The following is a 106,175-nucleotide window of genomic DNA, read 5'->3' on the forward strand; positions in this document are numbered from 1 at the left end:
GCACATATGGCCACCTAATTTACAACAAAGGAGGCAAGAACATACAATGGAGGAAAGACAGCCTCTTCAATAAGTGGTGCTGGGAAAACTGGACAGCTACATGTAAAAGAATGAAATTAGAACACTACCTAACACCATACACAAAAATAAACTCCAAATGGATTAAAGACTTAAATGTAAGTCCAGACACTATAAAACTTTTAGAGGAAAACATAGGAAAAACACTCTTTGACATAAACCACAGCAAGATCTTTTTTGACCCACCTCCTAGAGTAACAGAAATAAAAGCAAAAATAAACAAATGGGACTTAATTAAACTGAAAAGCTTTTGCACAGCAAAGAAAACCATAAACAAAACAAAAAGACAACGCTCAGAATGGGAGAAAATATTTGCCAATGAAACAACTGACAAAGGATTAATCTCCAAAATATACAAACAGCTCATGGAGCTCAATATCAAAAAAACAAACAATCCAGTTAAAAAATGGACGGAAGACCTAAATAGACATTTCACCAAGGAAGACAAACAAATAGTCAAGAGACACATGAAAAGATGCTCAACATCACTAATTATTAGAGAAATGCAAATCAAAACTACAATGAGGTATCACCTCACACTGGTCAGAATGGCCATTATCAAAAAAGCTAGAAACAATAAATGCTGGAAGGGGTGTGGAGAAAAGGGAACCCTCTTGCACCGTTGGTGGGAATGTAAATTGATACAACCACTATGGAAAACAGTATGGAGGTGCCTTAAAAAACTACAAATAGAACTACCACATGAGCCAGCAATCCCACTACTGGGCATATACCCTGAGAAAACCATAATTCAAAAAGAGACATGCACCACAATGTTCATTGCAGCACTATTTACAATAGCCAGGACATGGAACCAACGTAAATGTCCATCAACAGATGAATGGGTAAAGAAGATGTGGCACATATATACAATGGAATATTACTCAACCATAAAACGAAACAAAATTGAGTTATTTGTAGTGAGGTTGGTGGACCTAGAGTCTGTCATACAGAGTGAAGTAAGTCAGAAAGAGAAAAACAAATACCTATGCTAACGCATGTATAAGGAATCTAAAAAGAAATGGTACTGATGAACCTAGTTGCAGGGCAGGAATAAAGAGGTAGTCATAGAGAATGTACTTGATGACATGGGGTGGGAGGGCGAAGCTGGGGCAAAGTGAGAGTACCATTGACATATATCCACTACCGAATGTAAAATAGTTGGCTGGTAGGAAGTAACAGCATAGCACAGGGAGATCGGCTCGGTGCTTTCTGGTGACCTAGAGGGGTGGGATAGGGAGGGTGGGAGGGAGGCTCAAGAGGGAGGGGATATGGGGATATGTGTGTACATATAGCTGATTCACTTTGTTGTACAGCAGAAACTAACACGGTATTGTGAAGCAATTATACTCCAATAAAGATCTATTAAAAAAATAGAAATATATATATTATATGTGAAAATGTAAAGGAGCTAAATTAGCCAAAACAACTGTGAAAAAGAACAAAATTGAAGCACCCATACTACCCAACTTCAAGATTTACCCATAAAATTATAGTAATCAGGAGAATATGATTTTGACAAAATCACAGGCCAGAAATAAACCCACACAAACATAGTCAACTGATTTTTGACAAACGTGCAAAGGCAATTCCATGGAAACATAGTGTCCATTTGAAAAAACATGAAACTGTCACATACCTCACACCTTACACAGAAATTAACTCAAAATGCATTATAGACCCAAATGTAAACATAAAACTTCTATGAGAAAACGTCAGAGAAAATCTGCATGACCTTGGGTTTGTCAATGTGCTACACCAAAAACACAATCTATAAAAGAAAAAATTGATAAACTGGACTTTAGGAAAATTAAAAACTTTTGCTCTGAGAAACTGTTAAGAGAATAAAAAGACAACCTACAGACTGGAAGAAAAGATTTGCAAATCACGTATTCAATTAAGGACTTGTATCCAGTGCCTAAAGAACTTTAAAATTCAAAAACAAGAAAAAAAAACAACCTAGTTTTTAAAGAAGGGCACAAAAAATCTGAACAGATGCTGCACAAAAGATCTGAACAGGTGCTTCACAAAAGAAATATGGCAAATAAACATATAAAAAGATGTTCCACATTATTTGTCATCAGGTAAATGGAAATTAAAACCACAATGAGATATAACAATACTCAAATGGTTAAAATTTTTAAATTAAAAAAAAAATTTTGGGGTGTATAATTGGTTTACAATGTTGTGTTAGTTTCAGGTGTACAGCAAAGTGAATCTGTTATACATATACATATATCCACTGTCTTTTAGATTCTTTTCCCATATAGGCCATTACAGAGAATTGAGTAGAGTTCCCTGTGCTATACAGTAGGTCCTTATTAGTTATCTATTTTATATATAGTAGTGTGTATGTGTCAACCCCAATCTTCCAATTTATCCCTTCCCTCCCCCTTAACCCCAGGTAACCATAGTTTATTTTCTACATCTGTAACTCTATTTCTGTTTTGTAGATAGATTCATTTGTAGCCTGTTTTTAGATTTGGTTAAAATTTTTAAGTTGACAATACCAAATTCCAGTGAGGATGTGGACCAACAGGAATACTCATTTATTGCCCGTGGGATTACAAAAGCATACAGCTATTTTGGAAACCGGTGTGATTAAAAAGGGGCCAACCATATGACCCAGCAATCCCACTACTGGGCATATACCCTGAGAAAACCAAAATTCAAAAAGAGTCATGTACCAAAATGTTCATTGCAGCTCTATTTACAATAGCCCGGAGATGGAAACAACCTAAGTGCCCATCATCAGATGAATGGATAAAGAAGATGTGGCACATATATACAATGGAATATTACTCAGCCATAAAAAGAAACGAAATTGAGCTATTTGTAATGAGGTGGATAGACCTAGAGTCTGTCATACAGAGTGAAGTAAGTCAGAAAGAGAAAGACAAATACCGTATGCTAACACATATATATGGAATTTAAGGAAAAAAATGTCATGAAGAACCTAGGGGTAAGACAGGAATAAAGACACAGACCTACTGGAGAACGGACTTGAGGATGTGGGGAGGGGGAAGGGTGAGCTGCGACAAAGCGAGAGAGAGGCATGGACATATATACACTACTAAATGTAAGGTAGATAGCTAGTGGGAAGCAGCTGCATAGCACAGGGAGATCAGCTCGGTGCTTTGTGACCACTTGGAGGGGTGGGATAGGGAGGGTGGGAGGGAGGGAGACGCAAAAGGGAAGAGATATGGGAACATATGTATATGTATAACTGATTCACTTTGTTATAAAGCAGAAACTTACACACCATTGTAAAGCAATTATACCCCAATAAAGATGTTAAAAAAATAAGTAAATAAAATGAGGGGAAAAAAAGGGGGGGCCAAATAAAGGAATTTTTCAGGTAATGGAACTATTCCCTATAGTACTGGTGTGGTGGATACATAACTCTAAGTATTTGTCAAAACCCATAGAACTGTACATTACAAAGAGTGAACTCTATTGTATGCAAACTTGAAACAGCCAATCAGTGTGTCAGGGAGTCTCAGGATGGAATGCAGACTGTGATTGAAGGATCTAATTGTATCGCAAATATATGACAAAACCTCACTGATTGGGTGGGGGGAAAGGAGCTGACCAATTTAACCTTGGAAAACAGAGTTTAGACCGTAAAGCTAAAGACAAAAAGACTGCACATGAACCCTGTTCTCTGGTTGGTAACGATGTTTCTTACAGGGGTACAGATCTGCAGTTCTGAGACTACGTGCTTTGTAGGTATCCTAGGGTCAAACAAATACCTAAACTGATTGTAGATATGGGAGCCAGGCTTCTGATTGTCAAAGAAAAAAGTTACAAATGGGCAAGGCAGCAAGGCAGGAGTAAACTCTGCATTGTTGGTTTAGCGTCAGAGGGGAGGCTGTCAGTATGAACTAATGCTTATTTTAAAATAAATAGATGATAGGTGGATGGATGGACGGAAGGATACAGAGGCAGGGATAGATAAGTGTATGTATACATGGATTAGTATACTACAAATATTTCCTAGCTCTGGCCACTAAGAGGGTCTAGAAATAGTGAGAGTAGCAACCAGTCCATCTACAATCCAGATCTTAGTTTCTAAATAAAAGGAGCCAGAACTCTGGAGAAATGGCTGATCTAGCAATGGGGCGAGAGAAACACAAGGTGAGCCTGGAGCAGAAAGCAAGAAAGTGAAACGAACAAACAAAAAAATAGGAATATGTCCAAAGAACACAGGAGCCAATTCGAAAGGGCTCCCAAATGGACACAGTTAGAACAGTTTGACCGATGAAATAAATGATAGCATGAGATTCTAACCTAAAGAATACCCATGCTGCTGTAAATAAATAAATGACAGAGAAGGGACAAATCTCCCTTACAGAACAATTCCAAATAATAAATGTAGAAGGGAAAAAGAAATAGAAAATCATCATGAGAACACCACAGTAACCATTGATCCAGGCAAGATCCACGGATGGATGCTAAAATTAGTGGGCAAAACTTTAGGAGGCTTGCATAGCCTTGAAGTGTCTCCTCCAAATAGGTATTAATTAATGTGGTGATCTTATCATACGTCCACATTCTTTGATGCTTCATTCCCCTCTCCTGAGTGTGAGCTGGACTAGTGACTCATTTCTAACAAACTGGGTATGGAAAAGGAAAACTGGTATCTTTATAGTGGAGAGACCTCGCAGACATCCCGTAACCGTGCGATCAAGATTAACCACCACAGTGATAAGTCACGGTGGTCTCATGTTACCCCAGATATGATGCCTTGAGAAGGACACATCACCTCCGCACATAACCCCAGACAAATCATGAGAAATCATCAGACAAACCCAACTTGAGGGGCAGTCTACAAAATAGTATTCTTCAAAACTTTCAGGTCATGAAAATTGAGGAAAGGCGGGGAAAATATCGCCGACCACAGGGGGCTAAGCAAGCACGATGACTAAACGCAACATGGTCTCGTGGACGGGACGTTAATGAAAAAGATCCAGGGGCTTCCCTGGTGGCGCAGTGGTTAAGAATCCGCCTGCCAATGCAGGGGACACGGGTTCGAGCCCTGGTCCGGGAAGATCCCACATGCCGCGGAGCAACTAAGCCCGTGCACCACAGCTACTGAGCCTGTGCTCTAGAGCCCGCGAGCCACAACTACTGAGCCCACGTGTCACAACTACTGAAGCCCACGTGCCTAGAGCCCGTGCTCCGCAACAAGAGAAGCCACCGCAATGAGAAGCCCGCGCACGGCAATGAAGAGTAGCCCCCGCTCGCCGGAGCTAGAGAAAGCCCGCGCACAGCAACGAAGACCCAACACAACCAAATAAATAAATAAATATATTTTAAAAAGAATCCAAATGAAGATCTAATAGTCTTATATCACTGCTAATCTCTTAGTTTTGATAAATGTAACATAGGAATATAAGATGTTAACATTAGGGGAAACTGAGTGAAGGGTATGTGGGCACTCTCTGTACCATCTTTACAACTCTTTGTAAATCTAAAATTACTTCAAAATAAAAAGTTTTTTTTTAAAGAGGGAAATCATTTCCTGTTGTTCAGGGCCCAGCCAGGCTCCCTCTCAGGAGGTTTTCCCTGATCTCCCCTGCACACTGGATTTGATCTTCCCTGGGGTCCTCAAGCCTGACTGTGTCTGCCACTCACTGGACCCCAAGCATGTAACGGCTGAAGCGTTCAGCTTCTTTCCTGGGATCAGATGAGCCTTCCAAAGTACTCGTCGAGCTTCCAGACAGCAGGGCCTAATTCTCACATCTTGGAAGACTTCGCAGTCCATGCCTTCAAGGGGAGGGTGGGGCTGAGGGCCCCCTGGAGTGTCTAAGATCTTCCGTGACGAGACCCCCAGCTGGCCAGGCAGGTTTGGGCCCAGCTAGGAGCTGTGGGTGGCGTTAGGGGAGAGCACTGGATGAAGCCTGGGTCCACAGAGCTTGTCACCTCTCCTAGCTTATTCAGGAGGGTGGAGCAGGGGTCTCCTGGAAGAAAAAGGCCTGGCAACTTGGTCCCGGTGGAGGTTCAAGGCCCAGCTTCATGGAAGCTGAATTGCAAGAAAAAGCAGCTGGGGGCTGGGCTCCCTGAGAACGAGCTCCCCATAAGGATGGAGGCAGAGGGAGCAGAGGCAGCTCGCTGGATTTGCCCACCGGGCTCCCATCCTGTATCGTCCCATCGGGCCACGGGGGCACCTGGGGAAAGATGGCTGTAAAGCATGAGTGAGCCCAGAGTGCTGAACCACCTGCACCACTGTGTAAACCCCGGACACATCAGAGCCCGTCTACACAGAAGGCAGCAGGAGCACACGGCTCAGAGCTTAGCAGCTGCCGCCTGTCAGCAGAGCGGGTACCAGGCGCTTAAGCGGCGCTTGCAATGTGACAGCACTACCAGAGGCGGCAGCAGCCACGGTGCGCCCCTGCCCCTGCCCGGGACCCCTGCTCAGGTACACAATGGCCTAGAGTAGCAGAAGGGTGCCTCAAAGAGAGCAGCTCCTCTCCACCGGCTATGCACGGGGACCCAAGGCCCAGGACCGGTCGTTGTAGGCACCTGTGAGGCTCTGGTGGAGGGGAACTCTTTGGAAGGGCATATTACAGGCGGGCCAGTCTGAGGACAGGAGAGGGTCATTGAGGGCTGACGCCATCACAGGCTCCCTCAGCCTGCTCCCCCAGCCCCATGGCTCTGGTTATGACCCACAAACATAGGTCTCCAGAGAGGCTCCTCCCCTGCAGGCCCATTTATCACCCCCCGCCCCCATCCCCGGCCACTGGACACCTCCCCCTGCATATCCCAAGGGCACCTCCAGCTCATGAATCCCAAACAGAATTCAACACCCTTCCTCCAACCTGTTCTTCCTGCCCCATGTGCCTCCTCCATGACGGGCAGCCAACACCCATTACCATCCTTGTCTCCCCACGCCCCTACCTCCTAAATCTATCACTACCACCACTGCCACATCCCTGTTCCAAGCCAGGTCCAAGAGAGGTGCTCAGTGAATGTTTGTGGGCTGGCTGGATGGATGGGTGGGTGAGTGGATGGATGGATGGATGGTGGTTGGATGGATGGATGGATGAACGGATCGATCAATGGGTAAGTGAACAGTTGGGTAGATGGATGAGTGGATAGATCGATGGGTTGATGGATGGATGAAAATGGCAGAACTTCTACAGCACAGGGAGCTTTGGAACTGGAGTTGTTACACCTGCCAGTATTTTCAAACCATGGGTCCTACACCAGGACCCATGGTTTGACAAGGGCTGGATTAGAACTTGCTGCTTTGAGAAGAGGCCAGAGCTAAGGCCATTTTGAGATATCCTGTTTGGGGGGGACGAGATGCTCCGGCAATTTGAACACAAGGCACAGAACTGCACGTGCCAACCACCCCTGAGGGAAGCTGGAGCAAGCAGAAGGATGCCAGTTATTGGCACACGGAAGGTCTTTGGCCTCTGAACTCAGTCCGGGACTCAGGACTTGGCCGGGAGGACGTCACTCCTCCCCTACATGCCCCACACGACACCCGGAGACACAGAGGAAGAGGCACCCAGAGGACTTCTCTTTCTTTTTACAAAGACTTTATTGTCTGACATGCTTGACAAAAAAATTACAGCCACAATCAAGTTATGCCGAAATGATTGAGGAGCATGCCGTCATCTTCATACCGCAAGGACTTTTAATGAATTTTCTTTTAAAGTAACAGCTGCCTTCATAACTTTTATTTTCCACATAAAAATACACCATATTCTGAAGGTACCTTAGGAAAAAAAACATTTTTTTTTTAAGTTTATAGTTCTTGGTCCGCATAGAAATTCAGTAGAGGTTACTGAAAGGGCCTGGAGTCCTCTCCACCCCACGCATTCACACACATGCCGTGCGTCAGAGGTGTCCCCAGAGACCCTGTAAACATCCCCGGCTACCAGGAACCACTTGGGCCAAAAAGGATTCCTGAAACCCTGCGGAGCAAAGCTGGCCTCGGCCAACGTGGTGCTGCTACTGGGCTCCCCGGATGGTGCCCCTCGCCCCATGGGGAGCCCCAATTGAGTAGGGAAGGAATCATGGTCTCCTGGGATCCTGGGCACAGAGAACAGGGTCCTCCAAGACTCCAGGGGCTCTCCAGAGAAATGAACCAGACAGGTGCTGAATAGGAACCTTAATAAAAAAAAGAGCCTTGGACCGTGCATTGCCTTGTAGGGCAGGAGCTTTGAGTGGTGGGAGAGCAGGGGCTGTGAAGCCAGAGACCAAGGTTCAAATCCTGCCTCTGCCTCTTTTGAGCTGTGCACCCTCAGGCAGGTTACCTCACCTCTCTGATCTCAATCTCCTTGTCTCCAAAAGGGGGACAGCCGTACCCACCTTGCAAGACTGCTGGAAATGAGATCATATCTGCAAAGGGCCCATTAAATGCTGGTCCCAGGCCTGGGATTAAGGGGGGTGAGCAGGGCCCTCCTCTCAGGTGTACAACTTAAGGGGCGCCAAAAAACTCATAGATCGAGATAAATGATACTATTTTAATGCAATGTTTTTAAAAATCAAAATTAATGCAGGAAAAAAAATCTATGATGAACAAAATATCCAAATTTTAAATAAAGGCAGAATCTGACCCTGCACGTGCTAATCCTGCCTCACTGGCCTCACCCCAACGAGGCCCTGCTGGTTCTCTGTCCGTCAGAGACTCAGCCCAACCCCCCAGTCCTAATTTAAAGAAGAAAAAGAAGCCCGCCCTGGGTGGAGCTGCCAGAACCGAAGCCCATCTCTGTCTCTGTGCCATCTTCCCATGGGGGCCGCAGGCTGGCACCCAGGGACATGGCAGCACGACTGTGAACCATTCAGCCTCCCTCGGCTGTGGGCACGGCAGCCAAAATCCGAGGGGCAAGGGATATCCCACCGGGGTACAGGACCCAGTCAAGGGCGATGAGAACCACGGGGTCCACTTTATTAAATTAAGAGGGGGGTGTGAGCACACGTGTGTGTGCGTGTCCACACCCATATGGGCGTGTACAGGGGGCAGGGCAGCCTCGGCCCGCAGAGCCCTCAGCCTTCTGAGTTCTGCAGAGCCGCACAGCCCCCAGGGCACCAGGGGCATCCAGGACTTGGGAACCCTCCAGCTGGTGCTGGGCCCTCATCAGCCTCGTTCCGTAGAAACAACCCCCCAAGTCCAGGCTCCGAGCGGGTGCCCGGGATGCTCAGGCCACAGTTTACATCAGCAAAAATGCCCACAGGAAGAAAACGGGGGATCAGTGAAGCAAAGGGCTGGTCGGCCTGGCCAGGTGCGGCCCGATTCCTGAGACGTCCCTGATCGTTCCCTCGGATGCCTGGTAGGAGCGGAAGGGCTGCCTGCACTCAGGCTACGACACACCCTCCCACCCCCCAACCCTGAGGCTTGCAGCCACACAGACCCTCGGTGAGAAGGAGATTTTGTGCCAGAACTCCCAGGATCTGTCCAAGAGCAGCGGCTTCCCAAACCCACGAGGGTGTCCAACGGAGAAGGATAAAGATTCAGTCACTTCCCAAGCAGGACAGGGCCACGAGCATAGGAGGTCCTTTAATAAGGAACACACGGAAGGGACACGCAGAAATCAGTGATGAGCACAGAACCCCTGACGGACCTGCAGGGTCCTGACTCCAAGTGACAGAAGGCTGAAGAGTCAGGGGTGATTTTCTTCATTCCAAGGCCTCAGCCCGCCTGCTGGGCTGGTCCCCGCAGCCGGACGGGCTGTCTGCATGAAAGGAAGGGGGGTTGGAGGTCCGTGCTCTCAGCTAGGTGTACGTAGCTGATGCGGGTGGGAAGCGCTGGGGCCGTGGGGGCAGTCAGGAGTTCCGGGGTGTGGGGAGGTCGATGACTATGGGTGGGTTCACGGGCTGGTAGTTCACGGTGCACACAGATGCGTTCACATAGGTGGTTGTCCCATCCGCCATGACTCCATACCCTAGAAAGTAAGCACACGGCTGTCAGGGCTGAGAGGTGACACCAGGACCCAGGGCAGTGAGGGTGGTCTGGTTGAGTGTGGTAGTCACAGGGAACTCAGCCACAAGGGGCTGAAGATGTCTGGGGCGAGCTACTGAAACCATCAAGTACAGGCTCTTCATCTATAAATGGTGACGATGACAGATGCTCCTCCCAAGCCTGCTGTGAGCAGCAAATGAGATAATAATTCACATGCTCGGCCCAGTGCCTGGAAAGCACATGGTGAGACATCATCATTGACATCATCACCATCACCATCATCACCACCGTACACCATCATCACCATCACCATGATCATTACTATCATCGTCACTATCACCATCTCATCATCACCACCATTATCATCACCACCTCCAACATCACCATCACCATCATCACCGTCACCATCATCACCATCACCAACATCACCATCACCATCATCACCATCATCACCATCACCACCACCATCACCATCATCATCACCATCATCACCACCATCATCACCGTCACCACCATCACCATCACCATCATCACCGTCACCACCACCAACATCACCATCACCATCATCACCATCATCACCATCACCACCACCATCATCACCATCATCATCACCATCATCATCACCGTCACCACCACCATCATCACCATCACCATCACCATCACCATCATCACCGTCACCACCACCATCACCATCACCACCATCACCATCACCAACATCACCATCACCATCACCACCACCATCACCATCACCATCATCACCATCACCACCACCATCATCACTGTCACCATCATCACCATCACCATCATCACCATCACCATCATCACCATTATCATCACCAACATCACCATCACCACCATCATCACCATCACCACCATCATCATCACCATCATCACCGTCACCACCACCACCACCATCACCACCATCATCACCATCACCACCACCATCACCATCACCATCACCATCATCACCATCACCAACATCACCATCACCATCATCACCATCACCATCACCACCATCACCATCACCATCACCACCATCATCACCATCACCACCACCATCATTGTCATTATCACCACCGTCATCACCATCTCCATCATCACTACCATCATCGTAACCATCATTATCATCACCACCATCGTTGTCATGTACTTTCTTCTCCTCACCTCTGTCCCCAAACATACCCTCTTCCCACCATATCTACTGGTCAGAATCCTCCTCAACCTTGAGCTTAGCTCACCTCCAAACCAAAAGGGACACTTCCCCTCCTCTGCGCAGGCTACCCACCCTTTGGAGCCTGCATTTCTCTTGTACAATCATGCAGGGGTGCGGTTTGGATCACACACAACCTTGCATCTGAGGGCACTACACGCTCACAGTAGGTCTACAGAAAATGACAGCCGTTACTATTATCCCACAGCACAAGAGCTGTCCATCTCTCCCATGACCTTTCAGATCCTGCCTTTGATGGCTCATCTGTTGCCCAGGAGTCTGTGAGCTCCCTGGGGCTGGAGAGGTCCGATCACGCCTCTGCCCCTGACAGCACGATGCAGAGGAAAGTGGTCGGATGTGGGCCAAGCCATGTGAGTCCCAGGGGCCCTGGCCCAAAGCAGACAGAGGCTCAGGAGGCCAGGAGACAGCTTGGGGGAAAACCATGCGCTTCCTGGCAGGGGACAATGGGACCAGGAAGCCTTGGACAGGTGGGATAACGGTTCAAAAGGAGCAAACTGGTGAAATCAGACTCCAGTGAGGAAGCCTGAGGTCTCATGAGGTGAGCCCCGTGCAGTGACAGGCTGGGGCAGTCACGGCTGGAGCCGACATCACCAGTCACCTTCACGGCCACCCTGCCCACTCTCCCCAGGTGACGTGGACATAGCAAGGGGTCCTGCCCCCAGGACAGAAGGCAGAACCTCACGGCTGTCTGTGTGTGGGGGGCGGTGGCGGGGGGGAGATGCCAATAAAGCCCCTTGGGGAGGCAGGCAGCCCTCCCCATCCATTAAACACCTACTGCATGCCAGGCCGTAGGGATGTGAGCAACAAGACGGGCCACCTGCCCTGTAAGGAGCTCACAGTGCGCCCCCAACTCGAACACCTCCTCCGTGTCACATCCAAATGTCCCCTCCTCCAAAAAGGCCCCAGCCATCTCCGAAGACTTCCCAGGGCGGAGGAGGCACAGCAGAGCTGCAGGGCTCCAAGGAAGTAGAACTTATTTCTAAGTCTTGCTAGACTTTTCTTCCATCTTCCTATGATAAAACATTTCGGCAATAGCTAACTGATAGCCGACACGTGGATAGGCATTTACGAAGTGCATGTAGGAAAGGGTTATTTCCCTCTGGTCAGGGAGGAGGTGACTGGGTTCAAGGGAGATGAGACAGCCCCCCGGAAGGGCCAATGAGGCGCCCAGCCCCCCTGCAGGTAAGGCCCCCACCCCCGCTGACCTTCATGGATGTGGCCGAAGACATGCAGCCGCGGCTGGACGCGCCTTTGCACCGTGTTGAGTAGCTCCACGCAGCCCACCCGCTGCATCTTCTTGGGGACCCAGTCCAGGAAGCCTGGCAGGGGAGACGGCAGGAGGGCAATGACGGGGCCCAGGCCGCAGCGTGGCCCTGGACCCACCCTGCCCTGCTCTCCCCACCCTGCCCTGCCTCAGCCTCCAGGAGGGAAGCCTGGCTCCAGCTCGCACTGCCTGGGGCCTTGCGGCCTCATCCTCCCCTGCTTCCCCTTCTCCTCCCCTGCAGGGCGGCACGGAGAGCCCACTTATACAAGCCCGAGTAGGCCAGGCATGATGGGGAGGGAGCAGTCTCGACAGCTGTGAGCCCCCCAGACCATTCATGCTCAAAGTGGTCTCAAGACTGGCATCCACCCATTGCAGAGAGAAGCAAACTGAGGCCAGAGAGGGACAGCGGAGGCCCAAGGCCACCCCAGCAGGTGGCAGCAGAGCGGACCATGGGAGCAGGATTTCCATGTTGGAAACTTTCTAAACACACATCGCAAAATCATGAAAATGAACTTCTTCATCCACTGTAGCCTCAAGCACGGGGGCCATGTCTGGGTCTGCTCACACCGCCAGCTTCCCGGAGCCATCCCATATGGCGGCTTGTTATCCTCACATGGCTACACAAACCATAGGGGAATGACTGGTTACTCCAGGCAGACAACTAGGGTTCATCTCAGCCCCTCTCTGCTCAGGCGGGAGAAACAGGTTGCTACAACCGCTGGGAAAGGGAAGAGGAATCCTGCCACTCAAAGAATCTGACAGGCTGCAATGGACCTGACTTAGAGCTGAGACAGAGAGAGGAGGGAGAGAGAGAGAGAAACAAGAAGGAAGAGGAGGAAGAAGAGGGGAGAGGCGGGGAGTAGGCAGGGGACAGGCTTGGAGCAGACACTTGGGCTTAAGTCCCAGGCTCTGCTACCTACTGGCTGTGTGACCTTGGACAAGTCACTTAACCTCTCTGTGCCATATTCAACAATTCATCCAACAACGGGCTAGGCTGAGCACACAGGCGCCCCCAAAACAGGAGCTGTGTGTTGTGTGTGAAGCAGGCATGGTGAGGCATCCAGAGAGCAGGAACCCAGAAGATGCTGTTGGAGGAGTGGATGGAGGGGTAGAAAGGGGGGAAGGAGGAGAGGGAGAGAGGGAGGGAGGGAGGAAGGAAGCAAAAAAACCTGCCTCTGAGCCTCACTAGAAGCCACGTGTCACGCCTAAACCACGTCACGGCCCTGGGCCTTGGGCTCCCTCCGTTTGGAAATGGGGGTAAGAAAGCCTTCATTTCAGCACTTTGTGAGGGTGGAGGGAGGTGCCAAGGGCTCTGGCTGGGCGTCTGGCACACAGTAGGTGCTCAGGGCAGCTTCTCCCTGAACAGGTATCTGAGCGAATGACTCTGGAGCTACGCTGGGCCTCACCTGACAGCCCTTCCCACCTGGGACGCCCTGCCCGCACCCACCTCCCTCCCTGCCTCTCCCAGACCCGATGCTGAGACCACCCTTTCTGTCAGCCTCTGCAGGCCCCCTCTGACGATCTCTGTCGCAGGCTTCCCTCATCCTTGACCATGTCCCGCTGGGCTTGGCTGTTCGGTGTCCCTCTGCCTGGCATTTTGGAGCCTTCAAGGCAAGCACTGCATCGGGTTAGCTCCTGGTCCCGCATGGCCCGGCCCAGCCCAGCCCCAAACACCAAGGGAGTGATGACAGGTTTGGTGGAGGCACTGGTGGGGGGGAAGAGGCCGGTCTGGGCAGGACTGCTGGGAGTTTGGACTTCATTCTAAGGACTGAGGGAGCCACAGAGGGTTATAAAGGGATGGCATGGCATAACGGACCATTCAGAGAATTCCCTCCTAGTGACGTGAAGAGAGTGGACTGGGTGGGGCAAGACTCAGAGCTGGGGGACCAGTGAGGAGACCACGTTGGTCACCAAAGAGACACAAGACACTGGCATGGACGAGGTGGGGACAGCAGTGGTGGAGAGGAGAGAAAGGAGCTGGAATGCAGTTTGGGGGTAGAATCAAAGGGACAAGCTGAGGGACAGGAAGCAGGGTGTGAGGAAAGGGGGAGGGGGGGACTGAGAAAGGGGCCTGGGTGGCAGACGGCAGGCTAACGCCGAGACCAGGCGAGCAGTGACATCAGCTTGGCCAGAGGGGGGCCGAGGGGCCGGGGAGGAAAGCTGCTGGCGGTGGAACCACAGGCCCTGGGGACTGTGGGATGGGTGGTCTGATGGGGTGGGGGGGTGCACGGGATGGGGCCCGGTGAGAGTGACCTTGGTGGTATTCAGCCCCCAGGACTCAGGTCTGGAGCGTCAAGGGCCCAGCCTGCCTTTTGACCTCCCCGAGCTCCAAGGTACCACGTGTATAAAAGGGGCAGCTGATCTGACCTCACCACGCGGCTGTGAGTGACCCATCGAGCCCCCGGCACACAGTCGGTGCTCAGGAGATAAGAGCCACGACGGGGTGACCTGTCCCTGGTGCCCCAGCAAGCTGGACTCAGAACAGAGCCCATCCGCAGCTCCCCTCCACAGGCCCAGCTACGCCCAGACTGCCAGCACCCATACCCCCTGCGTCCTCCCCCAGCAGGAGCAGGTGTGCGCGGGGCTGGCTGAGTCTTACCCAGCGGCGGTCCGTGGGTTACCAGGACGTCTACGCCTTCGGGAATGAGGTTCCACTTCTCGAGCAGCGCTTGGCCTCGCGGGAGGTTAAAACCCCAGCCGTAAAACCAGGGCTGCCTGTGGGAGGAGAGCACGTGGGTCAGAGAGGGCCACCGAGAGTGGGGGCAATGACATAGCAGGAGAAGCAGGCCATAGTGCCAAACGGCCATCAGGGCCGGCCGGATGCCCAGAACCTCCCGTCCAGGGAAAGGTGTGGATTCACCTGGACTTGACCTGCCTTTTTCCTTTTTCTATGATGAACAAGTATTATCTATGTAGTTTTCTTTTTTTTTTTTTTTGTGGTACGCGGGCCTCTCCCGTTGTGGCCTCTCCCGTTGCGGAGCACAGGCTCCGGACGCGCAGGCTCAGCGGCCATGGCTCACGGGCCCAGCCGCTCCGCGGCATGTGGGATCTTCCCGGACCGGGGCACGAACCCGTGTCCCCTGCATCGGCAGGCGGACTCTCGACCACTGCGCCACCAGGGGAGCCCTATCTATGTAATTTTTGAAAATGAAAGTGAAAAAGAAAATCAACTTCTACCGAAGGGCTCTCTTGTTCCAAGCCCTTCTAGGGAAATTCAGAGAACATTCTCACCTGTCCCCATGGTGGGAGAATGCCCCTCCATCCATCCTCCTTCCTGCATCTGGGGCAAGTGGAGCCCCAGCCAGGAGAGAGTGGGTCCCAGGTGGAGGACGCTCCTTCCTGCCTCTACCCAAAGCTCCCAGCAGGGGTTCCACCGGGCTGAGTCCAACCCCAACATTAAGGTCAGGGCTGGGTGGACCGAGGCCATTTAACGGAATTCCTACCTGTCGCCCAACCCGGACCTAGACTGATCAGTGCAAGTCATTCCCCTCGATGGGTTCAACGGTGAGCATGTGACCTAGATCCTGCCAGTTGGAGGGAATTCCAGACGTTTCTTTCAGTGATGAGAGACAAGAACACTGTCATCCCCGCATACAAACCACTGAGCTTCTTGCCTTGGGAGCTGTCAGTACCTGTTAAACTGTCCCAAAGGGAGACGGCTGGTGCACATGACCCAGGGGAGCAGCTGGATCAAGTCGCACCTGACACCCACCATACCTCTGCACTTCTCAGTTACATGGGCCAACAGAAAGCCACTTGAGTTGGGTTTTCATTTACAACAAAAGTATCCCAACTAAGAATCAGCCCTTAGGCCTAAGTCATTGTAAGTTCCCCACATTAACACAGCTCTTTAGCATTTACAAAGTCACCATCATCACCACCACCACCACCAACTTTACTATCATCACTGTGGTGGGTCAAATTGTGTCCCCCCTAAAATATATGTTGGATATCAACCCAGTACCTGTGAACGTGACATTATTTAGAAATAGGGTCTTTGCAGATGGAATCAAGATGAGGTCATACCTGATTAGAGTGGGTTCTAATTCATGACTTGTGTCCTTATAAGAGGATCACGTGAAAACACAGACACAGAGAGGAAAAGGCCATGTGACAATGGCCGCAGAGATTGGAGTGATGTGTCTACAAGCCAAGGAGTCCCCAGGCTGCCAGCAACCACCAGAAGCTGGGAGAGTGGCACGGAACAGATCCTCCCTTAGTCCCCGCAGCAAGAACTAACCTTGGTGACACCTTGATTTCAGACTTCCAGCCTCCAGAACTGTGACAGAATCAATTCCTGTCGTTTGAAGCCGCACGGTTTGTGATAATTAGTTATGCAGCCCTAGGAAACTAATATAATCACCATTACCACCATCACCTCCCCACCTGCCACCCCAGGGACCTCCACACCTGCAGCAAGGTTGGCAGACAGGTGTCTCTCTCTTTCTGTTTTATGGGTGAGGAGACCGAGGGCCAGGGAGTAGAAACTAAAACTTGTCACCGGCATTTCCTGCACACCTATTTTTTTTTGCCAGGCGCCATCTAATTACATTATGGGGATAAGTTTATCTAACTGTCAAAAGAATCCTGTGAATTAAGGGCTGGGATTATTCCCATTTTTCAGATGAGGACCCAGAGGCTCAGAGAAGTGAGCTGGCTCAGGGATCTGGGCACCGTGAGGCCAGGCACCTCATGTCCATTCGCTGACATACTCTGCACGAGTTGGTAATGGGGCTGGCCTTTCACACGCAGAGCCTCTCGTGTGTCAAAGCTGCCACTAACATCCCTCTCATGACCCAGGAGCTCCTCCGTGGGAGGCTGACACCCCTAGCTGTTGACCCAACGTCTCTACTGCGTTGGCAGCCACCCAATGCACCTCTGTGGAACCCTAGGGGTTCCATGGAACAGCATTTGAGAACCCCGCTTTAGTCCCACCATGGCAGGTTCTGGACAGGAAGACTGAGGTTCAGCGAGAGGAAGGGAGGTGCCCAGGGTCACACGGTGGTCAGTGAAGAAGTCATTCTGGAACCCAGATCTGACCCTCTCTCCCAGCTGCCGTCAAGCCTGCAGCGCCAAATCCTGGAACGTGGGCTTGTGAAGGAAGAGGGTGAGTGGCCATACTGGTTGGTCATTTGGGGTCAAAGGTGCTTTCGCCACTTCAGACACCTGAGGGATCCCGTCCGCTGCCGGGCTTTGCTTGTGCGTGACCCCCGCCTGGGACACTGGGTCCCTCCTCTCCTCCTGCCTGCCCCTGACCCCACGCCACGTATATCCTTCCAAGCCCTCTCTGCTCCAACTTCCTTCCCACCCCGAGTGACGGGCACCTGCCCGGGGAGGAGCAAATGTTTGTTTAACAAAAGGTGTTGAGTGACAGAGCTGGATGAGTGAATGAAGTTGTTCACGGGATGTCGAACAGGACTCTTCCTGTTGCCTTGGAGTCGCAGCCAAAACTTCAAAGCTGAACGTGGTCCCCAACACTGCAATGAAAGCCCCCAGGTACCACCCAGGGAAACTTACTAAAGATGAGCAGAATATGCCAGGCCACCATCTCCCCACGCCCCTACCAGCCTAAGTTTTGATCCTGAGGGAGACTTGTGGCTCCTGTCTTGTTCTTGTGGGGGGATGGGGTTCACCCACACCCAGCCATGAGTGGCTTCCAGGGGGACCAGCTGTACAGGTGGGGGCCTGGGGATCTGTCCTCTGGGCCCGTGAGAGGAGAAACAGACAGAAGGGCAGGCGCACAGGAGCTGTCTGCACCCCCAGGTTTGGGCTGTCCCAAGGGATCCCCACCCACAGGAAGTGCCCTCCGAGTGACGAGACCAGGTGGCCGGGGCCAGGGAAGGCAGCTGGGTAGGTGGCACTGGGAAGTCCCTCGGAAGCTGCCTACTCCCTCAGTCACACCCGACTCAGGCCTGCCTTTGCACTTCTGCAGGAAGCTGAGGGTTCTCTCTGCAGAAAAACGTCTCCACACACACACAATTTTACATCCACCTTCGAGGGAATCTTGGGATCAGACGGACCTGGGTTAGAATGGGTCCACCTCTACCTGTGTGACCTTGGGCAAGTGGCTTAACTTCTCTCTATGCCTCAATTACCCCTTTTGTATAATGGGCATAATAACAATATCCTTTGCCTCAACAGGGCTTTGAAAGGATTAAATCAATTAATCCATGTAAAGTGCTTAAAGCGGTGCCTGGTCCAATGCTTTGCCACTGCCATCATCTCCATCACCATCATCATCCCCAACACCATCATCCCCAGCATCGACACTGTCACCACCACCACTATCACCATCGTCGTCTCCATCACCATCACCACCACCATCACCATCATAACCATTATTATCATTACCATCATCAACGCCATCACCACTACCACCACCATCACCGTCATCATCACCATCATTACTATGGACCCCTCCTGAAACCCACTCACGGAACCTGGATGAAAAACCTTTGGCCCAGGGCAGGGTTTTTCAAACTGCATTTTGAAGGGTCAAACAGCATTTTAAAAAAATAAAGGAAAAGGGGGAAATAAAGAATAGAAAACATCAGAGTACATCATAGCACGGAAGGGATACTTTAGTTAAATATATTTATATTTAAATAGACGCCCACATAAGGGTGCACTGAGTCACAATGTAAAAAAACAAATGCTTTTCCTACCACGGTTCCTGGTCAAAAGCAGTTGGCAGCCCTAACATACTGAGCTCACAGCTCTGCAATTTCTGAAGCCTTCAGACCCTGGGCATACTCAAAGCCCCACTTTGGCTAAGCCAGGGCGGGGTTCCTGCAGGGAAGGCTGCAGCAGCCTGGAAGCTGCTCATAACGCCAAGCCCACTAGTCCCCCCAGAAGCCCTCAGCCTGTCAGCTTACAGCAAAAGGAGCAATGCCTTTCTGCTGCCTTCCAAACACAGCATCCATTTTTCAAAAACCTAATCAAATATTTACAAGAGGGGACAAGGCCTCATCTGCATGGAGAGAAGGCGTCTGTGAGCTCCCATGAGCCACAGCAGGGAGTGACTTTTTGGAAAAGACACTCTGTAACATATCAGAGACCCCACAGACCCCCAGGAGCTGACCCACACGAGCCCCTGCCTACGTCCTCCTCCAGTACTAACGAGCCTTCCTCTGGGGGTGGCGTTTCCCCATAGATATACCTCCGTGGTTCTTGGAAACACATCACCTCAAATCCTGGGAAGGTGGAATCCACCCTGCCCCCTGGGACGCCTGGAGGGGTTGCTCAAGGGCACGGAAGGTGGCATCAGACACTCTGGCTCTGCCCCTGGGCTGGATGTACCCAGACTCTTTCACCGTGTAAACTGGGATAAGGATGCCTATGGCCCCAGATCTTACCCCATGAGGGCAGGGGGGTGCTTCTTGCTCAATGCTCTACCCCACCCATTGCCTGACACAGAGGGGAGGGAAAGGAGGTGGGTGGGAGGAGGTGTAAGGGAATGAAATTACACCATCATCGCAAAAATGCCTCCGAATTCCCAGGAGCTCTGTCACCGGGAAAGGGGGTGTTCTGGCCTTTACTGAAATTTGGGGGGAGGAGGAAAAGTCAGGTCATGCATGGAAACGTCCAGAGAAACATTTCTCAGGGCCGCCCGCGGGTGGGGAGGCCTTTCTCCGGGGTGGCCAAGAGCAGGGCCAGAGCAGCGGGAGAGACGGACTCTTCAGGGTGACCTCACTCCCCAGGGTCTGGAAAAGCCTTCGGCCACTCCTGCGTGACGTCCATCCAGGTTTGTGTCATGGGAATGGGAGCCTAAGGGATGGGGGGCACCAGCCCTTCCCGAGGGCGCAGTCGGCTCCAACGTCCCAGGCGTCCTGCGTTTGGTCACTTGACCCTCTCTCCTCGCCCAGCAGGGCCCTTTGGGGCCAGAGGTGAAGTGCGACGCTGCTCGGGGTTCCAGACAGAGGTCAGGGCAGGCGGGGGCTCGCAGGGCGTGTCATCCAAGCAGCCCGGATCCAGCCCGGCCCCGAGCTCCCCACCCACCCTGGGGGCAGCCGTGGGCTGAGACCCACGAATGACTGAGACGGCGGGCGCAGACAGAGCCACGGTCCCCATCCCCAGCGCAGCTGGCGCCTGGACGCAGCCTCACTGCCCTGAGGGCCAGGAGCCCTGACGTCCACCCGCCGTCCGGGACACATCACAGACCCCGAGGAGGTCGGATGGATCAGAATTCCGACAGAGCCGTGGCAGGCGGCTTTATGTCCTGAATTTCTGTCTTTCTGTTCTAAAGTAACCATTGGAATAATTTCCTTACAGAATGATAGTTGCCATGACAACCAGAGCAAATTTTCCTTTTCTGAAACAGATGTCTCATTTAGTTGAAAATTAGAATGTGAACAAACCCATGGGAAAAATTAATTCAAACTTTAACAGAGCGGTGAATACAATGTAATCTCTCAGAGGTTAACCCCTTAACAGCTTTTTTGTGCGCTTATGGTAACCTTCGAATCCAGTCTAATTAGGCCCGCTTAGCCAATATAAATGACCTCCTCGTGGCCAATCATTAAACGGCTTCCCCCTGGAGCGTGAATTCCCGGTTCCCTAATGGCAGACGGGAGGGGGGCGATGCCTGTCTGTAGAAAACGGCTGAAACAGAGCCTCCCCTGCTCTGGGTTTTCCATCTCCCCAGGTAAGGCACACGCCCCGGGAAACGGGATGTACCAGGGGCCATTCAATTAGCCTGGAGTATGGCCACCCCATTTCCCAGGGATGCTAGGGAGTGGGGGTGGACGAGGCCCAGGGTGTCCTGGGTAGAGCTGGGCCCAGTGGTGCACCCAGGCCAGGGCGCAACGCCTGAGGGCAGAGGCCAGGGGAGGGGGGCCCCCTTGAGAGGCCACCTGCCAAGGGGTCACCGAGGGGACACCCACACAGGCCTAGCTCCAAAGGCTCTCCATGAGCCTCCAAATCCTCACACCCGCCCCGAGGGGCAACAGCCATCACTGCTTCATCTTACAGATGCACAAACTGAGGTGCACAGAAGTACAGAGAATTGCCCAAGGTTGCCCGGTAACCAAGTGGCACAGCCAGGGCTCCAACCCAGACAGCAGACTCCAGAGCCTGTGCCCTCTGCTTCAGTCCCAGAGTGATGGCAACAGGACCAGGAATCCTGCCCACCTTCCCCAGCAAAGCCCACTTTACCAGCCACTTTCACCCCTCAGCTCAGTTAATCCTCAGGACAAAGCTGTCAGGAGGCCCCCACCTTTGAGATGAGGAAATGATGGCACAGAGAAGTCATGGGTCTGAGGACACTCGGGAGGCCAGAGGGACCTGGACCAGGGTTCCTGGCTCCTGCATCCTGTGCCCGGATGCCGCTGGGGCGGCTGGGCCCCAGGTTCTCCCTCTTCAATGGCAGCTGCCTGCCTGTCCCTCTGAGCCTGGCTGCACTCTGGCTCCTGGTGCCCCACCTCTCATCCACCCTGTGACTCTTCTAGTCCAAAACCTTCCATGGCTCCCAATTACCTCCAGGACAAGCCTGAGCCTCATGGCCTGGCATGCGGGGGCCTTGGGCTCTGCCCCATTCCACCTTTCGGACCAGCCTACTCAGGTTCCCCAGTGAGCTCACCACCCACCAGTCACGACAATCCTCTGTTTCCTGAACAAGGCCCAGCCTTTCCCCACCTCTGGGTTTTTGCTCATACTGTTTCAGCCATCTGAAATGCCCTTCCTAGCCTCTCCTCAGAGTCCATGACCCATTATTTGTTAAGGCCTGGCTCAAAGGCCACCTCTTCCAGGAAGCTTCCCCTGATCACCTCCATCCCCAAGCACAAGTGACCCTCCCTGCTCTGAGCGCCCTTATACAGGCTCCTTCAGGGCAGGCCTGGGTCAAATCATCCCTGAATCCATCCTGCCTAAACTGATGGCTGGGCCCAGGTGGACCTCAGGGTGGGTTTGCACAAAGCGTGCCTGAATGAGTGAACGAATGAATGAATGATGGAATGAACTGACAGGTGCTCTACCTGGCAGGCAGGCAGGTGGGAAGAACTAAGTATTAACCCTCCCCTCCCCACACCCTCCCCAGGAGCCCTCCCCAGAGCCCCTGGCTGTCGTGAAGCCCTGAGACCCACCACCAGGTCCACAACCAGAACCAGAACTCTCGCCATCTGTGAGCCTCCCATTCCCCCTCACCCTGCCACGACCTGCCTGGGGGAGTCCTGTGCCCATTTCACTCACGAGGCCTCAGAGGTGATGCTCACCTCCTCGGCTGCATCCCGACTCACCGCCCTTGGGGGACCTTCCCTGCCTCCCCAGGCAGCCCCGCTCCCTAGGTGAGGGCAGGGACGGCTGCCTACAGGTGGCAGGGAACAGCCTCTCACAGTGGCCCGCCCCATCCCCCCACCGACCAGGTGCTCTCCCACTTCCGCCTCTCCTTCTGCAGGGTGAAAGCTGCAGTGTGGGCGGGGCAGGGACCTCTCCCCACCAGCAGCCAGCCCGCCCCTGAGCTCTCAGACAAGCCTGACCAGGTCCACTCCCTCTCTGGCTGCAGACTGAACACTCATCTTGACCCTCATCTGTTTGTTCTTCCTGCCCCAATACCCCCTCCCCCAAGGGCCAGGCTTTCCGGGGCCACTTCCAGGGAGCCAAATACAGCCTCTGCCTTCTCTCAGAGACAGCCAACACTGAGAGCATCTCAGGTGAGGATGACACGTGGCACTGGCCCACGTGCGTCCTGGGACCCTCCCAGCACTCCAGTGAGGCTGTGCTCCCATCTGCAGCAGGGAAACCAAGGCTCAGCGTCGGTGACACGCCTGGGTCCCCCGAGCGAGTTCCTGCTGACTCCTCACCCCACAGGTGGCCCCCATTCCTGGGGACGTCCCGGTTCTGGTGGAGGCAGGTTTGCCTTACTCCTTCCCTGCATCTCCCGGGCTCGGGAGCCGAGCGGGAGTCTGGGGGAGACGCTGCCACCGCAGGGGAGCTGTGGCTGCCAGCGAGGGGGCAGGGCCAGGACGAGCAGCGACGTGTCCCCGGGACTGTCAGTCACACACCTTAGGGCAAGTCAGCAGCAAGACGAGTGGAACCAAAGAACGGGGTCCTTTGTCTTTCCTAATGAATTTCCCCCACCCTTCCGAGGCGCAGAATCATTCATCTTTTGTTTCGCTGGGACTCTGCAGCTGGGAGAAGGCAGACGACTCGTTTCAAACATTAATCTCATGTAGAAGAGTGCGCGTATGTGTGCTGAGGGGCCTTCTAGAAAGAAAACAACAATGTGAAATCAAGGAAGATAAGGATAGGAAAAGAGCAGAAGAGAAATCCCATGCGTGTGAGAGAGGCTGAGTGTGAGAGAGGTGAGAAAGTGTGCGTGAGAGTATGGGTGCTCACGTGTGCGTGTGTCATGTGGGGGGTGTGTGCGCGTGTGTATGGCATGCGTCTGCATGTGCGTGTGTGCTCACGCTCGTGCAGAGGTAGCACAGTGTGGGTCCAGACACGAGGGATTTCTTCCCTCCATCAAAATTTGTCAACTGCCAGTCGTGTGTTGAGGCTGATGAGTATAATATCCGGCGGAGGAAGGAGAGGGAAGTGACCACTGGTGGAGGACGCTGCTTGGCCCCTCGGGGACCCTCCCAAGCCTGTCGTGTCCCTGTCACAGGACCAAACGAGGGGGCACCGAGGCTCGGGCAGGGCTCGCGGTCAGCAGGCTTCCCAGCTTGTCTTGAACAGATACAGACTGTTCCCAACTTGATTTGGGCTCTAGACGGGAAGGGCGGGAAGTACCGCTGAGGTTCTGTGATGCTCCGACCAGCACTCACGGGGCCAGGGATCTAGGCCCCCAAGGCCAGCCTCTTGTGGTTCTGCAGCCCAACAGGGGCTGCAGGAGGGACGGGGCCAGGGCCAGGCTGGGAAGCGGCAGCCCATGAGACAGGTCAAAGCCAGCCGCCCCCCGCACCCCCGAGCTCCCCAACTCCACCCACCTGGGCGGGAACCTGGCACCACCTCTGCCTACAGCTGAGATCTTGGACCAGTCGCTTGACCAACCCACGCCTCGCCTCACCTCTCTCCTCTGTAAGACGGGGATGAAAACAGTTCTGCCTTGCTGTGGAGAGTGACAGGCAGAGTAGGTGGGGCCACTGTGCCGCAGTCTCATGGTAAGTTTGCTGAATGGGGGTTTCAGGTATTGAAGGGGAGGGAAAGCCTTGGCCTCTCTTGTCTGAACAGATCAAGGCCACGGTCTGTGCTGAAACCACCTAGAAATGCAGGATGAAATGTAAATAATCACAGTGCTAGATGCCCGGGGACTGCCAGCCTCTGAACCAGGGAACGTGGGTCTTCATGGCCTTGAAGCAACAAGAGAGAAGGCCCCGGTGGTCAGCAGGGGCTGTGACCAGAAAGCTGGGTCCCCAGAGGGATTCGGGGAAAGAGCGGACCACGGGGAGGCCTCCACCAGAGGGAAGCTTCCCCTGGACCTCTGACCCAGGCTTCCCCAGGCTGTGAGCCCATGGGCCCAGGAAGCTCTAATCCATGAACGGAGCAGAAGGGGGTCCCTGGCCAGGTGCACCCACAGACTGGGGTAGACATCCTCTCTGAGGGGCACCCCTAAACCTGGATGCCCAGCATCCCCCAGATGGAGCCTTGCAGAACGTGAGCGGGCAACCCCAAATTACGACACCCCAAACACCTCAGAGAATGACCAGAGAGACTGAAAAATGAGTATTTTTTTTAAGAGGCGAAAAAGATTTTCTTAATAGAAAGAGCAAAGGGTGAGGTGGCTGGAACTGAGCCCCAGGCCCACCCATTCCTCAAGCAGAGCCAGAAGGACGGAAGGTCTGGAGTCCAGTGCGGGGCACAGCAGTCCAAACTGGGCTCACCGTGGTCTCCCATCAGCTTCTGGAGGTGGCGGGGACAGCAGGGGCAGGGCGGGCTGTCTCAGGCCCTGGCGCCGCCAGGATCCCGCTCCCCTGGCACCCCCTTGACCACATTATGGTGAAAGGCATTGAGAAGCAAGGGAAAAGCTAGGAGTTCGTTATTTCATCCTCTCTATTGTTTTTTCCCGGAAAGATATATTTTACCAAGTCTTTTAAGAAGCATTTTATGGGCGTCCCTGGTGGCGCAGTGGTTGAGAGTCCGCCTGCCGATGTAGGGGACGCGGGTTCGTGCCCCGGTCCGGGAAGATCCCACATGCCGCAGGGCGGCTGAGCCCGTGAGCCATGGCCGCTGAGCCTGCGCGTCCGGAGCCTGTGCTCCGCAGCGGGAGAGGCCACAACAGTGAGAGGCCCGCGTACCACAAAAATAAATAATAAATAAATAAATAAAAATAATAAAAAGCATTTTATTTTAGCACCTCTCCGTCTGCCGTTCTGGGTAGGGCCGCCATCCTTCCATCCCGGCCCATCTGGGCTCTCAGTTACTGTGGGACCTTAAGCCAGTCGCTTCATTTTGTGGGTCTCAGTCTTTTCAGCTATACAGTGGGGACAAGGGTCAAACCTCACTCATGGTTGTGAAGAATTCAAGCAGCTGGAGCAGCTAGAAGTCCAGAGCCTTTGGGTCAGCAGTGAGAAAAGTAACTGTGCGACTGCTGCTGTCACATCCAGAAGCAGAGCCCCAGCACCTTCAGGGCACAGATTTTAAATTCCCAGGCTGCTCAGTTCCTGCCTTCTCCTCGCACCCACCCCCCGCAGCGGGCCTGCTCTGTGCACACAGGGAAGCGGAGGGAAGGCCGTCAAAGGCTCACGCTAGAACCCACGGCCAGCCTTGTCCAGGGGCCACCCTCTCTGTGCCCGCAGCCCCTGCAGGCTGTACGTACACAACCTCCTCCAGCCCCCTCTCTGGGCAGTCGAGGCAGTAGCTGGAGAGGTTTGGGGGTAGCTGGGACCACCGTGTGTCGAATGCCTGTGTGCCAAGCAACTTTACGCACAAGACCTCTCTGAATCCTAAGAACAACCCCACGAGGGGACTGTCCCGTTGTCATTTCACAGAAGCCGAGATCCTGACCTGAGGTCACTCAGCTGGGCCCCGCACATCCTGGCTGTTTGGAGAGAGCTAGTCCCTGAGGCTCCGGCTGCCCGCCAGGCCCTGCCCTGCCCGGAGGCAGCCAGGCCTCCTAGCTGAGGTTCAGGCTCCGCGCCCAGACGCCCAGCAGCGGCCCGGCCACCACTTCTCAAAGTTTCCTGTCTCAGCAGGTTTAGATGTCTTCTTTCAAAATACCAGAAGTAATTAGACCAGATGGACTAGCTGTGTGCCAACTTCACTCCCTCCCTCACTCCTTAAAAAAAAAAAAAAAAAATCAAGGCCGTTTTCAGTTAAATGAGAACAAAAAATGCATCCAAAACCCATAAATGAATACGGTATGTATACGGAATTTTTTTTTAACACTTAGGATTTTGTAACAGCTGAGTTCTTCCTCTTCTTCTGAGGATGGTTCCCGCCCCCTTCCTCTAAGCTGCTCTCGGCGAAGGCTCAGCGCCGAGTCTGCATCTGAGGGGCCCAGAGATGACTTCCAGAAAGTCACAGTGCCCCGGGAGGGTGGCCGTGCAAGCACGCGGCTCTAGTGAGCCCTCCATCCCTCCCATGCCGACTGGACCAGGGAAGTGGTGATGCAGCCTCCCCTGGAGTCAGGTCCCTGCTCTCCTGGAGCCTCAACTGTTCTAGTTGGGAAAAGAGACATGAAAGAAATGGGTTGCTGGAGTAGTTAAGACAGTGTGGCCCTGGAGCTAGGTGGGCTGAAGGAGCAGGCGATAGCCCAGACACAGCCCCCGTGTGCCAGGCAAGGAGGGTAACACAGAGCAGCCAGGAAGCACGATCTCTGTATTTGGTGCCAGGCCAAGTGGAAAATCCCAAAACGGGATCCCTACCTCACACCATCAATGCGATCACTGCCAGTGGGCCCAACACCTAAGCATATTGATAAAAGGCAACACAGCGAAGATGTGGGAAGATAATAAGGAAACATCTTCATGACTTCAGGGGCGGGATTTCTTAAATAGGACACAGAAAGCACTTACTGCAAAGAAAAACAGTGACACATCTGACTACACCAAAATTACAAACTTTGAGTCATCTGAAGGCACCATGAAGAGAGGGAAGAGGCCAGTCACAGGGGAGGAAAAGCCACATTACACATTACATGTGATGAAGGGCTCGCGTTCAGAATACATAAAGAATCTCTACTAACCAATACGGAAAGGGCAGACAACCCAATTATCTTTTTAAATGGGCAAAAGACCTGAGCCCTTCACAAAAGAAGAAATCCAAGTGGCCAAGATTCTCAAGCTCGCGGGTCGTCAAGGGAATGCAAATGAAAACCACCTTGAAGTATCAGCACAGCCACCAGATGGGTACAATCCGCAAGGCCCACAATACCAAGTCCTGGCAAGGAGGTGAGGCAGGGCACGGCTGACGGGGAAAAACTGGCTTCGCCCCCGCCAAAGAGCTGTACAGTACATGACCTGACCACTCCGTCCCTGAGTGTGTGTGTGCGTGTGTGTGTGTGTGTGTGCGCGTGTGTGTGCGCGTGTGTGTCCACACACGCACACACATTCAGGAGTGAATCTCTATGTGCACTAAGAGACGTGTGGAATGTTCACAGCAATATTATTTATAATGGGCCCAAAGCAAGGGTGGTGGGAACTGGTTAGAATGGATAAATAAATCGTGATATATTCATACGATGAAATCCTACACAGCACTGAGAAGAGAACCAATCACAACTGCACATGACGACATGGAAGAAGCTTAAAAATATATAATACTGAGTGAAAAAAAGCAGTCATGGAACAACACATGAGTCCATTTTTATAAAGTTCGAAAAACAGGCAGAACCCAACTGTCTCAGGATACGGGTGGCCAGACGAAACACAACATGCCCCGTTAAATTTGAACTTCAGACAAACGGCACAATTCTTTTAGTGTATGTACATTTAAAATATTGCATAGGACATATTCACGTTACAAAATTATTCTCTCTCTGCCTCTGACCATCCTGCAAAATGGGATTGGTGATGGTGCCCTGTCACGGGGGACACAGCCAGGCCGGGCCCATTCTTGGGACTCCAGAACCCTGCAGGGGGCCAGGCACCTGGCGGCCGCTGTGTGCCTCCAAGTGTGTGTCTCACAAGAAGTGGAACCATTCAAATCTGACCCACCAGTCTCCCAAGCAGAGCATCCCCTGGCGGCAACACTTAGGTAACATGGCGACCATGAGTTTGCTGTCTGCTTCCTCCTCCGAGCTTGCTTTGGTGAGTCCTCAATATCAAGGCCAACCTCGTCCCAAGTCTAGCGCCAAAAGGGCTTCTCTGAGAGCAGGCCCATGCATCCCTCTGCTTACAGGGGGTCATCAGCCTCAGGCAGAGAAACAGTGGCCCTCTGCATGGGGGAGGAGCTGGGAGGACACCAGGCCCAGACACAGTGTATCTCTGCTTGCATGCCCCTTGTAATGGGCAGCTCACCACGCAGTAAGGCCCAACTGCCTCTCCTCTGGGCTCCTGCCTGTGGGACTGTCTTCCCACACTGCTGAGAACCTGCCTTCTGTGTCCCTGCTCTGCCTTGTAGGACGACACAGAACAGGTCTGCCCCCAGCGTGGGTCAGCTTTGCCCACATGCCCCAGGTACCACTGATATTAGGTTACTTATGGCTACTGGTTTATCTGATCCCTGATCCCCGCCTGCTGGTGTTACGATGCTGCTAGAGTCGCCTGTATTCCATGTGTTAGTCAATATGTTAAGGGCACGGGAAAAAGAAAACGAAAACCCTGAACATCTGAATTTAATAATAATCACTACCAGCTTTGTTGTCCATCCCCTCCTAACAAGCTGCCATACGCCCAGGCGCCGGGGGCTGAGCTCGCCCAGCCTAAACCTCGACAGACAGTGGGGATGGCAAACAGCCCCCCCGAGCCAAGCAGAGTTGGCAGCCAGGCCACGAGGTTCTTTGGCCAGGAATACCTTCTTGGGGACTGATAAGTGCCACTTCCCCAGTATGGCTTCACCTGACGACATCACAGAGAACACCCTGGTGCCCCCTTGCCCAGATGGAAGACAGAGGCTCAGAGAGACGTGACTTGCCGAGGTCAGATGTGAAGTGAGAGTCAGGGCGGTGGGGACGTCCCTGGTGTGTCTGGGTCCAGGGCACAAGCGTGACTGAAAGTCAGCTCTGCACACACGAGCACTGTGCCCCTTCCAGGCCTCGGGTGTGATGTGCCAGGTCCCCACGGGCTGAGGACACAGGGCTACAGGAGTTGCAACTCACTGAGCGCTGGGAGACCAGGGTGAGGCCACCGCCCACCGTGGCAGCCGCCAGCCTGGCCTGATGACCCAGCCTCTGGCCTTTGCTCTCTCACTGAGACTCTGGAAGCCACACTCCACCCCCAGCACATCCACAGCCCTCTGAGCCTCCTGCGTCTTGCCGGGACTGTTTCCTCTGCTGTCACACCCTTCCCAGCCCCCAGAGCTGCTTGCGTCTATGGCTCTCCTGTGGGGAGATCTCCCCGACCCCAGCTCCCAGAGCTTCTCCTCCATGGCTCTTGTTGAACCAAGGCATTGGTGGCTGATGTGTCTCCCACGAGGGTAAAAACCCCGTGAAGACGGGAGCTGCATCTGTCTGGCCCGTGGCACGTCCCTGGAGTGGCCACGGGACAAATACTTGATCAATGAATTAACCAACCAATGGGCGGCCATGAGAACATCATTTCAATCCCCAGGTCTCAATGGGCCAACAAGGCCGATGTGCGTCCTGAGGCTATTCAGAGGACCAAGGACACACGAAGAGCACGCTGCCCCACGCCTGGCACACAGCAGGCGTTCACAAAAGGGCCTCCATCTTGGAGCAGACTGAGAGTCAGGAGAACCACTCACTGTGTGGCCCTGGACAAGCCACGTCCTCACCGGGGCCTCTACTTACCCTTCTGTAAAAGGAGGCGATTGCAGGCCTGGTCCTATTCTAGGGGCTGTTGAGGTATCAGCGGGAACAGAGCTCTCTCTGTCCTGGTCTCCACCCCAGCGGCTTCCCAGTAATAATAACCACAACCAACCTCCAAGGCCACACTCTGGGCCTGGCCTTCATCTGGATGGGCCCACGCAGCCCTCACAACCCCCCTATAGGGTTGGCAGTACCATTTCCCTGTATAGAGGGACCAGAAAGGCTAGGCACTTGCCCAGAGTCACACAGCTAAGAGGTGGTGTTACCCCAATTTGGACAACCCTTCCCTTACCACCCAACCTCCCAGCCACTACAGTTGCTGAGATTCCGGGGGCCTGGTGGCAGGGGCCCACCCTCCCAGGCATGCAGGTCCCAGGGGGGAAGGTGGCAGAAGGAAATCAGGGTTAGTTCCTTGGTGCCATGGAAGCAGGTGCAAGCAACTGGCTCACACAGGGGGAAATTTAGTGAAACTTCCCCAAGCACACGAGCCCACGTCTCACCTCACACCACCTGCTCCCAGCCCCAGACGGGGCCTAAAGGAACCCAGGGTTGCTGCATGGAATGCCAGCTCACAGCCTGCATCTCAGAATGCAGACAAGGTGCCGTCTAGCTCTCGGCGTTAAGGGCTGTGAACCAACAGCAGGCCCAAGAAGAGTGTGGCAGGGTCCGGCACATCACAGGGGCTCCGAAATATGGCTCCTCCCTTGCCTCTTCCGCCTATGGAAACCCCACACCTCCTTCAAATACCCCCTCCAACAGGGAGCCCTCCTGGATCTCACCAAGCCCTCCTGGGGTCCCTTCTCTGTGTAGCAGCCTGGTGCTGGGCCCGCCATGGCATGGGGCCGGGGGTGTGCGTCCAGCTGGGACGAAGGTAAGGGTCAAGGAGAAGATAGGCACTCCTCTCACTCAGGCCCCAGGGGGCCTGCAACTAAAAGGTCCAGAACTACCCGTGCTGGAGCCACAGAAGTCAAAGCAGAGACCACAGGCAGCTCGAGCACAGAGCAGCTGGACTCCAGCAAGGCTGACAGCGGCCTCACTCAGGCCTCAGCAGCAGCAGCTCTTGGCCTGCAGCTGGCATAGGGGACCACAGGGCTGGCCTGACATCCCGGCCAGGAGCCTGGGGAGCTGGCCGTCAAAGGGGTTCTTCGGGGCCCAGCTGTGGGGCTGCACAGAGCTGCTCTGGGTGGGGTGGGAAGGACACTGAGTGACACCTGCCGGCTCCCACCCCCTGTTGTCCTCCATCCCACGTCTGGGTCCCGGGCAAGGCTGTGATGGAAGGGGGCTCCACATAGCAAATAACAAGAATGATGTCTCCATTCGCGGAAAGCCTGGTGCGGCCACTGGGCTCAGCTGAACCCTCCTGACATCTCTGCAACCACCCCCTGCAGGAGGTGCCCCATCACTCCCATTGTGCAGAGGAGGAAACTGAGGCACCGAGAGGTCAAGTGACTCACCCAGGGTCACACAGCCCATAAGAGGTGAGGCCAAGAGTTGAGCCCAGGCAGTTTGGTTCCAAAGCCGTGCTGTTAACTTGTAAGCAATCTAACTTTAAACAAAATGTTGTGTGTATGGGTGTGGGTGTGTATGGGTATGTGAGTGTGCAGGGGAGACAGGGTGTTGGAAACCACTGGGCAAAGAGATCCAGTCCAGATTCCCTGGTCTGGCACCTGACCCTCCTGACCCTCTAGCCTCATCTCCCACCGCCCCACCCCTCCCATTGTGCTCAGCTCACCTCCACGCCTTTGCTCACGCTGGTTCCTCCTTTGACAATGACCTCCTTCTGGTTTTTTGCCTAACAGACTTCCCCTCCAGGTCTGGGCTCTCATAGCCTGCCAGGCAGACTCGGCCATCTGCTCCCCTCTCCTGGCCTTGGCCCCGAGCTCATCACACCCCTGAGGGCCCCCGACCTCAGTCCTCGTCAGGACCTCACAGGCCGCCGGGAGGGTTTGTGGAGACCCTGTGCACGGCAAGGACCAGGGAGATGACAGCAGGCATCTCCTGGGGCTCAAGGAAGGCAGGACAGCCCAGCATCTCCCCTCTGCCCCATGAGGAGGCCTTGGGAGGATGGGGCCACGTCCTAAACCCCTCACAGCCTCTAGCCAGCAGGTGGTCACCATGTGGTATCAGCCAGGGCCGCCCCAGGGCTCCCCAGCCACACTGTGTCAGCAGCCGCTCTCCCTGAAGTCCCTGCACCCAGACAGGCCCCGGGTCCCCACAGATCGCCCGTCAGCCTCCCTACGTGTGCTGCTCTGGGTGATGGTGCAGCCTCAGGCCCTGCCACCCCTCCACGCCTGTGAATGCCCTTCTCTTCCCTCGTGGCTCAGGTCACCCCACCCCCTCCAGGGAGCCTTCTGGAATCAAGCCACTCTTTCAAGCACGTGAGGTCTCTCCTTCCTGTGTAGGGTGTCCTCCTCACCCTGTCAGCACTTGGCACCCTGTGTCCATTGCCAGCTGGGCCTCTAAGGGCCACGTGGTCTATCCAACTACAGGACGGGGACGATATATCAGTCCTCACAAGGCTGAGCAAGGATTAGAGACAATCCTTGTGGAGATTTAAGCCCAGGGCCCAGCTTACTGTAACTGTTCAGGAATGATCTGCTGCCACCATCAACATCATCACAATCTGAACCACCATCATCACCATCACCATCATCACCATCACCATCACCACCATCACCATCATCACCATCATCACCACCATCATCACCATCACCATCATCACCACCATCACCATCACCACCATCATCACCACCATCACCATCATCATCACCATCACCATCATCACCATCACCATCATCACCATCATCATCACCATCACCATCATCACCATCACCATCATCACCATCACCATCATCACCATCATCACCATCATCACCATCACCATCATCACCATCACCATCATCACCATCATCACCACCATCACCATCACCATCATCATCACCACCACCATCATCACCATCATCACCATCATCACCATCATCATCACCATCACCATCATCATCACCATCACCATCATCACCATCACCATCATCACCATCACCATCATCACCATCATCACCACCATCATCATCACCATCATCACCATCACCATCATCACCATCATCACCATCATCACCATCATCACCATCACCATCATCACCATCACCATCATCACCATCATCACCACCATCACCATCACCATCATCATCACCATCATCACCATCATCATCACCACCACCATCATCACCATCATCACCATCATCACCATCATCATCACCATCACCATCATCATCACCATCACCATCATCACCATCACCATCATCACCATCACCATCATCACCATCATCACCACCATCACCATCACCATCATCATCACCATCATCACCATCATCACCATCATCACCATCACCATCATCACCATCATCACCATCATCACCATCATCATCATCACCACCATCATCATCACCACCATCACCATCATCACCATCATCACCATCACCATCATCACCATCACCATCATCACCACCATCACCATCATCATCACCATCACCATCATCACCATCATCACCATCACCATCATCACCATCACCACCATCATCATCACCATCACCATCATCACCACCACCATCATCACCATCATCACCATCATCACCATCATCATCACCATCACCATCATCATCACCATCACCATCATCACCATCACCATCATCACCATCACCATCATCACCATCACCATCATCACCATCATCACCACCATCACCATCACCATCATCATCACCATCATCACCATCATCACCATCATCACCATCACCATCATCACCATCATCACCATCATCACCATCACCATCATCACCATCATCACCACCATCACCATCATCACCATCACCATCATCACCATCATCACCATCATCATCATCACCACCACCATCATCACCACCATCACCATCATCACCATCATCACCATCACCATCATCACCATCACCATCATCACCACCATCACCATCATCATCACCATCACCATCATCACCATCATCACCATCACCATCATCACCATCACCACCATCATCATCACCATCATCACCACCACCATCATCACCATCATCACCATCATCACCATCATCATCACCATCACCATCATCATCACCATCACCATCATCACCATCACCATCATCACCATCACCATCATCACCATCATCACCACCATCACCATCATCACCATCACCATCATCACCACCATCACCACCATCACCATCATCACCACCATCACCACCATCACCATCATCATCATCACCATCATCACCATCACCATCATCACCATCACCATCATCACCATCATCACCATCACCACCATCATCATCACCATCACCATCATCATCACCATCACCATCATCACCATCACCATCATCACCATCACCATCATCACCATCACCACCATCATCATCACCATCACCATCATCACCACCACCATCATCACCATCACCATCATCACCATCACCACCATCATCATCACCATCACCATCATCACCACCACCATCATCACCATCACCATCATCACAGGGGTTACTATGGACACACCGACCATCACGCAGACCTGTCATGACCTGTTCTCACCATGATCCCCACTTAGCCAGGTGAGCCTAGGGATGAGGTCTGATTGCTCTGTGTCCCCAGCAGGGAACAAAGGTTTGATGTATACTTGTGATTTAAACAGCTGCTGTCCCCAATACAGTAAAGCAGGCCTTTGGCCTTCCAGGAAAATTCCGACTGCCTCTCCTCATCTGGCTAATCAATCATCACCCCCCCACCTATGCATCTTCTGTGTGTGTCAGAGGGACAGACAACAGGGACATTCCTAGCACATGGAATAATGATTAAAAGCAAGGATTCTGGAACCAAACTGCCTGGGTTTAATCTCAGCTCTGCCCATTCCTACCTGTGTGACCTTCAGCCAGGCCCTTACCCTCTCTGTGCCTCAGTTTCCTCACCAGGAAAATGGGGATACTAATAGTATGTGCCTATACGTGAGACAGTATAGCATATATAATTATTTACAAGATATGGGGAAAACAAGGCTCAGAGAGTGGCAGCGACCTGCCTAGGGTCACACAGCATGAGGGGAGAGCTGGCCCCGGGTCTCTCTGCTGCCTCTTCCAGCCCCTCTTCCCTCCATGCACTCAGCCTCACCTCCTCCATCCCCCCAGCACAGCTTTGCTGTCACCAGTGGTCAGAACGGCGCCCACCAGGCACACTCACCACGGGGAGCCGTAGATCCGGAAGCCCCGCACGGTGACCTCCGAGTCCTGCAGGTAGATGCAGTTGGTTAGCAGCGACTGCACGTTCTCGTAGTTCTCCGGCTTCAGCTTCGACACGGACGGGAAGTAGTAAAAGTCCTGCTTGATGAGGTCGGCCATGAACTCCTGGTCGAAGGTCAGCTCGTGGTTGCCTGCGATCACGATCTTGTACTCGTAGGGCAGGCTGCCTGCAGAGGCGACAGACAGACACACAGTGCACCGCTGTTGGCTTCTGGAGGCCACAGTGCCGGGGGGAGGGGGCAGGCAAGAGCCCCTGGACCCCCTGGCAGAGCTGACCCTCGCTGCCGACAGGTGCCTTCTGATCAGAGGCGGCGGCAGCAGCCTGGTCACCATCCCTGTGGCCTCCCTGCCCCCGCTGCTGCTGGGTGACAGGCCGCCTGCCCCCCAGACCAGCGGGACGGGGCTGGACAGTTTCCTGCAGGGCCTCTGAGCTGCAGTGGACCCGGCCTCATCCTCAGGACTCCCCCACCTCCGTTTCTTCTGTCCGGGCCACTTTTCCACTGGAAGGAGACCCTGCCCTGGACCCCCAGGCCTGCCTCGCCAGCCTCACTGTCTCAGGCCCCCTCCACCTGGGGGTCTGACTTGTTAGCTTCCACATAAACAGGGATTGCAAGTTCTTTGCAGAGCCCAGGTCAAACCTTTGGAGACCCTACGCTCGGGAAAGATTACGCTGCCCATCCCCACCCCTACTGCCATGGAATTCAAAGTCAAAACACAGTCTAAGTGGGAACAAAACAAAACCATCCGTGTATAACATACACTGAGCTAATACTAGGGTCCTTCCAGCTGTGCCCTCTGCAAATTCCAGGCGGTTCCTCAACGCCGTGCTTCTTCCCCTTGCTTTCTCTGGGGCCTTACGTCACAGATGCCCTAGGCAGGTGTGTGCACTGCGTCCCGGGTGATCTGGCCATGGGCTGGGTTCCAGCACAGCCGCCCAAGGCTACCACAGCCCCTCGGCCTCAGTAAACTGGCCGCCACCCACCCCGGCTCCCCAACACCCGCCAGCAGCCAGCCTGACCCCAGGCTCAGGCCCGGGACTCCCGACCTCCCACCAGCCTCAGCTGCTAGGCTCTCCGGGCCTGGATAAAGAGTCATGATGGTACCTGATTAGGATAAAAAAATGAATTCTGAAGGTGAACCCCGAGGCCCAAGCCTTTTTCTTGCCCCCTCCTCAAGGGCGTGCCCTGGTGGGTCAAGCAAACACCAAGGGGCGTGTGAAGGTGCCAGCCCAGCACGGGGCCTTGGGGAGACGGGGTGTCCAGGCAGGAGAATGGTGACATTCCATAGCCATTTCACAGACAAGTAACTGCGGCCACTGAATGGAACTTCTAAACCACCTGAGCTCTGGTTTCTGAGGAGCCGGGACAAAAGACACCAAACTCTACTCTGCGTCTGTTTCAGCAAGAAAGTCGCTTCTTTTGTCCAAATTCGTCAGCAGTGAGTGGCTAGTTAGCACGACCCTGTGCACGTATAAGCCCTACTACACGTCAGGCACGGAGCCAGGCCTTCATCGCGTCCATCATGCAGACGCGGAAACTGAGGCTCCGGAAGCTGCGGGGTGATGTGCTGGAGGCCACGTGGCCAGAAGGCGTCAGAGCTGGATTCTGAGCCAGGCAGTCCTGTGTGACCCCAGACTTTCCACCTACTCGGGGAAAGCCCGGGAAAGCGCCCTCGACAAGGCCAGGGCGAGGGCCCATCCTGACCACCGAGAGCCGTGGCCACACCTCTGGCTCCAGCCTCCCATCCGGGGGTCCCAGGGTGATGTGAAAGGGAACCTGCCCAGAGGACCGCCCCGGGCTAACAGAGATCCACACCTCAGGAGGCGTCTTCTCCGTTCCCAGTGACCGTGACTCCCACAGGAGCACACACAGGGCAAAGTGTCCAGCTTTAGAGCCAGCAGACCTGGGTTCTGTCACCTCTCATCCGAGCAGGTCACTTTAACCTCTCTGGGCCTCAGTTTCCCCTCTGATCAACGTGAGTGTGCCTGGTAACTGACCCTTTCTGGGGGCCAAGGGCCTCGTGTGGCCCCCAGCTCCACCAAGCCCCTTCCCTGTGGCTGGTCCCACCCAGGGGTAACACAGTCCAGGGACAGCAGAGCTTTCTCACTCTTGACCATGACCTGAAACTCGACCTCCTCTGCTGTGTGAGCCTTCTATCAGAAACCCAATTCCAGAAATGCCTCTTCTCCAAATTCTGAGGACTTCCTGCCTTACTGGGAACTGGGGCCCACAATACCAGGTCAGCTGTGACAGACGTGGGATCAGACTCAGCTCCCCATAAGGCTCCAGGAAGAATCCCGTTTGCCCAGCACTGTGGAAGCTCCAGGAAGGGGCAGGGTGAGTTTTATGGCTGTGCCATACAATGCAGTTCTAGGTACCATAACTACAACTATTATCATATTCTAATTGCAATGAACCCAATTAGAAACTTCTCCAGCCCGCACCCCTCCCATCCCTGCAGTTGGGACCTGCCCATTCTGCCTGGCCCCAGGCTCTATGGTCGTGGCAAAGGGCTGTTGGGTGGCCGCTCGCCTCCGAGCCTGGCCACAGAGGAGGTGGGGACCCCAGCACGGAGAGAGGAGTTTTTCACAAAACAAGCAGAAAACCATAATCTGTTCATCACTGCCTCACCGGCCACCCAGACTTCTTTACAGGTTTGAGAAAATAGCGTTCTCTCTTCTTTGGTGTTTGTCAACTCTGGGAGGCTGTCCGATGCCAGGCATGGCCTCCAGGGGCTGACAGCTGGGTCCCAGACCCAGTTCTGCCACTAACCGGCTATGTGACTTGACCTCCGTTTCCTCACGTGTGAAACAGGAAGATTAATGCCTACCTCGCAAGACCGTTCTAGGATTATACAAGACAGTGAATGGAAACACACAAAGCCTTTTGGTGTTCAGAAAAAGTCAGCTTCCCTGGGCCAGAGTTTGCAAACTAGAAGCCAGCAGGCCGGCCCTGCCCACAGACGTATTTTGTTTGGCATATTTTTTTGGCTTTTCTAAATTTGCATTTGCTGCCAACATTAAAAATTAGAGAAATTCCAATAAAATGTCATTCTTTCTGTTTTCTAAAAATCAATCAATCAATTTTAAAATCTCACCATCCTGGCCTAGGCAAGTGCTGAGTGCCTGTGCTTCCCTTAGACAGGAAGCAGAGGGCAGTTTGCCCAGTCCCCACCTGCCCCTACCACTCACTCCCAGCCCACTTCACTCATTTTAAGGTACTGCCCACTCCCGGCAGCGCTGGGGATTCCGGCCCCGGCCACAGCCCCTGGAGACGAAGGGGACCAGACCTGGCCCCTGCCCCTCCGAGCTGCCAACCAGGCCGTGGCGATGAGCTCCCCAAGGCCCCTCTGCCTCCCCGCCTCACTCATCGTCCTATTTGTCATCCCAGCCTGGCCCAGGGATGCTGAGACGTCCTCTTGTTCTCCTCACAGGAAAGAAGCAGGAGCAGAGAGGAGACGTCTTCACCATCTCCATCCCAAGCAGGCCCCAGCAGAAGTCTGGAAAGCGAAGCCCCCGCCGGCACCCCGGGTGACACGGTGCAGAGCCTCCTCTCTCCAGTGAGGCTCAGGCTGCCGGCAGGGAGGGGAGAGGCTTGCCTGGGCCTGAACATCTGCAGAAGGGTCGTGGAGGACAGCACAGAGAGGCCTGCCATTTCTGGGACCTGACTGTTGGGCCAGACACCCTTGGTAAAAAGGCTGGGCCCTCCCGAGGTGGGCTCTGTCACCTCCGCCTCGAAGCTGGGCAACGAGGGTCCCAGGTCAGGAACCTGCCCAGGTCCCGCAGCAGGTGAGCGGCAGAAGCAATGCTAGGTGCTGGTCCAGCTGACTCCACACCTCTGGGTCAGCAGCTCAGGCTCGTTCAAGGCCACCAGGCCAGCCCCTCGCCACGCTGCAGTCGCGGCCGGAGCAGTGGCCACCATGACTGCCTTCCAGCACCAGTTCGTGCGTTTCCACTTCACAGCATCCATCCACCCCACTCGGCGCGCCGCCCCGGCTGGGGGAGCCCGACCGCACTAATGTATTGATGTCGTGTCTCTGACTGGGGGTGTTACTTAAGCAAATGAGCAAATTACTCCAACCATAGAGTTTCATTTATTTCCGAAGCTCCTGACTACCAGGGACTGAGGAGTGGGCAGGAGGCTGTGGGCTGTCTCCTGTTCCTCCCACCTCGGGTCAGAGGAGGTAACTGAGGCTTCTTCCCTCCCAGGGAAGAACCAGCTCCTGGACATAAAGCCAGGTGGGGGGCAGGAGCTGTAACATGCTGGCGTGACACCCTCAAATATTGTCTGGTTTCTCCCCAAGAGATGGGTGCCACACGGCTTGGAGGCAGGGGGCGCGTCCATTTGTGAACACAGAAAGCTTCCAGCACCAGGCCCTGCTGAGCTGGACGTCCAGCCACAAACACATCTCTGTCTGCATGGTCACCTGGACTTGGCAACTCGCCAGCTGTGTGTAACCTTCAAAGACACTTAAGTATTATTATCCCCATTTTACATCTGGGAAAATGGAGGCTCAGAGAGGTTACACAAATCAATAATAAAGTGATGAACAAGCACAAAGGGTAATGGACGGTTTGACAGTTTTTGTGGCTTGGCCTCATCAAACTCATCCTGAACTGGTACCATTATGCTACACTGCCTCTCAGAGGGTAGACAGATCATTGGATGGATGATGGATGGATGGATGAGTGGATGCATAGATGGATGGATGGATGGATGCATAGATGGATGGATGATGGATGGATGATGGATGGATGGATGGATGCATCATGGACGGATGGATGGATGATGGATGGATGGATGCATGCATGATGGATGGATGATGGATAGATGGATGGATGGATGGATGGATGCATGATGGATGGATGAGTGGATGGATAGATGGATGGATGAGTGGATGGATAGATGGATGGATGAGTGGATGGATAGATGGATGGGCAAAGAAGGATGGATTATGGATAGATGAATAAATGGAAAGAGATAGATGGATGCATTTATAAATCAATCAATGCATCTTGGGATAGCTCTGTCTCCTTTATACCAGCTGATTTCTGTCTACCTGGATCCCGCCCTTTCCTCCAAATTTTTCTTCCAACTGTCCTGGCAGGGCTTGCTATCCAGACCCACCTTCCTCACCCATAATCCTGACTGGCTCTCTCTGAATCTTCTCCCACTGGACCTGCCCTCTTGTAGATGGGGGTGGGAGAGCCAGAACCAAGGCTCTGCTACAGCTTAACTATCACAGAGGCAGGTGGAAAAGTCCCCTCCTCTGCTCTGGGGTGCTACCTCTGTTGCTACAACCTAAAGCTGCATTAGATGCTCACATCAGCCTGCAGCTCTTACCAACCTGATTGTGGATAAAATGCCCAACGACCAATCATCAGAGGCTTTCTGGCTTAGCTTCATCTTCCCCCTCCTGTATCTGGGTAGTGAATGAGAGAGTGTTTGGGGGCCCTCAATGACCATTTGACTTGCAGGGGCTTCGTGGGGAAAATGATGAGATGAAAACAAACTCTTCCTCCCGATGCCTGCCCAGAGGAAATTAATGTTGTTCCCTCTGCCCCTTCTTGCGGCTGTCCTTCCTTGGCAGCAGAGAAGAGGGCTAATATACAGGGGGACCACCCCAGTGCCCAGATGGGAGCACCTGCCCTGACAAGCTTCCAAGAGTGCCTGAACCCCGGCTGTTCTCCAGCAGGTGTCGGGGGCTGTGCCAGCTTGGTGAGGCGCCGAGAGGAGACAAATGGGCCCACTGCCTTCTCACACCCACCTCCCTCAGCCCAACAGAAGCAAAGAATCCAGTCAGCCTATCCCAAAAGCCCAGCAAGCCAGAAACTCGTTTTCTTCCCTGAAGCTGGGCCCTGGTCAGCTGCCCACAAGCTCTGTCTGAGCACAGGCTGTGCTCCAGAAGCTAGACAAGGCACCAAACAAAGCTTAGCCCTAAGGTCTGTACCAGAAGTGACACGCAGAGCTTCCAATCCACACCCCTCACTGGACAGAGGAGGAAACTGGAGCTCAGAGAGGGAAAGGGCTTGCCTGAGGTCACACAGCAAGACAACAGCGAACCAGCACTCGAACCCCAGCCTCTCACCTCAGGAACGCAGAACAGTGGTCACACCAGCCAGCCTCTGGTAGGACATGCAGGCTGAGCTGGGGACTGGAGAGACAGGACATTCGGGAAGAGTGGCACAGAGACCTGAGGGTCCGCTTGGCTCCTGGGCCAGGTGCGCCTTGCTGGGGTGTGATCTCCCAGCCTCAGGTCTGGGAGAAGCAGCAAGTCCTCGTGGAAACCAGCCCTCCTCCCTGCTTTTCAGAGCTGGTGGGCATTGTTATGCATTTGTATTCTGCGTGATAACGTCCAGCTCATCTTCCCCAAATGCTTCGTTTCTCCTCAGCCAGCTCACTTGAAATCCTGGCATTTGCTAGCCATGGATTTGTTGGTGGTAAAAGGACCATTAGGTATTCATCAGCAGAGAACTGGAAGATGATCACACTATTTTAACTTTTCATTTGCCGTCTATGGCCAAATAGATATGCACCCACACGTAGATTCCACATGGCAGCGAGTATGCGCGGGGTTCGGAGCTCAAAGGGGGATGCAAACGAAAGATCTGCTACTTGCACTTCCAAGATTAATCTCCCTCCAAAAGGTCACAATTCTTTATCGCTAACACTTGCCCATCCCATTGAACAGAAAGTGCTACATCCAAACTGCATAATCTGTTAAATTCAACGTGATATATGTGCGAGCTTCTCCATAATCTACGCCGCTCCCGGAGTGGTGTATGGAGCCCAGCAGAGTTTTACTGTTATCTGAATGCAGCGGCAATCAGACAGTTGCCCACTTATGGCTCCTCCCGCCCATTCCCGTCTCGCAGAACACAGCAGAGGGGAATGGAATAAAGAGACGGCATAACGATCTCTGATTGCATTTTTAGCGCGTCTTTGACAGTTCCGTGTTTAAACACTTGCCCATGTCTGGGAGATTCACGTGACCAGACTTCTTGGGATGGCACTCGATCTAGAGTAACTCTGGAATGGAGACTCGGCTTCAAGCTGCCGCCGGGGCTGCAGGGGGCTCGGGCACACGTGTGCCATCGCCATGTACACACAGAGGACACGGGCCGGCGATGCACCAGGGGAATCTGTGTGCAGCCCGAGCAGGCGGGAGAAGCTGAAGACAGGTGCCTGGGCCAAGGGCAGGGCTGAGAGATGGGAGCACACTGCACGGGCTGTGTCCCCCAGAAGCTGGTTTGTGCTGCCCTGTGTGCCAGGCACCGTGACAAGCAATTTCGATGCAACGCTTCTAGACACCCTTAGAAAGCAAGGCTGGACCCCATCTCTGCCTTCTCCTGGCTACCTGGCCGGGAGTGGAAACCCTCACTTCTCTGAGCCCGGGCATCCTCATCTGTAAAGGCGGGACGTTTAGGGCTCTTCACAGAGTTCTTGGAAAAATCAAACTAGGGGAGACGCATAAAGCCCCTGTATTGTACTTACACAGAGAGTTGTTTTAATCAGGTACGGTAAGACTTGCAGACACGGAAATGACTGCTTTGAGGAAGCAGGTTTTACTCACAGATCCCTAGAAACAGGGCAAGCGGGCAGAGGATGGGCTAGTGAATAATGCGGGTGGGCTTGGGGCGCAGGGCTGACCCTCGTTGTCTGCTCCCAGGCCCTGGGGTGATTGATCAGGGCAGTGTGTGCGACAGCCCCATGCAGGACGTGGCTGGGGGTGGGGTGTGGAGTCTGGATTAGTTGGTTTGCTTGTGAAAGGTGTGCTCAGAGGTGAGTCCTTTACTATCTCTACAATGGGTTAACTCTGGAGGGGTAGTCCCTTGGGGTCAGCCAGCCTCCAAGATGCCAAGCCATCAGGATTCAGAAAACCAAAGGCATGATTTATACAATCTGGATGGTAGTTGTTATCGCTGTCTTTAGGGATGTTAGGAGGAGTAAATGCCACGCTCTGCTATGAAATCCAGAAATGTTAGCTGGGAAGATGGAGATGAGAAAAGAGGCCTAAGAAAGTCAGGTCACTTGCCTGGGGTCACACAGCAGCGCTGGAGTCCAAATCGCCTGCCTAAACCTGGGCGTCAAGACCCCCCACCGCCACTGTAGGACAGACAGTCCTTGGAGGGCAGACCCTCCACCCGCCGAGCTGCAGGCCGGCCCCCTCGGGTCCCACGGGGGAGGTACTGGATTCACAGCCCAACACCGGTGCCCGTATTTAAAAGGCAAATGCGATTTTTCTTCTGTTTCATCCTAACAGCCAAAATGTTTAACTTTCAAACGTTTGTTTTTCCTGGGAAATGTTTTAAAAACAGGAACATTCAGTCCTAATCGTCAGTTTAAATGCCTGTTTCAATTGCTACCGCAGAGCACACAGGACGTGAGGCTGAAGGGGACAGCTGAAAGGTTTCTGGGTTCTTCCTCCCCCAAACTAGCCGTTCTGTAGCCAGAAAGATTTTGTGGGAACCTCCCCAGAACACACATGCCCAAACACTTCATGAAAGGCTGCCCAGGGCCCTCACAAGGGGCCAAGCTGGTGACCACGGATGTAACACGCATTCAGAACTCAAGGCTACGGCGCCCCCTCCAGGCCAGGCCCCGGTGGTGCCCTGACCTCTACTTTCCGCAGCAGGACACACCGTGCACCCCTCTGAGCTGCTTGAGGCCTCTTTGCTCATGCTGTCCCATCCACCTAGGACCCTCCTCCTGCCCTTCTTTCTGAGCCAACTTCAACTGATTCTCCCTTCAATGGGCCCAAGTGCCACTTCCTCCAGGCTGCCTGCCATGAGCATCCTTTTTCACCCAGCACTCGGGGCTCCCAGCCCCGCTCAGCCTCAGCTCCCGCTGTCACTGCTTCGTCTGCTTCCCCCACCAGCCGGGCGTCCTCCCAGGCTGGGACCAGCCTGCTTCCTCTCTTGCGCCCAGCACAGGGCTGGCTATGGGGGAAGTGCTCGTACACGCTCACTGAATCCAAGATGTATTTTCATCCACGTAGGATAGAGGATGAGGATCAGATGGTGAGGTCAATGACTCACCAAAGGTCCCCAAGCAGTCCACTACGGAATGTTCCAGAAGGATCATCGTTAAGATGCTGACCAGCCTGTCGGGTGGCAGCCCCCAAACTGTCGTGGCTTTCACTCCCTCAACAGACGTCAAGGTGGACACAAGGCCCAGGTGTGGGGCTGACACCCGGAGGCTCCAGTAAGAGCCTCCCTGGAGGCAGGGAGGCCTGGGTTCAGCCTCAGCTCTGCTACCACATCACCGGACCCGGGTGAGGCCTACCCCTGCTCAGGCCTCAGTTTCCCCATCTATCCCATGAGGAGGTCCTGACCCTTAGAGAGCCCTTTCAGCTTTCTAAGACCCTCCAGGAGGTGCCGGGGTTGCGGGGGGGGCTTCCCAAGGCAGGTGATAATAGGGCCAAACAGCAGGACAGAAAGGGCTCACACAGGGCAGGGCATTGTGAATGCCCACGTGTGCCTGCTTGTTGCTGACATCCTGTGGAATCAACAGTAAAGGAATAAAAAGGTATGACCCTCCACAAGAAGCAAAGCGAGCTGTGGCCAGAGCCCCAGGGGGTTCAGGGACCCAGGCTCAGTGCACGGTCTGACCTAGAACCCATGGGAGCAGGTAGGCCTAGGGCCCCTCCCCCATCACACCTGTCACCATGCCCTTCACCCACCAATCTCCGCAGAAGAGAGGGTATTTACTCTCAAGGGGAAATAACAGCTCCACAGAGCCCCATTTAGGGACCACAAGGCTTGAGGGAGGATGGGCAGTGAGGACGGAGGCTGAACAACAGTAGGATAAAGTGAAAGAATAAACATAGTGACTGTGCAGACCCCAGGCCCCTTCCCCAGTGAGCTCTCAGGTTCTGGAAGCCAGGCTTGGAAACTGGGGAACTCATTTCTGGGGAGAAAGATAAGTCCAGGAGAAAAATCCTACAGATAGTGATACCAGGGGCTCCCCAGAGAGATGGCCAGGACCCCATCACAGTACAACCTCCACCCCCCCACACACACACACGTATACACACAGCTTATCAACAGTTTTCAAACGTCTAGTTCTTAAACACAACACACAGGATCATCAGACCTCAGAGAAAAGCCTCCAAGCTGAAAATGGAGGCAGAGGCCAAAACGAGAAGAAAGGAAATTGGAGGAAAAGGGGCTGATGCAGGGGGAAAAAATAACATATAATTACCACCATTGGTGAGATAACGGAAGATGTTACACGCGTGAAATTCTAGCAGGGTGCTCTTAACAAAAGAAATTAAAACGTGGCAGAATTTTAAAATTTTGGTTAGAGAGTAGAAGATGGAATTGAGGAAATCTCCCAGAGACTGAAACAAAATGACAATAAAGTGAGTACCAGGCAAGGAAAGAGACAAAAATCAGAGAATCAAAACCAGAGGTCCCACATTTGGATACTATGAAAAAGAAGTCAGAAAAAATAGAGGGCAGGGAAATTTTGAGGAAAAAAAAAAAAAAAAAAAAGAATATGAGAGAATGTCCCAGGATTAAAGGACAATATTTGCTCCATTAAAAGGGTTACCTGAGTGCCCACAATAATGAATGAAAAAACCCCCACATCTGAGGCACACTGCCCAGAAACAAAGCAGGTCATGTACAAAGGGTGAGATATCCAAACGATAGCAGAATCTTCAAGAGTGACACAGGAAACTAAAAGAAAACAGAGCAATGCCTTCCAAATTTTGAGGGAAAACGATCTACTGCCCAGAATTCTACACCCAGACAAACTACCAATTAAGACTGATGACAAAATAAAGACTTTTCCTGACATACAATTTTGCCAAGCGTTCATCTCCAGCGCATTCTTTCTCAGAAAGCTACTGAAGGGTGTGTTCCACCAGAATGAGGGAGTAAACCAAGAAAAAGGAAGCCATGGGATCCCGGAACCAGGAGCTCCAAGAGAAAAGGAAGGCGAAGGGAAATGGCGAAGGGGGATCCAGGATGACAAGTGTACACAGGCCTGGAGGGCGGCTAATCCAGACCAGGGCAGGGGTTGGAGGCTCAGGAAGTATAAGAAAAATGGGCCATCAGATGGCCTGGCCCAGCCCACCACATTGCTGAGGGGCACTTCAGACCCTGCAGGAGACAGGGATGAACCACAATGGGTACAAGGAAAGACAAGCAAACAAAGCAATTTACTACTTTAGGAAAAACAACAGGTTATGCAATGAATATTCAACCAAAAACTGTGATGGGACTACAGCAAAAGGATAAGAGAGAAGATGCGTATATACGGGTAGAGAGACTAAGTCTCTAAATTTTCATTTTTCATAGTAAGACATTAAAAAGTAATCCCTAAAACTGAAAAATAAAGAACAGCAACGTAAGGTTGTTACTCAGAGACGTCGTGGTGATAAACCAGTAGCTACCAGATTTGCACGGGGAATAGGAATCAGGACTGGGGAGGGGACCTGGGGAGGAGGCTGCTGGCTTTACCATAAGCCTTGTAGCATGTTGTGACTCATTCTGCACATGTATTACCTTAATGCAAATAAAATTGTGATGAAATTAAAAGGCGGCATTGGAGGCCAGGCACTCCTCGCCTGCCTCCTACCTCTGCCCAGGGCAGCCTGACCTCTCACTGGTTCTACCCGCTGCTCAAAATCTAGAACCAAATCAAACTGGGTGACAATTGAATCTGTAGACTGTTTTGCATGGTACTGACATTTTAAGAATCTGATTCTGAGGGTCTAAGCACTGGGATGACTCTAGCAACCAGGTTCAAAGGCAGGTGACCTGGCCAAGCATCTCCTAACCCTGGTAGGTCAGACAGCCACTGATAACATCACAGGTGTCACCTGCTGAGAGTCTGAGACAGGCTCCCCCCTCCTGCCTTACTTCTAACTCTCACAACAGCCCCACAAAATGGGCAGTAGATTGGCAGATGAAGAAATTGGGACTCAGTGAGTTTAAATAACTACAAAATGGGTAAGCAGAGAAGTGGGATTCCATCTGTAGCTGAAGCCTCAATCTCTCCATTTCTGTCACACCACCAAGACATATTACATTTGCCAAAGAAATATTCCTCAGGGAAAAAAAAAGAAAAAATGGTGCCATATACTTGAGTCCTTATAAAATCTCCCCTGTTATGAGGAGCTCTCAATGATTTTATTTTAAACAACATAACATTTTGGAGATATCTTGTGGCTTCAAAAACAAGCCTTTACAGACCATCTTGAAAAGCAATACAGATGTCAGAACAAGTTAAACGAATTCAGCAAAGGTGCAGGATACAAAAACAACGGGCAAGACAAGCAGTTGCATTTCTATACACTAACAATAAACAATCTGAAAAGGATATTAAGAAAACAATCCTATTTGCAATAGCATCAAAAAGAATAAAACAGGACTTCCCTGGTGGTGCATTGGTTAAGGATTCACCTGCCAATACAGGGGACACGGGTTCAAGCCCTGGTCCGGGAAGATCCCACATGCCGCAGAGCAACTAAGCCCGTGCGCCACAACTACTGAGCCTGTGCTCTAGAGCCCGCGAGCCACAACTATTGAGCCCACGTGCCACAACTACTGAAGCCCGCGCATCTAGAGCCCGTGCTCTGCAACAAGAGAAGCCACCACAATGAGAAGCCCATGCACTGCAACGAAGTGTAGCCCCCCGCTCACCACAACTAGAGAAAGCCCGCATGCAGCAACGAAGACGCAGTGCAGCCAAAAATAAATAAATAAATTTATTTTTTTACAAAAAAGAATAAAATACTTAGGAATAAATTTAACCAAGGAGGTGAAATATTTGTACACTGAAAACTCCAAAATATCTGCTGAAAGAGACTAAAGAAGACACCAATAAGTGGAAAGAAGTCCTGTGCTCATGGACTGGAAGACTTCATATAGTTAAGATGTCAATACTATCCAAAACAATCTACAGATTCAATGGAATCCCTACAAAAATCTCAATGATGTTTCTTTCAGAGACAGAAAATCCATCCTAAAATTCATATGAAATCTCAAGAGTCCCTGAATATAGCCAAAATAATCTTGAAAAAGAAAAACAAAGTTGGAGGTCCCACACGTCCTGATTTCAAAACTGACTACAAAGCTACAGTAATTAAAACAGTACGGTACTGGCATAAATACAGACATATAGACCAATGCAACAGAAGAGAAAGCCCAGAAATAAACATATATGGTCAAATGATTTTTGACAAAGGGGCTAAGAGTGAAAAGAACAGTCTTTCAACAAATGATGCTGGGAAAACTGGACATCCAATGCCAAAGAATGAAGCTGGCCCCTTAACATCATATACAAAAATGAACTCAAAACGGAACAAAGATCTAAAGTTAAGAGCTAAAATTATAATACTCTTAAAAGAAACCATAGGGGGAAAGCTCCATGACATTGGATTTGGCAATGATTTCTTGGATATGACACCAAAAGTGCAGGCAACAAAAGAAAAATATATCAAAATTTAAAACTTCTGTACATCAAAGACACCATCAGCAGAGTGAAAAGGCAACCCAAAGACTGCGAAAAGAATTGCAAATCATATTTCTGGTGAGATGTTAATACCCAGAATATACAGAGAGCTCCTAAAACTCAACAACAAAATCCCCCAAAAATTCCAATTCAAAAATGGGCAAAGGATTTGAATTGAGATTTCTCCAAAATGGCCAATAAGCACGTGAAAAGATGTTCCACGTCACTGATCATTAGGGAACTGCAAATCAAACCGTGAGATAACAACCTCACATCCATCAGGATGGTTACTATCAGAAAAACAGAAAACCGCAAGTGCCGGTAAAGTTGTGGAGAAATGACAGCCCTTGGACACTGTTGGTAGGAATATAAAATGGAACAGCCACTGTGGAAAACAGTACGAAAGTTTCTCAAAAAATTAAAAACAGAACTAGCATATGATCCAGCAGTTCCATTTCTGGGTATATGCCCTGAAGAATTGGAAGCAGAGACACAAACAGGCATTTGTATCCTCATATTCGCAACAGCCCAAAGGTGGGGGCAACTCAGGCGTCCGTTAACAGATAAATGGGTAAGTACAATGTGGCATAGCCACACAATGGAATATAATCCAGCCTTTAAAAGGAAGGAAATTTTGACACACACAACAACATGGATGAACCTTGAGGACATTCTGCTCAGTGAAATGAGCCAGTCACAAAAGAACAAATACTGTGTGATTCTACTTATACGAGGTCCCTGTAGTCAAATTCACAGAGACAGGAAGTAGAATGGTGAGTGCCAGGGGCTGGGGAGGAGTTAGTGTTTAACGGGTACGGCGTCTCAGTTTGGGAAGATGTTCAGGAGGTGGATGGGGTGATGGCTGCATGGCAGTGCGAATGTGCTTCATGGCACTGAGCTGCATACTTAAAAAAGGTTAAAACTGTAAATGTTATGTATATTTAACCACGATTTAAATTTTAAAATAATCTTAAAAGAAGAGAACCAAGGGCCTTGAATTCCAGACACTAGAATTGTGAGCAGGTAGAACCATAGGTTCTTGGAACTCTTAGAATCCTAGAATCTTAGAGCCCTGGAAGCCAATCATTCTAAAAGCAAACAATTCTAGAACTTTAGAAGTCATCAAGGTTTACAGGTGGAGAGGGACTGAGTGGCCATCTAGAGTCTTGGCCCCCTCACCCTTCCCCCTTTATCAAAAAGTCCTAATTGAGGAGCTCCAGGCCAGGAAGCCTATACCTGCTTCCATCCTTCCAGAAAATTCCCAGCATGGATTTCACCTGGGGTTTGACAGCCCTGGATGAAAGACATGACTACGGGGACAGATACCTGGCCTTCGTGTTACCTTTTTCCAAAAGGTTCCTCTGGTGCCTTGTGACACCTACAGACAACCCTTTTAAAGGGGAAAAAAATTGGCCCAAAACAATATTCACTGAAATAAGTATTTGAAAATGATTAAGGCAAAAGGTTCCTATTTTTTTAAATACTTCTTAGTGAAACCAAGTGTTTTAAAGCTAAATAAACATTTTGGAGATTAAGATACATGAAAGTAAAATCATCTTGCCACCTCTGTTGACATTTCCTTCATTCTACAGTCGTTCTCCTTGGCCCTAATAAGTGCCGGACCCTGTGCTGGGAGCTGGGGACAGAGAGGTCCCGACACAGCCTCTTCTCCTGTTGTCTAGTGTGGAAAAGATACACGCAGGAAATCTGGGATCTGTAATGAGGGCGGTACCAAGTCATAGGGAACCGTAAACAGTAGCGAGTTTTCCTTTCCCTGACCAGGAGTGAGGGAGGACCTCTGAAAGGTGGATAAGAAGGAGCACCATAGAAATAGCAGCTCTCCAGGCAGATGAGGCTGGGAAGGGCATCCCGGGAAGGGGACCCCACACAGGCAAAGGCATGGAGGTGGGAAAATCACCTGCTAGGTATTCGGTAATTGCTTAGAAGCCCAGGGCAGACGGGGCAGCAAGTGGGGACAGGCCTGGGAGGGACAGATGGGGTCACACCAGGAGGGGTCTCCACTGCCCGGAGAAGATCTGGACTTCCCCCGGACACAGCAGAAAACCAAAAAAAGAGCATTAAGGGGAGAGGGGATACGGTTGGATCGATGAACAAAAAACTTTCAAACACAAACATGACAAACGTTAGTCTGGAAAGTGACTATTTTGAGAGGTTGGGATGCTACCAGAGAAAGCCCCGCTTTGTCGGCTCCACGTTTCCCCTTCAGGGTCATGGCTGTCAAACCAGCCCAGAATTAGCTCCAAACGGCCTTCTGAGAGCTCTCAGATCTTCATCTGCACCGTGCACGCTCGGAAAGGTGTGCCATTCTTCTTCTTAAGAGAAATCAAAGAAACAAACCTAAACACTTAAAAAAAAAAACCAGAAACCCTGATTTTCTTTAAAACAAATTTCAAAGAACTAAATCCTAACTTTTAAATATCCGATTTTTAAAAAGGAAGGCATCCATGGACTTCCCTGGGGGTCCAGTGGTTAAGACTCTGTGCTCCCAGTGCAGGGGACCCAGGTTCCATCCCTGGTCAGGGAACTAGATGCCGCATGCCTCAACGAAGATCCTTCACGCGACAAAGAAAATCCCTGTGCCACAACTAAGACCCAGCGCAGCCAAATAAATAAATATTTTTTAAAAAGGAAGGCATCCGTGCATGATGTTAATAATAGTAATGAAAGCTCCCATCAACTGGGCATCTACTTTTTGCTGGGCACTTTAGATGCATTCATAAAATAGCCACAACAAAAACAGTAGCGGCATTTATTATTATGTGTTTATCTCACACCAGGTCCTATGTTGAGCCCAGATCAGCCCCTGCCTCACTGAACCCTCCCAATATCAGCCCCCTTTTACAGATGAGAAAACTGAGGCCAGGGGAGAGGACATAACATGCCGAAAGCCAGGTGGCTTGGAAGAACGGAGCCACAATCCACACCCGAGGGGTGTATCCAGACCCACACGCTTGAACAGGATCCCAACTGCAGTGTCTTATTCAATCCTCACAATAGCCTACAAAGAAGGTGTGTCAGCCCCACACTGTAGATGGACACACTGAGGCCCAAGAGAGTAATGATTTTCTCAAGGTTGCGCAGCAGGCATGTGGCCAGGTAGGGCTGGGGAGGCAGTCCCACCCGCTCCAAAGCCTGCATCCTTTCCACTGGCTCCTCTGTCACTTCAGGAATTTAATTTATAAATAATAAATGGTAATAGCGAGTGCCTACTGGGGCTGGTGCTGTCCGTGGTGCTGAAGACGCAACATGCCTGAGATAGACAAGATCCCTGCCTTCCAGAAGTGGACCTTCGTGGGATATGGGCAATAAAGGAACAAAGAATTAAGTACCAGGTCAGGTGAGGATAACAGATATGGAAAAATGAAGCCAGGTGAGCAGGACAGGGTACACTGGGGTAGAGAAGCAGATCAATGTAGGGCCATCAGGAAGGCCTCTCTGGAAAGGTGACCCCTGAGAGCCAGGAGCTGGGTGACCTCGGGGAAACCACATTCCTGCACCGGGTCTCAGTCTCCTAATCTGTGAAGTGGGAATGGCATTACTCAGGACCCAGGCTGTTTGCTTCAAGGGAGAGGTGAGCAAACAACATGAAAGCACTTTTACACTGTAAAGTGTCATCCAGAAAACAACCGTCGTTGTTCAGCCCTCGTGAGACTTGTACACAAGGCTTTGCAGCAAAATGTGTTTTTCACGTGAGAAATGTAAGGTCCCATCCACAACTTAAACATGACTTTACTTAGTTGGTCCTGATGTTATAAAGCGTTACTCCTGACCATAAATATCAGCACAGACTTGGTAAGGAGGAATCTGCTAATAGCAAGGGTTGGGATTTTCTGAATATACAAGGGGAAGTTCCCACATGAAACAGGTCACCTTAGGCATTAAAAGAAATACTTTAAACACTTTAGAAGAGCATAGGCCTCGATTCCACTTTAATTTACTGTGCGATCTTGGGCAAGTTCTTCGCCTAAGCTTGGTTCCTTCTCCCATAGAGACAGGAACAGCAGAGACCTCAAGGGGGTGTCTTGCCCCTACAGTAGCCGTTAACCCGCTGTGGCTATTTAATTTCAAACTAACTGCAATGAAATGAAGCACATAAGTCAGTTACTCAGTCACACTGGCCCCATTTCAAGTGCTCAAAACCCACGAGAGGCAGGTGGCCGCAGTACTACTGGACAGCTCAGGTCTAGGGCCTTGCTCCTCCTCGGCTGGGAGCTGGCGCGAAAGGCAGATGCTCCAGCCACCCCAGGCCTGCTGCATTGAGATCTGCGCTTTAACAAGATCCCCCTCCCCCAACCTCTCTAGGGAAATCTCATGCACCTGAAGTCTGAGAAGGGCTGCCTGGGAGAGGGCAGGTAGGGAGACGCCCTATGAGAAGACACCCAATGACAAGGATGACAGGGCACTTTCCATACCCTCTCTTAGCGGTGGTCACAGTCTCCAAACCGAACTAGTCACAGAACTTCTGACAAAGGCTGCGCTGAGTCCAGGTGCAGAAGGCAGGCAGGGGAAGGTGGTGTGGACAGGAAAATGGAATCCCTCAGACATTTCAGAAGTTTGTGTGCACACGGGGACAGAATATTTCAATTCTGTGCTGGCCAGGATTTTCTGACTTGTTGACTATTCCTGTTTTGGAATGAAGTCCAACATGAAAATGACATTTAAAAAAAAAACCCACAGGCTGACTTCATATCCAAACACATCTCTCCATGTTTGTAGAAAAAAAAAAAAGAAAGAAAGAAAAGAAGCATACCAGCAAGAGAATCTTGCTTCCCCCAATTCGTGAATGGCCAGCAAGCTATTTCTCTTTCAACCAACGATTTCCTCTGATGGTTCCACAGCCTTGCCCCAGCGCTGACGCTGACGAGTGAAAATGCCTCAGAGCACAAGTTGTTTCTAACACTTCATCTCTCACCTGCACAATCACCAGCCTGGGAGGAAGGCATCAACATCCTCCACTGGACGGATGAGGAACCAGAGATGCAGGGCAGGGGAGTCACCTGCCCTCCGTCTCACACCTGGGAGGCAGGTGAGTGTCTAACCTGATCACAGGCTACCACTTCACCCAGTTCTGTCTCCACCGTGTCATGGCCTTTTCTTGTTTATATTTCTCTCGAGTAGGAGTCTTGGTTGTTTTGCTACCCACTGTATCCTCGGCATCTAGCAGAGTCTAGGACTAGGTATGTGCTCAGTAAATGTGTGTCAAATGAATGAATGAATGAACGGTAATGGCAGCAGCACCTCCAGCCTCAGACCCTTGGTTAGCCTGCCCCTTCGAGCTGGAAGGCCTGCACCCCACCGTCCACTCATCCGAACACTATCTAAATGCCAAGGACCCCGTCAAGTGCCACTTCCTACGTGAAGCAACCCCACCAACCCTACTTGGTCCCCACGCAGCCTCTGTTTCTCCCACTTGCCCCTCAGGCCCTCCATGGAACTCCAGCCACGTGCCTCCTTGCCGGTCTTCAAATGTGCCACCGACACTCCTGACTAAGTGCTGCTGGCTCTGTCCAGAATGGCCGCCCCCCGCAGACATTTGCATGGCTGGCTCCCTCCATTCCAGTCTCTGCTCAAATGTCACCTCATCAGAGGGTGATGTCATGCCCTGTCCTCTTATCCCTGATCCCCCAACATATCAAAGCTCTGTTTATCCATGGCCTGTCTTCTGTGTGTTCACTGCTACATCCTCGGTGCCCAGAATCAGGCCCTGCACGTAAAAAGGGGTCAGCAAACACCCACTGAGTAAAGAATCAGGTGCAAATGGGAAAACACACAATAATGATGAGGACTACTAAGGGATAGGGTTAAAACAAGTGAGAAGGGAGACACCAGACAGCAAAGATACATAAGATGGTGGGAGGAGGGGCGGGGTGGGTGCACTCCAGGGACCTTCGGGCAAGAGTGGCAATGTTGATTAATTTTAGGCTAAGTTGGATACGCATATTAAAATATTATGAGTAACCACTAAACAAATCGAAAAGGAATGTAGAATTTCCAAACCAGTAGAGGGGAAAAAAAGGAACTTCAATCAATCCAAAAGAAAGCAGAGGAGGGAGACAGAAAGCACAAAATGAATGACAGATATGTTTTATACACTGGGGAAGACTAAACAAATATTCATTGTTATTACTCAAGTACAAACATCTTTACCGAGGTCCTCCTACACAGAAACGACCAGGGCACAGGTCTGATCCCCAAGGGACTCACAGCTGAATGAAATAGACATCAAACGTCCACAGGGGATGGACCATTCAGGGGGGCTGGCACATTTCCTCCTCCCATAATCACAGCCATTTGCCAAATGCATCTATCTTTTTCACCTTGGCCCCCAGGAAGCTCAGGCTCCAATTTCCAGCCCACAGAGTCCACATGAGCCCCAGGTGTTGATATTCTAGGCACTCCCTCTGAGCTGCTCTGATTTCTTTTTCTTAACACTGGCTTTTAATTTATCATCAACACTCTACCATTTTACTATTCTTATTGTTTTTATAAACCGTCTCAAATCCTTTGACACAAGGTGGGGTATAAATTAGCAAGCAAAAAGTCCAAACGAACAACAAAACACACAAAATAAAACGAAGGAAGAACTTTCAAAGAGCCCAGATCTTTCAGAGAAATGCCCTTCTCCCTTATTTAAACATTAAAAAAAATATATATTTTTTTAACTTAAGGCAGAGATTTTTAGGATGATGGTCTTAAAAAAAAAAAACCACTGCAAAACATGTTCGAAATACACACACACACACACACACACACACACACACACACACACACACACACCAGGGGTCTCATTTCACTTCCAAAGCCATTCTGTTGTAAATAGATAATTAGCACTTAAGCACACCTTTGGGGGGGGGGGGGTTTATATATTAACATGAAAATACTGTAATTATGGTTGGCCAAAATCGCTTGACTACCACTTAGAATTCTAGATTTTTCATCTGTATTAGAAGTTAACTTTCTCTCTTTTAGCCCCTGAAACGCAGCTTGGCTTTGTGAGAAATTCTTTTCGGTGAAGAATAGAGCAAGTTAATCTTCTGAATCCACTGCGCTCTTCCTCTAGATTTTTACCTGAGCACGGGTCTCCCGCTCTCTGGGCGAGCACGCGTTTACAGTCACCCTGGCTGCTGCGACTACACGCAACCAGAATTCCTCAACACCAACGTGCTTCTGAGCAGACGCAGCCAGAAATGACACGAACCCAGAGTCCAAAAATTTTTTTTTGTCTTAATTATTCAATCTCGGGTCTTTGCGGGAAGAGCAACCTGTTTCTGAAAATGTCTGGATCAGGACATTGTAGCCAACTAATGAGCAAAGGAGCCAGAAGCCATTTGAAGTCTACTGTACACATCCAGGGACGATTATTATGAGCTCTTTAGAAAATGAAGTTGGTTGGATATTTTGGTTGAAGTGACCACAGCACAAGGTTCTTCTTTTCCTTTTTCGTTCGCTTAACAAATACTTGGCGATAAACACTTGCCCGCGTTGTCTGCTCTCTGCCCCCTTGGCCACCTCCAGGTCCACTCCCAGCCCTCCTGCCTCTCCTGGAGTCCCAGCGTCCTCCCCTGTCTGCTACGGTCACGCACCACCCAGCAGCCAAAGGGGACTTTCAAAACACTGAGTCAGGGCTTCCCTGGTGGCGCAGTGGTTGAGAGCCCGCCTGCCGATGCACGGGACACGGGTTCGTGTCCCGGTCCGGGAGGATCCCACGTGCCGCAGGGCGGCTGGGCCCGTGAGCCATGGCCGCTGAGCCTGCGCGTCCGGAGCCTGTGCTCCGCAGCGGGAGAGGCCACAACAGTGAGAGGCCCGCGTACCACACACACACACAAGAAAGCAAAAAACACCGAGTCACACCATGTCCCCCCCACCGCTCTGTGGCCACTTTACCACTCAGAATAAAATCCACATCCTCGCCCTGCGGGTCAGCAGACTGGGGCCTCCCTCCCTGGCCTCTGCCATCACTGGGCTCAGCCCTGCAGGCCTCGGGCTGCACCCCAAACAACTCTCTCCGGCTCAGGACGCTCTCGGAGAGGCCTTCCTAGATCACCTACGTCAAGACACCTCCGACCCCCGTCACTATCACCTCGCCCTGATCATTGATCTGATTCATCCATCCAATCCCCTAAATGATCTTGTCTGTTTATAGTAAGTCCCCTGCTACGAACCTTTAAGCTGCGAACTTTCAAAGATGCGAACGTGTAGAGTACAGCAGTATAGTATTTTTATTTCAAGCCCAGGACGTCCGGAAGCAAGTGTAAAAGCAGTGGTGGTGTAGTACTATACAGCCGATTGTGTTACTTGGGTCCCTAGGCTAACTTTGCTGGGCGTACAGACAAATTGGACCTAGGAACGTGCCTTCGGAACGGAACTCGTTCTTATGTAGGGACTTACTGTACTTTGCTTATCGCATGACCCTGCATTCGTCCTCGGGCCCTCCTGGCAGGGGCTACATGGGTCATCACCAAATCTCCAACACCAAGACAGGGAACACAGTAGGCCCTCCGCTCAAGACATGGGATGACTGGGATGCGTGTGGACCCCTCCCCTGTTCTCCCGCGGCTGTGAGTCCTGACCTCGGTCAACGTGAGGCCTGTCAGACTGGACCTGCTGGCCAGCTGAGCTGCCCACACCCTGGGGACTTCGACCAGTCCCAGGAAACCCATCCCTCCCCCACCACCCTGGCCGCGTGGGGCAGGACAGCGGGATGACTCTGCCCAAGGAAACCCAGAAGGTGTCTGGCCCCAAACCTGGGGTGTGCACGGCCCGGGCGGGGTCACCCAGGTCCTGTCTCTCAGGCCTGATACGCTGGATGCCCACCGCGGAGCTTCCACGGCCCGCGGCACTTCCACGACCCGGGGCAGGTACCGGGCATAAAGAGACACAAGTGAACACACACAGGTAAGAGACTCTGGGAAGAAGGTGTCCCACTGTGGGGAGGCTGGAAGGATGGCGGTAAAAACAATTTGTCTCAGGAATAAGACAAAAGCAGCGACTTGGACAAGCTGCCGGGGACAGAGCTGTGGGGAGTGGTGACCCAGAGCAAAGCCTTCCCGAAGCCTGGCCTCACCCCAGAGGAGGGGGAAGGGAGAGAAGAGAAGGGCCGAACCCGGGCAGTGGGTGAGGAGGTCAGCAACCTCTAGCTGCATCCGAAAAAACTGTTTCCCACAGAGAATAACAGTTCTGTGCCAGGGAGCAGCTCCTGCTTGCTGGGGATCCTGGGGAGCACGGAGATCCTCAGCCCCACCTACAGCTCCTGCCAGCTCCTGCTCCTGAGTCCAACAGCAAGGAGGCAAAAGGACGCGCGGAGCCCATCTCTGCACCAACCCCCTACGGCCCTCGGGCCCTCAACGTAGTGGCAAATGAGGCAAAAAACAGAGAAATCACCTCGGAGTGATTTCTCCGTTTCCCTTTCTCTCCCTTCCTCCCTCACAGATTTTAATTAAGGGTTTACTTGCAAAAGACCTAGCTCTATTTAACTAAATCCTTGGACCCCTTTTACATTGTCTTATATATTGTTTTATGCTAGGGCGCCAGTAAAAAGTTAATTATAACTTCTAAACTCTCCATTGCCAGTCCTCATCTTCCTCCCCTGCCTGATGCCGCTAAGGGTAGTGCCACTTAATTAACCACCCCCTTGTGGGTAACCAGACCTCTCGACGCTTTCTTCAACAGACTCCCGTGAGCACCCCTGGGGACAGGCTGGGCTGGGTCCTGAGGACCTGCACGGACTAGGCGCCGTCTCAACCCTCGAGGGGCTCACAGGATCCTGCAGGAGGAAGGGGAGGCTGGCAGGACGGCCCACTTGGGACCCCAAAGCAGCTCGGCAGGTGATGGAAGTGAGTGAAGAAGACACGGGCAGGACAGACAACAGCAGGGCGAAAATAGTGGGTGGCCCTGATGGCCTCAGAGGGAAGGGAGCAAGGATACCGGAGCTGTGGTTGGGAGGGTCTCAGTGGAGGCCTACGTCTTACGACATAGCCTCTGGGGATGGGGCTGAGGTCTGGGAGTTCAGTTTGGGACCTAAAAAACGAGTCTAAAATCCTGGTGCACAGCCAGGAGGAGGTGTCTTCTGAGAAGACTGATTAATATACCGGCTGGATCTCAAAGAGGGATCAGGTCTGGGAGGAGATGGAGGTGTCTGCGAGTCTGGGCAGAAGCAAGAGCAGGGGGGTATGACTATCATCTGGAAAGAAGGGGTCGAGAGGCCCACGGTTGGTCCCAGGAGGAGCCACTTTCGGTGAGAAGGAGGAGAACCAGGAACAAAAGGAGGAGATGGAGAAGCAGGGAACCCAGAGAGGGAGGTGTGGAAGCTGGGGAAGGAGAAGCCAAGCTGGACGGGGCAGCATCAGGCAGGTGGGGAGGCGGAGAGGAGGGGTGAGCACCCGGCTGTGGCCTCTGGGCAGTCGCTCTGAGGCCAGAGCCGGGGTCTGAGGCTGCAGGAGCCGGGGGTGGGAGCAAGGGACGCAGTGGTTGCAGGCTTCTCCTGACAGGGGCGTGGGGAGGCCAGCCTGGCCCCTGCCAGTCGCAGAGAGCGGGCTTTCCGGCATCCTATGAACTGACAGCTCTTGAGGACATGGCTGTCACTCAGAGCCAGAGGCAGAATTTGGCCTGGTGTTCTTCCCTCGGGGAAGATGCAGGCATGTCGCGGCCTCAGGGTCAGGCGCTGCCTCCGCAGATGGCATCCTGGGAGGCGGGTGCTCCCGGGCGCTCGGCCTCCGTCCCCACCCTCAGCATCCCCCAGCTTCCAGTGGCGAGCCCAGGCTCACCTGCCGGCCTCAGCTCCTAGGCTTATCCTGGAGACCCCCACTCAGCCTCTGCCCTTTCGCAGACCCTCCCGGAGTCCCGTATTGCGACAGCCATGCCCACACTCTTCTGCGTCACAGCCCGGCCCTCCTCGAAGCCCCGTTTACTGCTGTCCCACCCAACAGCAACCAGCCCCACTGGGGACGCAGGGACCAGCTCACAGTGCATGCACCCCGAGTCTACACCTCTGTCCAGGGCCTCCCCCGGCTGAGGCACTGGCTGGTGCTAGGGATGAGACTCGCCCTGCCCTCCAGGGGCTGACAGTCTCAGGGGGAGGCAGGGCGGACGGGAGGCATGAGGACACAGACAATTCCCTCCACAAGGTGAGGGCCACCACCAAGGACTGAACAGGGAGCCCTGGGCGCACAGGGAGAAGGGACCAATGCCGCCCAGTGGGGCAGGGAGAAGCTTCACAAGAATGACATTTAGGGGTGGGTAGGACTCTGTCGGGTGGATGAGAAAGAGCCTTCCCAGCTGGGGGACAAGCATGAGGCAGGGCCCAGGTGGGGCACTGGAGTCTGCCAGTGTGGCTGGAAGAAGATGGCTCGCCGACCTTGAGGCTCGTTGATTTCCCTGTGTTCGTGGCGGACTCAGCTCAGGGAGAGGCAGGCTTCTTACGACAACAGCTGCCACTTCCGGAGGGCTTCTGTATGGGAACATGATTCTTCAATCCTCCCCACCCCCATGGGGTAGGTAAATAATTCTTCCCATTTTACAGATAAGGCACAGAGAGGTTGAGTGGCTAAGCTAAGGTCACACAGCAAATAAGAGGCTGAAGCAGGGGTGAAGACAGGTCTGCCTGACTTCCAGGAGGGAGCTCTTAACCTTCACGCCGTCCCACCTCCCTGCACAGACACGACTTACTGGGCCAACCAGTCTGTGGGCTCCACGCTGCCGGTCCATCATCACGCAGTTACTGCGGGGGAGCAAGGAGCTTCCAGCACATCCTTTTCCATTTTCAGCCAATTTTGCTCTTCTTTTCACTCTTTATAGCCAGAAAGCCCATCCTTAGCAATTTTTTAGCTGCTTACGGGGACATTTACAAATCAAGCTGGTGTTTCTATTTCATGAACGTATTTGGGATACTAATGGCCGAAGGGAAAAAGGGTCTGCTCAGAGGGGCCCTGTCATCCCCAACCCAGCGGCCCCCAAAGAACACAGACCCAGACAGAAGCCTGCAAGTGGGCAAAACGTGGACACCACGCACACCCAAGCCAAGAGCAACGCAGCCGACAGCAAATTACGGTCGCGTAAGTTTAGACGCACCTCTCCTCAGTTAGGTACCTCTTACAAGGAGGGCCTTTATTAACTTTTTAAACCTTCTCCTGTCTGTCTGGAGGTGCCCCCTGGAATATGATTTTAGATGCTTTCCGTAAGATCAATGAACAGGGAAGAAGCTGGTTATGAATTTCAACTCTGTAACTTTCTCACTCGGGCGGAGGAAGGGCTTGGCCAGTGGACCTGAGAGGTGGATGGGGCCCCGCTGGCCTAGGGAAGGGGCTCCAGGGGAGAGCTTCTGAGTGGCTGGATGACACCAGCACTGATCTGAGCCCAGCGCGGCCCCTAGCCCCATCCTGGGACACACTGCACCAGACACCAGAGAGGCCAGCATTTCTTTAAAAACAGCGAGATTTTAGTGTTGCCTTTTTAAAGCTACGAGAATAATACATGCTCCCTATAGAAAATCAGAGGGAAAAAAGAAAGAGAGAGCCATAAAGAAGGAAATAAAAATCCCTCATGATCCCATCTCCCAGACATCGCTTCTGGAACATTCCAGAGCCTTTGCCCTCACTGGCCTTGCTGTCTCCACAATCCAGGCCTTTTAAAAGGTCACTCCCATACACAAACCTTCCCAAAGACCCCATGGCACTTAGAATCAACCCCAAACTCCTGCCGCTGGCCCACAGGGCGTATCTGAACCAACCGGTGACAAACCCTCCACACTGCACACCTGCCTGCCTGCCCTCAGGTCCTCTGCAGCCGCTGGGCCCCTGCCTGGAATGTCCCTCCTACATCCCCTCACTCTCACCCAAAGCCACCTCTTCAGGGAGGCCTTCCATGGCGCCTCAAGGGGCTCTCAGTCACCATCACGCCCCCCGGGGCCAGCGCTCTGCCATCCTCATCACGTGAACGGTTCTCTTACTGCTTCTGGTGTATCCACCCATCCACTGTGTCCCCATCACCAGACGCAGCACCCTGTCCTCACTCCCCACCATCACCCACTGCATGGGACACGCTTGCACAGAGCCCTCAGTGAGGTGTACTGAATGGACGAATGAATACCCCTGCGGTCTTTGCTGAGTGTGTGTGCGTGTGTGTGTGTCTGCAAGAACTGCCCACACAGCTGAGATCGCAGGTCAACTCCACACACTTTTACCCACAAATCATCTACTGCTTCTCCCTGCAACTCAACGTGAAGGCTCAGGTCAAGTAGGTCCCACTGCCTACTGTGGGACCAGCCCATGTCCCCTACCTCTACCCCAAGGGGGCCCTGATCTGCAAACACCAGCTCCTGGAGGCAGTAATAACACCTACACAGCCCTTTACAGTACACACACTCGAACATTTCCTCCATCCCAGTGGAGTCTCAAAACAACCTGCCTCCAAAGAGGCAGGCAGGTCAAGGGGAGCCTGACCACCCCCAGTTAAAACGAGGCCAGGGGGGCTCAGAGCGGTCACATGACTGCTATCACCTGGGAGAAAGCTGACCCTGGACGTCTGGCCCCAAAAGGCACAGCCCACACCTTAACTTCGAATCAGTGAGGTTTCACCATAAAAACAAGAGAGGTGATAACAGAGGAGAGGACGAGAGCTCAGCTCTGGAGTCCAACTGCCTGGGTTTAAACCCCAGCTCTGCCACTTACTAGCTGTGTGACCTTGGGCAAGTTCCTTCACTCCTCTGGGCCCCGGTTTCTCCTCTGTCAAGTGGGGATGACAATAGCTCCCGCCTCGTTCCCTCATCAAGAGAAGCAAATGATTTAATAATATACATAAAGGCACATGCCAACACTCAATAAACACGGAGCCCTTTATAAAACCACCCTGAGCCCATCTCTGCCACATCACCACACCCCTGGCACGTGAACCACCAGCCCACAGAGGTGAGTCACCTTGCGCAGTGGGCCAGTTCCCAAAAAGCCAGCTGCAGACGGACCGCTATAAACCCACTCCTACTGATGCCCTAACTCCCATGCAAATTCCTCCAGCTCTGTCACTCTTCAGGCTGAAGCCCCGCCCAGCCCACTTGAGTGACAAACACTGACATCTGCAAACACTTCAAGGCTGCCAAGGGGAGAGGTTCCTTTTGTAAAAGGGAGACCCCTCTGTAAGTTCACCCTTCCCACCCGTGATGATCCAGGCAAATAATCAATAATCAATAAATCAATAAATCAATCCCACGTCAAGTGCAGACATGAAGAAAGCCTCCTAAGTTCCTCCAGCACGAGGAGGCGAGTAAAGAGATTCTCCTAAAATGGCCACATCTCACCGTGCTGGCCCTCCCAGGCCCCTGCTTTCCCCTTATCTGCAGAGTCTCAGGGAGCCCCCACCCCTCTTTCCAGGCTCATCACCCTCACGTTCTCCAAACCTCCTCCCTCCAGTCACAACACGTCATGCCACCTCTCAAGTGTCCCCCCGCAGGCTTTGGCCTCCGCTGTCCCCTCAGCCTGCAGCTGCTCTGTTCCCAGCACCATCGCCCAGCTCCCCAGGCCGGGCCCAGCCCAACGGCGGCTTGTCCCAGAAGCCGCCCCAGCCTGGGAAGCGGCCACCGCCAGCCTCTGCACTGAGATCCCACAGCCCTTGGCCATCACCCCCCTGGCACATGCAACTGTTGGGTTCATTTACTCACTCAGCTTGGAGACGAGCACGTCTGGGCCGGGGGGGACATCGGAAATAGTCCCTCACTTCGGGAACCTCAGTGCAGGGGAGCCGACATCGTCTTCTGTCAGATAGGGGTCTAAACGGCACCCACCCCAAATGGCTGTTCCTCAAATTCAACCAGGCAGTGGTGGTAAGGAGCCTGGCACACAAGCAGGTGCCCGGCCACCAGCGACTCCTGTTCTCTGCCTGGGACACGGACTCAGCTCAGCCTCACATCTTTTGAGACCCACAGCAGGGGGACAAGAAACCAGCCTCCGTGAGGGTCCCCTCCTAGGAAGCAGCCCGGACCTGGAAGCAGCACGGGGCGTGGGGAGAAGCCCAGGGCAGACTCACCGACAGGAGCCCCTCCCATGCCAGCCTTCACAAGGCTCAGCCCAAACAGGCCCCTTGACGAGAACTTCCCATTTGAATAATCAATATTTAAAGCTCCAAGCCTGCCAAGGGGAGTGCAAGGCCTTGCTTGTAAATATTTGTCTCGACTGGCAGAGCCAGCCTCTCCCGCTGCAGCCACCCGCCTCGCTCCTGGCCCCCCTCTGCTTGCACAGCTCCCAGCCAACTGCACAGCGGGATGCCCCTGGGGAGGCGGGGGACCGTCTGGCGGCCACGAGGGGCTGCACGGGGAGGTGGGCCCGCCCCGTACCCAGGCCTCTGTGTCAGCAGCCCAGTACACCGGGCAGCCCAGGGGCCACCACCCATCTGTCTCCTGGGGCCATGGCAGAGAGATTCGCTGTGAGGTGTCTCTGGATTCCAAGCAAACGGCTTTTCCCAGGAGGTACCCCAGATTTATGTCTTTCTTATTTTGGAAGAAAGCAAAGCCAAGGACAAAACCCTAGGGGCGTGCTTGCAAATCGTGGCCCACCATCTCCTATGGCGTGGGACGGCACTCCGCTGCCCACGGAGGAACCCACACCGGGCCCCCTGGGCTCCTGCTTGGGGCCACGGAGGCCTGGAGGGTCCCCTCACTGGAGAAGCCGTCAATGACGGTGGGTGGCTGTACCTACCAGCTGAGGTGCCTGCCCTGACATCACTGTTCCCAGAGAGTCATTCATTCATCCGCCCATTCAGCCTCTTATCCGCTCATCAATTATTTACTCGGCATCTACCTGTACCAGGCACTTGGGGCTGGACACACACGTGGACAAAAACAAACCTGGACAAAATCCCTTTGGGAGGAAGTCTCCCAGGCCAAAAAAATCCCATCAACAAATGGAAAATCACAGCAGAGACAAGCGCTGGGGTAGGAGACCTCCTAGGTGTCATGGGAGAGTGAGAGGGGTGTGGCCTGGTCCCGGAGGTCAGGGGGCTTCCCAGGGGAGGTGGACAGGTGACAAAGTCCAGGGAGGGGCCGGGCAGAGCAGGGAGGAAGGACGGTGGGCAGGGGGCCGCCCGAGTCCGGCTGCTCACAGGCACCACCCCTTCTGGCACCTACCCAGCCACTCGTTGAATTTCTTCACCTCGCTAGGGAGCCCCAGCTCGGTGAAGTCCCCGGCATGGATGAGCACGTCGCCGTAGGGCATCTGGATGGGGTCCGTCCTCGAGTGGGTGTCAGACACGCAGACAAAGCGGGTGTATCCGGGCGGCTTGGGGGCGTCATGAGGCACCGGGTCCACCCTGAGGGGAGAGAAGATCATGGGGTCATGGGGTCGCGGCGCTGCGAGCCTACAGCTCACGTCCCATCAACTCAGACCACAGCCAGGTCAGATCACACGTGGTCCAGATCACATCCGCCTGCCCACCTGCGTCCGAATCCTGCCCCTCCTGATCACTAGCCGGGCAAAACATTTCCCCCTGAGCCTCAGCTTCCCCTCTGTAACGTGGGAAGCCCTGAGGGTTGTTGCGAGGTAATGAGTGGGAAGGGCTGACAGGTACAACCGGGCACCTGTACCCGCCTGCACCTGTATGGCGACTACAGCTAACCTGCTGCTTGACAAGTAGTACCTCTCTACCTTTTTTTTTTTTCATTATCAGCGCTTAAGGGGCCTTTTCTTCTTTTTTCTTTTTTTTTTTTTTTTTTGCGGTACGCGGGCCTCTCACTGTTGTGGCCTCTCCAGTTGCGGAGCACAGGCTCCGGACGCGCAGGCTCAGCGGCCATGGCTCACGGGCCCAGCCGCTCCGCGGCATGTGGGATCTTCCCGGACCGGGGCACGAACCCGTGTCCCCTGCATCGGCAGGCGGACTCTCAACCACTGCGCCACCAGGGAAGCCCAAGGGGCCTTTTTAGATGTTTTTTCTACTCACCCCTCTCTCATAAAGTTCTAACACCACAGATATGCTGTATATCTGTTCATTTACTGTGCGTGTTTATCTGTGCTTTAGAATCAGAGTAAGATTTTTTTCACCCCCCCAAACCAGTTTTCACCCCCTTGGGGCGTGCTATCAGCCCCATCAGGGATGCATGGACTGAGCTCCACCTTCCAGCTGGAAGATCCGACTCTCTGGCACTGTGCAGAGACAGCACAAGTAGCATCCGGGCAGAGCCACAAGGGAAGGGGGGAATTTCGTGGGAACTTGTGAAACAAAGCACTGAAGATAGGCAGCAATTTTCCAAAACTATGAGATGGTCCGATAGGGTTTAGAACAAGGGCTTTCCAAGGTCCTGTAGGAAAACAGTTCTGGAATCAGAAGACCAGGCTTCAGATCCCAGATCTGCTGCCCGTCACTAATGTGTAACCTTAGGAAAATGTCTGGCCTCGGTTTGCTCGTCTGTAAAATGGAGCGACCTCATTAGGCAACAATGCTCAGAAAATTAACAAGCTGCGCAACTGTTAAGTTCTTGGTCCCGGGGAGCCCCTGGGAGCCTTCTCGTGGCCCCCCCAGTTCAGGGCTCTCCCCGAGAGCCACACTCTGCCTCCTCAGCTGACTGATTTTTCCAGGCTCAAAACTGAAAAACAACGCAATGACATTTCAACGAGCTGCTCTCTCCCAACGAGGATGCCGCTCGAGGAGTTGTGTTTAAATCTAATTATGCGCCAGACCAAAGCGGCGCCACATCAGTTACATAAATACTTTTAAAGACATCTTTCTAATTATCCTTTCTTTTCTTCAGACAAAATACTTCGAAGGAACGTAACTAACACCTTACGAGAGACGCGGGTTCGGCATGCTGATGTGCGGGGAGCCCTAGCGCGCCCCGTCCATCGCAGCTACAGCGTCACATCGGCACCTCCACGTCACCAGGCTGCGGCGGGAGGGGGTCGCGGGGCACCTCTCTGGGGGTGGTTAAGTCAAGTTAGAATCCCAGCAGGTCAGAGCTGGACCCGACCGGGGAGAAGAGGAAAAAATCCCTGAGTCTGGTGATGGCAACAGGAGGGTTCTGGAGCCCTTCTTCATCCCTCTCATTCCTTCATTCATTCCCTCATTCACTCAACACAACACATCCTGAATGCCTACTGGGTACCAGCCCTGAGCTCAAAGCTGGGGAACTGAATGAACCAGACCTGATCCCAGACTGATGGTGGAGACAGACTTGGCCAGGAAACGACAATAAAGTCACAAGATTTGATGGGGCAGCAGAGGGGCTGGGGGCCAGAGAAGGCCCTAACCTGGCCTGGGGCCCCCTGAACTTTCCAGAAGGAGGTGATGCCTGAGCTGGTCTGGAAGCTCAAGTCCCCCTCCCAGTAATTCCTGCCACTCCTCTGTCCTCTGGGTCCCTCGCCCCACCCCATGTGACAGTCTTGCAGGGAGCTGGCCTGTGAATCCACCTGTCCGCCCCTAACACAGCTGACTGGACCAAGGCAGCCAATCACTACTGGGCTACTGGCCTGGCAAGGAACATGAGTGAGCCAATCAAATTCATTCAAATTCATTCATTCTTTCTTTCTTTCTTTTCTTTCCCTTCCTCCCTCCCTCCCTCCCTCCCTCCCTCCCTCCCTCCCTCCCTCCCTCCCTTCCTTCCTTCTTTCTTTCTTTCTTTCTTTCTTTTCACATACACTGAGGTTGTGAGGACACCACAAGGAAACAGAGAACAAGTCAAAGAGAAAAAAAAAGGAGACACAGGGAGTGAGATGCCACCCCCTGTGAGTCCCTTGTGGAGGAGCCCTGAGCAGTTCCCGCCATCAGCCAGCCAAGAGCACGCGAGTTGCACCGGCGCTAGTCAGGCTGGGCCTGCTGCTGGAGCCCAAGCTCTTTAATTAACTCTGTTCTTACTTCCCTCCGCCCCGAGGTTTCTGAGCTCAGTGAGGAGGCAAACCTAATAATCCCCAGAGAAAAGAAAATAGACTCTTATTTCCCAGCACTGTCCTCCGGCTATTTGGATTGCAGCAAATGCTCAACCTTGAAATAATAACAACAGTAATGATACTGATGATTTCCACAGGCTGAGAGCTCATTATGTGTTAAGCGCTTTACATGCATCTGCTCTCTTCACCCTCACAATGACTGTCTGAGCAGGGCACTATGGTTGTGCCCATTTTATAGATGAGGAAACTGAGGAGCAGAAAAGGCTAACGTGCCCAGGATCTCAGCTATGGAAGCTGGTGGAGCTGGAATTTGAAGCTGGTTTTTGGTTCCAGAACTCACACCAAGCTGGACTATTTCCAGGCCTTCATTTCGTTCAGTCAATCTATGGACAAATGCTTCTTGAGTGCCCCCTGAATACCAAACACCTGCTAGGCACAGGACGGGACACCCATAGAGACCACCTCGTGCAGCTCCCAGAAACCCTGCCGGTGTTTAGAAGCGAGGAAAAGAGCGAGAAGAATGAAGATACGGAGAAAGAGAACGAGAGCACACAAAGGGTGGGAGGACTCGGCAGCATCATTTGAACCCCTGATCCAGCTGTGCCTGACGCTGGTCCAAACCTGGATTTCCTAGCTAATTATGTGAGCCAGTAAACTCTCTTTTACCCATAAGACAATTTGAATTGGGTTTCTGACACTTGCAATGGCAAAACCCTGGCTAACCCCTGAGTTCCAGCAGCCCTGTAGAGTAAGTGACTGAGGCCTGGAAAGGTTAGTCCCACATCCAGGGCACTTGCTAGTATGTTTAAGAGTAGAATTTGAACCTAGGCCTTCAGAACTGGAATTGGGGCATTTAACCTCACACCTTCTCGCGACTAGAAGAAACAAAGCAAAATGGTTATTCCAGAGTCGTTCTTCGTGGACCAGAGAGAAGGTATGGAAACAAGTGTTCCTGGTTTGGGGGGGGCCAAACCCGACTTTCCCAAAGCATCTGCCTGCTGAGGGGCCCCAATCAAGGCTGTGGCTCTTTCTCTCTCTCTCTCTGAGACCTATAATCTGTCACCACTCTCTCCAGCCTCACAAGGGATCTTCCCACCAGAATCCTGGCGGCAGGGATGGTGCAGAATAGAGAATGCAGCCTCCGGCACCTGGACCCAGCCTGGCACTCCGGCTCGGCGACTTCCTCGCTGTGCCCTGGACCCTCCCATCCTCCAGTCCAGCTCTGTAAGGTGGGAACCACCCAGGGCTGCCCCCTGCCGCCCATTTCCTGTGCCCTGGACCCCTTCTCGGTCTCTTTCTCCCCTAAGCCATTGGCTCCCTGGAAGTGCAGCTCCTGGTACCAAAGACTCATGTGGGCATCAGAAGCAGAGCCCCATCCCCCCACTACTTCCAGGGGAAATAGGGTATACTGAAAGCCAGGGGGTGGAGAGCAGAGGACTCGTTCCTTCAGTGAAGTTCCAAAACCATGTCCAGCCACGTAACTGGACACGAGCTGTGGCGTTCTAGAATGAGAGAGACCTCTGGTCCCCTCCTTTCATCCTACAAGTGGGGAAACGGAGGCCCAGAGGAGGGCAGGGACTGGTTGGCACTGGGCCACACTGCCCAAGGCTCTTTCCACGAAGCGCTGGCTCCGAGGTGACCTCCACCCTGAGTCCCTGTGCCTGCCCTTCCTCCCCACATCCTGGCTTTGCTTTTGCTGGTCTTCCGAGCTCCGGGGTTATGCCACCACCCCCAGGAAGCCCTCCTTGATCTCCCACCACACTCTTCCTGGGGCGTGCACCCTGCCTCATCCTTGCTCCCTTTTCTTTCCCTCCTCCTGTCCACTGTGCTAGGCTCGAGGGACAGCCCGTGCTGGTGGAGGGAACAGATGCTTAGAAAACTGTCCCACAAATGAATGCATAAGCACAGGCTGAAGCCTGTGTCACGAAGGGGAGGCTCTGAGTGCTTAGATCGGGGTGGGGGGCCGTTAGGAAGGTCTGGGGAAGGGTCAGGGAAGGTGTCCCCAAGGAAGTGACACCTGGGTGAGATCTGAAGGATGAGTCTATGTTGTCAGGACAAAGAGTAGGGGAGGCAGAGGGAACAATGGAATGTCCCAGAAAACACGTAAAGAACAAATGTGTATGGGGGGGTGGGAGGAATTGGGAGATTGGGATGGACACATATACACTATTGATACTATGTATAAAGTGGACAACTAAGGAGAACATACTGTATGGCACAGGGAACTCCACTTAACGCACTGTGGTGACCTAAACGGGAAGGAAATCCATAAAAGAGGGCATATATGTATATGTACAGCTGATTCATTTTGCTGTACAGTAGAAACTAACACAACACTGTAAAGCAACTATACTCCAATAAAAATTAATTTAAATAAAAAGCATAAATGTCCCAGAAACCAGAACTGCACCTGGAGCCCTTGGGGAGAGGGTGCGGGATGCTGCCTGAGAGCAGACAGAGCCCAGGTCAGGGCTTTCTTCCTGCCACGCCCCCTCGGCCCCTCCCGGGGCCAAGGCTGACCCACACCATCTCCTGGAGACCTCTCAGTGCACAGACGGGCTAGGGGCCACCGGGTCCCTTCTGAAGCCTCCGTCTCACCTAGCGAGGGGGTCGGCACCCCAACCTGGCGCAGAGGGGAGGGCCGGGGACGGGGGGCCAGTCCCAGCCTGACGCAGAGCAGTGCCCCGCCCTGCTGCAGTCTTCAAGGACCCTGCACAGCCTGACGTGCTTGGAGGGTCTTTAAATGGGTTAGTCTAGTATCTGCCGATGGGACTCCCTTTAAAGGCCAGAGAGGAGTCGCCATGCCTGGCACCAGCCCCGCCCCCCATAAGGTGGATCCCCAGGGTAACCCTGTCCCGCAAACACTGCTCTCACCTTCTCACTGAGCAACAGGCCACCCGTCCACCTGCCCACCCAGGACTAAGGGGCCGGTGCCTGGAGGGGCTCTCCCCAGACCACCGCAGGGTTTCTCGGCCCCCAGGGTAAGGGGTCTTCCGTCTCAGGGCCCAAAACCCAGATCCAGACATTCACTCCTCAGGCAAAGACAGCCTCGTTACCGCCAGCCTCTCTGGGGGCAACTACATAAATCACAGGGCTCAATCGGAGGCCACGTTTGGACTGTCACTGTTGTTACTAAATGTAAATTGTGGATTTATTAAATAGGGCCCCTCGCTCCCTCACCCCAGAGACAAAGCCCAGGGTGGCGATAAATCACGTGTTGGGAAGTGGCATCCATCCTCCCGCGTCTCCCTCAGTGGAGACTCGCCATGGAAACCCACGTGCTTCCCTGGTGCGCTGGGTGTGAGTCCAAAGAACGGGGGTGGGAGGGAACAGCGCCCCGCCGAGTCCCCACACGATCCGGCTTCACCCAGCTGTGTACAAAGTTGCATTTCAAAGGTGGGTTGACCCGAGCAGGCAATGAGAGAGCACCGGATGAGGAGTCCAGAACCAGGGTGCACTGTGTGCTCTTCCCAGGACCCGGCCCAAACCCCCGACCTCCCCAGAGCCCCGCTGCCAATAAAGCCCGGAACCCTGGCCTCCCCAGAGCCCCGCTGCCAATAAAGCCCGGAACCCTGGCCTCCCCAGAGCCCCGCTGCCAATAAAGCCCGGAACCCTGGCCTCCCCAGAGCCCCGCTGCCAATAAAGCCCAGAACCCTGGCCTCAGGAGCAGGCAGGCTAGCCTGGAGCCCATACTCCTAACTAACCGGTGTGGTGGGCAGCTGCTCACAAGCACCCCGAGAGGACGGATAAATGGATGAATGAACAAATAACCCGCAGTCGTTAAGCGGGGGAATCACCCTTCTCTCACCTGGTCATTCGCTGCCCTTCCTCAGGACACAGCCCGGCCCACGGCGGCCCGCGTGGCTCCTGCCCAGCGCACCCTCCACCCAGCTGGGCGCTCCTGCACTTCCCAGCCGCCCCCCGGCTCAGACCCTGCGGCAACTTCTGCCTGGCCTGTTTCCCCCTCCCAACTTGCTGCCCTCACTCCTCGTCCTCTGGGTCTCAACCTAAAAGTCAGCTCTTCCGGGGGGTCCTTCCTCAGCCCCTTGGCCGCCCTGTCTCCTGACTTCTGTTGCCCTAGCCCTGTTCTGGGACTGGGGGCTGCCCGGCGGGGGTGTTCTGCAGGACAGGGTGTTCTGCCTGCTACTACTCAGCTGTATCTGCGGTGCCCAGGGGCCCCTCTAATGGGTGTGCAGACAAATGGGCACAGACACATACCCCACCTGCTCTGCCCGAGGGGCCCGGTGCTCTCGCCCGTCGCCAGTGGCATCCGGGGACCTCAGGCACTGTCACTTCCAGCCCAGGAGGATAAACCCCAGCAACAGAAGAGAAAACCCGGCCCTGGGAGGGCCTTCCCCCCTGCAGCAGCCCTGCCAGGCCTCGAGGTCCCAGAGACCAAGGAAGAGCGGGCCTGAGACCCAGGGCCTCCCATCCTGCCCAAATCTGCCAATCTGGTTCCAAAATGGGTACTGGGGTTAGTTTCCCAAAGAGAAGTCGACCAAAAAATAAAGTAAGCAGCTACTGACAGGCCAGCCCCGCGGCTCCCACGGAAATGAACGTTTTCCAGAGCAGGCGCTGCAGGGAAGAGGGTGTTCCCAGCGCTGGAACCCACCCCCAGGCCTGGTGCCCACCTGCCTTCCAGAGCCCCTTCTCCCACGAATAGTCTCTCTGCACCCATCCTCTACGACAGAAGACCAGTCCCGAGGGAACCACACAGTAACATGAGGCAGCAACCTCCCCACCCCACTTCCAGGCCCGGGTGTGGAGACCCCCTGGCTCCTTCTCTACGTGGGCCGCGTGCTACATTCTCCCGTCTCCCCAAAGGGACAGCCGCTAATACCTCACCTGACCACTGCTCCCTAGAGGCGGTACTCAAGGTCCTAGAGGAAGCTGCGGTCTGTGTCCTCATGGGGGCATATGACCCAGCCTGGGCGTCAGGGGGGCCTGCTCTGAGCCCCAGAGCCCAGGAGCAGCCCCATCGCAGCTCTGACCTCCATGTGCTCTCACTGGGAACTCGTGGGGCTCCCCCCTCGTCAGGGGCTTGTCAGAGACCCAGACCCAGCACAGGGGCACCCCAAAGGGGCTGAGAGAAGTTTCAGCAACGGAGCAGACGAATGTCTAAACTCTCAGATGGAGGCACGTACGTACTTCCGTCCACAGACATCACAGCAAAAGGATGCTAAGCACGGAGAATGCCCTGGGCTGGAGACGGGTGTCAGTTCTGGTGCCTGCCAGCTGTGTGGGCTCGCGTGGGTCACCTGTCTGGGCCTCTGCTTCCTCACCAGGTAAGCCCTGTGGTGCAGGGCTGATGGGAGCGGGCAGCGGGGACAAAGGACGAGGACGTTCTGGCAACATCCGGAGTCGCCCAGGGCAGGGCCAGGAATTTATCCACCTCCACCCTGTGCCACCTGCACCCCTCCCGACCACTGGAAAAAAATCCAGGGAGCGGGAGAAAGGTTCTACCTGTGCACAGGAGTCCCGAGTCTATGTTCTCGCTGCGGCCCCACTGCTGGGGCACCCCTGGTATTTTCCATCAGCCCCAAAGGGCGGGCAGCAGAATTCCCCAGTCCTTTTGGAAAGCATCCCTGCTTTTTCGACAGAAGCAAAGGGGGTCTGGGCAAAAGGGATGGGCAGAGGGAAGAGAGGACAGCCAGGCCAAGCCCAGGGTCCTACCCTGCCAGGGGGCCTGCAGCAAGTCCCGTCCCCTCCCTGGGCCTCGTCCTCCCCATCTGTACAACAAGGAACATGAATTAGACCAGGGGGTCAGTAACCCAATACCAAATACCAAGAAGGGGCAGCTGGAACTCAGCTCCCCAGACATTGCCACGAGGACGTATGGGCCTGGGGTTGCCAGGATGTTGGGCTTTGTACGGCAAAGCCAGAAGTCTGGATTTTCGCGTGCAATCACCTCCTTTTTCAATATTTGTAAAACATTCTCCTGGCCAAATGAAACAAGACTCCAGGCCAGAACCGGCCCACAGGCCAGCACGCTGCAACTTCTCCCACATCCCTCCCAACTCAGAGCCTCGCTGATCTGGGGATCCCAGAACCGTTGCATGAGACGCTTGGGCCCAGAAGCCAGGAGGCACCCCGAGTCCAGGAGCCCACCCCGGACGGCCCTCACCACCCACACCTTCCACCCTGCAGTCCCGTCGGAGACGCCCACTCACATCTGCACGTGCGGCGGCTGGAAGCGGCCCTGGTTGATGTTGTAGAAGGTGAAGGCCTGGGTGGGGTTGGAGCTGTACTCATCCACCTCGATGATGAGCCGACTGTGCTGGTGCCTCCGAGCGGCCATCACGTGGGACTGGGAGAAGGCCATGCCCAGGCCGCAGGGCAGGAGGGCCAGGGCCTCTGCTTTCAGGACGCCGGGATCCCACCTAGCGCGCCACATGGACTTCCGCAGGCCGCCCGGGCATCTCCCGCCGCCCGGCCCCGAGCCAGACCTGGGAACAGACTGAGGAGACGGAGCAGAACCGTGCGACAGTTAATCTGTTTGGGATTTGCTTTATTTAATGTCAGATGAAGATTTAGAAAGAGGGAGAGGGCGGGGGAGAGAGAAAAAAAAAAAAAAAAACACAGTCGTACAGCTCAAAAACTCATTACAAATCTTTCCAACTCAGCAGTTTGACGAATATACTTTGGTGAAAAGAAAAGGGAAGGGAGGGAGGGGACCAAAAAAAAAAACCCACAACGCCATGGACGGATGCATGCATGGTCCAACATGTTTAAATACTTAAGACTTTTTTTTTTTTTTTTTGCCTTCGACAAAACCCCCCAGAGCCCACAGCGTGGCCGTGAGATGCGGAAGACAATGGCTGGTATTCTGGAAACAGGTAAGGTAAGTTTTACTTTTCGGAACTGGGGAATAGGAAGGATTCACCTCCAACCCCACCCGCTCCCCTCAGACCCCCCCACCAACACACTCCCACACGGACACACCCCTACAAGCCCGAGCAGGTGGGGAAAGCACGGGCACAAATTCCTTCATCAACCACCATTTCGCCTAAAGCTATCGTTTTAGCAGCGCCCGGAGAAGGGATTTTCCCAGAAAGACTGCCATACACCAACTCAGCTCAGAGGGTGGCCATGGTCGGGCGTGGGGTGGGAATCTACTTAAAAAAAAACAAAAAAAAAACAAAAAACCAACAACCTTCTCAAATGCCTTGTAAGGATCTCAGGAATTCCGATGTTCCCAGTCAAACCTTGAATCCACTCAAATCACAGCTTACAAACGCTATAGATATTTTTTTCATTTCTTTCATTGGAAAGTACAGTTTGCATTTGTAGTTACTAGATGAAAATGTCCCTTTTTGATTCCAACTCGGCTATGTGAAATCCTGGAAACAAGACTGCATCTTACCCTGACACACACACTTGCCATGACGGCCCTTGCTTCCCCATTAAGATCTTGTTCTTTTCCATAATCTGTTTTTTAACTATGTAAACAGGAAATGCCTCAAAGATTCAGATTTTTTGGGGGGTTTTGGTCATTAAGACCCTCCGACGATTGTATCTACACTTCATTTAACCAAGGAGAAAATAACATCATTTAAACTATTCCTGGACAGTCAGATCCCAGTCACGTTAAAGGAAGAAAAATCCCCTTTGCTTTGCACATGGAAGAAGAATGGACACAGTCAGAAAACAAATTAGATTAGGAAAATGACAAAAATTAGAGACTGGAGAACATTTTAATTAGGTGCAAAGGAGAAATGGATTATTATTTTTTTAATTCTCAACAATCATGCCCATACAAGGTACAATAAATACCAATATCCTTCTGCTCTCCCGTCACCATCCTCCCCCCCACCCAAAAATGCATCCTGACTCAGAATACACATCCCTCCTTTCCACTTGGGAAGATACGGAGAAAAAACTCAGCCTTTTCCCTCCAGGACGCACTTGCTCCCGTTCTTTGTCCCGTTCGTTGTTTCTAACGAATCGGTTCCCGCAGCGGATGCAGCGTGGCAGGCCTCCTAGCTGGGTGAGTCAGGGTGTCCAGGCCTCGGGGCCTGTGCCCATCCTGTTTACCCCGGGAGAGGCCGCCAGGCAGCAGACACCGAGGTCCAGGGCTCCAACAGCCCAGATCTGAACAAGAGTTTGAGGCCCAGCCTGGAGCTGACCTGCTGTGTGACCTTAAGCCAACTTCCTAATCTAAGTCTTAGCTTCGTCTTCTGGGAAGTGGGTGTGATAACAGTAACATCGCCCCCCAGGGTAGCTGCGCAGGTTGAACGAACAGGAATTCTGAGCACAGTGCCCGGCAGGCACCAAGTGCCCAGCTAATGTTCGCCCTTACCATTATAATCACTGTTCAGTTCAATCGGGGACCTGTGTACGGAAGGCCTGCTGTGGGCAGGTGCTGCCCAGGTGCTGGGGCACCTGTGGTCCAGGGGTGTCCAGTGTGAGCAAAGGGTGCAGCTCCAGGAGCCCCGAAGAACCGCAGTTTTCTCAAATGTAAGCTGACTACGTCAAGCCCCTGCTTGAAATCCTTACCGTGGCTTACCGTGGCTCCTCTGATGAGCACCCACGGCCCGCGGGCCCTGCCCACACTCCAGCCACACCGGTCTGTGCCCAGCAGGCTCCAGTGCCCAGAGGCCTCTAGCTGATGAGTGCTGTGCGCTGGTTCAGAGCACACAGTTCCAACACTTTCAAGGGGCCCCTCTCTAAGGCTCACCACCTACCTGTGGCATAGGTGTCCCAATACCCCCCATTCTGCAGATGTGAACGGTGTGTCACAGAGAAGTGAGGTCTCTTGCCCAAGGCCAGCACAGAGAGAGGGTGGTGCTGAGACCTGGACACAGGCAGCCTAGACCCCCCTTGGCCTCCTCTCCATCTGGCCAAACTCACCCTTCACCCCTCAACAACGCCAGTATTTCCTCGGAGAGGCCTTGATCAGGGGTCCTCGTCCCAGGGTCCCATGAAGAGCCTGGATGTCCCCTGGGGGCTGAGCCTAGGTCTCCCTCGCTCACCCTGGTACGTCAGGTCAAGCCCCAGCAGCTCTGTGACCTGCCAGGGGCTCTGATTCCTCGTCCACGAAATGGAGAGAAAATAGTACCCATGTCATACAGTCGTGAAGATTAAATGAGGTGACACATGTAAACTGCTTTCCACAGAGCCCAGCACGTAGTAGATGCTCCAAAACGTTGTTATTGTTGTTTTTATCACCATCATCATCACCCCAGGGCCCAGCACAGATGCTTCATAAATACTGAATTAGTGAATGTATGGATGCAGGGATGGATGGAAGGATGGAGAAATGGAGGGAAGGATGCAGGGATGGATGAAGGGAGGGGTGTGGGGATGGGGCCCTCCACCCACCCCTGCCCCCAAGGAGCGGGCGCCTGCATGCCCTGCAGCAAGGCTAGCCGCAGTGGGAGAGAACCTGTCTGCACCAGGGGACTCGGCCAGAAAACGCAGGCTGCAAGGCGTCCCGGGAGGCGCTCCGCAGTGAAATGCTGCATTTCACATAAAGGGGGTTTGCAATGGGCCCTGCTCAGAGAAATCAGGGAAACTGGGAACGCAGAGCCTTCTTTTAATACCCATTTAATATTTATGGAGCGGCAGCAGCGCCAGCCACTGTGCGGAGAACGCAGCCGATCCACGGAGGGGGAGCAGCGATTCCCAAACAAACGGCTTGGAGCTGGGAAGCATTTACACCTGGTCCACAAAACAACACAGCACAGAGGCGACGTGGAGGGTGCCGGGACCCGCTGCGGGGGAGACGACCTGGGCTTCCATCCTGGCTCTCTGTCCAGTGGAATGACCTTGAGCAAGTTACACATCCTGGCTGGGCCACCGGGGCCTCCTCCATGCCAGTGGGCAGGAAGGAAATGGGACTACGAAGAGGAGGGTGGAATAGACTGATTCATGCATTTACTTATTCAACAAATGTTGACCTTGGCCCTATGTGCCATCACCGGTCCAGATGCCGCAAAGAGCAGTGAAAGAATCAACAGGTCACAGCCCTCAAGGAACCGGAGGTGGGGGCAAGAAAGCAAACACACAGGTAAATAGAAAAGATACTTCCAGATAATAATAGGTACCTGGAAGAAGACAGAATGGGGTGATGCAATAATGAGTACTGGGGGAGAAGACAGTTGTTACTTCCAATTGATGATCAAGAAAGTCCTGTATAAAGAGGTGCCATCACCTCAAAAGTGAATGCTGAGAGGGAGCCAGACCTGGGAAAGAGAACCAAGGCAGAGGGAGCAGCAAGTGCAAAGGCCCTGAGGCAGAGACGGCATCAACAAACAGTCTCATCATATTATTATTGTTCTTGGCCCCTGGTGTGCTTCTGCAATGGAGGAGGGCCTGGAATTTGAGGTCAGAGGTTCAGGGTTCAAATTCGGTGCTGTTTAGCTACGGGACCCTGGGCAGTCACTTAACCTCTCTGTGCTTCCACTTCCTCATCGGTCGCGTCAGGAGGTGACAGATGGGGTGACGGGAGCCTTGTGCCAGCCCCTCCATAAAGGACCAGTCAGCTCAGATGGGGAGAGTTGAAAACTTCTTGTTGAAAAACTCCTTCCATTCTTTAGGGCTTGCTGTTCAAAAGTCTTATTCTTTCACAAGGTGGTTTCTCTTTTTGTTTTCCCCTCAGAGACATTTATTTGTTGGTCCTCAGGTGCCTTGAGGCGAGTCAGGCCAGGAGGAGCCTGGATGCCGGTCGAGGCACCAGGCGGCTATTAGCTATTAGGGACGGACGGTACGGAAGCTCATACCCGGGAGAGAGGCCGACCTGGGCCCCACCTCCCGCTGCTGCCTCCACAACCTTGTCTGCCCTCCTTGCTGCATCACCAAGGCCACACACCACACCAGCCTCCAGAACCAAGGCGCTAACACGCACTCTGACCATGCCATTCCCTCCCACACACTGGATCTCGTCAGGAGCCCGGCTCCTTAGATCAGCCCAGGAGCTCACACCTGCCCCCAGCCTCACCACTCAGGCCAAGCTCTCCACTCCAGGATTCCCCAGCACACCGGGAGTCCCACCTCTGAGCCTTCGCACTTGCTGTTCCCTCCGCCTGGAAGGCTCCACGCACCACCCCCACCTGTGCACACACACCTGTTTCCTGGCTCGGGGCCTTGGGAAGATGCCCCCCCCCCCTCCGCCGCCACCGACTCTGACCTCCCTGGGGTTTCTCTCACCGAAGCTCCCAGAGTAATGTCCTGTGTCTGGGCTGAGACGCCAAAGAATAAAACAATAGACAAACGAATGAGTGAGTAAGAGAAACCGTACAGGCCCTCAGGTACCAAGCCCAGACTCCAAAGCAGCTTTAACCTCCTCAGATTTTGGGTTTCTCACCTGTAAACATGTGGAGGCTAAACCTCCCTCCCAGAGCCATTGGCAGGAGTGCAGGACACGGTACCTGCAAACGCACCTGGCTGAGAGCCAGCATCCAGTAGGTTCTCACTAAGCATCTCTTCTACTGGGGTTAGAAAGTTCCGATGAAACCCAGGAGCTCTTCCAGGAACTTCCGAGAATCGAGCAGAGATTTTCAGATAATCAGGGGGCTCCTGGCCCCTGCCCTCCCATCCAGTACTGGGTGAGTCAGAGGTCACTCCTTCCCAGGGTGCTATGATTGGACACACCCTGTACCACCCGCCCTTGACTAGTTTTCTAGGCAAACTTCATCACTCCCTCACCCAGGTCACCGCAGAACACCGGTCAGCCCTGAAACACCCACTTGCCCCCTCGAGGGCAGGCCCTGGTCTGGGACCCAAATGACTCAGATACGAAACTGACCCTCAAAGGGCTTGGAGCCCCGCAGGAGCAGCTGGACAGATCAGCAGGGCAGCTCAGACCCCTTTATGAGGGGGTAGAGGGGAGGGGCCTGGAGGGCCCCCGAGAAGGCCCCTACCAAACGATGAGGCCCCTGGCACGTGCTGAAGGCCCAAAAGGAGACACTGAGAAGGACCTCGGCTTACACGGAGCATCTTAATAGCGGGTGGATTTCTGCAAAGGAGACAAGACACTTGGGTGGTCCCGGCAGCCCAAATCTGCCCAACAGATATGGAAGGGAAATCTACAAGCCACCGCGCTGCCGGGGTTGCCGATCTGCAGACCAAAGACAGCTTCCCTTTGCCACACGGCTTGAGGCAGCCACTCCCTCAGGCTCTTCAGAGCCAGGGTGGGCTCGGGACAGTCCCGGTTCACGTCTGCTGTCCCTGGTCAGTCATTACGACCAGCATCCTCTCCAGCTCTCAAAAGTGCCCCCATTTCAATAGCTGAAAATATCATAAAGGGTAAAGGTCGCCGTAATCCAAGCCAACCAGAGGCTGTGAAGGCGACCACCCCCAAAAGGTACCAACGTCTCTCTCTCTCCATCACTGGCATGTCTGTAGCCATAACTTGAGGCCGGGACGATACTGTGCTGTCCTGAGCCCGAAACTCGGATGACAATCGATGATTACACAGGGGTGACTGTCCATTAAACAGGAGAAGCCCCCTGAGAAACATGTGCCCCGAGAGCCTTTCCCACAGCAGCGTTCTGACGAAGCCCAACACCTGGAGAGTGTCCCCAGGATTCCAACCCTGTCTTCACTCCCACTCCTCTCCTCCCTGGTCCGCGAGTGGGGGGCAGCCAGCAGCCCCAGCCCCTGCAACGGGTCAGCCCAGCATGCAGACGACTGTCTCTGGCCGGTCGCCCAGAGCGATGCAGAGAGGAAGGCGGCTCAGCCCAACGCCCTGCTCGCTGAAGCTTTTGTTGAGAACTTAGCGGCAAAAGGCGGCAAAACGTTGCAGAAAAACCACGCCCACGCTAACACCTAAGTTGTGCTCTCCCGCAAAGCAAAACGCAGGAGAAATCATATTTAACAGAAAAGTGCCCAGGTGTGGGGATTTGGGAATGACTCTTTTACAGGTCATGCTTCCACACGAGCTCAAAAGTCACTTTTAAACTGGTTTTTTTTCCCGTTGTTTTGCTCATGCCTGAAAATATGCAATTGATTAGTCAGTAGTTGAAAATGTCAGAAAGGGTAAAAAAAAAACCAAAAAAAAACATAGGAACTCAAAGGAAAGGAAAAAGAACAAACAGCCCAGTAGGAAAAAAATCAGACCCAATCCCCCCATGTGTCTGAAATGACAGCCCTTATGTTTGACCTCCTTCTTTATCAACTGTGGGTTTCCAAGGGGAAAAAAAAAAAAAAATACTGGCCTGCAGCTGGTATTAGCAGCCACGTTGAATAAGCTGATGGGCTAAGTCGATGAAGGAATCCACAAATATTGTGAAAATTAGACCATATTCCTTGAAAAAGGATCAACCACGAGTGACTTTAAAGCATTACCACTTTAAAACCTTTTAGCTGAGCCCATTTTGAATTATGACTACATGATTTTAAATTACACTTTCTAATTCCTCGCCGCCTACCCCCCCCCAAGCAGTCGCTGCCGCTTCATTTTCCAATTATGTACTTTTATTTCAGAATGATGAAGAGTGCTACTTACTGGATCATGTCCTGTCTGCCACAAATAGCTGCTCACTTATTCCTTTAATTTTAGATATGAATGCAGTCAGTTCACCCCGCTGGTCTTCAAATTCGGAATATTCTCCATTCCCGGAGCACCGAACGAGGCCCGAGAAGCAAAGAAACCCTCAAAGCTCGGGCTGAGAAATACGTTTGTAAAGCACTGCTCTGCTCCATAAATTATTATAATTCTTGGTGCTTTCTATATCCATCTAGCAGATCAGCAATCACATAAATAATGGTGAATGCACTGATTTTTCTTCTGCAAAGTGCTATGTCCTAGTTTTCGAAATAAAGCATTTGGAGAGTCGCGTATCTGTGGAGTTGAGATGGGAAGCTGCTCGGATCCATTTCAAACAAGCACGCACACATACCCACACGCGAAAGGAAATACGAGTTACACGTGAAAAAAATCAGCATTCTGCATCCTTTCCCCATGGACGCGTCAAGTAACACTCAACATTAATGGAGGTGTGGGATGCACATGGTTGGGGAGGGGGAGAAGCAAGGGGGTCTGGGGTGCTCAGCGTTCAGTTACAATTTGCAAAGAACGTGAACGTGGATTTACAGTTCTCATGGAAATCTATTAAACAGATGTCACCGAAGCATAATCAAATCGGCACTATGGTAATTCTACACTTAAGTCTGAGATTGGGGTTTTGCCATTTTTATGATCAGTTTAAGTGCATTTTTTTTGTGATCATGTGGGAATTTGCAATTAAGGATTAAATCTCCAAAGTATGATCAGTTAACTAATGTGTCTGAATGGCAAACTTGCGAAAAGCAAAACTCCATTCTCCACAACCCCCCCACCCCACCCCCGGCACACACACACCCCTTTGTGCGGGGAGCCTAGGGTGGGGGAGGGAACGTTTGCCTTTTCCACGAGCATTGCAATGCCAAAAGCACTTCGTTGTGAAGGGGGAAAGGCAGGGTGCAGGGTAGCCAGTGCGGTATATTTTGCAGCCTTGCAGGCTGCGGTACTGCCGGAAAATGCAAAAGCATGAAATGAAGGGGAAACAGGAGGCAGAGGCACCATTTTCCCCTTAAAGTGATGAAATTAGCATGAAAATACACATGAAACTTTCATGTGTATCAACGCTGAGCCTCAAATCCTTCTTGGAAGGAGGGGATGGAAATGTGAAGTCATGCAGTAGAAGCAAACTTTCAGGGTTTGGGGTGGGTTGGGGTGGTGGAGAGAGACACCTACTCCATCCTTGAGTCTGGACTCAACGCATCTCACAATCAACCAGAGGGAAGACATTTTTGGGGGGGGGGTACCTGCATCTACTTATGATGTACGAGCAGAGTCTGACATCAAGCTGGCCAAGTTCACGTCCAAGAAAACTCCGCCAAATGGTAATTCACAGAAAGGTGTGGAAAGACCAAAGAACATCTCAAGCCACTATCTGAGTCCAAAATTAAAACATATAATCCCAAATTGCTAAGATTTATTTTTTTTTCATGGGATTGGGCTGCCCTCGTTGGCCACAGATATTTTAAATGGAAATAAAGCAGAACTAAGTCTTGTCTCCTTAGCAGGGGGCAGGGGGAGAATCAAAATAAAGTGAAGCATTTGTTTTAGCAGCAGAATGGCCGTATCACCAGGGAGAGTCACAGCAAATCAAATTAACAGAGGAACTATTTATACCTTCTCTCCAACACCACCCCCCAAAAAGGGGGCCTCTCTTTTTTTGGTCTCCCTTAGGGTTGCTTTTGCTTTTTACATTTTTGTCACTTCTTCAGACCCGAGTCACACAATGTCAGTGGCAGTTTGGAGAGGATGCTAGCTGGTGGTCTCATTCCGTGGGGACATCCACACCCCAGGAAACACGGCTGCAGGGAACTGCTTTCAGGGTGACCCAGCAGTCTAGATGGTTCTTCCCTTCGCCCCCTCTCCTCCCTGCCCCCCCAAGTGTTTGGCATATCTGATCCTAGAGGGTGAGAAGTTTGGCCGGAAGGAAGACCGCACAAGCAGCCTGTCTCACATCTGCGATGCCATTAAGTGTGTGATCGGTGGGCACAGAGCAAGCCTGAGAACTCATTCCCGGGCTCCTGCACCTGGGGAGTCCCTTTCCCCAGGGTCCCTCGCTCCAGAGGTGCAGGCAGACAAAAGGTACCAATTTGCTGAATGGAGAGATCTCAGAGAGAAGAAGAATGGAAAGGGGGGATGCTTGAAAAGACCCTTTTTCTGTTCCTGGTGAGGGAGGGGCAATGGGAGAGACATGTCACATTGTCACATTAAAGATTTTGACAGACAATTGAGGGATAATGCAGAAATTCCACCCTTACTGCAATGCACCGCCGAAACTTGAAAGGCATTAACTAACCTCCACTAATTGCATGTTTTTCTGTGCATAATATTTACTTGTTAAAAGTCTTTGCCTGGATGATTAATTTCCTCTGCCCTGCTCTTCGTGATCAGTTCACAGGCCTGAAATTGGGAAAACGAAATCATTTCGATAGATTTAAAAGACGATTGCACTTTGGGGAAGGTTTTCTGTTTTCCACTAGTCCAGAGCCCTCACCCAGAATGCTGATTTTTCTTCTTGAGTGCCACCCTTTAGTGAAATCCTGCTACCAACCTTAATTCCTCAGACAAGTGCAGAGAGATGTGTCCTGCGTTAGGTGAATGCCTACAAGGGAAAGTAGCAAGTTCAAGGGAAAACAAATGAACTTAAATTACTTTCTCGGATGAAGGTTTAATAGTGGACTGGGAAATTTTTAAAAAGCAGGCTTTTCTTGAATGGCTACTTTATGTGTCTGTGTATCCCTGACACGGTTTGGGCGCTAACAGAAAGATCCTAAAGCCCCAGTCTCTTACCTAAACTTAGACCTACTCTATCTGTCCATAAACACAGCCCACAGGGTTAGGGTGTATATGAATGATGTTAAGTGTTCCCACAGCAACTGCATCGGAGATACGACATCCCATATGTAGGTGACACTCTGAGCCTGCCCACATGAACATCATAGGGATCTACTTCAATCCAGGTCTTCGGAAATTCCTAGGACTAAGAAATAAATAGGAAGGCTGCCCCACGTTGAACCACTTCCGAATACGCGATCAAACCACTGTGACCGGATTATCGCCTTTTGACTAGCCATCGGCACCTCCACGGAGTTAGCACGCAAAGAGATGTAACCATTTCGCAGAAACCCATCTTAAGGAAAAAGATTTTACAAGTGCTGTGGGGCTGCCACTTGGAAAGCCAATTTGCAGGGAGCCGGGCGTCATGAAGCACCGTTTATTATGCATGGCTGCCACACCGCAGTCCCCACTGTGCCTGGCTCCACAATGCCTCCCAAGCACCCCCCGCTGGCTCTACAGCCCCGGTGTGCTCCCCACCACCAGAGGCCTGCCTCGGCCCAGCCAAATCCACCACCCCCTCCCCAAATGGTCTCTTAGTGCGTTGGCTCGCGTGGATGGAGGGCCTGGCTTCCAACTTGAATGTGGCCGTCAGCCGGTGGCCTCTGAGACATCCCCCAGAGCATTTTAGCCAATGTGACAAATTATTCATGAAGTTGGTTTAATTTTTTTTTTTTTGCAAACACCAGGTAGGGTATTGACGATGGTAGTGTCTGCTTGGGCCCCCAGCATGGCTGGTCCCGGCTAACAAGCCTCCCACCACCATTCAAGTCCTGTGGGGCCAGCTCGCCCTCCACCAACCAGCCCACTTTTGTTCACTGGTCTAATTTCATAATTGTTTGCCACTTAACAAGCTCTCCTCTGGGCCATTCAATAGGGGCCTTGGAAATGGGGAGGGAGAGGCAACCAAGCCCCCAAGGGGAGCTGGGAAAGGCTCTGACCCATCACTGGGCAAAGACTTCCCAGAGAGCTCAGCGAGCGGCCTTGGGGGCCAGTTCCAGGGTGGGGCCACCTGATCCCACCTCCAGCCTCCCAGCCCCAGTGGAGAGGGGATGGGAGGGGAGGGGAGGGGATGGAAGACACGGTGGCCAAAGCTGTGGCCTGCCACAGACTCCTGGACACATCAGCTCTCAGACTGACCCTCTTCTGTCTCCACCGATTCCAGGGAGACTATGCGTGAATTCACTCTCTCATAACAAGTCGCAGAATAAACACACACGAGACAAAACTGTTCCTCAGCCTGGGCAGTCCATGAAATATTGCCTGCGTGGCTGGAACCTGCCTGGTCAGCCACTGAATCCCCTGTGCCCGGCGCACGGCAGACAGTAACAAATATGTACAGAATGAGTGAGTGGATGGACGGGTGGATGGGTGGGTGGATGGACGGATGGATGAAGTTTGCAGTAATGCCTAGCAAAAGTGGCCACTAGACCAGCATTAGTGCCCGCCTCCCTTGCCCCCAAGTACTAGCAGGGGCTTCGCTGCGCACAGTAGGCTCTCAACGACTAGGGGCTGCTATTGTTATCACCATCTTCATCCCTTGCACCCCACCAATCCGCTTCTTCCACCAGCAACTCCGCCAGCAGCCAGCAGCGACTGGCGAGCTGGGGAAAAGTTTCGCTGACCCCTCGGCCCCAGTCAGAGTCCAGCGCCCCGGCCGAGCCCCTCTCAGCGGCACCCGCTAGGCCGCCAGGGCAGTCGGGGTGCCCGGCCAGGGCGCCAGCACCCGGCAAAGGCAGCCAAAGTAACTTTGCTGGCGCCCCCGCGCCGCGCCGCGGGCGTCACCCCGTGCCTGGAGAGGGTCCCGGCCGCGACCCCGCCCGGCCCGGCGTCCGCGCCCCTCGTCCGCCGCGCCCCGGCCCGCGCCCAGCCCGCCCCCGGGCCCTACCTGGCCCCGGGCTCCTCTTCGGCGGCCGCGGCGGCCGCGAGCTGCAGCGCGCACGGAGGGAGGCAGGGGCCCGGCTCCGGGGAGGGAGGCGCGCAGGGGCGGGGGCTCCTCCGGCGGCGGCCGCCTTGCCGCGCGTCCGAGGCAGCAAGTGGGAGCCAGACTCCTCCTTCGGGGGGCGGGGGGCTCCCCGCCGCCAGCTCCCTCGCCCGCCCGCCCGCCTGCCCGCCCGCCGCGCGGCTCCGAGCCTCCCCAGCTCCCCCTCCCGCTGCCGCCCTCCTCCCTCCCCCCCTTCCTCCCCGCCTCCCCCCTCCCCGGCGCCGGGAGGGGCGCGCTCGCGCCTTCGGTCCCCGGTCCCGCGCGGCCGCCGCCGGGGCCCCCACCAAGCCGGCCAGGCCTCTGCCCCCGGCCCCCGCCCGGGCCCGGCGACGCATCCCGCCGCCCAGGGGAAGGGAGCTAGGGAGCCGGCCGGGGCGCGGGGAGGAGGAGCGGAGCCCGCGCTGCGGAAAAGGGCCGGCGGCTGCCTCGCCTCGCCCAGCGCCTCTCGCCGGCCCCGGGCCCGGCCGCGCGCGGGGTGGGCGGGGAGCGCGGCGGGGGCGCTCTCACTTCCCCAGCCGCGGCAGCGGGCACCGCGTGCTGGGGCTTTCGCTGCTCCTTCCGGGGTGCCGCGGCCCCCTCCCCCGGCCCGGACCCTCTTCCAGGACCGCGAGGGTACCGGGCCCCGGACCCCTCCTGCCAGGAGTCTGAGAGTTCCCCTCCGCCCCCCTCTCCAAGAGATGTGGACCCCAGCCCCTAGGCTGCATAGGCCTGGCCCCCTTCCTGCGCCCCCATCTCTTCCCTCTGGGGGTCCCAGGTCCCCAATCCCGGGGTAGAATGGGTGGCCAGCAGAGGTCCAACCCGGAGCGGGCAGGTAAGCTGGTCTGGATCCGAGGACCTGGCCCTTGGCTTGAAGAAGGCCCTGACTTATTGGGGAGGCGGGAGAGCAACACCTCAGCTTCCGTGGCCCTACCCTGGGGAGTTTGAGAGGCTCCTTGTGACCTCTAGCCTCTGACATGGGTGGAGACTGGTGTCCACCGGCACAGGTCAGGCCAGGGCCTCCCAGACTGAGAGGCAGGTGAGAAGGAGGTGTAACTCCTCAGAGGTCCACCTAAGGCGCCCCAACAAATGTTTGTGGGTTCCCCTCCCCCAGCACACTCGCATTACCCCGTGCCTCCCACTTCCACCTTCATCAGAGCTTCAGACACAACCCCCAAGGACAGGATACCCCATGCGGGTGCCTCAGGCCTGGCCTGCCCCTGGGAAGAGCCAGTCTTGTAGGGTGGCAGACAGGGACAGGGCAGGTGAGGGCGGTGGGGAAGTGGGAACAGCTACCCAGTGGGGCTTCCTGGAGGTGGACCCACCCCAACTAAGTGTATGCAAGGAGATAAGGTACGGAAAAGGCATTCCAGGCAGGGAACAGGGTTTGCAAAGGCCTCGGCGTACTTGTGATGGCAGCTTCAGTGGGGCTGAAGAAAGGAAACGTGCTGGAGGGGCCTCGGATGCCTGCCTAGGGGACTATCGGTGGCAGCCGTGGAAGGTTTATGAGCAGGGGCACCTGACCGAGTTCACCTTTTCAGAGTTTGCTCAGGCAGCCCTGACCGAAGGGGGAGGGGCTGAAGAGGGCAGAGACTGGAGCTGCGGAGGGAGACGAGGGGGGCCTGGGCGGCGGCCCTGAGGCCAGGACGGGGGGGGGGTGCTGGCTGAGGGGGCCTCAGCTGGTCACCCCCTTCCTGCTTCCTTGTCTATGGACCTCACTTGGCAGAATCGCTGGGACGATTCTGGGGCAGAGTGAAGAGGCCAGGCTGGAAATACAAGGTCAGCCGGGCGAGTGGGAGGAACAGGTAAAACACGTGGTGGGTGGGTACAGCGATGGCAGGCCACTCAGTCTCCCTCCGGGGCCAGTCCTGGAAATCGGGTTCCCCAGTCCCCTCCCCCGCACCATGAGTACTTGCTCTGGCTCCCGAGGCCATGCTTACCTTTGCAGATGCCCAGCTCGAGTCTGCCTGGCCCCCTGAGGGTCAGAGCCCCAGGGCAGCCTCTCCCAGGCCAGGTGGAGAGGAGTGTGGGATCGGTCACCCGGGAAGTTAGGAAAGTAACCCCAGGTAAAAGCACAGGCCTGCTGCCGGGGAGAAGGTTTGGTCAGTCCACTGTCAGCTTCACAGCTCAGGTGGCTGCAACATCCATCTGGTACCTGTGCCGTCCTGGGAACTGTGTGTCTGCCAGGCCCGTGTTGTGTGGCCAGGGATGCAGGGGTCACCCATGAAAGGCCAAAGGGGAGACACACCCAGAGAACACCCCAGACTGAGTGTCAGGTGGGAGGGAGGGATGCCCACCCTGGGGGATGGAGCAAGGCTTCCTGGAAGAGAGGGCCTAGGACTGGGCCTGGAAGAAAGGGCAGAATGTGGACGAGGGAGATGAGCCTGCTGGGCACTACCAACAGGGGGGAGGTGCGGACCCCTGAGGGACTGGAGCATTCCACAAGGCAGGCCTTGAATACCATGACCAGCAGGTCACGGGTGCCCCGAAGGCTTTTGAGCAAGATGCTCTGTGGTGTCGTGTCCCAGCACCCGGGACAAGGCCAATGTCAGGTGAGTGAGTGAATGAATAAGCAGACGAAAGATGAGATCCGCTGACCTAACCTCCCCTTGACACACAGAGCCTCCCAGCTCCTCCAGCCGGGCTGTCCAACTCTGGAGCCTGAAGGAGCATCCCAGACTCAGCGGGGAGCATCTTTCTCCCCCTCGGGATGCAGGCTTCCCAAGTACAATGTCTCCATGGGTCCATCCTACCTGCCTGGGAGACAGGGCTTGGGCTCAGTAGCCCAACAGACTCCACCTGTTACCTGCCAAGGACAAAGCCACAACTTGTTCGTGGCCTCAGGAGACCTGAGGGGACGTGTGGCTGGGGATGGTGGAGAATTTTTGGTCTTGGTCTTGAGGGGAGAGCAGAGACGTTCTTGTGACACTCATCCTCCAAGATCAGCTTCCTCACCACCTCTGATCCCACCGGGCCTCACCTCAGCTCCCAGATACCATCTCTTATCTTCCCAGGATATGCATTTATTGAGCAATTACTATATGCCTGGCACTTAGCACTTCCTTCGGAGCAAAGCATGAGCTTCCCACCAAAGGGGCCTGCATTACGTGCACCACCCAGTCCCAGACATTGAGCTCTGAACTTGACCCACACCTACCCTGGTCCAGGCTGCCTCCTGAAGGTCAGGCTGCTTTGGGCCCCAACCCTGCATCCCACAGGCCTGGAGCCCATCATAGATGCCCAGTGAATGGGCTCCGAAAGATTGAGAATGAGGAGTGCAGGATGGGCAGGGTAGACCCACTCCTAAAAGAGCAACCAATCTGGCAAACACAGCAGACATTCTGCTTTTGGAAAATTTAATAACACAGTGGTACTTGTTTGTGGAGACTAAGAGAAACACCACACAATCCCACACTGCTAAACCAGCCAGGGGATGGCCCGTTCAGCTGGGAAGCACTTCCCAGGCGCCTACTATATGCTGGAAGCCAGAGAGAAGTCAGAGAAGGCAGGCTCTCTGCCCTCTGAGAGGCAGGTGGTCAGCAGATGCTCATGACACCAGAAGGAAGAGGGCAGCTGAGGGCAGGGACAAGGGCTGCAGATGCAGCCTGGGGATGCTTCAGAAAGGTGATGTGTGTGCTCCCAAGAAGGAAGACTTCACTACGAGGATAAATGGGACAGGGACAGCCCAGCAGAGGGACCGAGTGCAAAGCCACGGAGCCTGGGAAGAGCATGGCGTGATATACCCTGGCCAAGAAATTCACCTTCCAGGAAGGTATCCCAGGGCAATAACTGCAGGCAGTTTATAATAGCCCCAAATCTGAAACAAGCTAGATGCCCAGCCAGAGGGGATCCGTTTTAAAAATTACTGTATGTCCAGGGAATTTCAAACAGCCAAATCCTGTTGCTGAAATGTGATGTGGCAGGAAAATGTCCATGCTCATCCCGCATCCCACAAACAAGTGAAGTAGGTTCCACAAGAGTGTACCTGATTCTGGGTTTTGAAAAATGAGAAACAGAAGAAAAGGAGTTAGGTAGAGCAAAATGCCAACCCTGGGGATCAGATTATGGGTGATTTTTAACTTTATTTATGGGACCTTTTTGTTGTCTTGAACTTTTCTATGATCATCAGAATATCGTGAGGGATGGAGAGGGGGGCATTCTGGGAGGGATGTGAGCAGAGTGGCAGGGGGGCATGTAGGGCAGGGGCTGCGATGAGCTGGAGGCATGGCAAGGCCCACGCCCTGGAGGGCTCTAGGGCCTTGTTGACCGAGGATCTCCTCAGGTCCTCCATGATGCCTGGCTCAGAGCCAGCCCGCAGGGTTCGGTTATTATTCAGTGGGTATTCACTGGGCCCCTACAGCATGCCAGGCGCTGTGTCAGGCCCCGGGAATCACCCTGGCAGAGGAAGCCAGAGGATTTTAGGGGAGGTGGGAATCAGCGTGGGCTAGGAGGGTTGGGAGAGGCTCCCTGGAGGAGGTGACCCAAGCTGGGGCTGGAAGGATGAAGCCTGGCTTGGCATCCCCACCTCTGCCCCATTATAACCCTCCAAGGTCTCCACCTGCCAGCACAGGTCTGTCTGGATACTGACACAGCCTAGAGGCAGGTCAGTTTCAATGCAGTCATCTGGCGTGGGCCTTACCCAGGTCTTCCTATCGGCCTAGCGCCCACGTTAGAAAAGCCACAACCTGTCAGGGACCCCAGGCCCTGCCCACCTCTGGTGAGGCTCAGGTACAGCCTATAATGACTGCCCCAACTACTGAGCCACTGGTCCAAATCCTGCCTCTGCCACTTATAGCTTGTGACTCTGAACCTCAGTCTCTTCTTTTTTATGATTGTAAAGCTGGTACGATAATTTCTAACTTGAGGGCAGTGCCCATAGAGCACCCTGTACACAGGTGGCACTCAGCAGGTGGAGGCTGTTAACGCTGTCACAGTTCTTGATACCAAGTCTGGGGATCTGGATTCTAACCCAGTTCTGCCACTAACTTGCTTGGGACCTCGGGACATCCTCATGTTTCTCCAAGCCTCAGTTTTTTCAACCCGAGGAGAAAAGTGATGTAACAGCTTGCTCCCGGGCTTGCTCCAAGATGAATGACAAAATGTGGAAAGACCTCAGGAGTCCCCTTCTGCCCCCCGCTGAGGATCTGGCCAGGCTGTTGCCCAAATGAATCCTCCGCCCCGTTCCAGGGCGCTCCCCGCATATGACCCTCGGGCCATCGCCCAGAAAGCCATGTGCAGAGACGGGCCTTGTATAACGTGAGCTCCAGGCACCTAGCTGATCATTCCACAGGGGTCGGCCCCTGGCGGATCGGCCTGGAGGGTGAGGCCTTTGTCACTGGACAGCTGGCCCAAGACATGCTCAGGAATGACGTTCCTGGCCCCAGGTGTTGCTGCTCCAGGATTGGAGTCCCCAGGAGCTGGGCAGAGGCCAAGCCCAGGGAGGGCCGTCCCCTCCCTAAAGGCTGTGGTAGCCAGGGGGATGCTACAGCCCACAGGCCTCCCGAGGGAGGTTTCAGCTCCTGGTGCCACTCCCGGTCTCCACTGTTGTGGGCAGCCTAGGTCCCAGGACCCATGACTCCGCCCCTCACCTGCTGCCTGTGAGCCCTTTATTGTTTCTAGAGAATTTTGCCAGATTCCTATCACTGGTTCATTTCTCACAACAGCCTGGCTGGGATCTCAGCTAGGGGCAACCTTCCCTGTGAAGGGAAATCTGAAGGCCCATTTTACAGATGAAGAAACTGAGATTCCAAGAGATTTATTTGAGACCTGTCCAGTTAGTATATGGTAAAGTTGGGACGGCAAGGCCAATCTTCAAACTACAGGACACCTGTTCTCCCCTCCACCCACCCTGCTCCCCCCAGGTGCCAGGTCAGCTCCTTTCAACCCTGCTAAAGGCCCCTAACACATGTAGGTACCATCCCAGCACTGCCAGGGGTTGCTGAGCTCTGCTGAGCTGTCCAAGGTCCTGGCCAAGCCCAGTCCTGCCCTGCAGCTTTCTCTGGTCTTTCCCTGGCTGCCACCTCTTCTGACCTCCTAGATATTGAAGAAGTGGGAACAGGTGAAGCTGGGCCTGCCCAGGGCCCCCATCCCTGCAGTGCCTGGACTCCCTGTGGGCCCTTGGATACCACACTTCAACTCTCAAAGCTTTGGTTTCCTTTTCTGAAAAATGGGTGCAACGTAGGGCAGGCCAGGAGGTGATTCATATTCGATAAACTTCCAGAGATATCCCGTCCACTTCCTCAGGGCCAGGCAAAGCCAGTGCCATAGAGGGACTTGGCGCTGGCCCTGCCCTTGAGCAAGGGGTCCAGAGGGTATGGGTCCCAGCTACACACAATGGCTACACACTGCTGAACAGAGGGGGACACAGGCTGGGGGCTCACAGGGGACCCCTCATCCCTCCTGCGGACAGAGAAGGGGAGGTGCTCAGACAGTGCCTGGTGACAAGGGCAGAGGAAGGAGGGCATTTGGGAGGAAGGGCCAAGTAAGCAAAGGCCTAGAGGCAGGAACCAAAGGCAACCCTGGGGTGGAGGAAGGCGGGGCTCAGACAGAGGAAGAGACAGAGGTGGCACCCCACCCAGCACACCTGTAAGCCCAGAGCTGAGCCCAGGGAAGGGCGGGCAGAGCCTGGCCAGATCCCTCAGCAGTGAATGATGTGAAAAGGGGGCAGGGGGATGGTGAAGAGGGGCCCTGGAGACAGAACACCCAGGGCTCCATGACTCACAGATAGCAGTAAGTCACAGGCGCTTTACATATGTCCCCTTGTTCAATCCCCACAACTCGTGCACCAGCTCACGGTGGAGTGGGGGGTGATGGTGGTAGGAACTGAGACACAGTGGGGTCCACAGGCTGCCAGTATCCCCCTCCAGCGAGCTTATGATTTCCCCAATGTCCCCGAGTTCTGCATCCCCCTCCGAAAAACAGGTGGAAGTACCGCCTGCCTCCTGGGGTCCTGGTGGGGTCAGGTGAAGCACAGACTGTCCGTGGGCCCTGAAAACCGGGCCCCTGGGGACGTTTGGCTCTACTGCTGGAGCTCACCAGACCTCTCCGGGCGGCTCTGGCCATCGCTGGATGCCCTGCATGTTCCCTTCTCTGGGACGGCCGTCTCGGAGGTGCTCCACCCCGAAAACCCTGTCCAAAAGCAGGTTGGGCACCAGGACATGTGTGACCCCATTTCTCACAAGAGCCCCACTGAGGGCCCAGGTGCCATGACCAGTAGTGGGAGCACCGGGTTCAAGTCAGGCTGTCTGACCCCAGAGCCGGGTCAATGGTGGTGCCGGAGGCGAACATGAAGAAAGAAGGTAGAAAGCGGGGTTTGCTCCTGTGACCCACGAAAGGACCGAGAGAGAGAGAGAGAGAGAGAGAGAGAGAGAGAGAGAGAGAAGGAGAGAGAGAGGGAGAGAGAGAGAGAGAGAAAGAGAGAGATCCTGGCCCAGCCCCAGCCCTCTGCCGCTCCCACCCACACCAGGAAGCCTGTGGGAGGCTCGGATAAGATGCTTGGGACACAGGCCTGGTCCTGGCACAGGTGTCCTGGCCAGGACCATGCAGAGAGCAGGGCCCCCAGGCTGGTCCAGACCCTGGGGAGTAGAGAGCTGGGAGGTGAAGGCACCAGGCACCAGCTCAGAGCGGGCACCTCCTTCAAAGGCAGCAGGACCTGAAACCTGGGCATCCGCGTGCCCACCTCCTGCCCCTCGCTCCTGTGTCTGGTGGCTCCCCCAGTCCTGGCCACCTGCCTCCTGAATCCAAGCCCCCCATCCTCATGGCCTTCCCTGGGCTCCCTGCTCCCCACACTACAGTCAGGGCACCTCCCCTGCTTGGGAGCCCTCAGTGGCTCCCTAATGCTCTTTAGCCTGCATCCTGTGGAAGAGGGGCTGGGGAGATCTCTGCCCATCCCTCTCAGGACTCAGTTCCCCAGGCACCCTACCCTTCCTGGGCCCACCATGGTACTGTAACTGCTCTGCCCTCTACTCGCTACCACGGCCAGCGACAGGGTCCTGAGCCTGGGAACCCCGGCTGGGATCAAGAGGCAGGCGGGCATCTGAGCAGGCCTGGAGGCCAGCAGCCGGTGAGGCTGGGGCTTCCTGCCACCCTCCCATCACCCTATTTCTCTCTAGCTGGAAGTCCCCCTCTCCGGTCACCCCTCACCTGCGAGAGGCTGTGCTGGAGAGGAGAGCACAGTCCGAGGTGTCAGACAGGCCTGGGCCTGCCACCGGCATCCTGGGCAGGGCGCTTGACCTGTTCCCTCACCTGTAAAACGAGAGTAAAAATACCTGCCTCGTTAGGTTGTTCCGGTCACGTGGGGTAAGGGCTGTGAACTGCTTGGTGCTGGCTGTGACTCACAGCAAATACACACATCAGTGACGGTCCCCAGGAGACGCGGCAGGCCCCTGCCCCAACCCCTCCTTGATCACTGGTTTTCCCATGCTGTTCACTGCCGGACCCGCAGCTCCAGCAGGTCCTCAGCAGACACTTTGTGCACCAGGTGTATTAGACAGAAAAGCCCCGGGAAGCACTCCCGCTTTTGCTGATGCCTGAAAGCCCCACACTGGGCAGCTGTTGGCAAAAGGCAGAGTCCCAGGGAGGTATTGCAGTGGGGGCGGGGTGCCAGCCTCGCCACGCAGATGGCCCCCCCGCGCCCCTCCCTCGGGAAGGAAGCTTCTCCCCCGCATTCCTGAAAAGGCCCTCATGCCTCTACTTGTAGGTCCCCCAAGCCCATTGCTCCCCACTTCCCCAGGGACCTGTTCCATCTCTGAGGTCTTCTTACCTGTCAGAAGGTTCTTCCTTCTGTTGAGCTCGTTGCTTCTTCCCCCCTTGTTCCCCACCCACCTCCGGGACTGCACTCTCAGCTCCCTCCAGGATGGCCCTGAGAAGCCCTAGGGCCATCAGCAGAACTCCCTGTGTCCGCTCCCCCCAGACTCACAGCCCCATCCCGCAGCTGTCCCTCGGCTAACCTGGCCACATACCCCCTGCTCATCTCGGTCCACTTCTCTGGACGAGCCCCAGGCTTTCCCTTCCCACAAGCTGTGGCATCCAGACCAGCACTGAGACCAAATGCAGCTCTTGGACGGGCATGGGGCGAGGGAAGAAGCCAGCAAAGTACTGTTGTGCTGTGGTGGCGGCAGTCATTCACACCCTAGTCTGAATGTTTCCAGCCCTTTCCTAACAGCAGTTTTGATCAGAATCATCAAGGTAGGGAGAGAGCTCAGTGCCCTTCTATTCCAACCTCACCCTATTCCTGTACTGTACAAAGAGGAAAGGACGGACAAATTGGGAAAGAAACATAGGAGAGGGGAAACTCTGTCCTCAGATTAGAGGGAAGGGTGAACAGTTTCTGAAGAGGAGGGTCAAGGGTGGAGGGGAGGGAGCTGAAAACAGACTTTTGTGACTTCTCCATCCAGGGTGGTTGATGCCAGAGGCCACAGGGCTGCCGATAAATCTTACTGATCTAATCCACCAGGATAACCCCCTATTTCAACTTATTTTATTTTAAAGTGAGGCTGGCGCTGTTGGTGACCTGGCCAAAAGGCACACTGCAACTGCGCAGATCTCCATGACCCCAGCCTCCACACGCTTCCGTCTCTGACGATGCTCTGCATGTGGCCGAGGGGCAGAGAAAGGTGCATGTGCATGTGCCCCAGGCCAACACCCCAGTGAAACATCACTCATCCAGCATCCCTCCTGACTCCCATTCCCAGGCTTCCCAGCACCACCCTGCTGCTGCAGCCCATCGCGGATATGACAAAGGCTGCTGTGTTTGAGCACACACGTTACGCTTTTAATTCTCGTGATCACCCGGAAGAGTGGCATTATTATTTCCAGCTTACAAATGACAGGCTGGGGCTGAGAGAAAGGACTTGCCCAAGGTCACACCTTGAGTCCCTGGTAGGGCTGGAGGGATACCAGTTCTGGCACCATTCCATCCCTGGCCGCTGGCTCTCTGTTGCTGCCTGGGCCAGAGGGGCGGCACAGAAACAGCTCAAGCCTTAACCCTTCCACTGTGTGCTCTGAGCAGACATCACTAATCAATGGCAGTGCTCTTTCTTCTTAGCCAGAATGCCACCTCAGAATCCTTGCACAGGGCTCCAGGCAGCCACTGTGAAGTGTTGGCCCTACAAACATCATCTACCTGCCTTTGCCAAAGGACCCGCTGAGCTCCTCCCTACCCATGGCCTCGGCCGGCAGCTCTGCCCTTCCCTGTGTAACAGAGGCAGTCGCTTCCCTACAGGGTGGGGTCTGGAGCTGATCCGGGACTCACCATGGTCCAGCAGAGCTCCCCAACCCTCCACCATGCCCTATCCCCAGAGACTTGGCCCCTCTCCACAGCTCTCTGGAGCCTCTACCTCCCCACCTAGAAGATGGCCAGTCTTCGTACCCCACGGAGCCACAGAAACTGCCCCCGGCCTAAACCCAAAGCTGCAGCCCTTCCCAAAGCCACTCTCCAGGGCTGCCCCTCCAGCTCTGCCTCGTTCAGGGACCCCTCTAGCCAGTACCTCCTTTTCTACATCTTCAGGCAACCCCAGTGGACCAGCGCCTCTCTACCTGCATTTACACCTTCTCATGTCTCCTGACCTAAGAAATAAGACCTCTGTCCTTCCCATATCACCCTCCGGCCACTGCCCATCTCCTTCGCCTTCTCGACCAAGTTTCCTAAAGAGGCCTCCACACATGCTACCTCTGCTTCCCTGGCTCCCCCGCCCTCTTCTTAGGCCAGGCAGGGTCACCAGCAGCCTCCTGGTGTCCATCCCTGTTCTGCTCACCCCCAGCCCTCTGGGCCTTTCCCCCTGCTCTCAGGACAAAGTCCAGCCACCTGGCCACGGCCCTTGTGTCTGCATGTCCTGGGCCCAGGCACATCTCCAGTCTTGTTCGATGCCCCACCCCACCCTACTCTCCAAATACACCTACCAACTTCCTTCTCATTGGCTCTGGGATTCCATGCTAGCTTAGCCCTCTGCCCCTGGTTAAAAACAAAAACACAAACAAACAAAACCCACAAAGCTATTGCTTATCTAGAACTGCCATGTGCCAGGCGTTGTGCTAAGCATGGGTTAACCAATCCCATCCTCCATCCTCCCATATTTATTCATTAACTCCAAAACTATTTATTGAGCACCTACTTTGTACCACACCCTTTTGCAAACACTAGGGTTCAGCGGTGAACTGTGATGTAGGTATTATTGTTCCAACTGAACAGGTGTGGAAACTGAGGCTCAGAGAGGCTAACTGACCCGCCTGGGCTCACACAGCCATGAGGTGGGCTCTACATTCTGCACCCACACACCCCTCCACACCATGGTCTTCCTGTGGGTCCCCCACTCCAAGTCAGCCCCAGAACCCTGACCAACCCCCACCTCCCGCCTTCTTCAGTTGCCCCTGGAGCCCAGCGCCAGCAGTGCTTTGTTCTCCTCCCCCGGAGCCCCCCCACCCTCCCTCCTGCCGGGCCACCAGCCTAGCTGCTGCCTTCCCTGGGAGCTGCTGCCAAGCCGTCAGCCCTTTCCGGCGCCCCGAGGCAGTGAAGGCAGCAGCCTTGGCATGCACCCGCCTCCGGCCACTCCCCACGTGGTCTCAGGCACAGACACCAGGCCTGCAGGATGGGAACCCAGCCCCAGGCCCACAGCTTCAGAAGGCAGGGGAGGGTTAGAGCTGGGGAGTCCAGCCCTCCCCATTACAAATCAGGACACCGAGGCTGGCGATCAACCAGGCCTCCTTTGAAATTGTCTAAATTAGTTAAATCAACCCATCAGGGCTTCCCTGGTGGCGCAGTGGTTAAGAATCCGCCTGCCAATGCAGGGGACACAAGTTCGAGCCCTGGTCCAGGAAGATCCCACGTGCCGCGGAGCAACTAAGCCCGTGCACCACAGCTACTGGGCCTGCGCTCTGGAGCCCGTGAGCCACAACTACTGAAGCCCGTGCACCTAGAGCCTGTGCTCCGCAACAAGAGAAGCCACCGCAATGAGAAGCCCGCACACCGCAAAGAAGAGTAGCCCCCGCTCGCCGCAACTAGAGAAAGCCCGCGCGCAGCAACAAAGACCCAACGCAGCCAAAAATTAATTAATTTTTAAAAATATATATATAGATAGATAAAAAAAAAAAAATCAACGCATCAGAGTGACAATCAGATGTCTGGAGCAGGTAGTTCCCTCTACTGGAAGGCTCTTCATTCAACTCCTCACCGGCACCTCAGAATTCAGCGAGAACAGGCCTTTCCTCAGAGGAGGGCCCTGACCATCAGCCGGCTCAAAGCCCCCTCTCAGCACTCACCCCAGATGCCAGCCAACAGTCAGCCCAGATGGGCCCCTGATGGCTACGGAAGCTTAGGGGTGGGAGACGGGGCCTCGTGGGCTCCATGTTGGTCCACTTGGTAGGCGGCTTCTCCCCACGCGTGGACACCTGGCCGGCCCTCCAGGACGGCTGTGTCTGGCCCCCAGAGGCAGCTGAGGGCTGCACAGGGGGACACCTGATTTCACAGAGACACCAATGGCGCCAGGAGACTGTCCCTTGCCCTTGGCTTCAAGGTGAGGATAAGAGAGCCCAGCCCTGGCTCCAGGCTCACCTCCGTGGAGACCTTCCTGGTTCTCTGAGCTTTCACTTCCCCCTCTGCCAAACTGATTCTGATTCTTCCTGGTCAGCCTGGTGACAGGTGAAAGGAGGTGATGGGCACGGACCACTGCCCTTCCCCATCCTCCTGCTGCCCTCTTTTCACAGTGAAAAAGTTCTGAGCGGCAGGAGGGCCCCTGGAGACAGCAAAGGCAGCCGACCTGCCCTGTCTGGGGCCTCCCTCTGCCACTTCAGGGCCCCTGAGGATACCTGCTGAGACAGGGGTCTAGGGCTGCCACACTGGCCGGGAAGCAGCGAGGGGGAAGAGTGTCTGCAATAGGAAGCATGCCTGGGGAGCGAAAGGATAAAGGCTATTATCTGGGAGGGCAGTGAGTTGAAGGAAAGGTTGAGAAACAAGCATGCGGAGGGAGAGAGCCACGTAGCCCTGTGGCCGTCAGTACCCACCCCGCCGTCCCACTTCCAGGTTTCGGGTCTACCTGTTCTGGCTTCAGATTCACGGGAGAGGATCCCATTGGGCCGCAGTTGGCTCAGGTGTTCAGCCTGGACCAATCAGTTATAATGGGGGCGGAGTCACATAGCACAGAGTAGGTCTGGCCGATCCCAGAGAGGGGAGGAGCTGTGAGCGGGGCAGCCGCTCACAGGTGGTTTCTCAGTTACAGGTGGGAGGTTGACAGGCTCCCGGGACAGGATGTCCCTCAGTAGTGCACCCCAGCAACCTTGGACCAACCCAAAGGTCCTGTGGTGGGAGGGAGACAGGCGTCTTCCAGGAAAAGAGGGAGAGGGGCGGGACAGGGGCCCAGTGGTAAGGATCCTCAGGGCAGGTGGGCAGACTTCAGGGCATGGGGCAGGACAAGCATGACAACCTCCCTATTTTGGGCAATAAGACTGGTAATGAGGACCAGGCGGTGATCCCAGAGAGGGAGGGAGTGGATGAGGGACAGAGTTAGGAGGGTAAACGCATGATCCAAGTCACTGGGGGTAGGTGGAGGGAAAGGAGGCCACTGGCCAGGGCTCCAGGACGCATGCTAGTGCCTGCTGGGCCACATGGAGGCTCAAGGGAGGGAAGCCAGCGAAGGGGAGGACGAAGAGTTCAGTTTAAAACATCGTGAGCCCGAGGTTCTGGGCCCACGCAGGAGAGCAGAGGAGAGGGTGGTGGCCTCAGGGCAGACAGGCTTAGGGGTCACTGGCATGACAGATGTGGCCTGCGAAGTCAGGAGAGAGGTCAGGACCTCCTGGAAGAGACCTAGAAAAGGACAGAGACCAGGGCTGAGTCCTGAGGACCCCAGCATCCAAGAGGAGTGCAGGGAGAGGAGCGGGCAGAGAAAACGGGGAGGAGCTGCTGGGGAAGTGAGCGAGCAGAGGATGAACCCCAGTCCGAGGGGGACGGTCAGGAGGCCCCCGTAAGAGAGCTTGGATTCCACAACCATAAGGTCATAAGAGACCCTGAGGACAGGACCCCCACAGGGGCTGGGGTGATGGAAGTGAGAAGGCGAGACACCCCCTCTGGACAGGGCATCTCACTGAACCCCTGCTTCTCCATACTTGGGAGCAATTCTCCATTATGTTGAGAACAAGGACCCCAATGTCCGTCATGGGCAGAGCTTTCTTTGGCTAGAAGGAGCCAGTGTCTGAAACGTGCTGGGAAACAGCTGCATTCTATTCCCAGCCTCCTCCCCACCCCCAGCAAAGGTTATCCCCATTTTACAGATGGGAAAACAAGTGGAAGCAGCTTACCCAAGGGCACACAGCACATCAGAGGCAGAGCTGGCACCAGGACTAGGGACCCGGGTGCCCAGCCCAGCACTCTCTCCTCCTGCCTCTGTCTATGCTCCAAAAGATGCTACGAGTGAGTCATGGCCCTGAGGCAGAGTGGGGAGCTCTGGTTAGACTTCCCTTCCCCAGACCTCTGCCCCTCCATCTAGGAGCCCGATCCGGGCCTCTGCTTGAACATGAAGCCTTCTCTCCATCTACCTGGTGAGGCCAGGAAAAGCCCCATCCTGCAAGTACTCCCACCTCATGGGGAGGCCTCATAGGTAAGAGGCCTGTGAGGCCTGGCTGGCCTGGTTGATGCCTACCCTGCTCGGTCACCTGCGTCTAGACTCCAGGGAATAGCCTCCACACACTAGCAACTTCAGGAAGGAGACATGAGGGCAGATGGGTTCTCAGATTCCAGTGGTGTCGTGGCTTCCTGGGGCCAGGTTCAGATACTGGCTCTGTCACTTGCTGCCCGAATGACCTTGGGCAGGTCTGGACCCCATGTGAGAGCCTTAGTTTCCACATCTGGAAAATGGCCTTTATATACCATCTCCCAGGGCCACTGTAAGGCTCGATTTGCCCTTCAAACAGGTGCCCGGCACAGAGAGGGAGGAGCCCCGTTTATGTTGGATGTTGTCCAAAAAGACCCAGCCAGAGAGATAAAGATGGATCCAGTGAGGATCTGCCCTCACGTAGCTAATGGGAGAGAGCACACGGGAATGCACACGGGCTGATACAACAGTGAGCCGGGGGTGGTGGGACCTCCAGGGTCCCCGTGTTTCCGATAAACATGACCCAGTACTCCCCGCTTCCTTGCCTTTGCCTGTGCCCTTGCTTGGTGTGCCTGGGTCGTACTCGGCCTTCTAGGTCCGTATCTGCATCCTCTGGCCTGACTTGTCTTAACCTGGAGCTGGTCACATTGTCCCTCTCTTTAACATCGGTCACTGAGGGACTTCCCTGGTGGTCCAGTGGTTAAGACTCCACACTTCCACTGCAGGAGGCGCGGGTTCAATCTCTGGTCAGGGAACTAAGACCTGCATGCTGCACGGTACAGCCAAAAAAAAAATAATAATAATAAATAAATACATTTTAAAAAATCCCTCGGTCATTGGTACCACTCAGATGGCCCCTTTGAAGCTCGTGTTCGAAACATCCAGCCACCCGTGAGCCCAGGAGGCCCGAGGAAGCCAAGTGGACCCCCTACCACTCTCCCCTGGCACGGAGGGAGGGCGGGCAGGACAGGGCAGCCACGAGCAGGAAGCTGGGTGTTTACATTGCAAACAGAGGCCGAGGGGAGAATGCGGCAGGGAGGTGCAGACGCCCAGGTGCCAAGCTGCATGTTTGCCCTGGTCCCAGGGGCTCTCAGTGCCCCCGGCAGCCCAGGGCTGGCATATCCCACTTTGTCTTCCCCACGTGCAGCGTGCACCATGTGTGGATGGAGGGCCACGCTCTATCTCCACGCTGTTGGGGAAGCAGCCCACGTGTGCTGACCCTCCCCGCACCCAGCCCCGCCCCAGCCTCATCAGGCCCCACTTCCTGTGCCTCGCGTGGCCTCCTGCCTGCGGCATCAACCCTCTAACCCGCTGTCAACACCCTGCCCCGGCAAACTTCACTCCCTCCCTCATCTCTTTAACAGGCAGCCCTCATGCCAAGCCCCGTGTTTGAGCTGGGCTCCTGCCCAGGGGGAAACAGAAGCCGGGTGAAGAAGCCAGGAGCCCATTGGCTCAGACCCTCAACCCTGCCACTCACCAGCTGGGTGACTTCGCCCAAGTCAGTGCGCTGCTCTGGGCCTCTTTTCTTTGGCTGTAAAATGGGACGATGCCACTCATAACCTCCACCTCGTAGCACGATCACGAGTATTTAATGAGCCAGGACAGGTAAAGTGTTTAGAAAGCGCCTGGCACAGCACGAGCTCAGCAGATGTCACCGCCGGTACCACCGCGGTCATCATCGGTGCTGGGGACCGTGGGTCCAGAGGAGGGGGCAACGGTTCTTTATACTCATTACCTCCATCCTCGTGAAACCCCTGCTAGGTGGCCATTGTCAGACCCATAAAATAGAAGAGGGAAGTGAGGTTACGCCAAAGCCACCAGATGTGTGTGTGTGGAGCCTGGATTGACCCAGGCAGCCCGATGGAAACCACTGAGCAGGGACTTCCCTGGTTGTCCAGTGGGTAAGACTCCGCGCTCCCAATGCAGGGGGCCCGGGTTCGATCCCTGGTCAGGGAACTAAATCCCGCATGCATGCGGGATCAACAAAAAAGTCCACGTGTTGCAACTAAAAGATCCCACATGCCAAAACTAAAGATCCCACATGCCGCAACAAAGATCCCGCATGTGGCAACTAAGACCCGGCGCAGCCAAAATAAATAAATATTAAAAAAAAAAAAAAAAAAAAAACTACTGGCAGGAGTTGGGGAGAAATGTGCAGGGCTATGTCAGACTCCCAGGGCTCCCCAGGAGCCAACCCCTGTGTCCATGTGCCCCAGGAGGCCAGCAGCCCTGCAGCCACATCTCAGGTGGGGCCAGGGCAGCCCTCCCTCCCACCCACCCTCCCAGCGGCCCCCTCTTCCTCAAAGAGTTCTTCAAGCTTCCCCTTCCCGAGGCTGCAGCCCGACAGGGCGCCCTCCAGGGCCTTCCTCCTAGGCTGGTGGAAGGTGATCTGCACCAAGGTCACCTCCGCATCATTCACACAGGGCAAGTAGGGCGGGAAGCGGCCTCGAGGAATTTCTGTCCTCTCCCAGAGCCCCCTCCCAGGGGTCTCCTGCCCAGAATTCCCCTTAGGCCCATCTTGCATCCCCTCAAATGTCTGGAGCCCAGGCTCCAGCAGGATGGCGTCTCTTGAACAAACAACAGTCCTGGTAGAAGTCCAGGCACCTGCTGGTCAAGGCTGCCCTGAGGTGGGGAGTGGCCAGGACCAGCCTCGCTCCCTGTCTGCGTGCTGAGAGCCAGGGGTCAGGCAGACATGGGTTCAAGTGCTGACTCCATCACGTAAGAGCTGGGTGGCCTTGGTCGTGTCAGTTAACCTCTCTGAGCCTCTTTGCAAGGATGAAATGGGAAAAGGTGCATGAAGAGGTCCAGGAGGTATCTAGGAGCTTGGCACACAGTAGGAGCTTAATTAATGTCAGTCTCATTTACACTTCCCTCCTGGAACTTGTGAATAGTTGGGAAAAGATGTTCAGTCACTCATTTATGCTCCCTTCCTCTCTCTCTTTCTCTGTCTCTTTCATACACACACACACACACACACACACACACACACACACACACACACCCCGCAGCTCCCTCCATGCTGGGGAAGACACAGGGTCAGCGTCCATTAAGTGGCTTCCACTACCAAGGCCCTGAGACACTGCAAGGCCACACACAGGCCTGGATCCACCCAGCAGGAGGGGTGGGGACACACTGGCTCCTGTGAGCCCCTGGAGAGGCTTGGGTTCAGGTGGGAGCGGGGTGAGGTGCTGAGATCCTAGAAGAGAAAAACCTTGGGACCCAGGGGCGCCCCTCAGCCAGAGGCCAGCACGCTAGCACAGGGGGCGACCTGGGTGGGTCTTTCCCGCTTCTGGGCCTCAGACTTCCTTCAATGCAACGGGAAGAGCCCCCCTGGCTGGCCACCAGGGATGGTTATCAGGTTAAATACTGGTACTAAAACCCTGACACTCCATCACAATACATGGGGCCCTTCATGCACAACCCCAGCCGTGTGCTGGCCAACCTTTAACAGTGGGTCTACAGGGGAAAAGCCCGGACGTGTAGCCTTTGCTGATTTCCGTGGTGTAAATGCTCCCACACGGTCCATTTCAAGCTACTAACCTACACACCCAGATGGGAATGGTTGTGTGCCGATGGCCCTCGGGAGCGGATGAGAGCCGTCACGACACCACAGCTTCCCTTTCGTCTCCTTCTCCCACCGCCCCCTCTTCTGCCGCACTAGCCATGTTTCTAATCTCCACATACACTAGGTGTGTTCCTGCCCCAGGGCCCTTGCACTTATCATTGTGTCCTCTGCCTGGGACGTTCCTCCTCCAGTTGTGGAACGGCTGGCCATGTCTTGCTTTCCAAGTTTCAGCTCAAATGTCACCTCCTCCAGGTAGCCTGCCCTGACCACCTGGGTAATATTGCTCCCTTGCCCGACCCACACACCCCTGACTCTCTCTGATTTCCTGCTGTTTTATTTCCCTCGTGGCACTTGACTCTATTTGAAAGTGTGGCGCACGTTTTATCCGTCACGTGCATTTATCTGTCTATCGTCTGTCTCACCTACCAGTGTTTGCTGTCAGAGCCGGGCCTCATCTGCTGGGGCACGGCTGGGTCCCTGGTGTTTAGCACACAGTAGGTGCTCAGACACTATTAACGTGAATGAATGTGTGAATGGTGAATGAACGAACGAAGGTCGGAACCTACCTGCCCTGATGACCCTGGGCCCTGCCTGGCCCACTGCGCCCTCCGCCATCCCCCAAGCACCCTCCCCCACCCAGCAGCAGCTCTAATTGGCGGAGGCCCCTTGACGGCACCCCATTGTGGAACCTGTACTTGCCAGCTCCGGCCTCTCCCCCCACCCCAAATCTCCCTCTTCAGCAGAAAGACAGACCCCGGCCCTATTGTGCGGTTCCTGCTGACAGGGATGACCTCACCGGGGGCCTCCTGAGATGGGGCCCAGGGAGGGGCAGGGGGGGATGGGGGGGCGGGCCCAGGTTGGGAAAGCCTGGAGGCCTGTGGCCTGGGACAAAGGGCCAGAGGGGAGTGAAGCCCTTCCTGAGAGAGAGGGTTGCCAGGGGAAAGACAAGGGCGCTTTTCATTAGGGGAAATAATTGGTGGTAGTGGTGGGAGTTAATCCATAAGAAAGGATGCCGAGGGAAGGCTGGGCTAAGAGGCCATGAGCCTGAGGGGGGCTTTGGAGACACAGAGAGACAGAAAGACAGACCTGGGCCTGAAACCTGCTCATTGTGTGGCCTTGGACCAGGGACCTCCTCACCCTGGGCCTGTATCTTCATGTATAAAGTGGACAAACTTTATACATGGTGCCCCCTGCATGGGGTTGTTACAGGCCTGTATTGGATACCAGCTGTCAGGTGGCAGGCACACAGTAAGTGCTCAATAAACAGTCATCGCCCCCCACCCTCTTTCCTGGACTCTCCTCATTCCTCACCTTCCCATCTCCCGGACTCAGCTGACCGTCCCCCAAGCTGCTCACCTAGGAACCCAGAGCTTGGCAGTCCCCCTCCCCCAGGGCCGCCAGGCTGGGCCAGGTCCCCAGCACAACTCCTGCTCCGGGCTCCTGAGCTCAGGACCAGGCGGGCCCAGAAGAACCTTCATTCTCACGGGCGAGCCCAGAGCCGGCCCGTCCGGTCTCTGCACCGGAACCTCTGCCTCACCGCAGCCCTGAGCACCCTCCCTGCATGATCACCCTACCTGAGGATCCCTAGCAAAGGAGCACCTGCCCCACAGGGCCTGGGGAGCCCTGGTCGTGAGCTTCCCGTCCCTGGGAAGGGGGACAGTGCGGGGATGGAGAGACCAAGCCTGCTGGGGGGAGAGCACGGCGCTTGCTGGGGCAGAGTGCGATGTCTGGTCCAACCTTCTGACTCCTTGCTGTGA

General features: G+C 54.1%; 1 protein-coding gene across 1 annotated transcript; it reads right to left on the minus strand.

The window, feature by feature from the left end:
• Positions 1-9,855: 9,855 nt before the first annotated feature.
• Positions 9,856-74,432, minus strand: MPPED1 (metallophosphoesterase domain containing 1). The gene is made up of 6 exons (XM_065887720.1): positions 74,149-74,432; positions 65,230-65,411; positions 35,579-35,804; positions 15,086-15,201; positions 12,428-12,541; positions 9,856-9,974 (listed from the first exon to the last, which is right to left on the minus strand). Exons 1-6 carry the CDS (start codon positions 74,370-74,372, stop codon positions 9,856-9,858), a joined length of 981 nt encoding a protein of 326 aa, XP_065743792.1. The 5' UTR covers positions 74,373-74,432.
• Between the last annotated feature and the right edge of the window lie 31,743 nt (positions 74,433-106,175).

The sequence above is a fragment of the Phocoena phocoena genome, chromosome 11 (assembly GCF_963924675.1).
Source record: "Phocoena phocoena chromosome 11, mPhoPho1.1, whole genome shotgun sequence".
NCBI lineage: Eukaryota > Metazoa > Chordata > Mammalia > Artiodactyla > Phocoenidae > Phocoena > Phocoena phocoena.

Excerpts from the sequence above, each read along its gene's own strand:
- MPPED1 (XM_065887720.1), bottom strand. The coding sequence starts at position 74,372 with ATGTGGCGCGCTAGGTGGGATCCCGGCGTCCTGAAAGCAGAGGCCCTG. Across the intron at positions 65,412-74,148 it reads CAGCCGCCGCACGTGCAGAT|GGTGGACCCGGTGCCTCATG; the intron begins GTGAGTGGGCGT and ends CTCTCCCCTCAG. Across the intron at positions 15,202-35,578 it reads CGGATCTACGGCTCCCCGTG|GCAGCCCTGGTTTTACGGCT; the intron begins GTGAGTGTGCCT and ends CTCCTCCCACAG.